At 38.2% G+C, this 144,179-nt stretch overlaps 2 protein-coding genes across 3 annotated transcripts; one reads left to right on the top strand and one right to left on the bottom strand.

The window, feature by feature from the left end:
- The first annotated feature begins 28,690 nt into the window (after positions 1-28,690).
- PARP2 (poly(ADP-ribose) polymerase) lies at positions 28,691-76,744 on the top strand. Of its 2 annotated transcripts, XM_090000282.1 has the most exons (18): positions 28,691-28,805; positions 28,896-29,019; positions 30,137-30,255; positions 38,836-38,917; positions 39,920-40,152; positions 40,284-40,413; positions 40,663-40,718; positions 60,944-61,017; positions 69,529-69,575; positions 69,754-69,803; positions 71,632-71,694; positions 72,404-72,484; positions 72,667-72,777; positions 72,912-72,987; positions 73,176-73,318; positions 73,416-73,489; positions 75,145-75,250; positions 76,225-76,744. In XM_090000282.1, the coding sequence occupies exons 1-18, from the start codon at positions 28,722-28,724 to the stop codon at positions 76,315-76,317; spliced, it is 1,746 nt and encodes a 581-aa protein (XP_089856408.1). In that variant the 5' UTR covers positions 28,691-28,721; the 3' UTR covers positions 76,318-76,744. The 2 variants fall into 2 exon arrangements, with proteins under 2 accessions (XP_089856408.1, XP_089856409.1); XM_090000283.1 differs by lacking the exons at positions 75,145-75,250; positions 76,225-76,744 and adding an exon at positions 74,590-74,761.
- A 3,471-nt stretch (positions 76,745-80,215) lies between these two features.
- LOC149844046 (U1 small nuclear ribonucleoprotein A-like) lies at positions 80,216-133,969 on the bottom strand. Its single transcript, XM_090000281.1, has 5 exons — positions 133,835-133,969; positions 132,824-132,996; positions 110,325-110,418; positions 81,699-81,781; positions 80,216-80,817 (listed from the first exon to the last, which is right to left on the bottom strand). Exons 1-5 carry the CDS (start codon positions 133,914-133,916, stop codon positions 80,524-80,526), a joined length of 726 nt encoding a protein of 241 aa, XP_089856407.1. The 5' UTR covers positions 133,917-133,969; the 3' UTR covers positions 80,216-80,523.
- Positions 133,970-144,179: the final 10,210 nt, after the last annotated feature.

The raw sequence follows: 144,179 nt of genomic DNA, 5'->3' as shown, positions 1-144,179 counted from the left end.
AAAAAAACTTAATTGCATGCATCAATAAAGTCCCAAATCGACTGATTATCCAAGCATAAGGATCTAAGTTCTTGAATAAGTTAATACATCTCATTATCAACCAATGATTACACCATAACACAAGCAAAACCACAAAAGCAAAGTAAAAAAAGATCTTCATAAAAAAAAAAAGAACTCCAAAACTCTACAAAAACCCATAAAAGGAATAAAAAGAAGAAGCAATGATGACTCTGCTAAGAATCTTAGAATATTACCTTAAAGATATGATGGAATGAGCACATGTATTGACGAGAAGTAGATGTCATTTTCGGATAGAGATAGAGGAGGGTAGATCATGGTGGGTGGGGTTAGGCCATCAGGGGCGAAGACTCGCAGAGGGAAAAACATGGTGGGTGGAGTCAGAGGCGGAGGTAGAACAAGGTGGGTGGGGTCAGGCCGTCAGGCATAACAAGGTGGGTGGGGTCAGGCCGACGAGCATAACAATGTAGGTGGGGTCAGGCCGTCAAGGGTGGAGCCTCATATCCCTCTTAAGGGATTTCTTTGGGTAGGGTGGACACATGCCCACCCTCCCGTGAACGTGGCACCGCCACTGGTCACACAGACACACCATTTTGGTTGCTTATGCCTGGTGACATGATGACGAGGACACTGCCACCTGCTCCATTATTTTAATAATTATTGGATTAATATTTTATTATATTTAATTTTATTTTAATAAAAAACCCAATTTTAATGTTAAAGATTCCAAAAATATTTTATTGATTAAAAAGTAACAAAAAACCATATCCTTATGTCCCATTTTTTAAATAAATAAGTTTTGTAGTCAAATTTGAATCTCGCATATTTGAGTCGATGAATCAACATAGCCTCCACCAAATAAAAGAAGTAGGAAACATTTAAAGATATGTAAAGTCCCTACTTTATCCATCAACCACATGATTGTGATTGCTCCTTAAGGCTCTTTTGTTTCATTCTCATGTAAAGGAAAAACTTTACATGAGAATGGACACATATTTCTAAAAAAAAACAGCCTTTCCATGTGAAAACTTTCATTGGGGATATGAAATGATTCACATAAAAAGTGGTAAGCAGTGAGAAAAACTAAGTCTCACATGTACCAACATGGCACTTTCTCACCATGATGATTTGATATTTGTTTTATTCATGGTGGGAAAGGATTACATGAGGATTGTCAGTTCAACACTATTTCATGTAAGTTGTTTTTACACGAAGAAACCATAGATGGGATTAGAGACCTAGCTGCATTGGCTCTATCGATCATATTTAAGATCAATGTCCTGACATCGTAAAACTCTGTGGTGTAACACCCCAATTTTTAAACTAAAAAAATTAGGGAATTTTTTTTAAACACTTAATGCTTTTAGGATGAAGTGGAAGACTAAGATTAATTTGAAATTGATTCAAGTATTAGGTGAGTTACAATCTCAAGCACACACATACGAGACTAGAATCAATTTAATCAAACCATGCATTTAATTAAAGAAATATCAAATCCTAAACTAGTCTAAAAACGATCAGAGTTTACATTTAAACAAATGTTTAAATTAAATAAAGTCTCAATTCTAATATAATATCCAGTACAAAAACTTGGGAAAAATATGTGAGCAATCAGGTGCAACCTCGAGCCTCCCATCTTCACAAGTCAGTCTCACTGGTTACCTGTGTGTAATATGTGTTAGGTTGTTGAATGGCAGTAGGATTATTCTAACTCATAAACATAAAAGGAAATCAACCACATAAGTCTTGTATTTTTTACAAGAAACCAAAGCATACATAACTCGTACTGCATAAGAATATACAGATCAATATTATAGTGTCTAAAACCACAGTAGACATACAAGCATTCACAACCTCTCTTACTCACCAGTAAAAAATTAGTAATCAAGATCACAAAAATCAATTAAGCCTGACATGATAATCAATGCACGCAAACTTGACAAATATGCATGATATTCATATTAAGACAAATTAAAAACATAATGTTGTGAAACACCCGAACACATCATTACAGTATTCATTTTTCATTACATGGGGTATACTCCCATAACTTACTTCAACTCATCTATCACGAGGAGTGTATATTTATTTGTTTATTTTATTTCTTCAAGGATACGAAGAGTCAAAACTACCTACTGGAGCAGCCTGAGGTCGTGAGAACCTCATAGTGGCCAATGCAAGATCTTGATTCTTACTCTGAACATCAAAGGACTACCTACCAAGACTTCTTTGGTAGTCTGTTTTCCACAACCAATGACTGAAAACCATAGATGTTTTTACTCTAAAAAAAACACAATGTGGTCAGTTAATCGTGTGCACTCCTACCCTCTTCAAGGTAGCACTAATTCAAATGGGCTACTAGGTGTTTATGACATTGGGCTTATTACTAAGCTTGGTGCACTAAGCACTAAGCCCTAGGTTCCTCTCAGGGTAACCATTCTTATGCCATACTAAGCTTGAGCCTTATACCTCTGCATATGCTCTAAGATATCATTAGCTCACTAAGGTAGCTCCTTCAAATATCTCATAGGTTTGCCTCTTTAAGGCTCATGTGTGTTTGATGAGTATGTTTACCCATTAAATTATCAAATGCCCCTTGGCACCTGACCTGGATCGACTGTGAGCCTATGTATGCATGCATTTTATGGCTCACTACACTAACACACTCTTTGACTCACACATCATAATGCATATAATCTAAACCCACATAACATGAACCACACTGTTATGCAATCAACTCATTTATGCATTGCACCCACATGATTCATCTATGTCTCTAAACTCCATAGGCTATCATGTGGACCAACATACATTCATGTATAACTAAAACAAAATACTTACATGCCACGCGGATATATATCTTACAACATAATCCAGCTAATAAAAACATGCAAGCTAAACTTTTACTTAAGTCTAAGCAAAAATATATAACTTAAAACATGATTCACTAGTCAAAACATACATAATATTCAAGTTGTGTACAAAAGTATATCCATGCTATCCATGGCTCTACAGCTCCCTCTATAGAGCTCACATAAGTCCTGCAAAAATTTTGGACATAAAAAGGGATGCCAACATTCATCTTCAAGTCAAAGCTTGGAAAGAATTTATCCCAACTATTCGTAGAAATTTTTGGACTGCAGGGTATTTTTCTGTCTTCACCATACAAGTTAGAACTCAGTTTTCAAAACAATTACTGAAAAGATCATAATCCTACAAACAAAATCTATTAAACATATTTTTTTTATGATAGCGCTACCAAACAGCTTTTCAACGAATCAAATTTTGTTAAAAAACCCTTTACCTTTGATTTTCTAATTTTTCTATATTGAACCATGTCCAAGCACATTGTAGATTCCAACTTTCTCTAAAATCTAGAAACTCACCCGAATTAAGGTAGCTTCTGGGCCTCACAAGTAAGACATAAATTTTTTGTTTCATTTTTCTATGATTTGCTTCGATCAAGTAAGTCATTCAAAAATCAGACTCATTCGAGTTAAACCTGATTTTCTGCATTTTCTCCATCAAGTTTGTCCAAAATAGGTATTGTACACAAGATAGCAAAGTTTTTGCCTGCTACAGCATCTATTTGGGCCACTTACGGACACCGAATGGATCCTGATTCTTTTCTAAGAACTTCCTATGTGTTTAAAAGGTCTTAATAAATTTTTACTGTTGTTGGACGTCATTTTCTAATTTTTGTGATTTTTCTACTGACTCAAGTCAAATAAAAAAATCATTGTTGTATGAGACAACAAACTCACTCCTAACTTATTTAATTAGTTTTATGTTCAATCATAATAAAACATGTAAAAATCATTAAGAAACCTGTACTTTAATATCCAATATTCATGTTTTTAGTATGATCAACATGCTTATAAGATATGACAACAAAAATCAACCCTAAGCATGATTCTATATGCTTTTTTATATTAAGATCATGGCAAAAACACACTTCCAAAACAAAATACGAGCACACATGACACCTAATCATGTAAATAAACATAAAAACTCATTTGCCTACTTCCGATCATCATATTAATCATAAGATATACTAAAACACAAACTAAGTGGCATAAGTTTAATAGAGATCAATAGGTTTTGACAAAACCCACATGTTTTTTGCTAAACCTTAAAAGAAATTATACCTAAGTACCAAAACCTAATTTTTTTCATAAAAAACATATTTCAATCCTTGTAAAATATTTGAAGAGGGTGTTGATCAGATTTAACCTTAGATCTAATCAAACCCACCATAAAAAAGGCGTGATCTATGCATTAAATCCCATCTATACCTTTAAGTAGGGAAAACCCTACCTTGTATGTGTGTGAATAGCTTCTTACTCTTTCGTCATCGGTTGTGAACCCTTAAACCAATCAGCTCTAATGGTTGCACCTCCTTTACGTCGAACAAGAGAGAGAGAGAGAGAGATAAACATCTAGGTTTTTCCTCCATAAAAGAAGAAAATAGAGGAAGAAGAGGAAAAGAACCCTCTTTTTGAGGAGAGGTGGTTTCCCAACCATCTCCCTCTCTAATATGGACCCTACTAGAGAGAGGCATCCAGCCCACATCCCCAAAAAATGGGGGTGAGGTGGCTTCCCAAACCACCTCTCATCCCTATCTTTGTGGGCCCCACTAGGGGTCGACCCACATGGTTTTCTCTCTTTTTTTCTTTGTTTATTAACCCCCTCTAACCCAGTTACTTAGGTAGTTTTGTTTTACCATAACTTCCATCATCCACTTATTTAGGGTTTGGTTTACTTTATTGACTAAGATAGTTTTGCTTTTCTTTTTCTTTTACCCAGGTAATTAGGAATTTGCCTTATAAAAAGATGGGGTCCACTGTTAGAAATGGTATCCGACCTTCAACACAAGAGAAAGAGAAAGAGAAGTAGAGAGAGAGAGAGATATCGGTGGCTGCAGAAATCCCACTCAATTAGGGTTTGTTGTTTTCTCTATTAGATATATACACGTACACTTTTATTAGGCTACAAAAACACCCTTTACACAAAGTATGGAATTTACAACATGCCATTAATGAGCATGTGTTTAAATACAACTAAAACAGATTGGGTCTGGATCAAGACCCAGTCGTGCTAATCTTTTCACCCTCCCTCAAGTTATACATGGTTTTGAACCATCAACAATTTGCCTTTTAACATCCAAAATATGTCCTTGATAAGTCCTTTTGTAAACAAGTCAGCAACTTGATCGGCAGTCTGAACATATTCGGGTTCAATTTCCTTCTCTTCGACCTTTTGTCTTACAAAATGTTGATCAATTTTAATATGCTTTGCAGGACTGTGGTAGATGGGATTGAATGACATGTTGATAGCACTTTGATTGTCACACAAGAGAATGCTTTTAGAAATCGATTCTCCTACTTCTGCCAACAGGTGTCTGATCCATGTCACTTCGGATGTAGCAGTTGCCATTGATCTGTATTCAGCTTTTGTGCTTGACCTGGCAATGGACTTTTGTTTTCTATTGCTCTAGGATGATCTACGCTCATATGGATCTCCTGCCCATTCTGCATTTGTGAAAGTAAGAAGTTCATGCATGTGATGGTCATGCATACTCTTTTTGTACAGAAGACCATAGCCAATAGTTCCCTTTAAATATCGAATAATGTGCTTAACAGGTACCATATGTCCAATATGTGGTTCATGCATGAACTAAGATACCTGATTGACCGAATAGGCAATGTCAGGTCGAGTGAAGGTAAGATACTGAAGCATTCTAACTACCCTGTGATATCCTGTAGGGTCATCATACAAATCTCCATCTTGGGAACTTAGTTTCTGATGAAGTACATTGGGTGTGCTTAGAGGCTTGCAATCTATCATACCTACCTTGCTAAGAACATCAACAATATACTTATGTTGAGTAAGTGTCATACCTTCAGGAGTCCTATCAACTTCTACTCCAAGAAAGTATTGCAGTTTACCAAGATCTTTCATCTTAAATCTATGGTTCAAAAGTTCTTTGACTTGTTCAATATGTTCATTAGAGTTACCTGTAATGATAATGTCATCAACATATATCAATAATAGGGTAACTATATCTTTGCATTTGAATATGAAAAGGGAATGGTCAAGAAGAGACCGACTAAAACCATATTTTTCTACTTCAAGAGAGAAACTATCAAACCAAGATCGAGATATCTGTTTCAGACCATATATAGCTCTCTTTAATTTGCACACGTATTCTTTGGAGTTCCCTTTAGCATACCAGTGGGTTGCTTCATATATACTTCCTCCTTCAGAGTTCCATGGAGAAAAGCATTTTTTACATCAAGTTGACTGAGAGTTCATTGATGCTCAATAGCTAATGACAATATAATGTGGATAGTGCCCATTTTCATGACTGGACTGAAGGTCTCATCATAGTCTTGTCCTGGCTCTTGTGTGAAGCCTTTGGCAACTAGTCGAGCCTTGTATCGCTCGATAGTACCATCTGGCTTATACTTTATCTTATACACCCACTTTGAACCAACCACATTTCGATTATGTGGTCTGGGAATTATATCCCAAGTGCCACACTCATGAAAAGCCTCTATTTCTTCATTCATAGCTTCAATCCATCTTTTAGAATTTGTTGCTTGATAAAACGTGGTGGGTTGATCTTCTTTGCCCAAGGCGGTTAAGAAAAGTTGAAAATCCATTGTGAAATTCTCATAACTAACCCACCTATCAATAGGATGTTGAGGCTGGGTAGACCTTCTGTGTACAGGTGATTGAATGGAAGCAGAAGGAGAATTCAACTCCTGATTAGGGTTGGGGAAGATATCCTTCTCACGTCGAGAGTAAACAATGCCTTTATACCTTTCGGGAGCCAATGATGATTTAGAGATCACACTTTCCTGAGTTCTTTGCACAGCAGTAGACATGTTTTTCTCATCTCTTTGATTGCAGTTTGTAGAGCAAACACCGTCAATACTAGAAAAGAGATCTGAGTTCAGCCAAGGGTGGTAAGTTTCAATTTCAGGACTGTCAACATTATGATCAAAATTTGATTCATCAAACACAACATTTCTGGATATCTTGATGTATTTGATCACGGGATCATAACATCTATATCCTTTGTAATCATCAACATATCCCATAAACATGCACTATAAGGCTTTATCCTGAAATTTGTGTCGTATTTAGCTATCAACATGAACATAACATACACACCCAAATACACGCAAATCTTGATAATTTGGATGCACACCATGCAAAGAAAAATGGGGTGATTTATTTTCCAAGATATTCATGGGCAATCGATTTATGACATAGACTGTTGTATGAAAGGTCTCTGCCCACAAGGTAACTGAAAGATTACTATCATGCGTCATGCCCATTGCACTTTCGACAATATGGTGATGCTTCCGTTCAGCAATCCCATTATGTTGAGGTGTATGAAGGCAAGACACTTGCCTACTTATTCCATTTGTCTGGAGAAAATTAGTAAAGTCATTTGAAGAGAACTCACACCCTCCATCACATTGGAAACACATAATATTCTCAGAGAATTTATTTTGAACAAAGGTATGAAAATTCTGAAACAATTTGAAGGTTTCAGATTTACTTTTCATGAAGAAGATCCATGTATATCGAGAATAGCTATCAACAAAAACAAGATAATATCTAGTGCCAGACATGGAAGGAACTGGAGCGGGACCCTAAACATCAGAACATATAATTTCAAATGGTCTTGAAGCTCTTTTATTAATGAAATGAAATGGGAGAACATGACTCTTACACTGAAGACAACTGGAACATTTTTTACTATCGACACTTAAATTCAGACTTGACTTGGGAATAAGACTGCTTGAAACAAGCTTATCAATAAAATGACTACTACAATGACCCAGACGACCATGCCAAAGATTCAGCTCAATACATTCAGAAAGATTAAAAACACTCTCAGGAGAAGCTGAAGATGATGATGTGAGCTTCAAGATGGAATCAACAGGTTGAACACGAGAGGAAGGATTCTCTTGGAACACATACATATTCCCTTGTCATTTTTCTTCAGCGAACGCTTCCCTTGTGTGAAGGTCCTTAACATGAACAAAAAAAGGGTAAACTCGACTGAAACATTAATGCCATCGACAAGTTTAGAGACTGAAATAATATTTTTCTTGATATTAGGAGCATGAATGACATTTGAAAGAGCAAGAGAAGAGTTGGACATAGGAATTACAGAATTTTCAATATGCAAAATATGGTGATGAGACCCATCTTCAGTGACAATACTATTTCTACCCACATAAGGAGCAAGATTTAGGAGCTTACCAGCATCACCAGTAATATGGGTGGCTGCACCAGAATCAACATACCAAATACCGTGATCATTATGTTTGATGTTCAATTCAGCCAAGGCAGATAACAACTCCTTGACTTCCCCAGTATTCTTCAATGTATATGTTTCCTTTCTTGTCTCCAATTGTTTCCCTCGACTTTGCGGGTTATATCAGCAATTTGCTTTGATGTGCCCCCTTTTGTTGCAGAGAAATCAGATAGGTATCATCCTTTGCCTTTGCATATTAGGAGACATACTAGGAGTAGGTAAAATTCTATGGGATCCTTGTCCATTCTTCTCTTGACCTCCCCTTTCCCGAGATTCACACCTGCCATGTCATCGACCATAAGTAACACCTGTGGCAAGGACCGCATGTGCTCCAATGGGATTGTGAATACCTTCGGAGAATCCCTTCAAGGTCATCTCATATTGTAAGAGCCTAGCACGAAGGTCTTCAAAAGTAGGTAAGTCTGGCAAACACAACAAAGAAGTAACCATCATGTGATAATCGGGTCCCAACCCGCTCAAAGTTTGTTGCATTATATCTTTGTCACTGACCGCGCAACCCACAATGGCCAACTCATCTGTGATAGTCTTCATTTTTTTTAAGTACTCCATGACCGTCATGGAGTCCTTCCTCAGCATTTGAAACTCTTTTTTTAAAAATAAAATTCTAGCCTGAGAAACTTGAGAATATATCTGAACAAGACGATGTTATAACTGCATAGTTGAGCAGTCATCTGGGATTGCCACAAGCACCTTATGTGACAGAGTGGAAGTAATGTAGGCAACCAAATCCTAATCTCGCTTCATTTAGAATACATGCTCTGGATTTCTAACAAATGTAATTAAAGTTTCACCCTCCTCATTCTTGCCTTCTTGTGATAAGAACTCTGAAGGGACAGAAACAGAGCCATCCAGATGTCCAAAAAGATCCTGACTCCTTATGAATGGGATGATTTGTCTCTTCCAGGTTAAAAAGTTGGAATTGTTCAATTTTTCAGACACAAGCTGACTGAGAAAGTTGGAAGATAGGCCAGAGTGCGAAGAAGGGAATGAGTCCATAGTCAATGGGTGAAAAACAAGAAGGATTAAGAGATCGGAAAGAGAAATCACTTTTAGAGCAAAGAAAGTAAACTTGGAACTCAGTTGCTATTTTTTTTTTTAACCTGCAGACCCGAGACAAAAAATAGAATATGCAGTAAGAAAGAAAAGAAATTGCTCTAAAGGAAATATGGATCAATCAGTAAGAAGGCACGTTAATATGAAAATAACATGTTTTATTTAATCGTGTTTTCTTTCTAAAAGGGAAAATTCCAAAGTTGAGAGGTAGACCGAATGATATTAATCAATCAAGGAAGTACAATGAACGTACAGAAGTAGATAGGTCAGATTCAGTTGTGACGTTGATTATGAGGAAAGATAAGGAACGAGTTTGACGTGATTTCAAACTTTGAAATCACGCAAACATGAATTCAAATTTGTGGGGTTAGAAAAGATTATTTTATGGGTGAAATCAGAAAAGAATATGTTGTATGAAGAAAGGAATATGTTGTATAAAGAAAGGAATAGAGAAAGAGGAAACAAACATGATAAGAAGAAATCGTTGGATTGGGAAGAAAGGAAGAGACGATGGGAACCAAGAGAAAAATACCTTAGAGAATAGCAAGGAGGCTGGACACGATCTTTAAGGGATTTGTTGCTCTGATACCATGTTAGAAATGGTATCCCACTTTCAACACAATAGAAAGAGAAGTAGAGAGGAAGAGAGAGATCGGTGGCTGCAGAAAACCCACTCAATTAGGGTCTGTTGTTTTCTCTATTAGATATATACACGTACACTTTTATTAGGGTACAAAAACACCCTTTACATAAAGTATGGAATTTACAACATGCCATTAATGAGCATGTGTTTAAATACAACTGAAACAGATTGGGTCTGGATCCTGAGATCCAGACCCAGTCGTAATAATCTTTTCATCCACTAGGGACCCAGTCGTAATAATCTTTTCATCCACTAGGGGGTGTCCCACCCTCTTCTAGCATCTTTTTATTAAATTTGATTAATTTATTTAAATTTCATTTTTAACTTTATAAGAGAGAGAGAGAGTTACCAAACTCTTCTAAGCTATCTATTTTACCAAGTTACCTTTATTTAGATAATTATTTCAATTTCAAAAGTTACGAGACCCACCTGAGAAGTCTCTATGCATTATGGACTCATCACTTGGCATAAAGAGGGTATAAAAGATCATTATGCCCTGGCCACCTTCACACCCTCTGTGGTCCCCACATTGACACATGGCACCCCATAAGCTGAGAGTGACTCACTGGGCCCCATATGCCACTTAATTTCGGATTTAAACCAATTAATTTTGTGCACTAAATCGAAGTTAAATCCAGGTTAAATTCACTTGGAAAATCAAACTGAAATTAGGTTACACATATAAACTCAAATCCAACTTCGCTTTCACTGTAGATTCAAATTAGGCATGATTTCAACTCAAATTAAACATCAAATTAGGCAAGATTAATAGCTCGAATTCAAGATTCAATTAAGATTAGCCAAGAATGATATTTAAGTAAAAAATATGCATAAAATTCATATTTATTTAATTTACAATTATCAAAAAAATCATGGTATTACATCCTACCTCCTTAAAGAAATTTTGTTCGTGAAACTAAAAACTTACTCGAACAAGTGAGGGTATTTCTACTTCATATTGGCCTCGAGCTCCCACATACACACACCAACAGGGCAACTATAGGAGTTGTTTATCTTTTATAAACATGAAGTTTCATTAATGGCAAATATTGTAGAGTCCGCACGGACAGTGACAAGTGATGAAATATCATGGCCACCATCAAGTTACAGTAGAATGCTTGTTGTTTACAAAGAAAATATAAAAATCGGGTGTACAAGTTATCGCAGCAGCCCTAGACACGGTCCTATGTTGTTGGCCAAACCAGATAGGTTCTGAATGAACAGTAAAACATACAGGTTAAGGCTTAGATCACCACTCAGTACAAAAATGCACATATGATGTTTAAAAAAAAAGGAAACGCAGATCTAAGTATACATCAAACCACACTCGTATGTCTGCACCACCACACAGCCACACGCAGACCTGTGTCTCAATCATACACAGGTCTGTGCGTTAATTCTATATGCTTGTCTTCCTTTTTTATTTTAACAAGACACACTAACTGTCACGGTCTTAGAAGCGAATGCCCCTACAATAGAGCTTTAGGAAAAGGTGAAAACATGGCGGTCTGGAACACAACCAATACTCATGCCTATTCAGCACAATAAAAACACAACACATGACAGTGTATATACAACATAGATACACTGACTTGTGCATGTGTGCTCAACAAGCATATGCAAAATATAAAAACACAGATCTATTGTTGTGTGTACGCAGTAGGCATTTGCAGAAACATAATCACATCCAGCCCCCAAACAAACAACATTAGATTAGCCTTTTTTTTTTGTTTTATAGCACAAACATAGATAAGTGTGTGTGTGTGATCGGTAAGGCGTGCAAAAACAAAAATAGATGGATATAGGTGCTTACACATTGATGTTTGCAGGGATATGAACACAACAATGTGCATTTGTGTGCCCAACAGAGATATGTTGTCAAAAACTGATGCACTCTATGTGTTCATGCACACAATGCATACAAGAAAATTGACACATTTCTGTGTGTTTCTGCACATAGCAGAGGCATGCCACAGAACTACGCAAATCTATGTGTTCCTGCACGCAATATAGGTGTGAAGAGAACAACGCCAATTTGCATGTGTCCTCCTTTACCCCCTTTTTTTCCTCTACAGAACCAAGTATACAGATCTACTTTTGCTAAACATATTGCAACTAACAAAATCAGAAAATAACAAACCAGACCAATTTTGTTGATTTATCAAATCTACTTCCTAAAGTTTCGAGCACCACAATTTTCCTAGATATTTGATTTGAACCAATATCAGTCCTAACTTTGTTAGAACTGTTATATAGGTTTAATAGGGGTATTTCACATGAAGTATAATCATGAGTACGAATTCTAGTCTTTGTGTATTGGATTAGAAATCCTACCTTGTTTTGTCAAAATTGGTAGGCGTGAACATCCAAATGACCAGTTCGATGGCTCAATTCGCACAACTCCTTGATCAGCGCCCCTTTAATGGAGGTTCAAACCTTCTGAAGCCAATAAAGGAAAGAGAGAAGCAAGGAGAAAAAGAGAGTGAATGAGAAAGAAGGGAACAGAGAGAGAAAGACTTAAAAAAAAACTAAAGGTTCAACCCACACATTCCTAAATGCATTTTATACTTTTTTCCTAAATTACTTCTCCATTATTTTTTTATTTCTAGTTACTATATTACATAGCTATATTATATATCTTACATTATATACTCATATTAGCTACTATATAATGTATGTGATAAAGTCCATGTAAGCACATGAGGTCCATAAGCATGGGAAGCCCCCCTTGTGCTCACAAACTTACTAAATTTCAAAAGTATTTAGCCTAGGTACTAGTACTACATTTATTTGGTAAGTTTTGACTTCTATATTTTTTCATTCTTTTTTTCTTTCTGTATTTTTTTTGTTACTTATTTGTCCAGCCATGACAACCTTCTAGGATGGGACGTCCCACCCTAGAGGATGTGCTCTTTAAGTCAAAAGTCCATACAAGTTGCCTCGTGTTGATTTTTGGTAAGTTTTGAATTTCTTTCTTTATTTTCTTTTTTACTTGTTTTGTTTTTAGGAAACTTTTGAAATATCATTTTCTAAGGTTTTTAACTTACAAGTTTTAAATTTAATTCCAGCATAAGATGCCATTTAGGATGGGCCCACATAGGGGACACCCCACTCTATGGACCTCTACCATTCTATTAAACTTAATTAATTTAAGTTTTCTATTTCATAAAATCTATATTTAATATTTAATATTATTTTAAAATTTGGATTTCAAATCCATACAAACCCAATTCTAATTTAATACAATTACATTACATACATATCAAATTAAACCTAAATTCATCTGAAATCATATTTGACTTTCGTTCGACAAAATTTGCCAATTATTATATTAAAATTCTATTTTTTCATAAATTCAATTTTGAATGTGAATCTCACAAAAATCAACTTTAATTCTTCATAAAATATCTTTTAAAATTCAACTTAGACTAATTTGCATTTTTATATTTCTTTCTCATAAAAATCCTTATTAATGTTATTTTATATATTAAAAATACTCTAATAAATCACAAGTGTTACCTCCAACTTCAAAATCAAATAAGATTCAAATTAATGATTAAGTCAAATTTGAATTAAATTAAAAACTCAAAATTCAATTCACAACAAACTCCAAAATTAGATCCAAATTAAATCCAATTAAAAATCAAAACTCGATTCAAAATAAAATCTTAATTTAGAATTCATTCTGAATTCAAATTAAATCTCGAATTACAATTTAATCTCATATTAAGTTTCAATAATATTTTAACATTAAATTCACCTTGATTCCTCATAGAAAATATCAAAATATTATGAGTTTTACAAATACAAATGTATAAATTTAAATAAAGTTATCATAAATGTTTACCTCCTTTGCAAATCCTTGTATATCTTGGTACTATTAGGGTAGATAGTGTACCTACTTTTGTGAGTCTCATTTAGAAGCTCTTCTTGAATTTGTAGGTCATTGGGCACCCATAGTCTGTGCCTAAACCATATGCTACCATCTTCTTCCAAATGTAGGGCTGACTTATCCTGCTTGTATGAATTCAACATCTGTGTGAACTGCGGATCCTCTTTCTATTTCTCAATAATTTGATACATCAGCTCAACACTCACTGTAATACTGGATATGCTAATCCTGCACTAATCTGACCCGAAAGGACTCCACTCAATAAAATTCTCAATCAGGCTCCACAGACTAGTCAAAACACTACTTGTTTTACGACTAAGAGCGTCTACCACCATATTTGCCTTTTCTGGGTGGTAGGCAATTGTGAACTCACAATTCTTTATGAATTCCAACCATCTATGTTGTTACATGTTCAGATCATTATGAGTAAATAAGTATTTGAGACTCTTATGATTGATGAATACAGTTACAGCTAACTCTAAGTCATGAGTAAGAAACATTCTTTTGTGCACCTTCAGTCATCGAGAAGCGTAGGCTATCACCTTCTCTGCATAAGGACACCTTCCAAACCTATACCTGAGACATCCGTGTCAACTACGAAACCTCCTCGCCCAAATGGCAAGGTCAAGACTGAGGGTTATAGTGAGCTTTTCCTTCAAAGTCCTGAAGCTCTGTCACACTTGGTGTCTCATAAAAACTTAGTTCCCTTTAGTAGTAACTTGGTCATAGGCAGGACAATTCGTAAAAAATCCTGTATAAGTCTCCTGTAGTACCTGTTAGCATAAAAATACTACATATCTCGATGGTGTTTTGTGGTGGCTTTCATTCCAACACTGCCGACACCTTTATAAATCTAAACACTAATTTCATAAATCCAATAAGGTCACTAAAAAATTCAACTAAATTCTTTGAATAATAATAATAATACTAATTTTGATCTCTTGACTTTGATTGATCTACAGATACTCTGTTCTTTGATATTATATGGCCCAAAACATGACTTTCTCAAGCTAGAACTCGCATTTAGAGAACTTAGCGTAGAGCTGGTGTTCTCTAAGGGTCTCCAGAATGATCCTCAGATGTTTTTTATGCTCCTCCATGCTCTCTTAATAAACCAATATATCATCAATAAAGACATAACAAACTGATCCAAATATTATTTAAATATCTAGTTCATAAGATTCATAAATGTTGTTGGAGCATTTGTAAGCCCAAAGAGCATAGCTACGAACTCATAATGCCTGTAGTGCATTCTGAATGTTGTCTTAGGGATGTTCCTATCCCTGATTCTCAATTGGTGATATCCAGATCGCAGGTTGATCTTAGAAAATACCTTCAAAACACCAATAATTTCATTAGAAATCTGAATTTTACATTCTTAATTAAGGTATAAAATCAAGAAATTCTTAATTTCATGTGTACCTTGACCCTCTAAAGTTGATAGAACATGTCTTCGATCCTTGACAATGGGTAGTTATTCTTTATGGTCGTCTGGTTAAGCATCCTATAGTCGATGTATAACCTCATCATCTCGTCCTTCTTCACGAAGAGAACTGGTGCTCTCATGGCGAAACACTTGGCTGAATAAAATTCTCTGTCAAATAGTTCCTTCAACTGCTTCTTCAGCTCCTCTAACTCGACTGATGCCATCCGGTAAGGGGCTTTAGAGATTGGAGTCATCATAGACACCAAATCTATAGCAAAGTCAACTTCTCGAGTATAAGGTAACTTGTTAGATCCAAAAATTTAAAACATTTAGTTAATTCAATAAAGATTCATTTTAGTTTGTTTTTTGAGTATTTAATTTTATATAATTTATTTAAAAGCAAAAGAAAGAGATTTTAAAATAATCAACAGTGCAATTAAAGGTTTATAGAGAATTTAACCTGATAAATATCTTCCTAATGACTTAGTTGGAAATCAATATAAAATCCAATTCAAATTAGATTTGGATATGATTCAATAATTTTGGAACTAGTGTTTGAGTATTGGACCTGATATGTATCTGAAATCCATTTTTTATTTGGGTTTGGATTTTTCTAAAGGGAACTTAGTAGCAAGGAGATCCGATTGGATCGAAATTAATTCGGAAACCTAAATGAGGATTTACAATAACACCAAGAATTTAATTTATAGATAGAGTGGCTTGATCTCTAATGGGACCCACCTACCAAAGAGGGGAGGTCAACTCTCTCTCTCTCTCTCATTTTGGAATGTGCCACTTAATATATATTAATAATGATAATAATAAATATATGATATATATGGTAGAACTATAGAATTGGATTAAACACTTACCTATTTCATTACACAAGAATGAAAAAGGGAATAAAGTGTGGTATTTGAAGCAAGTATGGGTCTCCCCTCCCCCCTCTCTGTGGGACCCACTTTCCTTCAAAGAAAGGATCAACCTCTTATCTCTCTATTTATGGAACATGATACATAAATTGATATAGGAACAAAAATAAGGAAAGAAAATACAAGAAATTAAGAAAGAAATGAATGAAGTATGGGAAAAAGAAAATACTTATATAAGCAAGTGAGAATCGCCCCTCCTAAGTGGGCTCTCCTACTTAAGTGAAAATTCACCTTAGGTGGACTTGGCTTTTTTGAAATCACAATAGAAAGGTTAACACCCTCTTCTCTCTATGGAGGTGAATAAAGAAAGAAAGAAATACAAAAGGCAAAAGGCAAAAGGCAATTAGGAAAAGGAGTCTAGATAAAAACTTAGGAAAAGATTTAATACTTACCTTGTTTTTGTTTTGAACCATATGGAAAGGAGGGGGGTGCCCCTCTCATCTTTTCATATGGTGAGAAAGTTGGTCAAGGCAGGCAGCTCACGCCCACCCCTCTCGCCATCTTACCTTATTCCTCACCCTCTCTTTCTATCTCTCTCTCAATGACTCTCCTTTCAGTCTATTGATTACATCTCTCTCTCTCTCTTATCTTTCATTACGATTGTATGTGAGACTCCATTAGAGGAGTTGCATAGTGGGTGTTGTTGGAGGGTGCACACGTGTTGGCAATACTATCGTCTATCTTTGCAAATTTGTTCTCTCAAGCATCAACAAGGTATGTTACTTGAACCTTAGCATCTAGATGATGAACCAACATGTAGGAGCATGTTGGACACATCTCTACATATGCAACGACCCACCTCAAAAGGTGTTGTTCAATTTCATTAATGTACGATCAAAGCTCACACCACATTGGTGTGCTTTTGATCCAAATTAATGAATTGTTAATGAGAGTTAAATCTTGATATTGATCACATAAATCTGAGTTATATATAGTATGTTAAATATTCATACATGCCTTAGATTTTATTTCTCTTTCCAAGTATGATTCTTTACTTATGATTCCAGATCCTAATGTGTGAATCGTTATGACCAGATGGTAGAGATATAGTTGTTTAGGTATATACTGTGCATATCTAACCTGTCAGAGCTTGTGAACGATATGTATACTTTTGTCAAATACATAATGGTCTTTTTTTGCATCTGATCTTAAGTATAACTAAATCTGAGATGCAGGTGGTCCAGCGGATCATTTTGGGTGCAAACTTTTTTATTAATTTATTTCAAGATCAGAATATGTGATATTTAATGAAAATCATGGTTGTCGATTTCAACTTGGGTCATGATACATGCATCCAAAGATAATTGATATATTTAAAAAAAATGATTTAATGTAAACCTATAGTGTTTAAAAATCTAAAAATTCCTATACAACTTTTTAGTGGACTTAGATTCTTTTTGAAACATCGTTATCATTTCAAATTAGAGTCCATTTTAAAGGCCTAAAAAAATAGATGGTCACATATGCGCACATTCTGCACTAAAATATATTTATAATAATGCTAATACACACACCCACACACACATATATATATATATATATATTTGTTTGATATACAAACATATATATTAGGCAAACCAAAGCGGACTATTGGATGGATTGGTCTGCACGGACCAACCCTTTTCCCTGCTAACACCGGGCCACGTGGGTTGGATCAGACTAGACATGGTCAGTCTGATCCAGCTAACCTGGGCCTGCTCGGCATGGACATGAGCACAACAGGGCACATCAGGGTGGCCGTTGCTGCTGTCGCAGCTCTGCCACTGTTGTTTCTCGGAGCAGCCACCAAGTATGGTAGGCTGGGGTCTGCTCAAACCCCCCAGTCTGATGGGATTTGTTTGCACTTGTTGTGATAGACAACAATATCTACCGCTACCCAGTTAAAAAAAATGTTGGAGGCATCCTGCTGAAGATCTTGGAACCAGTAAGGTATATATATATATGTGTGTGTGTGTGTGTGTACATATATATGGTTGTTGGAAAATAAATATATATATATACATGAGATCATACGTATGTATATATGAAAGCACACGTATATTGAAAGTGCGATGAAAGCAAGATTCTTTAGTCTTACCCATCAGTTTATGTGAACATAAAGGTGTTTTCACATAAGTTACAATTTCTCTCACTTGTGCATGAAAAGATTTATTTCTTTTGGCTGAACTTTGCAAAAACATGAGTTTTGTTATATGCAATTGTGTTTCACATGAAAATTATGTAATTGTGTTGCATACGAATTACATGACCATAGTCCCGAACAAGATTGTATGTCCTTAAATGCATGTGTTGGATAAATTGTATAATTGTGGATATATGTATGGTTCATGGATGTGCGAAAGCTCAAAGATGAGCAAAATGGATTCAGTAGAGCCTCTATAGTGTCACTTGAGATATTGTTTGTGTGTCATGCCTACACTATATTGTAATGGTGTCTTGAGTGCACTTGTGTGTTCGCCCAGGAGTTTGGTATATGGTCAAATTGGACCAACATAATACGCCATGTATGCCCAGAATAGTAAAAATGAATAAGAGAGTGCACATAAACATAAATAAAGGCCTGGTTGGTTTTGTATTGAGGCTTGTTTACAGACCTTGTCAGTGCACCATAAATAATAAAATAACTACCACACTGGTGTAGTCAGTATTCTTGCCATGATGGCAGACACAATGTTGTACCCTGATGCAGTACATGGATTCTCAAAACCCTGGTTGGCCAACGAGGCAGGTACAATAATGTCATAAACAATAAATTTATAAGATTGATGCCCATCTAGTTCCGATGCTATCTTAGAAAGCGTAGATGATACAAACTTTGTGGGTTATTATTGTTGAAACATTCTTTATCATGCTACAAACAACAATGTCTCGATGGTCCTCTGCCCACAATAGTTTGGAAACTCGGGCTACCAAACTTGAATCCTAAGTGGGTAGGTCATTTAACTTCTGCAGAAGTTGGATGCATCCTAGAATTTTAGCCTTTAGGTAAGTTCTCTCGATCATTATACCACCCCTTTAAGAATAGGATTTAGATAGTTATTCATGTTATTAAAACACTCAAGCATAATAAACCCGCAAATGGTCTCATATGTCTCGATGTAGTTGAACTGCACATACCTGCAGGAGGTTTAACTATGAAACTTAACAGTTAAATGTTCAGCATTATTTTTCTGCATGCAATTGACTCTATATATTGAGTTATGTGAATGCACTATGGTTAGTTTTATATATGCTTTAAGATATGTTCTAGCATTTAATTTCTTCTAATGTATGTTATTTAAATTGCATGAATAAACTATGATATGCCTTGAAGATGTCATTTCTGAATATTCAACATTTGGATCATCATAATACATGCTCTTATATGTTGGTACATTGTTTACGTGATTTGGAACAAGTTTTCCTACTGAGACTAGTGTAGTTTGACTGGCATTTGCCAAAAATCTACATGTCAAGAATGATGATGCAGGAGCTGTTGTGGGATGTTGCAGATGCGATCGTGATTCACACAATCTATGGGGATTCTGGCCAACAATCATTCAGTTGGATATTATTATGTTTCATTCAAATATATTTATTGTAATGACTCTTTTAGATTCAATGATCATAAAACTCTGATTTTTATTTATTTGATGTCTTAATTCTATGGTGTTACTTGTAACTTGCTCAAGATGTTCACCATTCCTTTCAAACTATTTTCGTTGTGCTTTCTATAAAAAAAATTTATCAAAAAATTTGGGTAAAATTTTGGGGCGTTACATAACCCAGGTAGTTCCTCAGGAAACACATCCTTGAACTCTCTCACCACGTCAAAGTTCATCAAGCCGGTTGATCTAGGCTCTGATAGTGTAACACTGGCCAAGAAAGCTTCGTAGTCATTCTTGACCCATCTCTGAGCTTTCATGACAGAAATCAACTTGACCTTCTCCGCAGGCTTTCCTGCCTTATACTTCAGAACGGGCTGATCTGGGTTAATAAATCCGATTTGCCTCTCCTAATAGTACATGCAAGCATAGTGCTCATATAACCAGTCCATCCCTAGGAGGATGTCATACTCATCATATCCAAGATGATCGGGTTGGCGGGTAGGTTTTTTCCTACTATTAAAACCTCTACATTAGTGAGATACCTTCGAGTGATGGTCATATCACTCGAAAGAGATAAAACTTCACGTACATGATTAAAATTTACAAAGAAAACACTCAACATGCAAGAAAAATGGATAGAAACAAAAGAACAAGTCGCTCATGTATCAAAAATGACTCTAACACTAAATCCAGAGTACCTTACTGATGTCGACATCCTAGTCCAGTTTTACCGATGTCGTAGCATAGAAATAACCTGTAGTCTTCTTTGGATCTTGCTATTGTTGTTGTTGATGTGGTTATTGAAGTTGTTCCACAGCTGATTGATACCCTCTAAATTGTCCTCTCTGTGGACACTCCTTAATGAAGTGTCCCATCTGATCGCAGTGGAGACACTCTCCTGTGTCTCTTGGGCATGGATGCTTGCTAAAGAAGCAGTTGTACTTTTGGCAACAATCCTTATTCTTTTTTATGCTGCTTCCTAACTCCTTGGGGTTGCTTCCCTTTCTTGGTATATGACTCTGACTCATTTCTGACAAATTTCCTTTTCTACACTCACTTTTTCTGACCATTCGAAGACTGACTAGTTGACTTCCCCTGGGTCCTCTGAGCCTCCTAGTCATCGTTGAGCAAGGTGGCCACCTCAATGGCCTTGCTCAGCGTCTTGGTCCTAGTCGTGTAGACCTTGGTTCTCAGGGCTAGCTTCAAACCCTAGAAAAACTTCATATCTCGGTCGACCTCTTTCATGTATGGGTTGGGGCAGTAGCGCTCCAACTCATGATATTTGGAGATGTAATCCTCTAAACTCTCCATCTGTTGCAGTTCCAAGAACTGCTGCATATTCTCATCCTGAGCATGCTTTGGGATGTAGGTCTCATGAAAAACTTGGAGGAACTGCTCCCAGGTCACTGGTCCGCTGTGAAAGCAGACTACATGGGTGGTCCCCCACCGCTTCTTCACCTGCTCCTTCAGGTGGTACATCCTGAACATAACCTGCATGTCTGTTGGGACCTCCAAAACATGGAAGATCCTCTCGATCTCCCTGATCCAGTTCTCTGCGACCTCTAGGTCGACCTTGCCCTTAAAGGTGGATGGGTCCAAATGCAAGAACTTTTTGTACGTCATGTCACCTGTCATGGCAGTCTGATGATCCTAAGACACCTACTAAAGGTTAGCTCCCGTATCCTACATCACTGTGGCCTGTTGCTCAATGACCCCCGCGAGATTATTAAGCGCATCCATAATATCATTGTAGCGCCCTTGCCAAGCCATCTATTTATAAAAAAATGAAACTGAATGAGTTTTAGTCAAATCATGCATCATGTCCCTAGTATGTGTCTAGATTCTCGTATAGAACTATAGTTTCCAAGTAACAACATGCTCAAAATAAACAAGGCTAAAATTGGAACATACTTATAGTGATAGACGGTTGCTCAACTTGCCAAATGTCATAATTTTTTTATTTGGCTCTAATACCAAAGTTATAACGCCCTAATTTTTAAATTAGAAAAATTTAGAGATTTTTTTTTAAAACACAACGCTTTTGGGACGCAGCGAAAGAAAGATTAATTTGAAAACTGATTCAAGTATTAGGCGAGTTACAATCTCAAGCACACATATATGAGACTAGAATCAATTTAATCAAACCTTGCATTTAATTAAATAAATATCAAATCCTAAACCGGTCTAAAAAACCAATTAGTTTACATTTAAACAAATGTTCAAATTAAATAAAGTCTCAATTCTAATCTAATATCCACTACGGAGCCTTGGGAAAAATATGTGACCAATCAGGCACAACCTCGAGCCTCCTATCCTCACAAGTAAGCCTCACTGGTTATAATATGTGTTAGGTCATTGAATGACAATAGGATTATTCTAATTCATAAACATAAAAGGAAATCAACCACATAAGTCTTGCATTTTTTACAAGAACCCAAAGCATACATAACGCAAATTATCACACTGCATAAGAATATATAGATCAAGATTATAGTGTTTAGAACCATAGTAGACATACAAGCATTCACAACCTCTCTTACTCACCGGTAAAAAATTAGTAATCAAGATTATAGAAATCAATTAAGCCTAATATGATAATCAATGCATGCAAACTTGATAGATATGCATGAAATTCATATTAAGACATTAAAAACATAATGTTGTGAAACACTCGAATACATTATTACATTGTTCATCTTTCATTACCTGGGGGTACACTCTCGTAACTTACTTCAACTCATCTATCATGAGGGCTGTATATTTGTTTGTGTATCTTAATTCTCCAAGGATATGAATAGTCTAAACTACCCATTGAAGCGGCCTGAGGCTGTGAGAACCTCACAGTGGTCTATGCAGGAACTCAATTCCTACTATGCACATCGAAGGACTACCTACCTAGGCTTCTTTGGTAACCCGTTCCCTACAACCGACGTCTCGAATTAGAAGACGCATTTACTCTCCGAAAAAACACAATGTGGTCAGTTGATCATGTGTATCCCTACCCTCTCCAAGGTAGAACCAATTCAAATGGGCTACTAGGTATTTATGACACTGGGCTCATTACTAAACTCGATGCAGGAAACACTAGGCTCCTAAGCTCTAGGTTTCACTCAGGGTTACTCATTTTGATGCCACACTAGGCTTGAGCCTAATACCTCTGCATCTGCTCTAAGGTATCATTAGCTCACTAAGATAGCCCATTCAAATATCCCATAGGTCACTCCCCCGCATCCTCTCTAGGGCAACCTTGAGCTCTGTCTCTTTAATGCTCACGTATGTGATGAGTATGTTTACCCATTAAATTACCAGTTGCTACCGGGCATGTGATCTATCTCGACTGTGAGCCTATGCATGAATGCATTTCATGGCTTACTACACTAACACACTCTTTGACTCACACATCATAATGCATGTAATCTAAACCCACATAACATGAACCACACTCTTATACAACCAATTCATTTATACATTGCACCCGCACATTATCTATGTGCCTAAACTGCATAGGCTATCATGTGGACCAACACACATTCATGCATAACTAAAACAAAATACTTACATGCTACATGGATATACATTTTACAAAATAATCTAGCCAATAAGAACATGCAAGCTAAACTTTACTTAAGTCTAAGCAAAAACATATAACTTAAAACATGATTCACTAGTTAAAACACACATAATATTCAAGTTGTGTACAAAAGTATATCTCTGTTGTCCACGGCTCTGAAGCTCCCTCTATAGTGCTCACATAAGCTCAACAAAAATTCTGGACATAAAAAGATATGCTAGCTTTTATCTCCAAGTGAAAGATAAAAAAAAATCATCTAAGCTATCCTTAGAATTTTTTGGATTGTAGGGTGTTTTTCTGTCCTGACCATATAGGTTAGAACCCAAATTTTAAAACAATTATTGAAAAGATCATAATCCTGCAAACAAAATCCATTAAACATATCTTTTTATAATAGCCCTAATCAACAACTTCCCAATGAATCAAATTTTATTGAAAAACTCTTTACCTTTGATTTTTTAGATTTTCTGCAATGAACCCTATTCGAGCACATTTTAGATTCTGAATTTATGCAAAATCCATAAACTCACCCGAACTGGGCTAGCTTCTGGGCCTCACAGGTAAGACATAAAGTTTTTGTTTTATTTTTCTCCAATTCACTGTCGATTGAGAAAATCACTCATTCGAGTTAAACCTAATTTTCTGTATTTTCTCCATCTAGACTGCCCAAAAACATACCCTATACTTAGGACAACAAATTTGTTGCCTGTTGCAACATCTACTTGGGCCACTTTTGGACACCAAATGGATCTTAATCTTTTTTTAGAACTCTCTTATGCGTTTTGAAGAACTTTGTAAACTTTTATGGCTGTTGGACACCATTTATAATTTATATGATTTTTCTACTGGCTCTGGTCAGATAGAAAAATCACTCCTATATGAGACAACAAACTATCACATAATGTATTTAATTAGTTCCATGCTCAATCATAATAAAACACACAAAAACCATTAAGAAGTCTATACATTAACATCTAATATTCACGTTTTTAGTATGATCGACATACTTATGAGATATGACAATAGAAATCAACTCTAAGCAAGATTTTATATGCTTTTCCATATTGGGATCATGGCAAAAACACACTTCCAAAACAAAATAGGAGCACACATGAAACCTAATCATGTAAATAAACATAAAAACTCATTTACTTGCTTCGGATCATCATATGAATCATAAGATACACTAAAACATTAACCAAGTGACGTAAGTTTAATGGAGATCAATAGGTGTTGACAAAACCCACATATTTTTAGCTAAACCTTAAAATAAACCATACCTGAGTACCAAAACCTAGTTTTTTTTAATAAAAATTATATTTCAATCCTTGTAAAATCTTTGGAGAGGGTGTTGATCGGATCTAACATTAGATCTAATCAAAACCATCGTGAAAAATGCATGATCTATGTGTTAAATCTCATCTATATTTATAAGTAGGAAAAACCCTACCTTGTATGTCCGTGAATAGCTTTTTACTCTTTTGTTGCCCGTTGCAAACCCTTAAACTGAGCAGCTCTAATAGTTGCACGTCCTCTATGCTGAACAAGAGAGAGAGAGAAATATTGTGTATTTTCCTCCATAAAAGGAGAAAATAGAGTAAGAAGAGGAAAATAATCCTCTTTTTGAGGAGAGGTGGTTTCCCAACCACCTTTCTCTCCAATGTGGACCCTACTAGAGAGGGGCATCTAGCCCACATCCCAAAAAAAAATGGGGGAGGGGTGGCTTCCAAAGCCACCTCTCATCCCTATATTTGTGGGCCCCACTAAGGGTCGATCCAACCTGTTTTCTCTTTTTTTTTTCTTTTTTGTTTTCTAACCCCCTCTAACTCCGTTACTTAGGTAGTTTTGCTTTACCTTAACTCTAATCGCCCACTTATTTAGGGATTGGTTTACTTTATTGACTTAGAATGTTTTACTTTACTTTTTCTTTTGCCTAGGTAATTAGGAATTTACCTCAAAAAAAGATGGGGTCCATTAGAGGGCGTCCTACCTTCTTCTAGCATCTTCTAATTAAATTTGATTAATTTATTTGAATTCCATTTCTAACTCTCTAAAGGAGAGAGTTACCAAACTCTGGTAAGCTCTCTATTTTACCAAGTTACCTTTATTTAGATAATTATTTCAATTTAAAAAGTTATAGGACCCACCTGAGAAGTCTCTACGCAGTATGGATTGGCCACTTGCGTAGAGATGGTGTAAAAGACCACTATGCACCTGACCACCTTCACACCTCTTGTGGCCCCCTACATTGACACGTGGCAGCCGACAGGCCGAGAGTGACCCACTGGGCCCCATATGCCACTTAATTTCGGATTTAAACCAATTAATTCTCTACACTAAACCGAAGTTAAATCCAACTTAAATTTATTTGGAAAACCAAACTAAAATTGAGTTACACATAAATTCAAATCCAATTTCACTTTCATTGTAGATTCGAATTAGTCATGATTTCAAGTAAAATTAAACATCAAATTAGGAAAGATTAATAGTTCGAATTCAAGATTCAATTAAGATTAGCAAAGATTCATATTTAAGCCAAAAATATGCATAAAATTCATATTTATTTTATTTACGATTGTTGGAAAAATCATGGTATTACACCTTGCCCTCAGCCAGGTGCCAGACTTCGACTTGTGCAGGGGGTGATGCCCATGAGAGTTGATCCTGAACCGCTTGGGGCCTAGGCCCCATCCCACTCTGCCGAACCCTTGTGGGGCACTTTCCCATGTAAGTTGTACGAAGCAAATGATACTTTGAAGTTTAAACCCATAGGAAAAAGGAGTGATGGGGACCCAAAGAAAGTGAAGGGTTGAAATGTGTTTTTCTTTATTTTAGGACTTTTAACTCAGGTTAAGTGATTGGGGGTAACCATATGCCGCAACAGGTGCTGTTTAATAATTGGCATGAAAAGTTTCTTTGTATCTAAAATTTGAAAAAAAAGATGCTTCATTTTGGAACTATAGGAAAAAGGCAGGTCTCCCAATGAAAAATTCCTAATATAAAAGAAGAAGAAAAATATAGTAGCTCCCTCTAACTGTTTGAACGTACATATGCATTTTTGGGTTATAAATAAAATAAATAAATAAATAAATAAATATATATATAGGTTTATATTTGGTACAATCAATTGTACCTACAATATAATTTGAATCTCACAACGCGAATTGATTTGACACAATCTAACCTCATAGATGTGTTAACATATATGCTTGATTTAGCTAAAATCAAGCATGAATCATATTTTTTTTATTTAAATACATGTTTTTATTAGTCCAAATAAAACAATGTCTTTGTAACCGTAGATTTTTGGATCACCAAAAAAAAACTATATACTGGTCAGATTTTGACAATCCAAAAGTTGGCTCACACTAAATAAAAATCTGTAGATCACATCTGTGAGAAAAAAATCAAATAAGAGGGTTTTCCCCATTTGCTAGGTTGTTTGCATATACAAATAATTGTAGCAATTCTTAATCACACATATGCCAGCGAGGTCTCTGAGTGGTTGATAGGAGCTGTATGTGCATCCTTGTGGTGGGACATTGCGGGTTCAAAACCCAATGGTACATTGAATAATGACTGGTGGGAGTCTGCCACCCCAGCTCACCTTTAAAAAAACAAAATCTTAATCACACACACATTATATATATATATATATATCGTCGAAGGGTTGAATGAGGTCAGATGCACAGCTGAGCACTGTATATTAAAAAAATGATTTAGCGACGGCTCTGGTTTGTCCCTAAATGGTAAGACAGTTTAACAGTTTGATCATACAAGCTTATATTTGTCAGTATACTAAATATCTGAATGATTTTTTTTTTTTATGTTTTTTGTCAAATCTGACCATACTACCTGCTTGGTTTTATAGGGATGGACTCTTTGATAATCATTAGAGTATGTTTTTATAAGGTTTGAAATTTTTTATAAACATTCAATTTAAAAATTCACATTTTTCATGAAAAAACATGATCCAAGATACCTATTTGAAAATTCCTGGTGAAGTTCACATATTTCAGTTTTCATATATATATATATATAGTAATGTTTTGGGATGAAGGCGTAGAAGAAGAAGAAGAAGATACATAGTAATGGGTAGGTGCCAACTAATATGTGCTAAAATGAGTCTTCCAGGCTTTTTCATTTTATTTTTAAATTTTGATCATACAGATGTGATATAGGAAATTGATTTTATAAGGACCAGCTCTTGAAGTGTTAGATTGCCACATATGGGTGGATTTTTATAAGGTTTTAAAAATGAACGGTCAAAATTCTTTGTAAAATTTCGAGGCTCCAAATATCATTTTTTTCATTGAAAGCACATGATCCAGGTGTGGATTCCTCGGAAATTGACCATTTTGATGAAAAAAATGATATTTGGAGCCTAAAAAATTTACAAAGATTTTGGACCATTGATTTTTCGAACCTTATAAAAAGTCACCCATGTGTCAGAATCAAACACTTCAAGCTATCCCTATAAAATCAAGTACGGTCAAAATTTAAAAATGGAACAAAAAAACCTTAAAAAACGCACCTACCCATCACACACACACTCTCTCTCTCTCTCTCTCTATCTATCTATCTATCTATCTATATATATATATATATATATATATATATATATATATATATATATATATATATATATATATATATATATATAACAGAATCCTGATCAGACTAGCTTAAAACCCGATACATACACTTAAACGGGTCAGGTTTTAGTCTGACTCTGGTTCTTTTCCGATTTGGGTTTGGTTTTGAGTGCGAAACTCAATACCAAGCCCGAATCCGAATTTGGCTACCGGGTATATATATATATATATATATATATATATATATATATATATATATATATATATATATATATATATATATATATATATATATAACAGAATCCTGATCAAACTAGCTTAAAACCCGATACACACACTTAAACGGGTGAGGTTTTAGTCTGACTCTGGTTCTTTTCGGATTTGGGTTTGGTTTTGAGTGCGAAACTCAATACCGAGCCCGAATCCGATTATAATCAGATCCGAATCTGGCTACCGAACCCGAGTAATCGGCTTCGGGCCGGATGTCGGGTTACATCCAACCCGTGGACATCTCTACTCGTCGGCTGGAAGCTTTTCTTTGAAAGCGTAGCGGGGAAGCTATATTCGTCATTTTAAAACCCTGCGAGTCTCCCCGCCGAAACGTTACTCTCTCTCTCTCTCTCGTTCGATCGATCGGATCGAGGGATGTCGAACAAGCTCAGAGTTGAAGAGCTACGGAAGCAATTGGCGAGTCGCGGCCTTGACACCACTGGCAAGAAGCCCGCTCTGGTAATCTTCTGTGGGGAATTTTTCTCCCTTTTCTACCATTTCTCTCCACTTCGTTCGAACTCACAAGAGATCATTGATCGCTTCGATCAGGTGGAAAGGCTCGACGCCGCGATCCTCGAAGAGGAAAAGAAAGCGAGCTTGAATGCCGATGGCGCGAATTCGAAGAAACGAAAGGCGGAAAAAGTTTCGGATTCCACTGAAAATGGCACGAAAGGTACGAGAAAAGATTCGATAACGAAAAAGGGTTTCGTACGGTTTCCGTTCGAACTCGATTGCGTCAAATGTAGGTTTGGACATTTGATCGTTCATCCTCGAGAATAATCGGGCATGATGAGCAACGATTTCTTGTACAATTGAAGTAAAAATCCTTAGAGCGACCTATCCCGGTCACATTAAACTTGGAAAGCTCGAAATTGGGTTTGTTTCCAACTCGCCCAACTTATTTTCGATCGTGAACGGGCTAGCGCACAAGTCGAACTGAGCAGTCACGAGCACCTCGGTTTGTTTACTAGTCGGATAAGTTCATCCTCGAGTTTTCTTTTGTCTTCTTCTTCCTGTATTGCTGGCACACTTGGCTCTGACGGATGGATTCGGTGGAAGAAATAAATTTACTAAATCATGAATATGGTTAGAGCTCATGCATGCTTGTAGTATAGGAGATTTTAGGCAAGATTTTTTCGTGTTCGCGTGCTTCTTATGCTACCATTAAAATAACCATTTTGCCTATCTATAATGAGGTAAACACTCAAAATTGCTTGAACGAAGCAAGAAAATTTAACAGGCGAGAAAGAAGAAACTGCTTCTGTATGTACAAAGAACACAGCCCTCGATATTACAAATTAGATAAGGTTGAGTTGGTTAAGGCTCACAACTGCTATTTTTTTATTCTATTGTTACCAACAAAGTGACAAACCTTCACGTAGAAAACACAATATAAAAGTATAGAGCAGTGATTAAAAAAAGTCAGAAAAGAAGAGAAGAAGATCGACTAAGAATGCAACTAGTGTTACAATTTAAAAGACCATATGATAGTGGTGGCAGAGATATGAATACCCGCAATTGAGTTCCTAATTTTCCCGTGTTCTTTTTTTTTCTTGCTTGAATCTACTGCCGTTGGGACTTTTTTTGGCTGCTTTCTTGACACACCGCTTATTGGATAAAAAATATAATCGATTGTAGCCTTTGCTACATTGCTAATGATTCTCGGCATGTAAATTTGGTATAAGATAGTTTATCTGGTTCTATGATTCAGTATCCTTGTTGCACGTTGCCAGCGATCCAGGTAAACTGAAGTTGCCAAAATTTGATTATTGCATTGTTAATGACAATAGATGAAGAAAATCAAGAAGGTTCCAGCAAGAAATTTGTTACAGCAACCAAGAAATGTGGTGCAGTTTTAGATCAGTGGCTTCCAGATGATGTTAAATCACGCTACCATGTTTTAGTTCTTGTATGTGAGCATTTCTTAACCCCTAAAGCACTTTTCCCATTTTATATCTCACTTACTGGCTCAAAGTTTTCTTCATTTAGTTTTTATCTGTTCTTCAACCAAGTGCTTTTCAATTTTCATCTTGTCTAATTTATTGCTTGTGTTTCTTTTGCTTTTTCTTTTTTAATTGATAAATTTCTTGCTGATAATTTCCCTGCCCTCCTAATTAATGTTTGATTTGGACCTTTGTTCTGATAATAGCTGAATGCCTGTTGGCTGTTAGGTTTGGGAGTTTTTAGCATTCACCTTTGAAGAGATGACGTTTTGAATATTGCAATAAATTTGTACCTAATAAACTAAGTTTGGCCTTGGAATAACCTCCTTCTAGGTACCATAGAATCCTTCAAGGTGCAGATCCTTAGCAGTTCTACATACTCATGAAGGCTTCTTTTAGCAGATCTTTTGAAGGATATTCTATCATCTAATGATGTCAGAAATCTCTTAGAATGCTTCATCTGTGCTGTGGACAGTTGAAGCTTGAGAGTTTTATATGATTTTTGAAACTGGTTTTGTCTGATTTGGATAAGCATACAAGAAGTTTCGATTTTTCCAATGAATTTCTTGATTCTGACCTGTTATATGCTTTTTTCCTTTTTTTTTGTATATTGTTGAGAGGACTGTGAGCTCCTATGGTGGGGCTTGTATTTTAGGGTGCAGACCTCTAGATAGTTCCATTGAGTCTGATCATAAATTGGGAATTTAAAGTAATGAGGTATTCAAGAAGGTGGTTATGTATCAAAGATTAGTGGATGCGCTCATTTATCTCTTTCCGCTCAACCAGATATACCATATATTGTGAGTATAGTTAGTAGAATCATGATGGTAGCACAACATATCTTGAAGTGCTTAAAGCAGAATCATTAGAAGTGAATTCCTTATGATGTGGAGATTTTTATAGATGTAGATTGGGCAAGATCCTCAAAAGATAGGAGTTTTATATTTGGATTTTTCACTTGTAGACCACTTAATATCATGGGAGAGAAAAGAAAAAGCGAAAGTGTTTCTTCAATGCTCAGGTGGAATATAAACCCATGGTGCTGGTGCATGCTAATGTATGAAGCCCTTTAGTTGAAGTCTATATTAATTAAGTGCGCTAGGAATACATATAAAATTTCCAATGAAATTATATGATGACAATGGAACAACAATTTATATGCCTCATATCTTGTATATTATGAGAAAACTACGCATATTGATATTCTTTTCTGCTTAAGGAGCGTTTGTTTTAGTATATTTTGTTAAAATGTATCTCCAAAACCATTGTTGTAAGTATAAATATATATACTTATATACATAGAGATACATATACATATATATATATATATATTATATGTATACGTATCTCTCTGTATATAAATATATATATATATTATTTTTTTACCCGAAAAGGGTATTCTTGTAATTTCCTATCTTGCGCATATTCCATTTGGAATATGTTGTAATTTCCCTCTTTATTTTTTGTATTTCTTTTTTTCTTTTTTCTTTTTTTCTTTTCTTTTCATAAAGGTGCATTGGGGGTCCCCCAATAGAGTCGTTGGGGAGCCCCCAACGGTCACAAAGTTGGGGGCTCCCCAACGACTCCTTTGGGAGCCCCCCTTTGCACCTCTTTGCTTTTGTATAAATAAGGGTGTTCCCCTTGTTATTCTTAAAGCTTGAGAGTCTCAAGCATTTGCCCTTTTTCTATAAAATACATGCCTTAGTGCATGTTTGCTACTTTTACGCTTTTTGCGTATTTTGTTCAAGTGTTGTGAGAGTGCCTTCATGCACATCTTTTTTAAAGTATTTGTGCTTGTATGCGTATTGTCTCTTCGTAGACATTTTCACATGGTATCAGAGCCAGGTTGGTGATAGAGGATCGTGGGATTCTCCTTTTTTTTCGAGTGCCTCGAAAAACGTGCCTTCAGATCTTTCAAGGTTGAGGTGGTGGATCTTGCCTCTCAAATATTTTAGAAGAATCTTGTGCAAGCTAGAATTTGAGATATTATGTTGGTACGCTTTTTCTTTCTTCTTCTTTACTCCTTAATTTGCGAAAAAGAGTCTCATTTTGCTCTTGGCTTCAAATTAAATGAGTCCAACTATCATGTTTGGGCCAGGAACATGGAGGCTCACATAAAAGGGAAGGAGCTATGGGGTTATGTGCAAGGCACGATTCCGGAACCGGAACCCAAAATAACCGTGGTAAACGGAAGTGAAATCAAGATTCTTAAGGGAGAAGAAAGGATCAAAGCTCTTGAAGAGTATTCTAAGAAGCACGATGAATGAGAAATGAAGAATTTCAAGATTCTTTCTTGGTTCTTTTCATCCGTTGAAACTAAGATTAATGCCAACATTATTAAGTTCAAAAAGGCATTGGAAGCTTGGCATTATCTTGAGAAAATGTATACATCAAGGGATCTATCTCATAAGTGTTACCTTCAAAAGAAGGCTCTCTCTCTTACTCAAGGTGAAATGACTATTAGGGAATATTTTGCCAATCTTTCCTCCATATGGGACGAACTTGCCATGCTTGAACCAAAATGGAGTGGAGAGGCAATTGAACTCCGTCACAAGCAACTTGAAGAAGATCGGTTCTTCAACTTTTTGAATGGGCTAAGGCCTGAATTTGAGCAAATAAGGTCATCTCTTCTATCCTCGTTTACTCCTCCTTCTCTTGAAGATGTACTCACCAAATTAAGTGGTGAGGAGACTCGTATGAGTTTATGTAAACAAGGATCAAATGTTCTTGTGGTTCCTTGTAATTATGAAGAAAACAATGAGGTCAATGCCGTATCAAGACCCGGAAACAATGTAAAAACCTATCGTCCTCCTCACTTTAAACCACAAAATCAAGGTGAAAATGGTGGGCAAAGAGGAAAAAGGGACTATAGCAAAATTATTTGTCATTTTTGTAAAGAACCGGGGCATATCAAACCCATATGTCTCAAATGGAAGAAGCTTCTCGCAATGGCTACCACCTGTGTACCACAAAAAGAGGAGGCATCATCAAGTGGGTCACTCTCTATAAATCAAATAGTGGAAGCCCTTCAACCTCTCCTCAAGGGAGCTACCTCCGGTGCCGCCGTGTCTACTTCTTCCTCTCCAGGTAAAGTCTCTTGGCTTTTGGACTCAGATGCATCTTTTCATATGTCCCCAAACATTTTTTCGCTTTCCGATTACTCAAAAAATGTTTCTCCATCTTTTGTTTCCACTGCGGATGGAACCTCTCTTGAAATTAAAGGAATAGGTGATTTTGAAACTCAAGATTTTTTTATTCAAAAAATTAGATTTATACCTAAACTAAACTTAAACCTTCTCTCTATTTCTCAACTCTCGGACCATGGTTGCGATATTAAATTCTCTTGTGATAAATGTTTAATATAGGATCGCCGGTCCAGGAAATTTATTGGGGAAGGCTTTAGAAAATGAGACTTATACTATATGGAATCTCTTCAAGTTCCAAATTATTTTTGTAATGTTGCCCGGCACAAGGATATAAATGTGTGGCACAAAAGACTTGGTCATCTTAATATCACCAAGTTATCTTATTTACATTTTGCAAAAGACCTATGTAAAAACTCATTTTCTTGTAATGATTGTATTATCTGAAAAATGCAAAGTTTACCTTTTGAGCAAAGAACTATGTTCTCTTCTAAAACTTTCGAAATTGTTCATTCAGATGTTTGGGGACCCGCACCTGCTGCTTCAAAAGGAGGCTTTTCTTATTACGTAATTTTTGTGGATGATTTTTCCAGATATTCGTGGATCTATTTTCTTAAGTTCAAACATGAAGTTTTTTCGTGTTTTAAAACTTTTCATTCAATGATCAAGAATCAATTCAACAGTAACATAAAGATATTTAGAAGTGATTCTGGAAGAGAATATCTCTCCAATCAATTTAAAGTGTACCTTGAGGATCACAGAATTGTTCACCAAAGGTCTTGTCCTAAAACTCCTCAACAGAATGAGTTAGCCGAAAGAAAACATAGGCACATCATTGAGACCACTAGGACCCTTCTTATATCCCAAAACATTCCTAAAAACTTTTGGGCTGAAGCAACTCTTGCTTCTGTTTATCTGATAAATCGCTTACCATCTAGGATATTAGGGAAAATGTCCCCTTTTGAGGTATTACATAAGCTTGAACCTGATTATAATAGGTTACGAATCTTTGGGTGTAAGTGTTTTATACTTACTGATAAAAATGACAAGCTCTCTCCCAAGGCTATTCCTTGTGCCTTTTTTGGATATTCTGAAACTCAAAAAGGGTTTCATTGCTATGACCTTCGTGATGATAAGTTATATGTCTCTAGAAATGTAACATTTCTAGAAAATGAAAGCAACTTTGATAAAAATGTTTCTCAACATGAAAATTTTGATTACTCCTTCCTATTCGACTTACTATCTAGTAATGATGATATATCTAGTGATGATGATGATGTATCATCAAACCATGATGGGGAAAATGATGGTGATGTTGGTGAACATAACCCACTCAATGAACCGGAAAATAGAATTTCCAGTGATCCAATAACCTATTCTCGTAGAAATCCAGACACTTTTAGAAGTGCTATTGACCAATATAGTGAGTTTGTTCCTACTCTCGACCATAGAAGGTCTGAAAGGAATAGGAGACCTCCAACTCATTTTGTCTCTTTTGATTCTTTCTCACCCCGATATAGGGCTTGTCTTAGTGCCATTTACTCTTATTTTGAACCTAAAATTTTTGAAGAAGCTAAACAATGTATAGAATGGCAAGAAGCTATGCAAAATGAACTTAATGCTCTTAGGAAGGCTGAAACCTGGGATTTCCAAACTCTACCCATAGGAAAGAAAACTATAGGTTGTCGATGGGTTTTTAAGGTTAAGACTAAAAGCGATGGATCTCTGGAAAGGTATAAAGCTCGCTTAGTCGCAAAAGGGTATGAGCAAGAGTATGAAATTGATTATGAAGAAACTTTTGCTCCTGTAGCCCGAATGGTTACAGTTAGATGTCTTATTACTATTGCATCTATTAAAAATTAGAACATTTTTTCAAATGGATGTGAAAAATGCGTTTTTGAATGGTGACCTTAACGAGGAAGTGTATATGGATGCACCACCTGGCATGAAGATTCCTAAAGATAAAGTTCTTCGTCTTCGAAAGGCCCTCTACGGTTTGAAACAGGCCCCCAAAGCCTGGTATGACAGGTTCACCAGTGTAATGCTGGAAAATGGTTTTTCCTCCTGTTATACTGATACTGATTTGTTTACTAGAAAATCTAATCCAGGGATTGTGATACTATTACTCTATGTTGATGACATGCTAATTACAGGTGATGATGTTCAAGGAGTCAAGGGTATTAAGTTCGTCTTGATTTCAAAATTTGAGATGTCAGATTTGGGTTTTCTGACATATTTTCTTGGAATTGAAGTTGCCTATTTGCAACGTGGTTATTTCCTATCTCAGTCTAAACTTGTTTGTGAGATTATTGACAGATCAGGAATTTCTGATGACAAAGTATGCGAAACTCCTGAAGTCGTGGGATAAAAAATGAAGATTGACGACGGTGTTCCTCTAACCGATCCTACTCCTTACAGGCAGTTGGTAGGTTCTTTAATGTACCTTAGCATTACTCGACCCGATTTGTCACATGCTATACACATCGCCAGTCAGTTTCAACACGCTCCTACAACCGTTCATATGAATGTTGTTCTTCGCATCATCAGATATTTGAAGGGAACAATGAATAAGGGAGTATTTCTATCTTCTTATTCTGAATTAAAATTACTTGCTTATACTGACTCAGATTGGGGAGGTGACCCTAGTAACCGTCACTCCACCACTGGTTTTTGTGTTTTCTTAGGTGAGTCTTTAATCTCATGGCGATGTAAAAAGCAACAGAAGGTCTCTCTGTCATCCACTGAAGCCGAATATAGAGCCATGACATCTACCACCATGAAAATTGTATGGATTCGACGCCTTTTGAAAGATATGAGAGTGTTTATCAGAGAACCAACAAAACTATGCTGTGACAATAAAAGTGCAATTTATATTGCCAAGAACCACACCTTTCACGAGCGAACAAAACATATAGAGATGAACTGCCATTATGTCAGAGAAGAATTCTTGAAGGTCATTGATCTACCATACGTGACGTCTGAGTATCAACTTGCAGACTTCTTCACAAAAGCACTATGTTCGCCCAAATTTCATTTCCTTCTTGACAAACTTGCGGTTATCGCACCGTAAGTTTGAGGGGGGGTGTTAAAATGTATCTCCAAAACCATTGTTGTAAGTATAAATATATATACTTATATACATAGAGATACATATATATATATTATGTATACGTATCTCTCTGTATATAAATATATATATTTATATACATATTTTATTTTTTTACCCGAAAAGGGTATTATTGTAATTTCCTATTTTGCGCATATTCCAAAGGAACATGTTGTAATTTCCCTGTTTATTTTTTGTATTTCTTTTTTTATTTTTTATTTTTTTCTTTTCTTTTCATAAAGGTGCATTGGGGGTCCCCCAATAGAGTCGTTGGGGAGCCCCCAACGGTCACAAAGTTGGGGGTTCCCCAACGACTCCTTTGGGAGCCCCCCTTTGCACCTCTTTGCTTTTGTATAAATAGGGGTGTTCCCCCTTGTTATTCTTAAAGCTTGAGAGTCTCAAGCATTTGCCCTTTTTCTATAAAATACATGTCTTAGTGCATGTTTGCTACTTTTACGTTTTTGCGTATTTTGTTCAAGTGTTGTGAGAGTGCCTTCATGCACATCTTTTTTAAAGTATTTGTGCTTGTATGCGTATTGTCTCTTCGTAGACATTTTCACATATTTCATATGAAAAGGCCCTCTTCCTATGAAGGCGGGCCTCTTTCCTATAGGCACTGAAACAAACACAGCTGTGGGAAAGCACATGTGAGCCACATGAATTGCATAAGAAATCAACATTTTCATATGAAATGTAGTCACACCTTCCCCCATGAGATGCTCTTTTCCGCAGGGGTGAGTGTTTCGAACAAAAGTTCGTTCTTGCTAGTGGACATGTAACGAACACCCCCTTAAGTTGGACTATTTCATGCCTCTTATGCAAGATCCTAGAGTCAACATTCATATGCATTCGCCAAAGTCATCAGGAGATCTACTTGCAGAAATTGGATGCAAGTTGAAGATGATGGACATCTTTTTCCCAACTTAAGGTAGAGTATTAAATAGAAAAATATCTGTCCATTTAGTTATAGGGTTGCACAATGGCCCAGTTTCTGGGTAGGTCAACTGACTCTGGGTTTGGCCAGTGCAAATTCCCGACGCGTTCCCCTTTCAGCCCATAGGCTCTATTATTTTTTCTTTTACTTTTTTTAACAAAAGGGCGAGCCCTCTGATCTTGTCGCGTTAGCCATGGAAACTGAGTGACTTCAAGCCAAACTGAAGGAAGTGGTAGCTCTTCTAATGAATACATTGCATGACGGTGTTTGTTGGAAATCAAGAACAAGTGCAACAACCTCGTCCATGGTTGGTAAGGAAATTGAAGTCCTTAGCAGAGAGAGAGAGAGAGAGAGAGAGAGAGAGAGAGAGAGAGAGAGAGAGAGAGAGAGAGAGAGAGCTAATTGAAAATATTATTGCTATACAACCTATTGATTGTTGGAAGGGAGAGGATGTGTTGTGAGGTTGTGCCACTGCGACAAATATAAGGGTGACAAGGAAACCATGCCAGTGTATGCAACTAGCGAGGTTAAACTGAAGGAAGGGATGAAATGTGAATGACAATGGAGTGTTTTTGTTTTTCACTTTTCTTCTTGTAGGTGTCCATTTTTTGTTATATTTTTTATTATAATAAGTTTTTTGAATACGGCCTTTGCTGTTGGCTTGTCTCCTTGCCTATGTCTAGTCTGTAGAAGTTTGGGCTGGGCTTAAGCTCGGTTCAAGTTAGGCCAGGCTCAAAATATTAGGCACAAGCCTGTCACAATTGACCTGGGTGTTTGTGGCTTGTGGGTTGCCCATTCCGATTGCCCAGCCCTATAGTTACATCGATCTATGCTTGTCAAAGAAGGTCGACTTAATGGGATGTATAAAGAAGGTGAGAAAGGTACTCAACACGATGTGGATAGCTGATAGGATGAGGGCATGCGAGATACTGCAAAGCACACCAAGAATATAAGCTTCAAGCCTGCAATAAGTAAGATGAGAAACAATGAGATATTAGTGTGTTTTTCTGCTCTCTCTCTCTCCCTTCCTTCCTTGTCTCTTCTAGCTTATGTAGAATCCCTCAAAATGTAGGATCCTAGCAAATTCCATAGAATCAAATTTAAAAATATGTGCATCAACTCTTGTTCACCTTTGGATAGAAAACTTGGAAGATAATGTTTGTGTCTGTATGCAGAATATTAGACGATAAGAAGTCATGAACTTTGTTCTTTGAGCTTGCAAAACCGTTGATTTCATTCAATTTTATTACGCTTTATGACTTGATCGTAACCCACACAAATAGATGGCATTTTTATTCTTTCTTTGTAATCATGTGTTATTTTAATTCAATTGTTCCAATTTTCATTTGCCTTTTTTTTTCAGGGGGATGAAGTCTATGATGCGATTCTGAATCAAACAAATGTTGGCGAAAACAATAACAAATTTTATGTGATTCAAGCTCTTGGTAGGTCTTCAACACCATCACTTTTGCTTGCAGTGGCTGCATATGCGAAACAATTATTTTTGCAAGCCTTGTCATCTTTATGTGGCATTGCTTCAAATTCATATTTCAAATTTGTTTGCTCTTAGACTATAATAACCAAAAGTAGGGGTGCTAGCATGAAAGTGAAGTAAAAGATTGTCTTTGGAGAATAATCATTAACATCAGCTTGTGATGGTAAAAATTGTTGTTGAGCCACTCATGGCTGGGCTCATGTCGGGCTCGTAAAAAGCTCGTTCAAACTTGTGGAATAGGCTCGGTAAGCTTGAGCATGAACAACCAATGTTTGCCTTGGCTCGGCTCGTATTGGCTTGTTAATATATAACAAATATGTTTTACATGTATTTTGTATCATAGAATGATGATGGTTGAAGTGTTTGGCTTGCAAGAAATAAGTTGAGTTCAAATATGTAATGAAAAATCAGCTAATTATGTTCCATCTGTTAAAGTTGAAGGTCATGAAATTCTATTTCGAATTTGGAATAAAAAAGGCTTCTTTTTCTTTTTGAAAATGCATATTCTTATGTTTGGGGGCATGCATCAAAGGTTTTCTTCTTGTTATTATGTTACTTCATCAGTTTACTTGGATATTTTTTATGAAACATAGACATAGTGTTAGATATTCCATTATTCTAAATAGATCCTCTACTAGCATTGTGAACTTCCAAAGTAAAAAAATAACAGTAAATTTTGTGGTTGTTGTTTGAAATTTGAATACTGATTTTAGATATGTTATAAAATACAAAACACAAAAAGAAATGCACATTCGTCTGTTATATGTCAAAAAGTTGTTTGCATTTTAATCTAATAAAATAAACTTAAATTCCCTTGTTATCAATATAAATTTTTTGACAATCTGTTAGTATTTTTTTTCATGCTATTTGACTCTTACATATACCTCTATTTTCCTCTCTCTGTAACTTTTTATCTTTTTCATAAAAAAGAACTGGTGGAATGCTATTGCAGAATCTGATGATCGCAGCTCATATATGGTTTACTTGAGATGGGGTCGGGTTGGGGTGAAGGGTCAAAATAACTTGATTGGACCTTATGGCTCACACAGTGATGCAATTAAAGAATTTGAATCAAAATTTTATAGCAAAACAAAAAACCATTGGTCAAATCGAGAAGAGTTTGTTCCTTTTCCAAAGCACTATACTTGGCTGGAGATGGACTACAGTGAAGGTGCAGACAGAAAGGTGGCCACCTTTTTACTGAGAGTACTTGTTTGTGATTTTCGCATTGTTTGATTGATACTTGAAAGCACACATTCTGCACTAGTGATTTTCTTTTTAATTGTAAGTGATGACAATGTTTTATTTTTATACAGACTGAGGAAAATCCTGGTGTGCCAGAAATTGGTAGTCAGCCTCGGGAGACCAAGCTTGACCTACGTATTGCTCAATTCATATCTCTTATATGTGATGTCAGCATGATGAAGCAACAAATGCTTGAGATCGGTTAGTTTGTCTGGTCATCACTATGAATAGATGGTCCTGTGTTAATGAATTTGTTTTTTTCTTTTTCTGGTGGTACAATTAAAATGTTTTTACTTAATATGATTTTTTTCTTAAACTGTGTTTTGGCCAACATTGGTCTTCCCTATGTCTTTCCATCTGGTTAATTAAATGTGTTTTTGTTGACTTCAGTTGCTTTCACTACATCTTTATTTGTAGTATTGATATGCTAAACTTCCTATGCTCCTCCAGGCTACAATGCAGAAAAATTGCCACTTGGCAAGCTAAGTAAATCTACAATTTTGAAGGTAAAGATTTAACTTCGTCATTGATGTAACTCCTGTTGCTGCTAAGCATACAATCAGTTGCCTATGATGCAAAACCTTCTTCATATGTTCCCAATATTTTTCATCTTCTATTTGTTGCTTCTGTAAACTAGTTAGTTTTACTTCTGATAAATTTGCTGGAATGTTGTACACCTTTGCATGGACTAAAATTATTCAACTGGCATTTGATGTGATTGTCAGGAACCCCAAAATTGTGACGCATTTGATCGTGCTCGTTTGGAATTCTTTGTTGTTCTCCTCTTTTATTCAAGTACTTGCTGCTGGCTATTTATTTTTTGGCTGTGATAAGGAGTTGGACCTGTAACTCTTTATTCCGAGTCTCTGACATGCAGTTGCATACTGTGTCATGTAGCAAAGTTTCTCTCCATCTCTTAATTTACTGTTTCCCCCTCCTATATCTGTTGAATGTAGCTTTAGTGCAGTATTAAACTATGTAACATGGCTGCTTCTGCACCCCCAAAGCACCTGTGTTGGCACAGTGTGGATGCAACCGTGCAAGTGCAGAAATTGACATGGCTGGGTGTGGGTCGACAAGTGTTGGGTGTGATAAACTCACACATGACCATTTTGGTCCAATTTGAACTTTGTGCAACTCTGACCAAGACCAATGTTGTTGGTATCGGTGCATATCGGCCGATATGTTTCGTATCGGCTGAAAATCGATACGATACTAACCTGAATCGGCTATTTTTAATACAACAACAACAACTACGTCTTCATCCCAAAACAATTGGGGTCGGCTATTTTTAATAAATGTAAAAAATACTTAAAATCAAAATTTTAATATTATTTTAATGGTTTTAACATGCGTCACATTCTGGTTGGCACAAAATATTTTTAATTATTTTTTAGCCAATTCAGAACAATTCACTTGGCCAAACGATTCACGGCTGATACTGATACTGGCAACATTGACGAAGACCAAAATTGTTGAAGTTAGAAAAACTTAAAAAGACTTATAATTGTACAATTGCAAATGCATTCTATAGAATACACACCTACCTATGTACATACATACATATATTTGCATCCCTACACCCAAGTTTTCTGAAATTAGTGTCACACTTGCACCCGCACCGATGTGACATAGTCACATAAGTAGTAAAAATTAGATATCTTGGTAGGATTAATATGTTGCAGGAAATTTCAATATGCTTGATGAATTAAAAATTCCTATATGTTAATTAAATTTTATGTTTTTCTGAAGTTGCATGAGCTTATAAGAAACAATACCAAGACAACAACCTTTCTTAGAACATGGTGGGGGAGACATGAGGAAACATATCTTGACTGCAGATGGAGTATCTCATTTATGACCCACTGTTGCACATCTTGTTAAAATATTATGTCTCTTTTATATATAATGAGATGTCACATGGGGTATGTCTCGTGTATATATACTCCACTGTAAACTGAAATACCCATCAGGGGTATTTCAGTCCTTTTACTCAATAGACGTCAGCCACCCTAATGGACTAACATTTTTCCTTTTTCTTTTTTATTTACTTTTGCTTTTTACACCTTTTTCTTTTTGACTGTTGTGAAAGGGACAACTCCATATAGCTGTTGGAGCTGCCCCAACGATCACAAATGTGACCGTTGGGTGCAGCTCCAACAGTCATATAGAGCTGCACCCTATGGCTTCTCTTTGTATTATAAATAGGCCTTAGTGGCCCTTGTAAACATATACTTTTTTGTGAGTGTATATGCAATAACAATTCTTTTTGTAAAGCCCCTTTTGGGATTCAAGTTATTAAAGTTGATATTTTTTATGCCCTTGTGCATGTGTATCCGTGCCTTTGTGCACTTGTGAGAGTTCTCCTTTGTGTCTTTGTGCACACTTCGTGGTTCCAGCATTGTGTTTATACACAAAATCTCTTTTTATAGAGATTTTCACATGGTATCAGAGCCTCGTTGAAGGAGGATCGTGCGTATCCTCATTTTCGGGTGCCTCAAAAATCGTGCCTTCAAGATTTTGAAGATTGAAGTGAGTCATCCTTCTCGGGCAATATTTTAGAAGCTTCTCTTGTCAAGAAAGACGTGAAAAACTTTTGAGGTACGTGGTTTTCCTCATCTTCTATCCTCTCTAATGGGCGAAAAAGACTCCCACTTCTCCCTTGGTTTTAAACTTAGTGGTTCGAACTATCATGTTTGGGTCGGCAATATAGAAACCCACATCAAAGGAAAGGGCCTTTGGGGTTACGTTCAAGGTTCGATTCCGGAACCGGAGCCTAAAATCACTTTGGTCGAAAGAGGGAAAATAACAATTCTTGAGGGAGATGATCGAACCAAGGCTCTTGAAGAATATAGCAAAAAACATGAGTGGGAAATGAAGAATTTCAAAATCTTGTCATGGATCTTTTCCTCCGTTGAGACGAGAATCAATGCCAATATTATAAAGTTCAAAAATGCATCTCAAGCATGGGAGTATCTTGAAAAGATGTATACCTCTAGGGATTTGTCCCATAAGTATTATCTCCAAAAGAGGGCGTTAACTCTTTTCCAAGGGGAAATGACTATAAGGGAGTATTTTGCCGAACTCTCTTCCGTTTGGGATGAGCTTGCTATGCTCGAACCAAAGTGGAGTGGAGAGGCTATAGAGCTTCGTCATAAGCAATTAGAAGAAGATCGATTTTTTAATTTTTTGAATGGGCTAATGCCCGAGTTCCAGCAAATTAGATCTTCTCTTCTATCCTCCACCTCGCCTTCTCTAGAAGACGTCATTACAAAATTAAGTGGCGAGGAAACTTGGATGGGCATTAGCAAGCAAAGAAGTGTTATTGCAATGCCCACAAATCCATAAGAATGTGATGGGGTGAATGCGGTTTCTAGGCCCGGAAACAACTTGAGGACATATAAGCCTCCACATTTTAAAAATCAAAATCAAAATCAAAATCAAGGATTCAATGGAGGACAAGGCGGTAGAAGGGACTATAGCAAAATTGTGTGTCACTTTTGCAAGGAACCGGGACACATCAAACCGGTTTGTCCCAAATGAAAGAAATTATTGGCTATGGCTACCACATCCCAACCTCAAAAAGAAGAAGGAGCATCTACTTTCACAAATGGAGCTCTCTCTTTGAATCAAATTCTGGAAGCTCTTCAACCTCTTGTTAAGGGAGCCATTTCCGGTGTCGTCGTATCTACCCCTTCCCCTCCAGGTAAAACTTATTGGCTTTTAGACTCGGGTGCTTCATTTCATGTCTCTAAACTTTTCTTCTCTTTCCGAATATTCTAAAAGTTTGTCACCATCTTTTGTTTCAACCGCGTATGACACTTCTCTTGAAATTAAGGGGATTGGAAACTTTGAAACTCAAAATTTCTTTATTCCCAAAATTAGATTTATACCTAAATTGAATTTGAACTTACTTTCCGTCTCTCAACTCTCGGACCTTGGATGTGACATTCAATTTTCATCTAATAAATGTTTAATACAGGATCACCGTCCCGGGAAGTTGATTGGGGAAGACTCTAGGAAGGGAGACTTGTACTATGTGGATTCTCTTCAAATCCCTAAAACCCCTTTTTGTAATGTGGCCCAACATAAAGACATAAATGTTTGGCAGAAAAGATTTGGTCATCCCAACATCATCAAGTTATCCTATTTGCATTTTATTAAAAATCTTTGTAAAATTACTTTCTCTTGTAATGATTGTATTCTTGGAAAAATGAGAAGTATGCCTTTTGAACAAAGATCTATGTTTACCACAAAACCTTTTGAAATTGTTCATTCGGATGTTTGGGGACCGACACCCGTCATATCTAAGGAGGCTTTGCCTATTATGTGATTTTTGTGGATGATTTTTCTCGATATTGTTAGATATATTTCCTTAAACATAAGCATGAAGTGTTTTCATGTTTTAAATCATATCATATGATAATTAAAAATCAATTTAATAGTAATTTAAAGTTATTTAGGACCGATTCCGGAGGCGAATATCTTTCCAATGAATTTAAAAAATCTTGAAGACTATGATATTGTCCATCAAAGATCGTGTCCTAAGACCCCACAACAAAATGGGTTAGTCGAAAGGAAGCATAGGCATTTCATTGAAACCACTAGAACCCTTTTTATTTTCCAAAGTATTCCATTTTTTTTTTTGGGTCAAAGCGGCTCTTGCTTCAGTTTATCTTATTAATCGTCTCCCATCCAAAAATTTAGATAAAATCTCTCCTTTTGAAACTCTATATGAAAAAGAACCCAATTATAATAGATTGAGAGTTTTTTGTTGTAAGTGCTTTGTCCTTACATATAAGAGTGATAAACTCTCACCTAAAGCCATTCCTTGTGCCTTTCTTGGCTACTTCGAAACCGAAAAAGGGTTTTGATGTTATGATACTAAAAATGATAAGTTATATGTCTCAAGGAATATAACTTTTTTGGAAAATGATAGTGGTTTTGAAAAGAATGAATCTCATTTAGAAAATGCCGACTATTCCTTTCTCTTTGATCTTTTATCTAAAGATGATGATATCTCTAGTGATGATGAATCAAAATATAACAGTGACAATGAAGTGGTTGAAATCAACAATAACTCTAACCCTACTACCTCTCAAGAAAAAAATATAACTAAAGACCCTATCACCTGAACTCATAGAGATAGACGCACTTTTAGAAGTGCTATTGAGCAGTATAGTGAACCTAGCGAATCTATCCCCTCACATGATTCAAACCCTAGAAGAACCGAGAGAACTAGATGAACTCCCTCTAGATTCGTGTCTTTTGACTCTTTCTCTCCTAAATATCGGGCTTGCTTAGGTGCCATTCACTCATATTTTGAACCGATTTTTTTTGAAGATGCCAAACGATGTATTGAATGGAGAGAAGCCATGGAAAGTGAACTTAAAGCGCTTAGAAAAGCCAACACTTGGGAATTTCAAACGCTTCTCAGTGGAAAGAAAACTATAGGATGTCGATGGGTGTTCAAAGTCAAAACCAAGAGTGATGAATCTCTTGAGAGGTATAAAGCTCGTCTTGTAGCTAAAGGGTATAGTCAAGAATACGAGATTGACTATGAAGAGTCATTTGCTCCAGTAGCTCGCATGGTTACTGTCAGATGCCTCATCACCATTGCTTCCATTAAAAAATGGAATATTTACCAAATGGATGTCAAAAATGCCTTTCTGGTGATCTTAATGAAAAAGTCTACATGGATGCTTCGCCTGGTATGAAAATTCCTAAAAATAAAGTTCTTCGTCTTCGTAAAGCTCTTTATGGCTTGAAACAAGCTCCCAAGGCTTGGCACGATAGGTTTAACAATGTAACGACTGGAAATGGTTTCACTTCATGCTATATTGACACTGCTTTGTTTGTTAAGAAATCTGATGCAGGGATTGTTATATTATTGTTATATGTTGATGATATGTTAATAACAGGTGATGATATCAAAGGAATTAAGAGCATTAAATCTATTTTGACTTCAAGATTTGAAATGTCAGACTTAGGATTTCTGACAAATTTTTTGGGAATTGAGGTTGCCTATTCTCACATAGGCTATTTTTTGTCTCAAACTAAACTTGCTTGTGAGATTTTTGACAGATCAGGAACCACAGATGACAAGGTCTGCGAAACTTCTGAAATAGTAGGTTCAAAGATGAAGATTGATGATGGGATTCTCCTAAAAGATCCCACATCTTACCGGCAACTGGTTGGATCCTTAACGTATCTCAGCATTACCAGGCTTGATATTTCTCATGCAATACATGTTGCTAGTAAATTTCAACATGCACCTACTACAGTCCATATGAGCGTCATCCTTCGTATCACCAGATACATAAAGGGTACAGTAAATAAGGGAGTATTTCTATCTTCTACGTTTGAATTAAGTTTAATTACTTATACTGACTCTGATTGGGGAGGTGACCCAAATAACCATCACTCCACCACTGGTTTATGTATTTTTTTTAGGTGAATCATTAATCTCTTGGAGATGCAAGAAACAACAAAAAGTATCGCTTTCATCCACCGAAGCTGAGTATAGAGCCATGACATCTACTACCATGGAGATTGTTTGGATTCGTAGTTTGTTGGAAGATATGAATATTCAAGTTCAAGGGCCCACAAAATTATATTGTGATAATAAAAGTGCAATCTATATTGCCAAAAATCACACATTTCATGAGCGCACGAAGCATATCGAGATGGACTGCCACTATGTTCGTGAAGAATATTTAAGAAGAACCATTGACCTTCCTTATGTTACATTAGAATATCAACTGACAAACTTTTTCACCAAGGCGCTGTGTTCTTCAAGATTTAACTTTCTTCTTGGCAAACTTTCGGTTGTCTCACCCTAAGTTTGAGGGGGGGTGTTAAAATATTATGTCTCTTTTATATATAATGAGATGTCATATACTCCACTGTAAACTGAAATACCCATCATGGGTATTTCAGTCCTTTAACTCAATAGGCATCAGCCACCCTAATGGGCTAACATTTTTCCTTTTTCTTTTTTATTTCCTTTTGCCTTTTACACCTTTTTCTTTTTGACTGTTGTGAAAGGGACAACTCCATGTAGCTGTTGGAGCTGCACCCAACAGTCACCTCTTTGTATTATAAATAGGCCTTAGTGGCCCTTGTAAACATATACTTTTTTGTGAGTGTATATATGCAATAACAATTCTTTTTGTAAAGCCGCTTTTGGGACTCAAGTTATTAAAGTTGATATTTTTTATGCCCTTGTGCATGTGTATCCGTGCCTTTGTGCACTTGTGAGAGTTCTCCTTTGTGCCTTTGTGCACACTTCGTGGTTCCGGCATTGTGTTTATACACAAAATCTCTTTTTATAGAGATTTTCACACATCTGTCCAGATGACAGGAGTTGCTCTAGTTCCTGATTGTACTTGGATGCTTGGGAAATGTAGAAAACGAGTTGCTCTTGTTGCTCATTATACTGGGCTATATCTCATGTACACGTATCCAGGTGGCATGAGTTGCTCTTGCTCCTGATTGTAGTGGGGTGTTGGGGAAATGTAGAAAATGCTCTCAATTTTCACTATGGTGGCACAAGTCTAGGATTCTCCATTTTAACTTCCCATATCCTTCCCTGCTGTCAACTGGAGGTCTCTGAGCCTATTATATATCAATGCCATCCAATTCAAATGGTGAATATTTTTTTGAACATTTGCATTTAAAATACTGTATGCACTCTTAAATGTATTCTGGATCCATCTACTTGCTTGTAAAATTCTTTGAGATTGGTCTATCTACTTCATATTTCAATGATCCTGATAAGGTGGTTATTTTGTGTATTATTTAGATTTGGAAAGTCATTTGGTCAGAAAGATAAATAATAGTTGAAGGATGGTGTCTAACCTGAATTCCAGGCTATATTCTTGCATTTGGTTATTATTTGGGGTTTGCCTCATTGCAACACCAAAACACCAGACACTCACATGGTTTATTTTCTGTTGTCACAACTCATGATCAAGTTAAACCTCAATATCTTTAAACCCAGTCAATGGAGTCAGATATTGTGTTGGTTGATCAACATTTATTGTGAAGAATATTGAAGGCTTGGAGATTGAACTTTGCTTTATCAACACTGCATTATATAAGTCTATTTGGAGCTCTAAATCCATCCACGCCATGGTTTTGCCCCATGCACAGTTGTCCGAAGGGACATGTAATAGGCACCATTCCGAAGCCGCAATTCATGCTCACCAAAAGAGAAGGAGATCAAGAGAAAGCCTTAGAAGGTGATCCATGTATGAAAGTCATTCAAGACCATCAAATTAAGGTAGAGGATTGATAAAATAACCATGCTAAAATTCTTGCATGGTTTATGAACAATGTTGAGCTCAAGATATGTGCTGACATTGGCAAATTTTGTAAAGCCAATAAGACTTGGTTCTTTTTTAAGGTACTCAAAAAGACCCTGCACGACAAATTTTCTTGCAAGAAAAGATACGAACCATCAAACAAGGTGAGATGAGTGTTCGTGATTATTTTAGTGCCCTTGGTCCACTATAGGATGAATTATCTCTTCTTGAACCGAAGTGGTTGTTAATGAAGATGTGAAGCTAAGAAAAAAACAAATAAAAAAAGAACACTTTTTCCAATTTTTACATGGGCTTAAGCCCGAATTTGATCAAGTTAAATCTTCTCTCCTCCATAGATCTAAACCTCTTCTTTTGGAAGATGCGGTTGCCGAAACATGTCAGGAAGAAATTCGTGGTTAAAACGGGAGATGAAGTTTTGGCCGTTCTAAACCTGACAACCATGTAAAAACTTATAAGCCTTCACACTTTGAGAGGCAAAATAACTATAATGGTGAATATTAGAAAGCTAATTGTCCCAAACTCAATAACACTTCCAAAAACGATGACACTTCCAAAAACAAAGCAACTTCCGTTGAAAAGACTATACCAAAGAGAGAAGAATCCATTAAAAAAGGAGATATTTTTTGCTTACTCAACTATCGGAGGCACTCCAACAACCACTTAAATCTCCATCAACTTTGGGGGCTGCGATAGCATCATCGTCTCCTTCGGGTATGTATTCTTGGATCCTTGATTCAGGAGCTTCTTTTCATGACTCCACATGAAAATGAACTATCCAATGTATGTACTAATTCAAAAACTTTCTATGTTTCTACCGCTGATGAAACATCCTTGCAAATTAAAAGTATTAGAAGATTAGATTCTTCTCAAAGCTGTTGTGTTACAAAAATTAGAGTTGTTTCAAAACTAATTTTGAATCTTTTTTCAGTTTGTCAAATATCTGATCATGGATGTGAAATCTCCTTTATATCTAAGGAGTGCTTCGTGCAGGATCTCCGATCCGGAAGCGGATTGGGCAAGTTCATAGGAGAGGAGATCTTTATTTCATGGATTCTTTAATCTCCCTTCATAAGCATTTTATAACCATGTCCAAGATAAAGATATTGAAACTTGACATAAGAGACTTGGATATCCAAGTTATTCAAAGATGTATCTTTTCCCTTTTAGGGAAAATTTTTGTAATGAAAAAGATTTGATTTGCAATGATTGTATTTTTGAAAAAATTAAAGCTATTCCATTTCTTAATAGAACATTTGTCTCAAAAAAACCTTTTGAATTAGTACGTTCCGATGTGTGGAGGCCTTTCCCCATCATATCAAAAGGAGAATATTTCTAGTATGTTACATTTATTGATGATTTTAATAGATATGTATGGATTTACTTCCTTAATCTCAAATCCAATGTATTTTCTTATTTTAAAGAATTTCATATGATTATTAAAAATCAATTTCAAAGTAATATTTTCATCCTTAGATCTGACTCGGGTAGTGAATATCTATCCAATGAATTTCAAAATTATTTAAAACAAAATTAAATTTGTCACAAAAAATCTTGTTCAAGAACTCTTCAACAAAATGGGTTAGCCGAAAGAAAACATACATATTATGAAAACCGCTAGAACCCTACTTATCTCTAAAGATGTTTTAAAGAGCTTTTGGGCCGAGGCTGTTCTAACATCAACTTGATAAATAGAATGCCCTCATTATCCCTATAAAATATTTCTCCATATGAAAAACTATTTGAAAGAACCCTCCGATTATAAACTCTTAAGAATTTTTGGTTGAAGTGTTATGTCTTTTTGCATAAAAGAGATAAATTATCTACAAAAGCCTTTGAATGTGTCTTCATGGGTTATGGAGAAAACCAAAAAGGCTTTAGATGTTTTGATTTCAAGAATAACAAACATGTCTCTAAAGATGTGACTTTTTTAGAAAATGAAAATGGACTTGAGAAAACTAAGGAAAAAGAGAAAGTAGATTATAACTTTTTATTTGATCTCTTACCACAAAAAGAATTAACCTCTTGTGATGTTTCTTCGAATGATAACTCCTTGAGTGATATTGGTGATAATGATGGGCATTCTAATGTTGAAAATGTTGAATCACCATCAAGTAATGATAATGTTATTGATAAACCAATACAAGTGTATACCCGACCTGAGCAAAGAAATTTTCCAAGTTCTTTAGAAAAAATATATACATAATTTTCCTATAGAAGAAACCTCACTTAGGAGATCCAATCGGGTCTCTATCCCACCTAATAGGTTTATATCATATGATACTTTGACACCAAATTATTGAGCATGTTTAATAGCCTTACATTCCTTTTATGAACCTTCACACTATAATGAAGCCAAAAGTCTTCCATATTGGGTTGAAGCAATGAATGTTAAATTAGATGCTTTCAAAATGGCTAAAACTTGAGAAGAAACTTCATTACCCTTAGGAAAGAAAGCTATAGGATGTAGATGGGTGTTTAAGGTTAAAACCAGAAGTGATGGGACCCTAAAAAGATATAAAGTTAGGTTAGTCGCCAAAGGATACTCTCAAGAATATGTAATTGATTATAAGGAAACCTTTGTACCAATTTGATGCAGAGCCAGATCGACCCAGATCCATACAGCCTGACCCAGGCAGGGGACCAGATCTGCACAATGGGGCTGAGGATCGGACCCAAGTAGTGGATCCATTCCAGATCACAGTACCAAGACGCAGGGCTGATGTACCCTTGCGTACCTACTCCAAACGAGCACAGGCCTGTGCGTCCTAGATCCAGCAGCAAAGAGGAGTCATCTCGGGTCCAGGGCTGGACCCGAGACCCGGATCCAGTTGCACACTTTAAATACCCTATTCTAGGGTTGCGTGCGGAGGAAAATATTGGATTTCTGGGCTTTCTTTCCTCTGTCTCGTTCGGCTACAATCTTCTTTCTTTATTTTTTTTTTCTTTCTTCTTTCATTCCAGCTTCATTTTGCTATTTACTATCTTCATTCATGATAGCCCTTATCAGTTTCATAGTAAATTGTTGATCGGGTCGATTGATCCAATCCCTTATTCAACGTTTCCATTGAGTTATCTGTTGCTGCACGACTGATCGTGCCTTGGGAGATTAGCATTCAACGTCAACCCCTAACGTGACTGTGTCGATTCCCTCGCTGCATCAAAGTGGTATCAGAGCACCAAGCCTCCTCCTTGGTCAACGACATGGCACAAGAGGCTAGGAACGATCCTCTGAGTGGGAAGGAGCGCGAGGAAACCGACAATGAAGATTCGATGATGCAGATGAGCGACATGATGACCAAGATCCAAGAAAACATGCTACGCGTAAATAAGGACGTAGCTGGCATGTCGAAACGACTGGATGGAATCAAAGATCAAATCGTGGTCATCGAGTCGTCCGGGGAGGCGCGCGCGACTTCTATGCTGAAAACGGTAGCAGGATTGGGTGACGGCGCAAACAGTCAAGTAGATGCTACCGCAGCCGAACCGGGTCAACCGATCTCTTGTGGTTGGGCCACCGCCCCACATCTGGTACCTTTTCTAACGACGGACTCAGTCACGGCTGCTAATCAGACCATCGATGCTTGCCAGCCAAACCAAGGAGCCCTGGCCGTGTCTCCCAACGTCAGCTCGGGTGTGCAGGCTTGGTCTTGTGCTACGGTGCCAGTGTTGCAGTTTGGGTCTGGTTTGTAAGGGCCCAGTGTGACGCTGGGCCAGGCTGCTGGCGCAATTACATCATCCCGAGCAGGGGACTGATCAGGTCCACTTTCCCGAGCCTGCGCGCGGGGGCGCTGCTGGAGCCCACCAACGTGCAGAGGGTGGTGGAACCCTGTGGATGGGTCCGAACTCGAGAGGGTTCGGACCAGAGTTTGTGACAGCGGGACCCAGATCCAGATCTCAAGGACCATCCTTTGGGTCCCAGGGAGTGGGTCCGAGTCTCGAACCACCATACTCGACCTACCCAGTTGGGTTCGGTTCGCGGTTCGCCCCAAATCAGACCCAACCCACTAGTTTTGAGCCCCAAAATAGATCAAATATCGACCCAAACCTATATCAGACTCAGACAGAGCTCCAGTTTGAATTTGAGCTAGGTCAAAACTAGACCCATCCTGTTATGGATCAAGGATCGAGTTCTAACCAGGCCTTTTTGCACCACAACTCGATCCCTGATCCTACCTACCCCATTCTGGGTTCGACGAATAGTTTAGGACTTGGCCCGATCCAGATCCGATCGGGTGAATCATCTCAGTACTACACCAACCAAACCCAATGCCTCTACCAGGCCCAATCTGTGAACCCGTCCCCGATCCAAAACCCAGTACCATAACCGACCCACTACTTCTACCCTAGCCCAACCCTTAACCTAAACCCATATTATCCTGTTCCTACCCACCTAGAGCCCGAGACCCGACCAGCCCGTCCACCTTTGGTAGGACCTCCTGTCATACCGGTGCCTCAACGCCTGCCGCAGATAGTTCCCACTCACGGGCGGGCCAGACCGAGGACGATTCCAGCAACCACCGTGCTGATTCATCATGGGCCGATGCAACCTGAGCACCAACCACACGTCTTTAGAGTTCGTCAGCACCAACTACCAGGCGAGCAGTATCGTGGGGAAGGTGATGATGTCATGATAGATGATGACGCTTTCTGGAACAAGTACCCCGCAAGAATGATGGAGACTCGTCAGCAGAGAGCACCAGAGCACCCCTCCACATACGGGGTGAAGCTAGACCTCCTGGAGTTCGCAAGACGATTCGATGCGGAGCAGTTCTTCGACTGGGCCTATGCCGTACAATTTTTCTTTGATTACCACACAGTAGCCGAGCACCGTCGTGTCTCTCTAGCGTCCACTCGGTTGAGAGGCCTAGCGCAGACATGGTGGGTTGAGCTACAGAGGTCGAGGGAACGACAGGGACTAGAGCGCGTGCAGGCATGAGAGGAGATGCAGTCTAAGTTCATGCCTTCAGACCACGCCGAGAGAGTTTACAAGGAGTACCTGACCCTGCGTCAAGGCACCCGTACCGTGGTGGAGTACACTGCTGAGTTTCATAGTCTATCCCTGCGAGTGCAAATCAAGGAGATTTCAGGTCTTTGTCCTGCTAATTCTGATGATTTCAGTTGTATCACAGTCGAGTTATTGGATCATGCCAGCAGTTATGCCATGAATGTGGAGAAAAAAATTGAAAAGGAGGTAGGAATATAGAGTCTCCCGAAGTAACCAGTCCAGTCGACCCAAGTCGAGTTTCCCAACCAGGGGAGCAAGCTCCCCAAGGAAGACTCAATGTTTACCCCAAGAGCAGACTCTAGCAAGCCTGACCAGCCTACCATACCAGGTCCAAGTCCAAACCTAGTGAGTCAACCATCCGTTGTTTTAGGTGTCAGGAGTTACGACACGTAGCATCCAAGTGCCCCACCATGAACAAGAATGCCCATTTCATCGCGGGTATTGTTGAGTCCGCATCCGATAGTGAGAGTGAGGGTGAGTCGTCGGTTGAGGGAGAGAATGAGAAGGAAGTCGTAGAGTTCGATGGTAACGTCGAAAATTTGTTGTCCATCCGTCATGTTTTGACCGCACCCTGAGAGTCGACTCCTGCAAGATGGTTGCAGAATAACATTTTTAGGACCTGGTACAACTGTGAGGGGAATGCGTGCGATGTTATCATTAATACTGAGGCTTGTGAGAATATGGTTTCAGAGAGTGTTGTGTCCACCCTGAACCTGAAAATGAGAAATTGTCCCAACCATACAAGATGGCATGGTTCAAAGGAGGAAATGAGGTTCCCATTACCCAGCGTTGTCTAGTTCGGTTCTCTATGGGAGAGCATTACCACGATGAGGTGTGGTGTGACGTAGCCCCTATGAGTGTGTGTCATATTCTTTTGGGACGTCCCTGGCAGTTTGATCGCAAGACAATTCACGATGGGCGTAGGAACACATATTTATTTTTAAGGGTCATAAAATAATCCTTCTCCATATCAAGGAGACCGGTTTTCCCACTGTGGACAAGTCTGAGCGAGTTCCCCGGCTCGCGGGCTTATCATACCGGACTTTCTTGAACCATTGTAGGGCGGACGATTATTGTTATGCCCTGGCGGTCAAGCCGTCTATGAGTACGTCGTTGCCTGTTCCCGCAGACATCGCGCCCCTTGTTGAGGAGTTTCGCGACATTATGCCAAACGACCTTCCTGATGGTCTACCTTCGATGAGGGTGGTGCAGCATGCCATCGATTTGGTCCCGGGGTCGAGTTTACCTAACCTCCCCGCACATCGCATGAACCCATCCGAGCATGCCGAGTTGTTGAGGCATGTTCAAGAGTTATTGCAAAAGGGTTTTATTCATGAGAGTGTGAGCCCTTGCGTAGTGCCCGCCCTGCTCACTCTTAAGAAAGATGGGTCCATGCGCATGTGTGTTGACAGGAGCGATCAATCGCATCACTGTCAAGTACCGTTTTCCCATTCCTCGATTGGATGACATGTTTGATATGTTGGCCGGTGCCTTTATTTTTTTTCAAAATTGATTTAAAGAGTGGGTACCACCAAATCCGTATCCGAGAGGGGGATGAGTGGAAGACGACATTCAAGACACGTGATGGATTGTATGAGTGGTTAGTCATGCCATTGGGGTTATCAAATGCCTCGAGTACTTTCATGAACATGATGACCCAAGTGTTGCGTCCTTGTATAGGGAAGTTTGTTGTTGTATATTTCGATGACATTTTGATCTATAGTTCTTTTTTGTCTGATCATTTGAGTCATTTGCGTCAAGTCCTAGAGATTTTAAGGCGGGGGGAAGCTGTATGTCAATGTCAATAAGTGTGAGTTTATGACGTCAAGTGTGGTATTTTGGGGTTTTATTGTGTCGTCTGATGGAGTAACGACGGATCCCGCCAAAGTCCGTGCGATTGTAGGTACCGGTACTCCACTTATAATGTCGAGTTCTATGCCGTTGTGCAAGCCCTTCGTTATTGGAGGCATTATCTCATTTATAAGGAGTTTAGGCGTTGAAGTATTTAAATAGCCAAAAGAAGTTGAGTGCTAGACATGCCAAGTGGGTCAGTTTTTTGCAAGAGTACATTTTCATGATTCACCATCAATCTGGTACTCTGAACAAGGTAGTTGGCGCACTTAGCAGGAAGAATAGTCTTTTGATGACTATTTTCTTGCAGGTCATTGGGTTTGAGCAATGCAAGGAATTGTACCTGATAGACCCTGATTTTCAGTCGGTCTGGGAAGGGTGCCTCTCCTCTTCTAGCATGATAGACCCACGGTTCGTTATACATAACGGTTACCTCTTTCGAGGTAATAAGTTATGTGTGCCAGCATTCTCTCTTAGGCTACAATTGATTTTCGAGTTGCATGAAGGGGGACTAGCTGGGTATTTTGGACATGATAAGACGTTTGCACTGTTAGATGAACGATACTTTTGGCTCAAAATGCACAAAGATGTTGTCAAGTTTGTTCAAAGTTGTCGAGTGTCCAAGGGTCGACGTCAGAATAGTGGTTTGTATACTCCGTTGCCCATCCCTCAGTGACCTTGGGAACATGTTTCCATGGATTTTATTGTGGGTCTTCCTAGAACCTCGCGTCGTTTTGATTCCATCTTAGTGGTGGTTGACCAGTTTTCCAAAATAGCTATTTTGTCCCGTGTAAGCGAACCACTGACGCCTCGTTAGTAGCTTCATCCTACTTCAAGGACGTGGCCCGCTTTCATGGATTGCCTCATATGATCACCTCAGATCGTGACGCTTGCTTCATGAGCCATTTTTTGAAATCATTGTGGGCCTTATTGAAAACCAAATTCCAGTTTAGCAGTGCATACCACCCACAAACCGATAGCCAAACCGAAGTTGTGAACCGTACCTTAGGGAACCTACTAAGGAGTGTAGTTCGTGAAAATGTAAAAACTTGGGATCTAGTCTTGCTGCAAGCCGAGTTCGCCTACAATAGTTCCATCAACCGGTCCATGGGAAAGTCTCCTTTTCAAGTGGTTTATGGGCGGTCACCAACCCATGTAGTAGATCTCGCACCTGTGTCTAGTCTTCCAGACCCAGCCCCGGACGCGTTTGATGCCGTTGAGTACATGCATGATATACATAGACAGGTCCGAGCCAAACTTGTTGAGAGTTATGAAGCTTACAAAGCTTTCGTGGATTAGGGTCGTCGAGATATCCATTTTCAAGTTGGTCAGTTAGTATGGGTTTACCTGCGTCCAAAGCGTTTCCTAGTGAGTACTTATGGTAAATTGAGTTTTAGGAAATATGGTCGTTTCAAGATCCTCTATCGATTGGGTCCAAATGCCTACCTCCTTGAACTGCCTGAAGATTGACACATTTCGCCTATCTTCAATTTGTCTGATCTATATGCTTACTGTGGAGACAACAAGTCGTCAGAGCCAACTTCTTCCCAACCATGGGAGAATGATGCAGAGCAGGATTGACCCAGATCCATACAGCCTGACCTAGGCAGGGGATCGGACCTGCACGATGGGACCGAGGATCGGACCCAAGTAGTGGATCCGACCCAGATCACGGTACCACAAGACGCAGGGCTGATGTACCCCTGCGTACCTACTCCAGACGAGTACATGCTTGTGCATCCCAGATCCAGCAGCAAAGAGGAGTCATCTCGGGTGATCCGGATCCAGTTGCACACTTTAAATACCCTATTCTAGGGTTGCATGCGGAGGAGAATATTGGATTTCTGAGCTTTCTTTCCACTGTCTCGTTCAGTTAGAGTCTTCTTTCTTTATTTTGTTTTTTTTCTTTCTTCTTTCATTCCAGCCATAAGTTTTCATTTTGCTATTTTCATTCATGATAGCCCTTATCAGTTTCATAATAAACTGTTGATTGAATCGATTGATCCGATCCCTTGTTCAACGTTTCCATTGAGTTATCTGTCGTTGCACGACTGATCGTGCTTTGGAAGATTAGCATTCAACGTCAACCCCTAACGTGACTGTGTCGATTTCCTCGCTGCATCACAATTGCTAGGATGACCTGTGTTAGGACCCTCATAGGAGCTGCATCCATTAAAAAATAGCCCATATATTGACTTGATGTAAAAAATGGTTTTTTTAATGGGGAATTAAATGAGAAGGTGTATATGAACCCTCCATCGGGATTTATTATTGAAAATGGTAAAATTCTCAAACTTACGAAGGCCTTGTATGGTCTTAAACAGGCTCCAAAGGCTTGGTATGATAGATTTAATAGTGTTATGTATTCTTTGGGCTTTCATTTCTATTATATTGACATTGCTCTTTTTACTAAAAGTACATGTACTAAAGTAGTCATACTTTTACTTTAGTAGATGATATAATAATCACTGAGAGCGACAAACATGGGGTTAGTGATATTAAAAATGTTTTAAATTTTTTTTAACATATCTCACTTGGTTTTTTTGGCATTGAAGTTGTCTACTCTCCCAGAGGGTACATTTTGTCTCAGATGAAGCTTGTTGCTGACATTTGTGCTAAGTCTGATATTTCAGATGACAAGAAAGTAGAAACCCATGATGTGATCAATGCTAAGTTAAGATTCTCCTTGAAGATCTTATACCTTATTGTCAATTGATCGGGTCACTCACTCACTTATCTATCACCAATTCACGCTGTCAATCAGTTTCAGTATGCTCCAACAACTGTGCACATGAGTGTTGTGTTAAGAATTGTCATATATATCGAAAACACTATAACAAAGAGAGATTTTTTATTTTCATCTTCCTCCCTAGATTTGCTTGCTTATATTGATGCTGATTAGGGAGGAAATCCCAATGATAGAATCTCAACCACATGTTTTTGTGTCTTTTTAGGAGATTCTCTAATATCACAGAGATACAAGAAGCAACAAAAAATATCGTTATCCTTAACCAAAGCGGAATATCTTGCAATGACTACAACAACAATGGAGCTTGTATGACTAAAAAGTCTTCTAAGAGATATGGGTATCATCATCTCAAAACATTCGAAGATGTTTTGCAACAATAAAGTACAATCTACATTGCAAGTAACCACACCTTCTATGAGCGAACAAAACAAATAGAGATAGATTGTCGTTATGTACATGATGAATAATTGACAGGAATTATTATGTTGTCATATGTCACATCAGAGTATCAACTCGCAAATTTCTTCACCAAAGCTCTCCCTGCACCTTGATTTCTTTATCTCCTTAGCAAACTTTCGATCACTTCAACATAAGTTTGAGGGGGGTGTTAATATATATATATAGCTCCCTAATAGCTATTGCCCATTAGGGACATTTTTGTCAATTCACGTATGTAATAATTAACTATCCTAGAAAACAGTTAATTCACTTTTTATTATTTTTTATTTTTACTTTTTGTAATTTATAATAGCCTTGGGTGCTCTATAGCCTTTTGACCATAGAGACCTTGGGGGATCCCAATGTCTCTATGTGGGAGCCCCAAGTGGATCTCACTCCCCTTCTTTTGTTGTATATAAATAGGGGTGTTTCCCCCCTATTCTTTTATGCTTTTGAGCTTATGCATTTCCTCAATAAAGATATATATTTTTATCTTTTTTGTTGCCCTTTGTAGGCTATTGTGTTGTCCTACTTGGACTTGTGCTTGTGCACATTGTAATTGAGATCTTGGCATTGGTTAGTGCTTGTGCACTCTTGTGATTATGATCTTGTAAGCCCTTAGTGGCATCATCTTTGTATCTTCCGCTATTTCATTACAATTGCCTTATGTGAAGTGCTAGTGTGGTGTCATATTCACAAGCGTGTGTTTATCATCCATTGCTTGTTGTATCTCATATTTGGTTAGTCTATCTATATTTTCTTAACTATAAATATCCTAGTAATTGTTGTATTATATTCAACCCAAGTGTATGGTGTTTGATGCTTGTTAGAGTTTGTATCTTCTCTTTCCTTAATTTTCTTTGTGATGAATTTTCCAGCACCTCTTAGCTTTACAGATGAAGTGAAAGTTATGTTCATGACAAAAAAAATGTTAATACTATGTTGAAGATGAATTTGGTCAAGTAAATCAATTAAGTTCTATAGATGCATGCATATATGAAATAATTCATAATAAAAACCAACACACCTTACATCTTCTCTATATGATGAATTTTCCAACACCTCTTAGCTTTACAGATGAAGTGAAAGTTATGTTCATGACAAAAAATCTATGTCATTGGGACACGACATAAGAGGTCACGTACCCATGTCGACACGGCCCAACACGCGGAGGAGTACCGGGTGTGGCACGGGTACATAGGCCTGTCGGTTGGGTCGGGTTCAACTAAGACCCAACTCCAAACCTACTTCTCTTCTCTTACTCGCAGAGAGAGAGAGGTGGGGGTTACGAAGGTGGAGAGAGAGGCAGTGTGGGTCGGGGTTACAAAGAGAGAGGAGAGAGGGAAAGGGAGGCGGTGGAGTGAGGGTTACAAAGAGAGAGAAGGAGAGGGACGGTGGGTGAGGGTTACGAAGAGAGAGAGAGAGGAGAGAGGGGCGATGAGTGAGGATTATGAAGAGAGGGAGAGAGACGTGGGTGGGGGTGAGAGAGAGAGAGGCGGTGGGGTGGTGTTAATAAGAGAGAACAAGGGAGTTTGGTTCTGGATCTAGATCCACACTTGATCTAGACTCTCTCTCTCTCTCTCTCTCTCTATATATATATATATATATAGCCGTATTCCCATACCCTTATTTTTTGAAATTGTTGTGTCGTACCCTCAGTACTGCACCCATACCCGTAGCGAGGTGACATAGCAAAAAATTATCAGTAGTATATTGAAGATGAATCTGCTCAAATAAACCAATTAAAGTTCAACAGATGCAAGCCTGCTGGCTCAAATAACTGATAATAAAAACCAATAAAATTCAATAAGAAAAGGGCAAAATCTTTTGGCATGCAAAGCTACAAATGTGAATGCTTTACTTGAAGCAGATTAGAGGGAAAAATCATATTTTACTAATTTGGGTGGAATTTTTTGTGGATGACAACATTACCGTCTGTGTGGTTGTATTGAAGCAAATCTCTTACCTGAAGAAGAAACAAATATTAGCAAATCCAATGCAAGGAAATGCAGACCAAGCCAAGCAATTGTAATGCATGAATCCTCATACCATAATAGAATTTAGAACTTAGAACTTAGAATAGATGTTTTGGAAAGTTTAAAGAACTTATTTAACTGCCCCTTAACTTCAACGGAAGTGCAATAAAACAGGAGTGCATGTCTGTCCTTATATATATCCCGACAGTGTGCTTATTTCTAAGGTTGGATTTCTACTATTTTATTTGGTCTGTTTTGTGTGTGAATTTCTTACTGCTACAAAATCTGAGTGTTGTTTGATTGTACCATGAGATGCTTCCTGTGTGGCTGTAGATTCAAAGTACTTGAGCTTACATGCATATCAGATTTCTTTTTTCACTTGCAGGGATATGAAGTGTTGAAGAGAATCTCTGATGTAATTAAACTGTCGAACAAGAAAAAGCTAGAGCTGTTGAGCGGGTACACTTTGTCCCCTTACAGATTTTCACTCATTTGCGTAATTCCGTAATGGAATTGATTTCATTGATATTCAGTTATTGCCAGTGAAAATGTGTGTGAATCAATAATGTTGTCTATATAGCACGCTAAGCTTGTTGCGTGTCAGTCAGAGATTTAGTGTCATTCCTGCACATTAAGATGAGGCAATCATTAGTGTTGTCACTGTCTCCAAAGATGAAACAAACAAAATGGATAAAAGAACCTATGATTAGCTTGCCATAATCTGTTTGGTAAAGAAAGTTGGTCATGTTGGCTCCAAGGAATTGGGTCTTATGGAGGCAAACAGTTGGTCATTGACCAGTGCAGTTTGTCATTAGATTTGCTAAATCCAGTCCGCTCATCAAGGCGAAGGAGCCAGACTGGCTAGGTTGGTTGCGGGGTTGGTTCTGTTTGAGAATTCCGAGTCTCCTTCCTCTCCCAAAGGTATAGTTGGCAAACCCCGCAGGTTGACTTGGGAATCGCTCGAGTCAAACCTGGATCGGACCCCAACTGGGTCACCAATTCAGGACGATCGATCCACATGCATGTTATGTGTTTTTGTCACACATTTTGTGGTTTTAATGCATAATGCTCATAAAAGGACACTTCTTATAAACAATCATATGTTTTTAAATCATAAATATTAACAATTATGTCTAGTTAAATACTTATATAGCTTAATCATTGATGTCATGTGCTAAATTTAATGATTATACAATATGGAGTTTGATTTTTTCTATATCTTAACACTAGAAAATGCATAGTCCTAACTCGTCCGAGTTACTGAGTTGACCCGCTGACTCGTGAATCAAGGGTCAGGCGATCTAAATCCGAGTCATGAGTTTGCCAACTATGCCCTTAGAGCAGGTTTCTAATGCCCTGTGAAAGTTGGATTTTAACAGGATCTTGTGATTGCAAATCTCAGTCATTGCACTCTCAACTTTTTACAAACATGGCAAAGTTCAAATTGTGATTGTAATTCACACTTGAGAATGCTCCTCCCTTGAAACTTGAGAAAGCTGATCAGAGGACTGTCCCATGACCAACTTTCTCAAGTGTGGTGGCTCACCCCACCTGTCCAAGGCAAACATGCCTTAAATTTTGGTTGTTTGGGGTATGGTTCCCTATATTAACAGGCTGGTGGCAGCAGAATACGAAATCAAGTGGGCTCCACATGGTTCACATTTTCTGTCAAAGTTCCCATGTTATACCACTCGTGAAACTTCATCCCATCTACCATCTGCATCTTGTCACCTCGTTCCTTTCCCACCTGTGAACTTATTGGTCATGTGATACCTTGAATCAACAATCTGGACTAGCTCACAAAGATGCGCACATGCTTATGAGAATATTGCTACCTCTATGTAGAGATTTTATCTTTTTTAATGAACTAGGTGATCAATTGGATATTAAGTCATTTGGGTGACATTGGTCTATTGGACTGCCCCCCCCCCCCCCCCCCCCCCCTTTGCAACCAAACCAAGAATGGGTGAACCGCTTAAAACCTTCTATTTGGCATGGTAGTCAAGATATCATTCTCAACATCATATTCCTATGACAAATGCAATCCAAACTACCAAAATACACTCTATCACCGTAATCATAAAAACAATCAATAAAGCTCCAAAGGAATGCTTTATGTAGACTAATCTGACAAGAACTTTTTGCTTGTTTGGGAGCCGGAGTTGAGAGGGAGACAAGGATGGAAATAAGAGCGGAGTTCACAATATCATCCTCGGAAGGATGTTGTTGAACTCCGCCAAAAATAATGAACGGAGTGTCCCAACTCTGCTTCGATCTCCCCTCCGAACTCTGCTCTCCTCTCAATTACGCCGAAACAAACAACTCCCAAACATAGCCTTAAACTCAGACACACTCATCTAAATCCCATAGAAATTTGGTCAGACCTACAAAAGGGTAGGTAGCCCTAGTAGAAACGAAAAAAGTCCAAAAAAGAAATCCATTGAAGCTTGTAACACCCTGATCCGGGACCTCTAGAGTCCAAGTTCGGTTGGTATTACTTCCCAGAGGGAAAAGATACAGAGTTCACATAGAGAAAACGTGACTAATTTTTTTTCTAAGCCCTTAATTTGAGTTTAGTTTTTGATACATCATACAAGGTTTGTATATTTTAAATTTCTCCCTTAACTCTCTCATTCTAACACTCTTACAACAGACTATAACACTAGGTTGGCTATACCACTCATAACCGTCTATGGGTGTAGCAACCCGTGTAGAACACTCCAATTCTAAATTATTGGCCAGGCTATGAGCATCATCTATAGTTGTCTAGAGTCCTAGATACTGCGTGAATAGAAGACCCTAAGTTATATCTTAAGTTCATTATCTTGACCTCACTCTCAAGTTTGTGTTTCACTCGTTCTCTCACAAGTGCCATCGTAAAGTAATCACGACGAGTCTCATTCTCAATCTCAAAATCGTAATAGGGTTCACACTTTGTATCATATTAAGAATGCTATGAGGTAAAGTCTTTACATCGTTAAATCATCGGTGGCCCACTCTCCATGGTGGGTGCACTCTGACTGCGAACTAGGTAGCCCTTTCTACAGGTCGCTCAGGCCTCAATTTTTGTGCTCGTGGTTTAGTGAGAACCATAAAACAAGAAGATTTCTCTGTGATACGAATCCAACACATCAAACCTTACTCAATTATGAGTTCAAAGTGCGAAATTATGTCAATTTTACTTAATTACATATTGGGTACACACAAGGGTAATTTGGTTATTTCAACTCTGTGATTTGACCTGAGTCATCCAAGGTCAAAACAGGTTCGGTCTGAGTTTAGAATACTAGGTTTACTTAACCTAATCTCGACCCAACTGGGTTTGGGTTCAAACTCAATTGAATTCTCAAAAATCCATAATGGATCTGCTTACTAAAAAGTGTGAATCCATATCCAGTTTGGTGTAATTGGACTGGACACAATTGTTCTCACTGGGTTCGGTTTTGTCTCAGTCAGGGATAGACTGAACTAGTTCAGTTCTATCCCAGTCAGAAACATACTGAATTGGATCCAGTTCAGTTCCAAACTAGATTCATACTAAATTACAAGCTGAATTCAGATCCAATTCTGATATGATAAAAAACTGTTAGACTGAATACAGACTCTGTTCTGATTTGGATCTAGAATTGATCCATGCAGCTATAGATTGGATCCAGATCCAGCTATATGTTGGATCCAGAACTGACTTGAATATTATCGAATTGGATCCAGGACTGATCCATTCAACTCCGTACCCAATTATGTCTGGATTTGGTTCAACTTGGATCGGTCCAAGTCAATTGGATCGAACTGGACCTATAACTGGTTTGGTCCAGTTCAATCAAGACCCAAACAAGGAATCGAGACCCTGTCAGAATTGAGCCGGTTTGGGTTCACACCCAGACCCGTTCGGTCGACCGAGACTCTCTCTCTCTCTTTTTTGCCTGGTTCGGTCTGGCTGCCTTCTAAGTAAAATAACAAACATAAGGAAGAACAAAGAGAGAGCGTACTTGCTGGTGGTGGCTCTTCCTGGCGGCGTGCTCTGGTAATCCTCCTCCCACTCTCTATGCCTCTCTCGAAAGCTCTCTCTCATTTCTCTCCTTTCGTGGGTAGAGAGGTTCATCGTGAGGGCTCTTTATAGAGCCCTCAAGGCGGGTAAGGATAAGCCTCACCCTCCCACCCGACAATCCGGGGGGGGGGGTGAGGTATATCCTCATCCCCCTTCCCGCGATGAGTGGGTGAGACAATGGGAGAATTGTCTTTCTCATTCGTTCGATATTCTTCTTTTTTTTTACTTACCTTCCCTACTTGACACCCTCGGGTGGGTTTTACAGAGCTGATTAGTCAACTAGAAGGCAAGTTCCTGCAGAAGTCACTATAGCAACACATAAAATGCTAAAAAAGTGTCGGGTGGGTTTTACAAAGCTGATTAATCAACCAGAAGGCAAGTTCCTGCAGAAGTCACTATAGCAACACATAAAATGCTCAAAACTGACTTGGAACACTGCCCATAAGGTTTCTAATCTATAGAACAACTCATAAAGCTACAACCCTCAAATGATTGATAGAAAATAGCCCTCTATTTTGTTAATTCGAACATAAAAGACTCAAAAGTTACCGCCACAAGCTGGGGCCCTTCGATTTTCTAGTAACTTTTTGAGCTAGTAGAAAATGCTTCACAAGTAAGAAGACCCTGTCTCCCCAAAGGGGTTTGGTGTAATGGGATTTGGACCTAGGCCGCTAGGCAGGTGGTCTAAATTCAAATCCCGTTGGCGTCACCTCTTGCGCAAGCCGAAGCATGGTGACTCCCTGCGGGCCAGGGGTAAGCCCACGGAGTTTTACGCTGTCAGGACAGCAACCATAAGTACGTCAGGCAGAGCCAGCACGGCTATGTCTGTAATCCTGGGGGCAGTTTTTCTGTGTAAATATAAAAAAAATAAGAAGACCCTTTCTAACGAGGTCAAAATCTGGCTTATGATATTTACAGTTGGCATCAAGGCAAAGATAGAAATACAAAAAAAGAAAAGTGTTAGATTTGAATCCCTTACATGATATGGATATTTCGATCTAATAAAACTAATGGGACCAAATTCTTTTTAGCTCATACACCATGAAAACAAGTGAGAAGCGAGATGAAGGCTTTTGTTCAGGTACTGAGTTATGAAGTTTCTAAATCCTAAACACAAGTAGCATGTTGCATGCATATATACAAAACAAACAACAACAACAACAACTACGCCTTCATCCCAAAACAATTGGGGTCAGCGATATGAACCAAAAAAGAAATTCATTTTGGGTCTTCCACATGAATCCTTTTCCTCCAATCATTTCTATCCAACGCCATGTCCTCGGTGAGGTTCAAAGCATTCCTATCCTTTCCTATCATCTCCATCCAAGTCTTCCTAGGCCTACCCCGACCTCTTTTAACTAATATATTTTCCCATTTCTCCAACCTTCTAACTGGAGCATCATTAGGCCTTCACCGAATATGTCCAAACCACCGTAAACGATTCTCTCGCATCTTATTTTCAATGGGTGCAACACCTACCTTCTTACGTATCTCTTCGTTCCGAATCTTATCTTTTATTGTATTTCCACACATCCATCTAAGCATCTGCATCTCAGCTACACTCATTTTTTGAATATGATGTCTCTTGGCAGCCCAACATTCCGTACCATATAGTAAAGCGGGTCTAATAGTCGTCCTATAAAACTTTCCCTTCAACCGCAATGGCATTCTACGATCGCACAGCACTCCAGTAGCACTTTTCCATTTCATCCACCCAACCTTTATCCTATGTTTTACATCTCCATCAATTTCTCCATACTTTTGAATGATGGATCCCAAATATTTGAAATAATCATTCACCGGTATATCTTGCTCACCAAGCTTCACTACACTCCCATCACTACTTCGTTGCTTACTAAACCGACATTCCATATATTCAGTCTTACTCTTACTCAACTTAAAACCTCTAGCTTCCAATGTCTGTCTCCATAATTCTAACTTAGCATTAACCCCAGCTCTAGACTCATCAATCAAAACAATATCATCAGCAAACAACATACACCACGGTACATTTTCTTGAATTGATCTCGTAAGCTCATCCATCACTATCGCAAATAGGAAAGGGCTTAAAGCAGATCCTTGATGTAACCCAACCGTTATCGGAAAATTGGTTGTCACTCCTCCACAAGTGCGGACATTGGTTACTACTCCTTCATACATATCTTTAATTATACTAATGTACTTGAGAGAAACACCTTTCTTCATCATTGTCCACCAGAGAACGTCCCTAGGTACTCTATCGTATGCCTTCTCTAAATCAATAAAAACCATATGCAAATCTTTGTTCCTCTCTCTATATCTATCAATAAGTTGTCTAAGAAGATGTATAGCTTCCATAGTTGATCTTCCAGGCATAAAACCAAATTGATTCTCCGATATCATGACAACCTTCCTCAACCTAGACTCAATCACCCTCTCCCAAAGTTTCATAGTATGACTCATGAGTTTTATACCACGATAGTTTGTGCAATCTTATATATCACCATTATTCTTATATAAAGGCACCAAAGTACTCTTCCTCCACTCATTAGGCATCTTATTTGTTCGCCAAATCAAGTTAAAAAGATTTGTCAACCATTCTAAACCTTTCTCTCCCAAGCATTTCCAAGCCTCGATAGGTATACCATCTGGGCCAACTGCCCTTCTTGATTTCATTTTCTTCAAAGCCTCTGCAATTTCTTTCTTTTGAATCTTGCGCATGAAGTCACGATTTATCTCATGAAAAGGAATGGAGAAGTCTCCAAGATCTTGAGCATGACTATCATTAAATAGCTTATCAAAATAATCTTTCCATCTCTCCTTAATCTCCTCATCTTTGACTAAAACCCTTTGCGTTTCATCTTTGATACATCTAACCATACCCAAATCCTTCGATTTCCTATCTCTCATCTTTGCAAGCCTATAAATATCCTTCTCGCCTTCTTTGGTATCCAACTTGTCATAAACCTCCTTATATACCTTAGCCCTCGCGTTTCGAACAACTTTTTTAGCTTCCTTCTTTGCTATCATATACTTCTCCAAATTCTCATTATCATGACTCTTACTTAGATTTCTATAACACTCTCTTTTAACCTTAATAGCTAATTTGACATCCTCGTTCCACCATGATGTATCCTTACCTAGTTGTGCACCGCCTTTAGACTCACCCAATACCTCCTTAGCTACTTTTCTCATACCACCCGCTATCTTATTCCACATTGATTCTGAATCCTCCTCGAGACACCAATCAACTTCCTTAACTACCTGCTCTATAAACATTCCTTGTTTAGCTCCTTTCAGTGCCCACCACTTAATTCTAGGATCTATCCTATGTCTATCCCTTTTGCGGCATTGTCTAATTCTAAGATCTAAAATTAAGACTCTATGTTGCGTAGCTACACTTTCTCCTGGTATAACCTTACAATCGATGCAACAACCCCTATCTCTCTTTCTAAGTAGGAAAAAATCTATCTAACTCGTATTAACCCCACTTTTAAATGTTACTAGGTGAGACTCCCTCTTCCTAAACCAAGTGTTTGCTAAGATCATATCATAGGACAAACAAAAATCTAAAATCCTTTCTCCACTTTCATTTCTTTCTCCTATACCATAGCCTCCATGGATATTCTCAAATCCATCCCTACTAATGCCTACATGTCCATTAAGGTCACCGCCGATGAAAAGCTTTTCTCCATAAGATGTCTCTTGTACTACTCCATCTAAATCTTCCCAAAATTGATGCTTAACGGAATCATCTAAACCTACTTGAGGTGCATAAACACTAATAATATTAATAATATCCGTACCTAATACTAATTTAATAAGTAAAATTCTATCACCCTTCCTACGGACCTCAACTACATTATCTATAAACTGACGACTCATAACAATCCCTACTCCATTCCTATTCCTATTTATTCCTGTATACCAAATCTTATATCCCCAAGGTTCTATCACTTTAGCTTTCTCACCTACCCATTTGGTCTCTTGAAGACATAAAATATCAATCTTTCTCCTACACATAACATCTACTAACTCTACCAACTTACCAGTTAAAGACCCTATGTTCCAAGTGGCTAACCTAATTTTATGGTCTTGGACTAACTTCTTTACCCCCACCCGTCCAACAAAGTGAGGGAACCCTTGCCTATTTGACACCACACCCGGGCGCCGGTGTGACGCGTCGCTTCTGGGCGACGACCTAGCAACCCTTGCACATTTATCACTGCCTCCGGGCCTAGAGAGTACAGCGCGTCGCTCAGTAGGGAACGCCCCAACGAAATTCTCATATTGGTTCATTTTCATAGGATATGACAAAGTTTTTATGCTGGCTGTCACAGGCCCACCGCAACCCTCCTCCTTTATCCGGGCTTGGGACCGGCAGTGTATAACTACACAGGCGGAGTTATGTTGCATGCATATATGCAGAAAAAAAACTCTTGGCATATAAAATTATACGAAGGATAAAGAGAGACACATGAGAGGAAGAACTAAAAGAAAATACACGAAATTACACATACATGTATACATCCCAACCGTGAATGATGTCCCAGTTGCTTTCTCAAAACAAAAAAGAAAACAAAAAAATAGAAAAGGAGGATGTCCCAATTGCGAGATCTAATCTACATGCTGCATATTTGAATGAAAAATCGGCAATACCTCATTTCTCTCACATTAAATTGTGACACTATTTTGACTAGACTTCTGCTGCACTGTTGGAAGGCCATGTCCATGACTTATCTGTCTTTATATAGCTACTGGACCTATTTCTCATAGTAACTTTGCTTACTGATGCTTCTAAGATCTGATACTGGACCTATTTCTCATGGTAATTTTTGCTTACTGATTCCTCTAAGATCTGATTCTTTTAATTATCGTTGTAGCCTAGTTGTTGACATTATAATTGAACTTTGATCACATGCTTCACTCTGTCAATGTTGCAGGGAGTTCTACACTGTTATCCCCCATGATTTTGGTTTTAAGAAGATGCGTATGTCATGCCATACCTTCAACATTTTTCTATTTGATTTTCTTTTTTCTCGCTTTTGATTGTCAAATTTCATGATCTCAGATTCAGATTCTATGCTATGTATATATTGAAATGCATACATTGTACTTGATCTTCATGCAAACATGACAATGATGCAAAAAACTCCTTACTGTACCAGGTGATTTTGTCATTGACACCCCTTGGAAATTGAAGCAGAAGCTGGAAATGGTATGCTTGATAGGATAAAGTTTATTGGCTGGTTTTTTCATTCTTGTAAAGGTATATGTTAACTAGTTGAAAACAAAATGCTGTCGTGAGGTCAAAGTTCTTATATTTTGTTTTATTTGCTAAGGTGGTCTTGTATCCAATCAGTAAGTATGTTTTCTGAATATGCGTGAATACAGTAGAAGGTACATGGAAAATTTGTCGAGTTGAGCACTTACCCATCATCAAACTTAGTTATTTGACATGCTACTGGTATGCACAAATTTGTTTCAAGTGTACGCATAATAAGGAATAAATGTGTACGTGAAATGATGGGATTTAAAGTGATGGGGTAGAGTGGGGTGACTAATTGGAGGGAGTACAAAGGTTCAAAGGGGAGAATTACAGGGACGTGGAAAGTAGTTCCTTGGGAAGGCTTCAAGAGGATTCTTCTGCAAGATGCTATTAAGTTTCTGGAGGGGTCGAATGGCCACTTATTGACCAGGCTTATAGGAATTGAGGCGGTCCTTGAGATGTTAATTGCTAGTTGCACATTAACATAGACTAGACACAAACAAATGCAGACATTCATAATAATTAGTTGAATGCATTCAGTATAGTGCAGTAATTCAAATAGATATGAAGAATTAATACTCAATAATAAGGCTTTCTTATGGTCTGCATAAATTTATGCCAACATGCAGTATTACAGTGTAGCCCTTGTGTAGGAACCTGCCATGGCCACATATGATATTAATATATCCTAACCTATTGAAATCTTGTTGCCATAATGCAAAGACCACATAAGCATGGCAACCTACAGGTCTAGTGGCCCTTGAATATAAGACCAGGTTGCGAGCACATGAAACTTTGCCCAAGTAATAACCTTCTGCAAACAAGACCATCTTGTGTGCCAACAAACACCTGGAGCTCCAGTATGCCTTCGCTAGTTGCAAGTGCTGATACTTAAATTAAGAGCATGAAAGTCATAGCAAGGACCCTTGAGTTTTAGTATTACACAAAGTCACCTCCTGATCCATATCTCTACTTTTTATTGCTGAGTCATTGTTGCATGATGAATTGATGATCATGGATTAAAGATTTTCAGGCATTTGGTAAATTTGATTCCCTGTCGTTAGCAAACAATTCATTTAAGCTAGAATACCATTTTCTTTCTTAGGTCATTGAAAGGATCTGCAGGTTAAAACTTTCAAAATGTTTTAGCCTTTTATCTTGATCTTTCGCATCCTGAAAATCAGTTTCCTATCTTTGCAAGATTTTCAATAATTTCTTCTTTTCTTTTCAATGGTGGATATTGATATATGTTAAGAACTCATTTCCACAAATGTAGTGGTGACTGGATTACTGAAACGAGTTAGATGTTGCTTTTTGCAGTTTTGTATCTTTTCTTGGAGCAGGTTGTGCTAGTTAACATTAATTGGGTGCTAATACAAAAACCTCTAATTAGGGTGGATAGAATCTCGTATTTGAATAAACCCAACTACTAATGATGTTTCTACGTTCTATCTTTTTTTTCTGCTGCATTTTATCCCATTATGATTTCATTGTAGTGGTGAAAATACTGTATTTTGTCCTAAACAAATTTATATTTTTCTCAAGGAAAGAACTTCACTGAATGTCATCCTTTGCTACTTTTGATGTTTCTGTTTTATAGTTATATGTGTGTGTTCTTTGGAAATTGTCATAAAGTATTGCAGCGAGATTTATGAATTTCATGGAAGCACTTATAATGGTTTGCCATATGTCGACGGATTTTTTACTGTCAAGGAACTCATAAGCGTTGCATTTCCATGTTAACATGGCAGTGTATTTTTCTTAATTTGTTCTTCAGGTTGAGGCACTAGGAGAAATTGAGGTTGCTACAAAGTTGCTGAAGGATGAAGTTGAAATGCAGGTCAGTTCTTGACTGCTGTATGCCTTAGTTAAGTGTAAAAGTGTGGTTACAATCATCAATGACATGATAGGAAGAAGGCAAATCATTTATTTTTACGAACCAAGGTCTTGCAAAAGCCTACGTTACTTACTATGCAATATTAATGGAGAAATGACATAATACTGTCATAATTCTTGTACATCTATAAAATCCATGCCGGTGAGCTGCAATAAATGAATGGTCAAAATGCCCTTGTGTAATGATACTACTACAACACTGCTCTAGTAATTATGTTTTGAGTTAGTTTTTCCAGGATTCGAACTCAGGTTTATTGGTACTTTGCCCAAGTCCATGTGGAATTATGGACTTGGGGAATGTTGATTCTAGTGATTGGGGGAATGAAGTTCTAGTGGTCTTAGATTGACTTAGATGATGCCCGTGAATCTTTGAGTAATGGTTAACAAACCTTACTAACTCAATTCATCTGGATGATTGTTAAGCAAAACCTACCTAATATTCAGATAGCCATTTTTAATTTCAGTTCAGGGTCTTCAACTACTTCTTGTCTATGCTTACATGTTTGCCATGATATGTTGTTGCATATGGAAGTCCTAGATATCTCCTTAGATTGTTGGTTCACAACCTTAGTTTCACTTTTTCTTTATTATTATTGGAGTTTTTTTTTGTTTGTTCATGGTCAAAATAAAAAATTTCCATTGTCATATTTCAGGATGATCCACTTTATTCGCATTATCAACGTCTGCACTGTCACTTGGAGCCACTCGAACTTGATTGTGATGAATACTCCATGGTATTACATTATCCTTGCCCTTGGTGTAGATCCAGCAAACTTTAATGGTCTTATTAGGCTTTGTTCTTCAATCCAAATTAATGTGAACTTGCAATGAGAAACAACTTGCAATGAGGAACACTTTAGTTGGCAGGCTTTCAGTGCTGTTACTTTCCTTCACTGACATTTTTCTGCGTGGACAGATAAAGGAGTATATGAAGAATACTCATGCGAAGACACATTCAAATTATATGGTTGATATAATGCAAATTTTTAGAGTTTGCAGGGAAGGTGAAGATGAGCAATTCAAAAAGGTTAATGCACACGTGTTTAATGCTTTAGTCAGAAGAAAACAGCATTCATCATTCTACGGTCATGAATTGTATGGTTAGTCTAAGAGCCATAACACCATTCACTTGGTTACTAACATAAAATATCTTTGTGGCAGTTTTCTTGCACAAAAAATAGAATGCTTTTGTGGCATGGGTCTCGACTTACAAATTGGACTGGCATTTTGTCTCAAGGTAGGTCTTCTCTTTGAAATATCCATTTTGTCATTTTTATGTGAGATGTCAGGAAGTTTTCTGTTGATTAATTTTGAGAGGCCATTTTTCTTCATTCTATTACAACATAGCTAATTTGATGAAAGATCTTTTTCTTTTTTTCTTTTCTGAGTAAAGTAATACATGCATCTTGTTCCTTTAAACAACAGGACTGCGGATCGCTCCTCCTGAGGCACCTGTTACAGGTTATATGTTTGGAAAAGGGGTTTATTTTGCTGATATGTTCTCAAAAAGTGCAAATTATTGCCATGCATCTAGTGTGTCTCGCTCAGGGATACTTCTTTTATGTGAGGTTGTTTCCTTATTTTTCTTGGAAAAATGAGTGTAGTATGAATTTTCGTGTGTCAATAGTTACTGTCTTCGGAAAATCATGCTTCACCTGTATGCAGGTTGCATTGGGAGAAATGGCTGAGCTTTTAACTGCAAACTGTAATGCTGATCAATTGCCATCGGGCAAGCTAAGGTATCTTGATACGTGGTTCATAAATCCCCTTAATTGATTGGTAGTATTTCGTCTTCATACAACAATTCATAAATTCCATTATTTCATTGATAATATTTTATTATTATATATGTACCGTGGCCAATATAACCACACTATCCTGTCTGCGCATAAGCTGAACATATAGGTCTCCTTTGTAGAGATGGCTGAAACTTGATTGTGATTGGAAACACATTTAGCCTAAAATTATTTATGGTCAGTATTATCTCTAACATAATGCTTATCTCTCTACGTGCTCATTCTGGCTGTAGTATGTGATTCAACGACTCTTTCAGTATTTAATGTCAGAATTGAAAACCTTTAGTTCAGTCTAATAAGAGATGAATCCATGAGATCACACTTTATGGAGGCTATCAGCCTGTACCTCTCTTTAGTGCAAGAACACCACTCTGTTTTTGTGTATCTTTTTCAAGTACAAGATTTTTGTCAAATGCAAACACAATAACCTGGAAGGCTGGAAATGATATTTTCTTATTGTAATGGCCTGCTCAATCTGCATTGAGAAACATTGCACTACTAAGGAGTGCTTGTATATCAGTCATCATTAAATGTGCCCTCAAGCACCCTAACATTTTTGTTTTTTAACTTGCGAATGAGACACTCTATGGACATGCATGTTTTAGGGTTCATAGTTAACGATCATCTAGCAACATTGAGAACTAACATGTTTCAGATGCTTGGATTTTTGAAGGCCTATTCCCTGATCTATCTTGGACCTTGTATCCTCATAAAGGTTTTCATCTGATCAAACTGCTTGATAAATTGGAAATGCTTGAACATTCTTCAATTATTCTAGGTAGCTAAATGTGCTGCTTAGCCATCCTTAATTATGCTTGTGTCACTTCTGAAATTTGCACAAATATGTTAAACAAACAAGTAGATGACTGGCCAATTCTTACCTACATTAATAAGCATCTTATCAGTGCATGTTTATGAAAACTACATGCTGTTATCTCTTGCAAGAAGTATCGAGATCATGCTTTATAATCTGTACTCTGTTGTTACATCTCACCTAATGATCTCTTATGGTGCTTTTTTTCTATTGCAACTACTCAATGTAGATTGTCTTGTTGACTTCTGTGGGGGACCCATGGTCCTGTGGTTATCCATGCATTATGGAAAGGAAGAACATGATGGTCATTTTGACATCTCCATTCTCTTGAGCCTGCCTTTTAGAGAAACTCTATTGTCTTTATGTTACTTGTTATGTTGTATTTTAGTCTTTTGTTGACTTGCCAATATCTTACATGCAGTGTAATACAGCTGGAATTTTTTGTACGAAAGTTGCTAGCAAGTTATGATAAATGCTTTAAACTGAACCTATATAACATGTAGATTTTATACATGGGAAGACCCTGGCGCAAATGGGAAAGTTGAATTAATCTTTTCTTTTTCTTATGTTTTTACATGTCTTTATCTTTTACGTCAGTGATATGCATATACCTTTTGTGCAAATTTAACTTGTAGCTTCAGATCACAGCATTTCTTATATCGACTGTGATACAGTTGGATTAGATAAATTTGCAAATTTTGATTTGTAACGGCAATTCATAAGGCATGATTTTATAGCAAATGCACATACTTTTGTACCTGGTCTTGATGGATTTGTCTTGCAGCACAAAAGGTATTGGAACAACAGCACCTGATCCCTCGGAGTTTAGAGAGCTTGATAATGGGGTTCTGGTTCCCCTTGGCAAACCAAAGGAGCAGAATGGCCCAAAGGTGTGCCTATTTATTATGAAAACTTTTGGGTAATTTAGGTTTAGCAGCCTAAGGTATGCCAAAATTACTTAACCGCTTGACTTTTTAAACTTTTAAGATAGGTGCCTAACGTTTGTAGACATTGCTCAGATAGCTGCCTGAGTTACTCTTTGTGAAAGGTGAAAATGGAAACCGTCATGTTTGATGTACAAAATACACTTCTACCCTTCCATTTATGTCCATCCAAATGCAGCGTTAAAACCCAAAATTAGGATAGGGCTTTTTCTTGGAAGAGGTTAGCAGTGAGCCCTTCCTACAGATTTCCCAATCATAATAAATCTGAAGCATGGACATGCAGAATCAAAATAGTAATCTTTTTGTAGCTAACGGGCAAGAACACTGATGAAGAAGAGGAACCCGATCAAGAAGAAGCCTATGAGCACCATAACCATCATGATAATCGACAGCTGAAATGCCTGATTAAACCTAGCTGTCATTGGACGGAGGTGACGTGGCTGATCATTGGAGAGAGAGAGAGAGAGAGAGAGAGAGAGAGGAATTTAGGGCTAGGATTTGGGGAAAAAAGAGAGATGGTAAGAGTTCTCTCTCTCCCTCCTTTTCTCACATTGTTTGAATATAAACCTGTTAGATCCATGTCAAGAAGAAAATGACGAAAATTTTGCATTGTCCAAAAATGGCTTTTTTTTTTTTTTAGAGCTTTGAGTTTTTTAGCTTCCAATTATTTCAAAAAAGATAAAGGTTGAAAATGTCATTTACTGCAATTAACTAAGAAGGGTTAAAGTTTAACTAAAGTTAGTTTGACGGGAACTAACAGAGGAGGCTGTCTGAGCAATTTCTCCAAACGTTAGGCGGCTATCTTAAAACTTTACTAATGTAAGCGGTTAAACTTAATTTCACCATATGTTAGGTGGCTATACGTAAATTACCATCTGCCAAACTTGTAATTTAATTGTTAACGATTGCTTTTCTTTCAGGGTAGCTTGTTATACAATGAATACATAGTGTACAATGTCGATCAGATACGAATGCGGTACGTCATTCAAGTAACATTCAGTTATCATAAATAATAATTAAGAACTGAGCACAACTGAAGGGGCTTACTTGCTGAGGAAAGGTTCAGGTGCTACTACAGTTGACAGAAACAGCCAACATGATGATTTGGCTTGTCAGAAGAAATTGTGTGATAAGAACAAACACGGTAGAGAGATGGAGTTTTGTATTTATAGCATTTCCATTTAAATGTATTAAATTTCTTGTAAGTGTCAGATGTTCCACAGATTCTTTACCTCTTTGATTTTGGTGGAACAAGTAATTGCTGAGCACTTGAGCGTTAGAATCCCCAACTTCTAAATTGAGTGGCTCAGTTGCTTTCTACAGCTAAAGCGGAAACGATTGGATGGATATTGTGGATTTTCATTAGCTGATGTAGAATGTCTGGGTTATATGATTAGCTCTAATTTCAGCAATAACTAAGTTTGAGAAATTCCAAATAAATGTTATTTGCATTCAGTTATCTTTTTTGTTTTGAAATATTGATTTTTGATTATATTGCTGATGCTTGAGGAAGAGGCGGGCATCAGCCCGCTAGACCCATGGGCCTAGCCTGTTCCGGCCATCTATGGGCTGGGCCTGGGCCTTCATTTTAGATCCAACCCCGGCCTGAACTGGGCTTCTAGTGGGCTCAGCCATGGGCTGACATGGCCCGGCCTATATATATACTAGAATATGCATACCACTAAAATATGTATAATGGTTTGAACCACCAGGAACCGTCCGATGCTCCTGTGTAACCCCTCTTTCTTCCCCTGCGTCCCTGCCATCCTTTCCCATCAGACGTCCTCCCCTTCCTGGTTCAGCTTCTCTCGCTTCTGCCGCTTTGCCTCCACATGGTTCAGTGGCTCTACAGAGAGGAGCCACTCTAGCTTCTCTGTCAGAACCCCAATTAGATCAGGGGACTCAAATCTGCCTAGCACCGAGCTGCCTCTCCTCCTTGCTTGACATCCCTAGACGTTGAACCCCCTGGCTGGAATCTCGATCGAAATCGAGACCTCCTCTGGCCTACATGCCGAGCTCCCTTTCTTTGCATTGCACACTGAGTCGACCCTGTTTCTGTTCCCATCGATTGAATCATTCGCTTGACGAGGGTTCTACAATTAGGGCATGAGCAATTAAGGATGGGACCGGAACTCTTTGGAGGCTGGTGGTGGAGGTGGGTGGGAGGGAAAAGAAGGGAAGGGGAAAGGAGAAAAACCAACAAACATATTTTAGTGATATACATATTATAGTTCCAATATATATATAGTGATTGGTAGCTGCTCAATCCATAGGTGCTCAACCCGAGTTCAAGCGTGCTGACTGTTTATTGTCCGCGTGATGGACGGTCAATGCACAAAAATTCCAAAAATGGACAAAAAGAGATCACAATTCTGTTGGGACCTTTAGTGGCGCTTCAAAACGCCACTAAAAGCATAAAATGGAATGTCATGCATGCCCTCATTTGGCTTTTAGCAGTGTTTCAAAGAGCTGCTAAAGGTTCCAGCAGAACTGGGACAAAGTGCCGCTAAAAAGTAAACATGTTTTTGCATGCTGTGGGTTGAGCAGCTACAGGCACTGCAGGGGAACGTGTGTGCGGGCTGAAGAGCCATCCAATGCACGCACCACCCTGTGTGCAGTGGGCTGAAGGGCCTGCTGTGCACACACGGGTGTGTCGAAGCTGCCTAACTGAGGGGCTAACGACCAAGGAATTCTGGCGAGGTCACCGGAGTTAGCAGAGGAAGAGTAGGAACTGAAGTTTGCAAGGTTCAGGCCATGTTCATGCACTGACTGCCGGCGAGTAGCATCCAGAGGAAGCCTGAACACGTCAAGGGAATCATTGCTGGAGCTTCATTGGAGTGCACCGGCAATGGAAGCTGCCAGTGACCACCCAGACCAATCAACTTGACTACAGCGTCTACCTCTGGTAGATGTGATCAACCAATGCCAAACCAAAACCAGAAAACCAGAGGAAATCCACAGCCGGTCGCCGGAATTAGAATTCTGGTAGCTCAAACAATCTTTCTAATATATATATATATATATATATATATAGAGAGAGAGAGAGAGAGAGAGAGAGAATTGTGCCCTTTTCTTGTTAGGACAGGTTGACCTTCCAAAAATCATAGTTTTAGGTGTTTTATGTTATATCTGAACCATTAGTCATGTCTAACATTGTTCATTCAATAGAAAACATGTTTTCTCATTAAGCATCTTTACACTCAGATGTGTATTTTAAAGAGGTTAAAAAAATCAATTGTTGATATTGTACTAAAAATTGATGATAAAATATTCACTTTTTTCATCAAATTAATTCAAAACAAAGATTAATTCTTAATAAATAAGCAATGATAATATAATGGTTCAGATCTAGCATAAACCATTTAAAACTATGATTTTTGGAAGGTCCTAACGTGACCTAATTAAAAAAGCGGCAGCACAATTTTCATTCTCATATATATATATATATATATATATATGTTTTTTTAAGTTTTTCTAACGTGAACCAAGATTTTTATAAGTTTTTTTTACTTATTTTTTGAAAATTTCACCATACAGTTGTGATCTAGATGTTTAGTTTTATAGAAATAGAATGACGTCCGACACACACTGGAGCATTGATTTTGCACAAAAAGAGCATTGTCAACTCTTTCCAGGTTCTCTGCTATGGGAAAAGAGAAAAGAATCGTATATTTGCATGTCTGCATGCACGCACACACACAAAAAGGAACCCTTGCATACTGAGGTCTTAGGCACCTCCCAACTTTAGAATTACTATCCTGGTGCTGTTGCTTAGCAGCAGCAGGGCAGCCCTCAGCACTCTCTTAGCTTCAGTAGCCAAGATTTGTTGATTCCCAGCATCCTTTGGTGATGTTTCCTGATAGATGGCAGAGACACCACATGTATCCACCAAGAGGCTGAGTTTTTATGTAGAAGTATGCCCCATCTGAAAAGCAACAGGTTGACCATTAGGTCTCAAGTTCCATGACCTACACTGCTCATCATGTTCATGGCATGCTAGACCCTTTCTGTTCAACAAGGGTGATCTGGTAACCCCCCTTCATGCACCATCCATAGTTGTTACTCAGTGTCCAATGCAGATCCCAACATTTCCTCTTTATCAGAAGCAAAAGCAAAAACAAAAAACACAGACTTGAATCATCCGCCATTGATGATTGTCATTGCTGTTTCAGGTTTATGCAGAAAACCCCAATTGGGTTTCACTCAATGCAGGCATCATTCTCATCAAGAACTGCAAGTGGTCAGACGTTTTCCTTCAGAATTGGATGAAATACTGTGATCCATCTAACTTGTCATCCTCCAAGATGGCACTGAATTCATTTATCAAATCACGACCATAGGAATATGACCCACATGATCAAAGCGCCCTCCTCTATCTTCTCAATCTCAACAAGACCGATTCACAAACACACATCCACCTTGAGATTGGTTATGTCCTCAATGGCTAATGGAAATTCATCGTTGATGAGAATGAAGACATCACACACAAGAAGCAGAAGCCACCTTTTATAACACATTTCTGTGGTTGCAATTTTTGTGGCAGCAAGAAAATCAATCCAGAGTGCTATCGGAGTGCGTATAACTTTGCCGACAACCAAATGCTATTTCAAGTCTCTTTCTCATCCCAGCCTGTCCTCATCAGAACCGCTGCTCAGAGAAATCTTTTCTGACAAAAAATTATCAGAAATACCAAGCTTTCTCTCAACATAACCAACAATTACTGTTCGTGTATTTCTTCAGGGTGCATCATGTTTTACAGGGTTCTTCCGGTATCACTCTTTTTTGCAATTGCTATATCAGAACAATTCAATAAGAGCACACCCTCATCCAAAAACTCGTACAATATGAAAGGCAGAAAAAAGCAGTAACGACAATAGAAAAAGAAAATCCAGATGCTGTGCCTAACATGCATGGGTACATGCACATCATCTTTCTTGAAGCATCTATGCTATGAATAGTCTCCAAAATGCTGTACCCTTTCACAGGAATAAAATTTTCACATTTAAGAAAATCTTGCAGAATGACTTCTAAGGAAATATCACAGTTCCACTACAAGAAAAACAAATCAAAATATGATTCTCGACTCAAATCATTAACATACAAAAAAACAAGACTAACACTAATAGCGCATATAGGAAACAAGCCCGATAAGGTGAGATAGTGTTTTGTGTAGCCTACCAGCATGCAACACGTTCATGATACACTGGTGAAAGAGAGTTTCACTTCTTGGCATAAGTGATGACCATTGTGTTCTGTGGAGTCATCTTAAAACCCTGAAGACTCTGCATTGCCACAGTTGATTGCATCTCATCCCCATATTCCACAAAAGCAATCCCAGGCTTTGTCTCCACCATTCTAACCTCCTTGAACCCTGGATACTGGCAGAAGAGCATCTGTAGCATCACTGGAGTTGTTTCATGAGGAAGGTTCTGAACAAATAAGATGTTGTTTGGAGGTGCGGGAGCTTCTGGAAGGCTTGCCTTTGAGCCCCCAGGATATGGCAATTGGGATAGCTGCAATCAGAAAGAAAAGAAGGATATGAATGCAGGAGTAAGAGCATATAATATAAACAGCAAAAGCAGACTACATAAAAATACAAGCAGATGCACAAAGGGACATGCTCACAGTCACGTCTCTTCCTAATACCAATCCCTAAGACAATAGACAATAATAAACCAAACATCTCCAACTTGACACTGACATATGAAATGCCACATACCAACCCGGTTGAATTGCAGGAAATACTGAAGGGGATTGTGACCAACAGTTTGTCAGGACACTCAAGACGAAAATAAGACTCAAGCTAGATTATAAGCTGAGATTGGTTCATGTGTTGGCATATCACTGGTTTAACACTAATATGCATCCAATAAGCAGAATACCTCTCCAGTCAGCCAACAAAGGTACATGAATTTGTTCTGTCATTTCTCTGAGTCCCACAAGAGTGCAGTTAGGCTTACTGGGGACTTGGGAGTAACTTTTTGTTTTAGGTAAAAAAACCAAAGATAAATAAGACTATCTACGTAAACCAGCTGAAACATAGTGGAAAATATTGGTTTGTGATAATCTTGGAAAGGGTTTGTAATGATAGAATTTAAAATAAATGATGATAGAGTTTAAAATAAATGAATTTTCTCAGAAAAATCTGAAAATTTAAAACATAAAATATAAAAAACCAAGCTTTTCATTTCATTTTTTTCCTTCAATTTTTTGTGCTTTTAAAGGTCTTTCCAATTCCGTAAAAGACCTTTAGAACACAATAAATTGAAGAAAGATGGCAAGATTTGCGACTGTCGGTGGAATAAATGATGCCTTGTATTAGCAGAAAACTCATTTGTAAAATGGAAAATACATAATTAAAAAGATGGTTAAATAAGATACTAGGTTAACTTACAGGAGCAACACCATAAGCACCAGCATAGGCAGAATTGGGACCCACTTGAGTAGCATCATGCTGACGTTCCCGTCTTTTTCTTTCTGTTGCATTGGAAGTGCACATAAATGATGAGGATGTGATTCAGATAGAAGATATTGTAAAACTTGTTACACGACAGCAGTGCCAAAAGCTTCCTCTGGTAATTAAGAAAAATGGCTGCATATTACACATTCTGTTCATGAAGAAAAAGAGTTGGGGATCACATAAAATATCAAGGCAAAAGATCACATGGAAATCTCTCTCTCTCTCTCTCTCTCTCTCTCTCTCTCTCTCACACACACACACACACACACACACAGGAACACAACTAAGAATGACAGAGCCAACCTTCTCTGCAAGGTTTAGCATTTAAAGTATGTGATCAATTATATAAAAATAACTAGCAGAACATAAGATTTGGATAGAAATACAAAAGGATATACACGGTTATAACTGGCAGGCTGAGCACAACTTTTGCAGTCAAAGGCATCCTCATCATAACTGATACCGTCTGTCTCTGTCATCTATACTTTACCCTTCCCAGAACTTACTTTGCAATAAGCTCATGGGTTACCTTGCAAGTCAGTGCTGAAGTACGGAGGTTGATTCTGGCAAGCTACGCAATCTGGGAAATGTTAACAATCTTCGTAGCTCATGTTGGTCTTCCAATCAATAGAATGGTAGAGGCAAAAAAGGTTAATGTCATGAAGTCCTTCAGCTTTAACCTGATAGACTAGGCCAAGTCCACGGCAATTTGTTATATAGTGAAAAGCAACACAATGCCTAGGCATAGCGCATTAATTGCCTTGGCATTGTACTTATTTTATAAATAAAACCGCTAGATACTCTACAAAGATCTGAAAAAAGAATTGATCATAAGAACTTACTAAACTATGGTTATAAAAGTTTTAAGTAACATTACGAAAACATGTAACACTTTCTTTCTAATTGCCCTCCTAGGTGCTCACTTAGAACCTAGACAACAACTAGAAGCTAGGTCAGACCTCAGGTTGCCAATGCATGTTTTTAGCTACTAGATTTCTAAAACTTACAACTGTTGTTGTTTCTTCCACCTTCCCACTTCCAAAACCAAACATCACCATTACTACCAGTACATCTATTGCTACTACTACCATCACCACCACCATTGCTGCCTCCTTGTTGTCGTCATCATGGCCACCACCACCACCATTATCCACCAATGCCGTTTCCATGGCCAGAATCTCCACCCCTTCACAACTCCCATGCACTACAATGCACCATGTTCACCTCGCCCACTACCCATTACCATTAATACAAACTAGAGTTGTCACTCGGGGAAGCAGAAGCGAGAAATGAGGCACTTCCAAAATTTTAAGAAACGAGAAACGTGGGGCGACTTAGAAGTGAACCAGGAATCGTCTCAGAAGCGAATTAGAAGCGGCCTAGGAAGCGAGGGGGAAGCGAAAAAGGGAAAAAACAAAGAAAAACAAGAAAAAAAAAGGTGAAGCGAGGGGAAAGTGCGCTTCCCAATTTTTTTTGGCTCTTCTCAGCACGTTTCGGAAGCATCACGTTTCACGCTTCCGAAACACGTTTCGGAGAAGCGCGGTTCCCCATTCCCTATGGCGCTTTTGGTAACCCTTATGCAAACCATAATCCAACACCAACACCATAGGAGCCATAACCACCACCTAAACCACCTGCCTGAAATAAGGTTGCCAAAAGGGTAAGCAAGATCAAGAAGCAACTTGAGAAATAAAAGAGACAAGCAAGGTTCCATAGGTTATGACGTCCCGCGTCTAACGTTCGTAAGAAGCATTAAAGGTAAACTAAGAAGCCTTAGAATTCCAAAGTACAAACAGCCAAATTTGTTATATTAGATGACGTTCTAATTACATCCAAGATTAGCCAATTTTTTTTACTTTAAAACCATAGATTTATTATAATACTCATGGAATTATTTTTTATAATATGATTATAGAATTGGACAATAATACATGTATTACATATAAAGAAGAAAACCTATATTAATGCCTTAAATCTAGACAATAATCCTTAGTCACCATTACAACAACAACAACTACGCCATAGGTAACTTCCACTGCATCCCTTGACATGATATGAGCGTCCATATTGTAAAAGTATCTTCAACAAGATACTATGTGTGAGAATCTGCTCAGGAACCTGTAGAGAAAGGAGAAAGGGGATAGAAGAAAAAAGAGGTATGCGGCTGTCACGATTTCTGTGTCTCAGAAATCGTGACCTAAAGTGCATATTAATATGTTTGAGTGTACATTGGGTCTGGGTCTGGTATAATATCCAGATCCGAAGTAAAATAAAGGTATACAAAGGTTATACACAGAAGACTGTACATAGATGGACTCGGGTCTGGTATAAGATCCAGACCCAACACACTTTTTCACCCCCTCTTAAGTTGATCATGGTTCTGAACCATGAACAACTTGCCTTTAAGCATCCAGAAGCGATCCTTTGTCAAGCCCTTAGTAAAAATGTCTGCAACTTGTCTTTCAGTGTTAACAAATTCTGGCTAAATCTCTTTTTCGTCCACCTTTTGTCTCACAAAATGTTGGTTTGCGCGACTGTGGTGTACAGGATTGAATGACATATTGAGAGCACTTTGATTGTCACACAGCAAGGTAGACGGGGAGATCGCTTCTCCTACTTCAGTTAGTAAATGCATGACCCATGTGACTTCAGCAGTAGCAGCAGCTATGGATCTATACTCAGCTTCAGTGCTTGATCTAGCAACAGCCTTTTGTTTTCTACTACTCCAAGAGACTAGGTTTCTTCCAATAAAAACACAATATCCTGACGTAGACCTTCGCTCATCAGGATCTCCTGCCCAGTCTGCATCACAATATACAGTAAGTTCACACACATTCTTGCCAGACGACTGTGGAGAATATACCAAGCCGTCTCCAATGGTCCCTTTCAGATATCTGAGTATCCTCTTAACTGCCTCCATATGTCCAGTATGTGGTGCATGCATAAATTGAGACACTTGATTGACTGAATAAACAATATCAGGTCGAGTAAATGTGAGATACTTTCCTATTAGACTGTGGTACCTGGTGGGATCCTCATATAGGTCTCCATCATGCGTACTTAGTTTTTGGTGGAGCACACTAGGAGTTGCTAAAGGTTTGCAATCTTTCATACCTGCCTAGCTGAGAACATCTATCGTGTACTTGTGCTGAGTGAGAGTCAAGCCATGAGCCTGGCTATCGACTTCTATGCCGAGAAAATAGCGCAAGACTCCGAGATCTTTCATTTTGAACCTCTGTCCTAATAAGTCTTTTACTTCTTTGATGTTATCCTTAGAGTTTCATGTGATAACTATATCATCAACATAAATTAACAATAGAGTTATCACATTCTGACTTCTAAAAATAAATAATGAGTGATCCAGAAGGGAGCGCGAAAAACCATGCTTCTGAATCTCAAGGGAGAAGCTGTCAAACCAAGAGCGAGATGCTTGTTTTAGGCCATAGATAGCTCTTTTTAGACTGCACACATGTGTTACAATTTTGCTCTTGGTATCCATGTTAAATTATAATTTATAAGACAATGTATTTTCTATATATAAAATGTAAAACCCGCAAAAAAAAATTATCGGACCCGGGGCGGGTCGGGTCCAGACCCGACCCGGGCCCGTCATCTTTAGGGTTTCATAACCCGACGCAGGAGAGGTTTTGTTTAAAACAAAACCCCCCTGTGCGCCGCACCCCCCACCGCGCATTCGACCCGATAAGGAAAACCCATCGGGGTTTCCCCTTTTGTCGCCCCTCCCCGAGCTCTTTAAGAGCGTTGCGGGAGGGGAGGATCGATGCCCCACCCCCCTTCTCGTTCCCTGCAGGCGACAACCTCGTCGGCAACCCCGATCGACGCCCCCACCTTCCCTGTGCACGCCGCCCTCGATCTCCTTGCGACGATCCCCTCCTCCTTCTCTGCGCTCGCCACGGCCGCCGTCACTGCGCCCCACGCCGACGCCGACCACCGCTCCCAGGTACGCCACTCCACCTTCTCCTCCTCCCCCTCCCATCTCCCTCTCTGTCACCTCGCCAGGACGCCGGCAGGCGGCGCACGGCCCCTGCCGCGCCCTCCCATCTCCCTCCTTGCCCATTGGAGACCCGACAGGGGGCCTACAGGGCCCCTGTCGTCCCCTTCTCTCTTTTGGGGTGCGTCGGAGTGCCGGCAGGGGCCAATGGCCCCTGCGGACCCCCCCTTTTCTCTTCCTTGTGGGAGATCGGGCGACCGACAAGAGGTCGGTCGTCCCCCTGTCTCCCGACCCCTCTTCTTTTAAAACCCAGCAGGGGCCGATGGCCCCTGACATTTCTTTTCAAGCCCGACAGGGGCCTTTGGCCCCTGTCACCCTCCCCTCTGCCATGATCTGCGAAGGGGTCGGCAGGAGGCTGATGGCTCCTGCCGGCCCGATCCCTCTCTCGTCGGCAGGGGCTAGTCCCCTGCCCCTTCGGTGCTGACGGCAGGGGCTGCCTCTCCTGCTGTTTTGCTGCCATCGGCAGGGGCTCGACCCCTGCCGATTCGCCACCGTCGGCAGGGGCTCAACCCCTGTCGATTCGCTGCCGTCGCCAGGGGTGCGACCCCTGCCGCTTCGCTGCCGTCGGCAGGGGTGCGACCCCTGCCGCTTTAGTGCTGTCGGCAGGGGCTAGCCCCTGCCATTTCACTGTCGTTGGCAGGGGTGCGACCCCTGCCGCTTCAGTGTTGTCGGCAGGGGTGCGACCCCTGCCGCTTCAGTGCTGTCTGCAGGGGCTCGCCCCCTGCCGCCTCGCTATATTTTTTACTTTGGCTCATTCCCTGCCGCCCCGTTGTCGTCGGTAGTCGGGGGATCACTCCGTGCCGCCTAATCCTACCCTTGCCCCGTTGCACCATTAATTATATTAGCATAATTGAATATCTGTTTCACTCTCTTGCAGATTGTTGCAATAGGTCCCGTTCGTGTTCCGCGGCCCGATCCTCGTATTATCCTCACGCGTAGGCGTACGCAGCTGCACGACATCCCAAGGTAGGGTAAAATCGCACAAAAGGCAATTGATGAACCTAATTAAGTTAAAATAATTAAGATGTCCATGCTGGATATACTTAAATTTATATTGCTTCTGCATTGCATATTTTCTTGTCTGCATAATTATGAGTTCGGGTACGGTTGTACTCTTCGAGTATTAATTTGCGTATTTGCTTATGTGGTTGAAGGTGGTTTCGTACTTTTTGCATTACTTATGCCCTTAATTGCTTGCATATATACTTGCCTGTACGTTCCTATGGGTTGATGTACAATTTCATTCTTCGATTATTATTTTGCATGGTTGCTTATGAGTTGAGGTGTGGTTTCGTATTTCTTGAAATACATATGCCCTTGTTTGCTTGCATACATTTTTCTTGCATGTTTCCTTTGAGTGAGGTACGACTTCGTGTCTCGTGTATTACTTATGACCTTATGTGTTTGCCTATCTAACTGGTCAAGGTATGGTTTCGGTACCTCGTGTGTTACTTATGTGCGTTTCGCTCGATGTGCGGCATTGCAAGTCAAGAGTTGCTTGTTGTCAGGTTATAACCTGCATATGCTCATATTTATGGTAAATATGTACTTACATAAACGTAGTCTTGTGCCTATCCTGATATCACTTGTTTTCAAAAACACTAGAAGTTGTGTTTGTGCGTTGTAGTTCTTTAAAAGCGAGTTTCCTTCTGTCAACCCAGTGCTCTTCAAATTGCACAACTTTTGCAAAGTTAAGTTTTAGGTCTTGTAGGATTGCGAAGTCACATTTGGCCCCTCCCAAGTCCACACAATTGGGAGAAATGTTTTATAACCTTGATTCAAGTGGCGGCTCATTTTGTATAACCTCGATCAGGGGCATGAGCATATGAATGAGTGGGGGTTCTGATGAAGGACCCATTCTTTATTTATCAATCTAGTATCACATGTAGATACTAAGATAAATTTTGGATGTAAGATTGATAGTGTTGTGCCTTGCGTGAATGACTTAATGTGGCATTATGGATTTTAAGGACGAATCGTGCCAAATGAGCACTCCTATATTCTTTGAATTGTTATGAAGTTGTGTGTTGGGTATTCCTCTTGAGAAGCCCACAGACCTCCCTGGTTCAGTATAGCGTACTTTTAGACATGCACAACATGTTAAGTACTTTGTTGATCGGACGAGAGGTCCGAGATGACCTTGCATCATGAAATATGAAAAATGTTGTTGAAGTGAATTCAAGACTTATCTTGCCATGATGTGTTGTATTAATTCTTTTGCAGATAATATCTGTTGGGGTTTCTCTTGTGGAACCATTTCCCTTTCATCGTAGTCGTACTTTTAACAAGTACGATCGTACTTTTTGACAAATACGTCTTCTTACGTTGCGATGATTGGATGAGTAGGTTGTGGCAACCTCGATGAGTGCAAATAACAAAATGTTGTGATTACCTAAATAAGTGATGTTTTCGCCTTCACCGGCAAGATACTCGAGTTGGTCGAAAGACCAGAGTATGTAGAATGAGTCTTCAGTTAACTACCCCTGATGTACTCATTCGAATCGCTGACTCCTGTCAGGAGAGAGGACAAGAAGGTACAAAACTTCGATGGACAGGCCATTAATGGCAGTTACGAGCAAAAGACTCGGCTTCCCCAGTCATCGGAGTTAGGGAAATGAGACTATCATAATTATCCTAGGTGGTAGCTCTCCATGTTTGGGATGCATCCATTGTTTATGCTGCTTTGGGGATTTCTCTCTTGGTCACCGACCGTCCCCTTAGGTGCGGACTCAGTCAGCTATCCGGGTTATCATAAAATACATAGCATAATAAACCCCCGGATCAGTCTAGGCTGTTTCTAGAGTCGTGCCTTGTGCGTACCCGCTTGGCCAGTTAATATCGAAACATAATTTAAATCCGATCACACAATGTGTTCAGTTATGCACGTATGAAAGTTATAGGGTACAACAGGTTCAATACTTATGAAATTGTGTGTGTGGTTGATGAAGCATTGTATTTTGCTAGTTAACTTTCTTGTGCAGTGCTTTGCTTGTAATAGTTAGCTTACTTGTGCCAGTAAGATGCTAGTAATAATTTTAGCATTATGCTCATGATAGTTTGCTCTATGAATCTGTTGAAATTAAATTGCTATATAATTGTCTGTCTACTTGACATATTAAATTATTCTGCTTAATTATGTTATATATTGTCCTGTCTGTGCACCTACCAGTTTTTAGTGAAACTGACCCATTTTATGGGCAGGTTTTGGATAGGTAATACAGTCTGCGATGACACGATGGCGTGATGAGGTCAAGATAGAGCTCTTTCCCTGACGTTTCGCTCCTGAGGACATGTTGGTAAATTCTGTATAATGTGTGTTTCAAAATTTCTCTTTTATTAAACCGTGAGTTAATAAAACTGTTTTAGTAAGCTTCTTCTTGGTTTCAACAAACGAATTCTCAATTATTGAAACTCTGTTTCTAAACCATTTGATTTCAATGGTTGTGCGAGATTTGACAAAAGGAAAGTTTACGCTGTAATGTGCTCAAGATCCATTGACTTGTGGTTTTAAAAAATATCATTTTCCGCTGAACTATTATTTAAACTCTGATTATTGTATGATTTCAAAGCTTCCTAAACTATTCTAAAAAGTTACAAGTCTTGGATTTTTGGGGCGTTACAACTTGGTATCAGAGCGACAGGGAAAATAGTGATTCTTGACCATCCGACATCTGCATCGCACAGTAAGTACTATTGATTTTGTTGTTTTGTACTTAATTTGATTAAAATATTTTGCTTCGATTTAGATGTCGTATAATGAGATGAGCGAGGCAATAAATATTTTGACCGGAGCTGTTATTCATCTCCAATCTATGGTCCAAAACTTGAGTCATAGTGTGGCTTGCGAGAACACCTTTCAGGGTCAGTGCGATAAACAGATGGATAACCATGAAGTTACCCCTAATCTATTGTACCCCCGAAATTCTATTGTTTGCTCTTTCTGTGGTAACGTGGACCATTCAGGGAAAGAATGTCGCCATAAGCGAAAGTACGATAAGTGGCATCTGGCCACACAAGGATTGGAACAAGGGAAGCAAGTTAAAGATTTTCAGAACAAAAAGTCAGTTGGTAGTAAGGAAGTTAGCAAATGCCAACTTGCCAAGGATATAATGCAGGGATCCCCATCTAAGAAACAAAAGCAAGGCAAAGGAATCAAGCTATATCGATCGTCTAGTCGTAAATGCTCGAAGTGTAATTATGGTCATTCGGGACAACAATGCCCTCGAGACACTGGAGGTTGTTTCTATTGCGGAAAGATGGGACATTTCGCCAGAGTTTGTCGCAAGAAGGAAGCAGATCTGAAGAAGCGAACCGCGAAGGAAAGTTAGCAACAACAACCCAAGCTGCCTCACTAGTAGCAATGAAACTAGAGAACCATTTTTATTTTCATCATGACGGGTTAGGTAGAGAATTAGCAAATAAACACTTTAATAAGTTCGGGTAAGACTTTTTATTTTCCAGTACGGATCTTGTAGTAAAAGTTTATTAATGAAATTACGTATGAATTTTGTCCAACCTAGACCCTTATGATTATGATGCTTATGCAGGTAAATGACATGCCACACCTACAAATGATTAACTTTTAGGTGGTTGACTTATACGCCTACAAATCGTTAGTTAGACTATTTAGAGGAATGACACCTCACGACTACAAACAGTTAGTTTTTTTTATGATACATCACGCCTACGTAGCGGTGTTGCATTATGATTGTTTGTGAGAATATATCATACCTGTATAGCATGACTGATGGATATCATATTGGACTAAAATGTCTTGTAGATCTGTGCGTGTGTTTCACACTAATACGGTCGAATGCGATGTGCTTTGAGGTAAAAATATGTATGCATATGATGGTACCATGATTTGAATGTCTTAGAATCTTGTGTGCATAACTCGAACTACGTAGAGGTTACGTATCTTGAGGTTTAGTGGATTCTTGATATATACATGATCACATTGTATAGAACTCATGCTTTGAGGTTAGATTTGGATAATGCAATACTCCTGGTGGTAATGATATTATGCATAGAATAATATGCTTTTGTATGATATGATTGAAATGCATGTGACCTCAAATTTTGAAAGTATGGGATATATGTTTAAGTTCAATAGTGAACTATGGTTCATGGAGCTTTATTGGTGAAATGGGTGATTTTAGGAATTGAATACCATATGAGATCAAGTGATGATGCATATTGATGATATATATATATATAATTTTGCCCATTATTGGTGGCTATCGACCCTGTGAGTGGTCGTTTGTTTGATGCATGTGTCATTGATTTCGGTACCTGTTGAGGACCTTGTCCGCAAAAGATTCTCTGTGAAGGGTATGTATGATCAAGATCAGGTAATCCGACTAGAGTGGTGAATCTCTGTGAGGAAGTACACTGTCCAAGATCGGGTAGCCGCAAAGATGGCAAATTCCTGTGAAGAAGTATATTGTCCAAGACCAGGTAAACCTTCTAGGGCGGTAATTCCTTGTGAGGTCATACATTTCCCAGACAAGGTGATCCAGCGTGGAACTTGTAGATTTTTTATTTCGTAGAGTATTATGGTGTGTTTTGATGCTCTTCTGAGAGCATTTGATATAACCAGTTATAAATATTTAAATTTGGCTTTCTGTTGTAGCATGATTATATACTGGTTTTAGATTAGAGAATCGAATTCTTGCCGATTCTAGATCTTGATACGAGGTTATGTTTTTGTCTGTTATCAAGTTAGGGTCATACTACGAATGATAACTTAAGCGAAGATAGGGCAACTGGCCATGTAAGGCCTTGAGATATGGGGATTAGTTAAGGTTATTCAGGACTAGGAGTCTGTTAGAAATAGTAAGGGTAACGAACGACAACCTCATTATGATGAAGTATAGAAACCCCCGTTCAAGGAACGTAAACAAACTAGAGCAATGTCCTGTTGTGTCTCTTCATTCGTATCGAATCTAGTAGAAGGTGACGAATAAACATTCTTACAGTATTCTGCCAAACCCTTGATGTGACTCCAAATAAACTCTTGCGAAGACATAGATTATTAACAAAATCACTCACATTTTGTTTAATCGAATTGTTGGCTTCGAACCTGTCTCAGGAATTTATTATGTGCTATCCTGATTACTTTAATAGCATACGTGTTTCAGATCACTCACACATATAGTGTATCCTCGTTAACAACGATTAACTAAGAACCATATTGTTGCAGATAATCTTTTAATGATATTTCGCGGACGAAATTCTTTTAAGAGGGGTAGGATGTAAAACCCGCAAAAAAAAATAATAATTATCGGACCCGGGCCGGGTCGGGTCCAGACCCGACCCGGGCCCGTCATCTTTAGGGTTTCATAACCCGACGCAGGAGAGGTTTTGTTTAAAACAAAACCCCCCTGTGCGCCGCAACCCCCACCGCGCATTCGACCCGATAAGGGAAACCCATCGGGGTTTCCCCTTTTGTCGCCCCTCCCCGAGCTCTTTAAGAGCGTTGCGGGAGGGGAGGATCGATGCCCCACCCCCCTTCTCGTTCCCTGCAAGCGACAACCTCGCCGGCAACCCCGATCGACGCCCCCTCCTTCCCTGTGCACGCCGCCCTCGATCTCCTTGCGACGATCCCCTCCTTCTCTGCGCTCGCCACTGCCGCCGTCACTGCGCCCCACGCCGACGCCGGCCACCGCTCCCAGGTACGCCACTCCACCTTCTCCTCCTCCCCCTCCCATCTCCCTCTCTGTCACCTCGCCAGGACGCCGGCAGGCGGCGCACGGCCCCTGCCGCGCCCTCCCATCTCCCTCCTTGCCCATTGGAGACCCGACAGGGGGCCTACAGGGCCCTTGTCGTCCCCTTCTCTCTTTTGGGGTGCGTCGGAGTGCCGGCAGGGGCCAATGGCCCCTGCGGACCCCCCCTTTTCTCTTCCTTGTGGGAGATCGGGCGACCGACAGGAGGTCGGTCGTCCCCCTGTCTCCCGACCCCTCTTCTTTTAAAACCCAGCAGGGGCCGATGGCCCCTGCCATTTCTTTTCAAGCCCGACAGGGGCCTTTGGCCCCTGTCACCCTCCCCTCTGCCATGATCTGCAAAGGGGTCGGCAGGAGGCTGATGGCTCCTGCCGCCCCGATCCCTCTCTCGTCGGTAGGGGCTCAACCCCTGTCGATTCGCTGCCGTCGGCAGAGGTGCGACCCCTGCCGCTTCGCTGCCGTCGGCAGGGGCTCGACCCCTGCCGCTTTAGTGCTGTCGGCAGGGGCTAGCCTCTGCCATTTCACTGTCGTTGGCAGGGGTGCGACCCCTGCCGCTTCAGTGTTGTCGGCAGGGGTGCGACCCCTGCCGCTTCAGTGCTGTCTGCAGGGGCTCGCCCCCTGCCGCCTCGCTATATTTTTTACTTTGGCTCATTCCCTGCCGCCCCGTTGTCGTCGGCAGTCGGGGGATCACTCCGTGCCGCCTAATCCTACCCTTGCCCCGTTGCACCATTAATTATATTAGCATAATTGAATATCTTTTTCACACTCTTGCAGATTGTTGCAATAGGTCCCGTTCGTGTTCCGCGGCCCGATCCTCGTATTATCCTCACGCGTAGGCATACACAGCTGCACGACATCCCAAGGTAGGGTAAAGTCGCACAAAAGGCAATTGATGAACCTAATTAAGTTAAAATAATTAAGATGTCCATGCTGGATATACTTAAATTTATATTGCTTCTGCATTGCATATTTTCTTGTCTGCATAATTATGAGTTCGAGTACGGTTGTACTCTTCGAGTATTAATTTGCGTATTTGCTTATGTGGTTGAAGGTGGTTTCGTACTTTTTGCAATACTTATGCCCTTAATTGCTTGCATATATACTTGCTTGTACGTTCCTATGGGTTGATGTACAATTTCATTCTTCGATTATTATTTTGCATGGTTGCTTATGAGTTGAGGTGTGGTTTCGTATTTCTTGAAATACATATGCCCTTGTTTGCTTGCATACATTTTTCCTGCATGTTTCCTTTGAGTGAGGTACGACTTCGTGTCTCGTGTATTACTTATGACCTTATGTGTTTGCCTATCTAACTGGTCAAGGTATGGTTTCGGTACCTCGTGTGTTACTTATGTGCGTTTCGCTCGATGTGCGGCATTGCAAGTCAAGAGTTGCTTGTTGTCAGGTTATAACCTGCATATGCTCATATTTATGGTAAATATGTACTTACATAAACGTAGTCTTGTGCCTATCCTGATATCACTTGTTTTCAAAAACACTAGAAGTTGTGTTTGTGCGTTGTAGTTCTTTAAAAGCGAGTTTCCTTCTGTCAACCCAGTGCTCTTCAAATTGCACAACTTTTGCAAAGTTAAGTTTTAGGTCTTGTAGGATTGCGAAGTCACATTTGGCCCCTCCCAAGTCCACACACTTGGGAGAAATGTTTTATAACCTTGATTCAAGTGGCGGCTCATTTTGTATAACCCCGATCAGGGGCATGAGCATATGAATGAGTGGGGGTTCTGATGAAGGACCCATTCTTTATTTATCAATCTAGTATCACATGTAGATACTAAGATAAATTTTGGATGTAAGATTGATAGTGTTGTGCCTTGCGTGAATGACTTAATGTGGCATTATGGATTTTAAGGACGAATCGTGCCAAATGAGCACTCCTATATTCTTTGAATTGTTATGAAGTTGTGTGTTGGGTATTCCTCTTGAGAAGCCCACAGACCTCCATGGTTCAGTATAGCGTACTTTTAGACATGCACAACATGTTAAGTACTTTGTTGATCGGACGAGAGGTCCGAGATGACCTTGCATCATGAAATATGAAAAATGTTGTTGAAGTGAATTCAAGACTTATCTTGCCATGATGTGTTGTATTAATTCTTTTGCAGATAATATCTGTTGGGGTTTCTCTTGTGGAACCATTTCCCTTTCATCGTAGTCGTACTTTTAACAAGTACGATCGTACTTTTTGACAAATACGTCTTCTTACGTTGCGATGATTGGATGAGTAGGTTGTGGCAACCTCGATGAGTGCAAATAACAAAATGTTGTGATCACCTAAATAAGTGATGTTTTCGCCTTCACCGGCAAGATACTCGAGTTGGTCGAAAGACCAGAGTATGTAGAATGAGTCTTCAGTTAACTACCCCTGATGTACTCATTCGAATCGCTGACTCCTGTCAGGAGAGAGGACAAGAAGGTACAAAACTTCGATGGACAGGCCATTAATGGCAGTTACGAGCAAAAGACTCGGCTTCCCCAGTCATCGGAGTTAGGGAAATGAGACTACCATAATTATCCTAGGTGGTAGCTCTCCATGTTTGGGATGCATCCATTGTTTATGCTGCTTTGGGGATTTCTCTCTTGGTCACCGACCGTCCCCTTAGGTGCGGACTCAGTCAGCTATCCGGGTTATCATAAAATACATAGCATAATAAACCCTCGGATCAGTCTAGGCTGTTTCTAGAGTCGTGCCTTGTGCGTACCCGCTTGGCCAGTTAATATCGAAACATAATTTAAATCCGATCACACAATGTGTTCAGTTATGCACGTATGAAAGTTATAGGGTACAACAGGTTCAATACTTATGGAATTGTGTGTGTGGTTGATGAAGCATTGTATTTTGCTAGTTAACTTTCTTGTGCAGTGTTTTGCTTGTAATAGTTAGCTTACTTGTGCCAGTAAGATGCTAGTAATAATTTTAGCATTATGCTCATGATAGTTTGCTCTATGAATCTGTTGAAATTAAATTGCTATATAATTGTCTGTCTACTTGACATATTAAATTATTCTGCTTAATTATGTTATATATTGTCCTGTCTGTGCACCTACCAGTTTTTAGTGAAACTGACCCATTTTATGGGCAGGTTTTGGATAGGTAATACAGTCTGCGATGACACGATGGCGTGATGAGGTCAAGATAGAGCTCTTTCCCTGACGTTTCGCTCCTGAGGACATGTTGGTAAATTCTGTATAATGTGTGTTTCAAAATTTCTCTTTTATTAAACCGTGAGTTAATAAAACTGTTTTAGTAAGCTTCTTCTTGGTTTCAACAAACGAATTCTCAATTATTGAAACTCTGTTTCTAAACCATTTGATTTCAATGGTTGTGCGAGATTTGACAAAAGGAAAGTTTACGCTGTAATGTGCTCAAGATCCATTGACTTGTGGTTTTAAAAAATATCATTTTCCGCTGAACTATTATTTAAACTCTGATTATTGTATGATTTCAAAGCTTCCTAAACTATTCTAAAAAGTTACAAGTCTTGGATTTTTGGGGCGTTACATAAAAGAAGATACATATACATATATATATATATATTTCATATATGTGTATGTATTCATCTACTTGTATATATAAAATATATATTTCTTTATTGTATTGGCTGTAGGGGTATTTTAGTCATTTCTACATTTTACGCATATTCATGTTTTTGAATATGATTGTAATTCCTCATTTTTATTTTTTTATTTTTTTAGTTTTTTTCATTTCTTATTTTTTTATATATAATGTTTTTGTACATAGTCAGTGGCCGGCTGTGTACAATGTACAACAGTCAGCCATTGACTGTGTACACAGTTTTAAAAATATAGACGTTGGGTTGATTCCCAACGTCTCTAATAAGAGCTGTTGGGAATAACCCAACGTCTCTTAAGTTTGCTTATAAATAAGGCTACGTGAGCCCATTGTATGTATTATTAGAGTAAGGAGTTGTCTCCTTAAGCTTGTAAACACTGTGCATTTATTGCACTTTATTTGGTGTAAAGCTTATAAACACTATGCATTTATTGCACTTCTTTTGTGGTGTAAAGCTTATAAACACTGTGCATTTATTTTGTGTATTGAGTATTTGAAGTATAAAGTTATTTGAAAACTTGATTATTTGCAAGGATTCTTCACATGGTATCAGAGCCTCGTTGAAGAAGAAGAATTGTAATTCTCCTCCATTTGAATACCTCGAAAAGCATGCCTTCAAGCTTTTTGAGATCGAAGTGGATCATCTTCTTCGGGCAATATTTTAGAAGCCTCTTTTATCAAGAAAGACGCGAAAAATACTTGAGGTACGTATTATTTCTTGTCTTCTTTCCTCTCTAATGGGCGAAAAAGACTCACATTTCTCTTTTGGGTTTAAGCTTAATGGCTCAAACTATCATGTTTGGGCCGGTAATATGGAAGCCCATATTAAAGGAAATGGGCTTTGGGGTTACATTCATGGATCAATACCGGAACCCAAAATCACCATCATTGAAAAAGGGGATATTAAGATCCTTGAAGGGGATGAAAGACAAAAGGCTCTTGAGGAATATTCTAAAAAGCATGATGATTGGGAAATGAAGAACTTCAAGATCTTATCTTGGATTTTTTCATCCGTTGAGACCAAGATAAACGCCAATATCATCAAATTTAAAAAAGCTTCCGAAGCTTGGTTGTATCTTGAGAAAATGTACACTTCAAGAGACTTATCTCACAAGTACTTTCTCCAAAAGAGGGCTTTGACCCTCCAACAAAATGAAATGACCATTCGGGAGTACTTTGCCGAATTATCCTCTATTTGGGACGAGCTTGCCATCCTTGAACCAAAATGGAGTGGAGAAGCAATCGAATTAAGGCACAAACAACTTGAAGAAGACTGATTCTTCAATTTTCTAAATGGACTTAGACCCGAATTTGAACAAGTTCGGTCCTCTCTTCTCTCCGCTTTCACATCTCCCTCACTTGAAGATGTAATCACCAAGCTAAGTGGTGAAGAAACCCGTATGGGGATTAGCAAGAATAATCCCAGCATTCTTGTTACCTCTTCTACTCAAGAAGATAGTGAAATGGTTAATGTCGTATCAAGACCGGGGAATAACGTGAAGACCTATAGACCTCTTCATTTCAAGAACCAAGGTCAAGGAGGAAATGATCGGTATGGCAAAAGAGACTATAGCAAATTGAATCGCCACTTTTGTAAAGAACCAAGACATATCAAACCTATGTGTCCTAAATGGAAGAAATTAATTGCAACGGCCATGGCATCCCAAGCAGAAGAACGACCTTCATTATCAAGTGAGTCTCTTTCCCTTCAACAAATCGTAGAGGCATTGCAACCTCTTTTCAAGGGAGGCATTTCTGGAGCCGCCATGTCATCTTCTTCCCCCGGTAAGACATCTTGGCTTTTAGATTCCGGGGCATCCTTTCACATGACCCTTAGTACTTGCTCTCTTTCAAATTTTTCTAATTTTTTTTTCCATCCTTTGTCTCAACCGCGGATGGAACACCTCTTGAGATTAAAGGAATAAGCAATTTTAAAAGACAAGACCTCTTTGTTCCAAAAAATCGTCTTATCCCAAAACTTAATTTAAATCTTCTTTCCGTCTCCCAACTCTCGGACCATGGTTGCGATATAAAATTCTCTTCTAATAAATGTTGGATATAGGATCGCCAGTCTGGGAGATTGATTGGGGAAGGCTCTAGAAGAGGAGACCTCTACTACGTTGATTTTCTTCAAGTTCCCAAGAGTCAATTTTGTAATGTTGTTCAAAACAAAGATATCCATGTATGGCATAAGAGATTGGGTCATCCCAATATTGTTAAAATCTCCTATCTGCCTTTTATTAAACATCTTTGTAAAAGCGATTTTCTATGTAATGAATGTATTCTTGGGAAAATGAAATGTTTGCCTTTTCCTCAAAGATCCATGTTTACGACAAAACCATTTGAAATTGTCCATTCCGATGTATGGGGTCCGGCTCCTGTGATGTCAAAGGGAGGATTTTCATACTATGTGATTTTTGTGGATGACTACACTAGATTTTATTGGATTTATTTTCTTAAACATAAACATGAAGTTTTTTCAACTTTTAAAAGTTTTCATATGATGATTTCAAATCAATTCAATGGATGCCTAAAAATCCTTAGGTCCGACTCTAGAAGAGAATACCTCTCAAATGAATTCAAAAGTTATCTTGAAAATTTTGGTATTCTTCACCAAAAATCTTGTCTGAAAACCCCCCAACAAAATGGGTTAGCCGAACGAAAGCATAGGCACATCATTGAAACAACTAGGACTTTACTCATTTCACAAAACATTCCAAAGAATCTCTGGGCTGAGGCAGCCCTTACCTCTGTCTATCTCATAAACAGACTTCCATCGAAAAATTTAAGCAAAATTTCTCCCTTTGAAAAATTACACGAAAATGAATCTGATTATAGCAGGTTAAGGGTCTTTGGGTGTAAATGTTTTGTTCTTACTGATAAGAATGACAAACTTTCTCCTACGGCCATTCCTTGTGCCTTTCTTGGCTATTCTGAAACCCAAAAGGGTTTTCGTTGTTATGATGTCAAAAGTGATAAACTGTATGTTTCCAGAAATGTGAGTTTTTTGGAAAATCTTAGTGGATTTGAACGTTGTGAATCTCATAATGAAAACGTGGATTATTCTTTTCTATTTGATTTACTGAATAAAGACGAGGATACTAGTGATGATGAGTCAGATCAAAGTAACTCAAATGAATTTAAAAGTGAAGAAAACATCCCCTTGCTCCCTTCATCACATCAACATATTGATGAAGGATTACCTAGAGACCCTATCACCTATACTCATAGAGATCGAAACAACTTTAGAAGTGCTCTTGAAAGATATAATGATGCTAGTCCAAGTACTCCTCAGAGCGAAGTGATCCCTCGTAGAACCGAAAGAAGTAGAAAGACTCCTATGTTCATTTTCTATGACTCTTTTTCACCTAAATATAGGGCCTGCCTTAGTGCCATTCACTCTTATATAGAACCTAGAAATTTTGAAGAAGCACGAAAGTGCCCTGAATGGATTAGTGCAATGGACAATGAACTTGAGGCTATGAGAAAAGCCAAAACTTGGGAGTTTCAAAATCTTCCTAAAGGTAAGAAAACAATAGGGTGCAGATGGGTTTTCAAAGTAAAGACTAAAAGTGATGGATCCCTTGAAAGATATAAAGCTCGTTTGGTTGCAAAATGATATAGTCAAGAGTATGGTATTGACTACGAAGAAACTTTTGCTCCTGTAGCTCGTATGGACACTGTGTGATGTCTTATAACCGTTGCTTCTATCAACAAGTGAAACATCTATCAAATGGATGTTAAAAATGCTTTTTTAAATGACGATTTAAACGAAGAAGTTTATATGGATGCTCCACCTGGAATAGAGACTCCTAAGGGAAAAGTGCTTCGTCTTCAAAAAGCACTTTATGGTCTAAAACAAACCCCCAAAGCTTGGTATGATAGGTTTAACTCTGTAATGATTGAAAATGGATTTTCCTCTTGCTTTACTGACACTGCTCTATTTGTTAGAAAATCCAATGCAGAGATTGTGATTTTATTATTATATGTTGATGACATGCTCGTCACCGGGAGTGATTCTAACGGGGTTAAGAGTATAAAATCTATCTTGAAAGATAAATTTGAAATGTCTGATTTGGGTTTTCTAACTTATTTTTTGGGGATTGAAGTAGCATACTCCCTTAGAGGATATTTCTTATCTCAAACTAAGCTTGCTTCTGAGATCATTGACAGGTCAGGTATTACAGATGAGAAGTTTTGTGAAACTCCTGCAGTAGTAGGGGCAAAAATGAAAATTGATGATGGGGTTCTCCTTTCGGATCCTACACCCTACAGACAGCTTGTAGGATCATTGATGTATCTGAGTATTACCAGACTAGATATATCCCATGCAGTCCATACTGCAAGTCAGTTTCAGCATGCGCCTACATCAGTTCACATGAGTATCATCTTGCGAGTCGTAAGATACATAAAAGGCACACTAAATAAGGGAGTATTCTTATCCTCTTCTTCTGAATTAAAATTAATTGCTTATACTGACTCTGACTGGGGAGGTGACCCAAATAACCGTCACTCCACCACTGGTTTTTGTGTGTTTTTAAGAGACTCGCTGATTTCATGGAGATGTAAGAAGCAGCAAAAAGTGTCTCTATCCTCAACAAAAGTTGAATATCGTGCCATGGCGACTACTACCATGGAAATTGTATGGATTCATCAGCTATTAGAAGACATGGGGATCTCAATAGCAGGGCCCACCAAGCTATGCTGTGACAACAAGAGTGCAATATACATTGCCAAAAATCACAGTTTTCATGAGCGGACTAAACACATTGAGATGGACTGTCACTATGTTCGGGAAGCGTATCTGAAAGGAGTTATAGATCTTCCATATGTAACTTCAAAATATCAGTTGGCAGATTTCTTCACCAAAGCTTTGTGTGCTCTGCGGTTCAATTTCCTCCTTGGCAAACTTTCGATCATCTTGCCCTAAGTTTGAGGGGGGTGTTAAATTGTAATTTATAAGACAATGTATTTTCTATATATATTTTATATATATAAAAGAAGATACATATACATATATATATTTCATATATGTATATGTATTCATCTACTTGTATATATAAAATATATATTTCTTTATTGTATTGGTTGTAGGGGTATTTTAGTCATTTCTACATTTTACGCATATTCATGTTTTTTAATATGATTGTAATTCCTCATTTTTATTTTTTTATTTTTGTAGTTTTTTTCATTTCTTATTTTTGTTTTTTTATATAATGTTTTTGTACACAATCAGTGGCTGACTGTGTACAGTGTACAACAGTCAGCCATTGACTGTGTACACAGTTTTAAAAATATAGATGTTGGGTTGATTCCCAACGTCTCTAATAAGAGTTGTTGGGAATAGCCCAACGTCTCTTAAGTTTGCTTATAAATAAGGCTACGTGAGCCCATTGTATGTATTATTAGAGTAAGGAGTTGTCTCCTTAAGCTTGTAAACACTGTGCATTTATTGCACTTTATTTGGTGTAAAGCTTATAAACACTATGCATTTATTGTACTTCTTTTGTGGTGTAAAGCTTATAAACATTGTGCATTTATTTTGTGTATTGAGTATTTGAAGTATCAAGTTATTTGAAAACTTGATTGTTTGCAAGGATTCTTCACAATCCAGGGGGTTGTTCCATGTAGACTTCCTCCTTCAAATCTCCATGCAAAAACGCATTCTTAACATCAAGCTGACTCAACTTCCATCCATGTTCAACTGCCAGGGAAATAATAATTCGAATCGTTCCCATTCTCACTACAGGACTGAATGTTTCATCATAATCTTGTCCTGCTTCTTGAGTGAACCCTTTCGCAACCAGTCTCGCCTTGTATCGTTCAATTGTTCTGTCTGGTTTATACTTTATTATGTAGACCCATTTACATCCAACAACATTTTTGTCAGGTGGTCTAGAGACAATTTCCCAGGTACTGCATTCATGTAATGCTTGTATTTCTTCATTCATGGCTTCTACCCATTTAGTAGAAGTAGTTGCCTGATAATACATGATAGGTTCATCTTCCTTATTCAGAGCAGTTAAGAAGAGCTGAAAGCCCAAGGAGAAGTTGTTATAACTGACCCACCTATCAATGGGATGTCGCATGCGATTAGATCTTCTGGCCTCAAGAATATGAGAGGTAGGTGCAGCTGCTGAGATGTGATTTAAAAGATCTGGCGTTGTTGTTCTCTGTCTAGTATAGCAAATGCCCTTGTATCTGCCCAGTTCAGGTGGTATTTCTTCCCCATTCTGTAATCCCGGTATTTCTTCCTCATTCTGTAATCCCAATGTGCCAATATTCTCAGGTATTTCTTCTTCCTGCTGCCCACAATCTGGAGAGCAGACTTCATTGGAACTAGCAAAAAGTTCTGAATTCAGCCAAGGATAATAAAATTCGGTAGTGGTACACGGCATATCCGATGTGTCAGCTTTGTGATCAAAATTGTGTTCATCAAAGACTACATTTCTTGAGATTCTGATACGTCTGTTGACAGGGTCGTAACACCTATATTCTTTGTAATTGTCGGCATATCCCACAAATCTACACTTCTGAGCCTTGTCCTGAAACTTGTTTCTTAGAGACTGATCAATATGCACATAACAAACACATCCAAAGGCACGCAAATCGTGATAACTGGGATGAGCTCCAAAAAGGCAGTAATAGGGAGATTTATTTTCTAGAACAACCATAGGCAATCTATTGATCACATGCACGACAAAATGAAAAGCTTATGTCCACAGATTAATGGGAAGGTTGCTATCATGGATCATACTCATGGCACTTTCAACGATATGCCTGTGTTTTTGCTCAGCAATCCCATTTTGTTGAGGGGTGTGAGGGCAGGACACTCTTCTTCCTATCCCATTATTTTGAAGAAAAGAAATAAAGTCACTAGATAAGAACTCCCCCTCTATCATATTGGATAATTGGATGGACTCAGAAAATTGATTTCTTACTAAGGAAAGAAAGTTTTGAAACAAAAGAAAAAGTTCCGATTTACTTTTTATGAAGTATATCCAGGTGTATCGAGAATAGCTATCAACAAAGATTAGGTAGTATCTGCTCCCAGATACAAAGACAACTGGGGCAGGTCTCCATACATCATAACATATTACCTCAAAAGGCTTCGAAGCTCTCTTATTAATAGAATGGAAAGGCAATACATGATTTTTGCATAAAAAACAACTGGAACACTTTTGGCTTTTCTCATCCACATTGAGACTTTCTTTTGGAATGAGATTATTAGAAACAAGTTTCTCAATAAAATGACTCCCACAATGTCCTAATCGACTATGCCATAAGGCTTATTACATTCAGAAATACTAAAAACATTTGCTGAAGAAAAAGAACACGACTCTAATGGAGACTTCGAATCCGGATGAATAGGGTGGACGGGATGACATGGAGCTTCTTCAAAGACGTACATATTGCCTCGTCTCTTTCCTTCAGCAAATGTTTCCCTCGTGCAAAGGTCCTTGACCTGCACAGAGAAGGGAGTGAATTCGACTGAAGCATAATTGTCATCAACAAGCTTAGAAACAAAGACAATATTCTTCTTGATATTTGGAGCATGAAGGACATCAGTAAGTTCAAGAGTAGAATGTGACATGGGAATGACAGATTTTCCAACATGAGAAACAGAATGGGAGGATCCATCTCCAGTGACAATTTTACTCTTGCCAAAATAAGGGATAGGTTTAAAAAGTTTACCTGCATCACCAGTCACGTGAGTTGCTGCCCCTGAGTCAACGAACCATGTGCCTTGATCATTCTACTTTAATTTCAATTCTGACAGGGCAGATATTAACAGATCTTTAATCTCTCCATTGTCTCTGATATTAGTGGACTTTCTTTTTTGTTCTGTCTGTGGAGCCTTTCCTTTATTTTCGGGATTGTGCCAACAATTTGCCTTGATATGTCCCCTTTTGTTACAAAGAAAGCAAGTGGGGATGGACCTTTGTCCCTGAGGGATATTTGGAGTGGGAAGCAATCCACGACCTCCGTGTCCATTTCGCCCTTGTCCTCGACCATAAGTCACTCTGTGACAAGAACTTCTTGGGAATTTGAATGAGCATGTGTTTCTTCAGAAAATCCCTTCAAGGTCATTTCATACTGTATCAATTTAGCTCGCAACTCATCAAAAGTAGGAAGAGTAGGCAAGCACAATAGTGAAGTGACGATCATATTATAGTCGTGTCTCAATCCACTCAGAGTTTGTTGCACCATGTCACTGTCACTCACGACACATCCTATAACTGCAAGTTGGTCTATAATAGTCTTCATCCTGTTGAGATATTCCATGATGGTCATGGAATCCTTTTTTAGCATCTGAAATTCCCTCTTGAAAAAAACCATTCTCGCCTGTGAAACTTGTGAATATGTCTGAACCAATTTCTTCCAAAGTTGTAGAGTTGTACAATTGTCGGGAATTGCAACAAGGACCTCTTGAGACATGGTAGAAGTGATGTATGCAACCATTGACTGATCTTTCCTTTCCCAGTTGAGGTACTCTACATTTTTGACATACACAATTGAGCTCGCCCCTTTATCATCTTTCTCTTCTCTCGTAACGAATTCTAGCGGAACTGAAGTGGTTCCATCCAGGTGACCTAAGAGACCTTGGCTCCTTATAAAAGGAATGATTTGTCTCTTCCAGATCAAGAAGTTTGAGGTGTTTAACTTTTCGGAAATGAGTTAATTGAGAAAGCTTGAAGAAAGACTCGATTAAGAAGAATAAGAATCCATGAAAAAAGGTAAATTTAACAAGAGTGATCACAAAGTGCTCAGTCTTCAGCCAGAGAAGTTTGCTGATTTTTTTTTTGGCTGAGTAACCCTTAAGACTGACAATCGGAGGCTGTCAGATTTAAGGGGAATCAGACCTAAGATTTCCCTTGCACTTTTAAGATTGAAATTGACGTAATAGAAGTAAAAAAATTGAATCAGAGTACTAATCTAAAAGACTTTTCAGCTGTGACAACTAGAGAACTAGAAGAGGAGACACTTGAAAAGGAAAGGAGAAAATCAGATTTTAAAAAAAAAAACGCTGTTACACAGCAAAGAGCACTTAGTATCTCAGATCTGACGCAACTTTACTGTCAAATCTGAATACACACAGTAGGTAGCAAAAGGGGTTGGGCAGAAAAGAAAAAAAACTGGTGCGCAAGATCTGGAAATACCACGTGAAACAGAAGGTCGGGAAGAATCTAAAGAAACTTGGAATCAAAGGTTTGAGGTGTTGGTGCAAAAGGATTCACGTGAAACAGGAGGTCGGGAAGAATCAAGGTTTCACGTGAATGGTGAATTGATTTCAGCGATTCACGTGAAACAGAATTTCTTTTCCCTTTTTTTGAGATGCACAGGATGTCCGTGAATGATGATTCACGTGAATACCAGACTCACGTGGGTATAAAATCACCAGAGAGGAAGTAGAAAGAAGATGGAGAAACGCGAGGTAGAGAGAAATAAAAGAAATTGAGAAAGAGAAGAACGACAGGAGAAAGTGGAGACCTCAAACCTCTTATCGGTCGATCGCACCTTTCGGAAGACTCTTCAACCCTAGACGGATCTTTGCTTTGATACCATGTGAGAATCTACTCAGGAACCTGTAGAGAAAGGAGAAAGGGGATAGAAGAAAAAAGAGGTATGCGGCTGTCACGATTTCTGTGTCTCAGAAATCGTGACCTAAAGTGCATATTAATATGTTTGAGTGTACATTGGGTCTGGGTCTGGTATAATATCCAGACCCAAAGTAAAATAAAGGTATACAAAGGTTATACACAGAAGACAGTACATAGATGGACTCGGGTCTGGTATAAGATCCAGACCCAACACACTTTTTCACTATGATCAAGACCTTAATATTCTTGATGATAAGCACATGCACACACGCACAATAAGAACAATTTAGAACACTTGTGCACAACGGCACAATCCACTAAATCTCACAAATGCACACAAGCATAAAAATAAGGAACTTGTATTGAAGAAATTGGAGAGCATAAGCTCCAAAAAGAATGCTTTACAAAGGGGAGAAGACCCCTATTTATAACACAAAAGGGGGGCCTTGGAGGGGCCCCAATGTGATCGTTGGAGCCCCTCCAACGCTCACAAATGTAACTGTTGGAGGCGCCAAACGATCATATTGGGTCCCTCTCAAGGCAAACCAAAAAGAATAAAAAAGAAAATTACATGCACATTCCAAATGAAATATGCGCAAAAATGAAAAAAACCAAAATACCCCTACGGCTGACATATATATATATATATATATATATATATATATATATATATATATATATATATATATATATATATATATATATATGTATCTTCTTTATATATATAAAATATATATATGGGCATTACAATGATAATGGATTACAATTTAACACCCCCCCTCAAACTTAGGGCATGATGATCGAAAGTTTGCCAAGAAGAAAGTTGAATCGCGGAGAACACAGAGCTTTGGTGAAGAAATTTGCCGACTGATATTCTGAAGTTACATACAGAAGATCTATGACTCCTTTGAGATATACTTCACGAACATAGTGACAGTCCATCTCAATGTGTTTAGTCCGCTCATGAAATGTATGATTTTGAGCAATATAAATTGCACTCTTATTATCATAATATAGCTTGGTGGGCCCTTCAACATTGATCCCCAAGTCTTCTAATAGCTGATGAATCCATACAATTTCCATGGTAGTAATTGCTATGGTGCGATATTCAGCTTCAATAGAGGATAAAGACACTTTTTGTTGTTTTTGCATCTCCATAAGATCAACGAGTCTCCTAAAAACACACAAAAACCAGTGGTGGAGTGACGGTTATTTGGGTCACCTCTCCAGTCAGAGTCAGTATAAGCAATTAATTTCAATTCAGAAGAGGAGGATAAGAATACTCCCTTGTTTAGTGTACCCTTTATGTATCTTACAATCCGCAAGATGGCACTCATGTGAACTAATGTTGGTGCATGTTGGAACTGACTTGCAGTATGAACTGCATGAGAAATATCTGGTCTAGTAATACTTAGATACATCAATGATCCCACAAGCTTTCGGTAGGGGGTGGGATCAGAGACAGGAATACCATCATCAATCTTCATTTTGGCTTCCACTATAACAAGAGTTTCAAAAACCTTATCATCCGTAATACCTGACCTATCAATAATCTCAGAGGCAAGCTTAGTTTGAGATAAAAAATACCCTTTATAAGAGTATGCTACTTCAATACCCAAAAACTAAGTTAGGAATCCCAAATCAGACATTTCAAATGTATCCTTCAAAATTGATTTTATGCTTTTAAGCCCTTTAGAATCACTTCCGGTTATAAGCATATCATCAACATATAAAAGCAGAATGACAATCCCTGCATTGGTTTTTCTAACAAATAAGGCAGTGTCAGTGAAACAGGATGAAAAACCATTTTCTAACATTACGGAGTTAAACCTATCATACCAAGCTTTGAGGCTTGTTTTAAACCATAAAGTGCTTTGCGAAAACGAAGTATTTTTCCCTTTGGAGTCTTCATTCCTGGTGGAACATCCATATATACTTTTTCATTCAGATCACCATTTAGGAAGGCGTTTTTAACGTCCATTTGATAGATGCTCCATCTATTGATTGAGGCAACGGTGATGAGACATCGGACAGTGACCATCCGGGCCATAGGGGCAAAAGTTTATTCATAGTCAATCTCATATTCTTAACTATATCCCTTAGCAACTAATATTCATCGCTTTTAGTTTTTACTTTAAATACCCATCTACATCCTATTGTTTTCTTACCCTTAGAAAGATCTTGAAATTCTCAAGTTTTGGCTCTTCTTAGATCACCAAGTTCATTCTCCATAGTTCCTACCCATTCATAACATTTTCGTGCTTCCTCAAGTTGTTTGTGTCTAAACTCGATAGCTTCACCACTCCATTTGGGTTCAAGCATAGCAAGCTCGTCCCAAATAGAAGATAATTCGGCAAAGTATTCCCAAATAGTCATCTCATTTTGTTGTAAGGTCAAAGCCCTCTTTTGAAGGTAGTATTTGTGTGATAGATCTCTCAAAGTATACATTTTTTCAAGATATAGCTAAGCTTCGGAGGCTTTCTTGAATTTGATGATATTCGCATTGATCTTAGTTTCAACAGATGAGAAAAACCATGATAAGATCTTGAAGTTTTTCATTTTCCATTCGTCATGTTTCTTTAAATAATCATCAAAAGCTCTTTGTCTTTCTTCTCCTTCAAGAATCTTTATATCTCCTTTTTCCATAATAGTAATTTTTGGTTCGGATTCCGGTATCGAACCTTGAACATACCCCTAAAGCCCCTTCCCTTTAATATGGGCTTCCATACTACCGGCCCAAACATGATAGTTTGAACCATTGAGTTTAAACCCGAGGGAGGAGTGGGAGTCTTTTTCGCCCATTAGAGATGATAGAAATAAGAAGAAACACGTACCTCAATAGATTTTTAAGTCTTTCTTGACAAAAAAGACTTCTAAAATATTGGCCGAAGGAAATGATCCACTCCAATCTCCAATAGCTTGAAGGCACGTTTTTCGAGGTGACCCAAGAATGTGGAGAATGCACGATCTTTCTTCCTCAAACCCTGCTTTGATACCATGTAAAAGTATCTTCAACAAGATACTATGATCAAGACCTTAATATTCTTGATGATAAGCACGTGCACACACCCACAATAAGAACTCTTTAGAACACTTGTGCACAACGGCACAATCCACTAAATCTCACAAATGCACACAAGCATAAAAATAAGGAACTTGTATTGAAGAAATTGGAGAGCATAAGCTCCAAAAAGAATGCTTTACAAAGGGTAGACCCCTATTTATAACACAAAAGGGGGGCTTGGAGGGGCCCCAATGTGATCGTTGGAGCCCCTCCAACGGTCACAAATGTGACTGTTGGAGGGGCCCAACGATCATATTGGGTCCCTCCCAAGGCAAACCAAAAAGAATAAAAAAGAAAAAAGAAAAAGTAAAAAAGTAGAAAATAAAAAAAGAAATTACATGCACAATCCAAATGGAATATGCGCAAAAATGAAAAAGACTAAAATGCCCCTACGGCTGACATATATATATATATATATATATATATATATATATATATATATATATATATATAATTAGATAGATACATATACATATATATTATATATATGTATCTTTCTTTATATATATAAAATATATATATGGGCATTACAATGATAATGGATTACAATTTAACACATATATGATCAAAAGAAGCAAAAATGCTCTCCTCAGTAACTAGGACAAACCTACTGAAACAATATAACTAGTTGGTGCTACTATTTCCATGGCTGATACAACAGTTTATATGGTCTGGAATCCACGTGTGTCAGAGCCATCAAAGAGGAAGCAAATACCTCCTTAAACCTAAGAGGTTCAAAAGATGAAAAATAATAAATTTAAACCTAAGTAGCACTCAAATAATAAATTTTTTTGAAACTCCATCAATTTAAGATGAAAAATCAGTCTCCCACAAGCAGTGAAACTTATCTCTGGAAATTTCAAGATTTTCACTTGAACTAGTTAACATCTTGCAACAATTTCCGAAGGGCATGTTTGCAATGCCCTGTGATTCTTGGATTTTGTCAACTTCTTGTGATTGCAAATCACAAATCATAGAACTTTCTCAAGTTTAGTGAAAAATGAGAAAATGCAAGTTGTGATTAAGATTATCAATTGAGAATATTTCTCCTTTGAAACCTGTCAAATTTGGTCACAAGACTGACCTTGTGACCAACAGTCACAGCTTTTAGATTCTCAGCTGTGATCTGTCATCCCACTTGTGACCAAAATGCATTCCGACAATTACAACAGTGCATTGATGCTCGAAAGGCATGTTGTTGAATATCTAGTGCCCCTGGACTGTTAACACCTCAATTTTTGTTATTTCGTGCATTAAGCGCTATAAGATATAGTAAGAAACTTGACCAAGCCAAGATTTAGAGAACAGAACCTCCATGATTTGAGTTGTTTGCTATGTTGACCTTGAACTATTTGAGCAGTTGAGATTAAATAACTAATGTATTGTAATATGTTCCAGTCTAATTAGGTGAAATAAGGTGTAAGCAAACAACCTCAATAACATAAGAGATAAGGCAGCCAATAATGAAGACACTTGCAGACGAAGTCAAACTTTAGGTATTAAAAGATTGTAAAAATATCATGCTAACTATAAAACAAGAGTAAAGGTTGCCCATGTCTGATGACGCTGACCTTTATCATCATGTCTTTTTCGCTTTTCTCGTGGAACAAAAGTATCATCAGCTTTTGCTATAACGTCTGACTTGGTCTTTGCATATTTTATCCTCTTTCATCCAAAAAAGGTCAGAGAGAGAGAGAGAGATTAAAATACAGAAAATAGCCTATAAAACAGATCCAAATTATGAAATGAACAGAAAAATTATTGACTTATGATATTTCTGTACATATGGATTCAAGTCCGATCCATGTTTTTATTCTTTTATTTCTTTGTATTCCTGTTTTACCCCTCATATTGTTTAATTCATTGTATTGTGTTAAAGGGGCATTATTGTAAAGTGGTTCTATGTAACAGTTTCAATATATTAGAAAGGATTGGCACGACTTCCTACATTGGGAATAGTGATCTTGCTGCAGCCCTATTGTTGACTTGACATCTTCCTTCCTGTTTCAATGGCCTTGGACAGATTGGACCAAAGTTTATATGGTATCAGAGCATGGGGTTGAATATTGATCTCTCTTGGTGAGTTCCATTAATCTTACTTCTGATTCTTCTTTTCTTCTTTCAAACTCTACCCTGTTTTCTCCTTCTCTCTTAATGTCTCCATCCTTTTCTTGTGATTCCCAATCAAAGTTTTGAAACCCTACCTTCTCTAGTTTTTCCTAATATTCCTCTTTTATCTTCCTTTGTTCTTTTCTATCTATTGTGTCTCTTATTCTCTTTTTATTCAAGATATTATTTTGCGTTGCTGTTAAAACGTGAAATCTTTCTATTCTTGCTGTTCTTTTGATTCTGGCCTGCATATCCTACCGTGTGTGTTCATCCTTGGTTATGTGACATCAAAAGATTTTTGTGCATGCTTATTTTGTTCACGTCACATCAATATATCTCTTGTTTTCATTGGATATAGTTTAAGCCTGCAAAGAAAATATTCTGATTCTGTTGATTGAATATTTGGCATCAGTTTTGCATTTGATCCTATCTTCTGAAAAAAAAGGCAGACTTGTGTTTTAGATCAGAATATTTTGTGAATACTTCGTGCAGTGAATATTAGTGGTATTTGTAATGTGCACACCTTAATTTTTTTCTTTCATTCAATCTCTTAAAGTTTTTCTTTCCTTCAGTTCTATCATGGACCCAAATTCCTATTCGTCATTGTCCTCTGCATTCTTATCTCAGCTTGTCTCAGAAAACAACGCCAATTTTCTTACTTGGAAAAGACAAATCACCCCTTTCATCAGAAGTCAGGATCTGGGAGGCCATCTGGACTGATCAACACAAATCCCACTAGAGTTCATTGTGCGCGAAGGGAAAGATAACAAAGGGGCTGTCACTGGTGTCACCCACATCAGAAATCCAGAGTAAAAGGACCAAGCACAAGTTGCTTATATTACCTTCACGCTGTCTTAAGAGGTTCTTATAGGTATCCCTGATGATTACACGACTATGTAGCTATGGGCATGACTTGCCCAAACTTATTCTCAGATATCAGAATCATGTATCATGTTTCTCAAAAGGCAGTTTCATGAGTTGAAGAAAGGTTCGATGAATGTTCTTGAGTATTTAAACAAAATAAAGTCAATCATTGAATAGTTGGATTTGGTGGGGTGTAAAATTTATGATAAAGAAAAAATCCAGCAGGCATTGAATGGACTTGGTGCAAAGTTTCATGTCTTGTGTACCATGCTTCAATATCAGGAAGAGTTGTCTACATTTGAGGGGCTTAGAGCAAAGCACCTACGCTATGAGATGTCTCTAAACAACATGTCAGAGACAAAGCAGGGAGGTGATTTGCATAGAGTTTTGCTTACTGGAGTTTCCATGAGTAGAAGAGGTCGAGGTAGATCCTATTGAGGTGGAAGTGCACACGGTAGAGAAGGCAATCAAGGAGGGTGAGGTCTTCTTCATCTCCTGAATACTCCTCCTTTGGAGGGTCCTAATCAAGGAAAGAAGATTCTTACATGTTATATATCCAAGAAGTCAGGTCAGATCAAAGCTAACTATTGGTTTAAAGATGACCCGAACTACAATTCAGAGGTGAATTTCGTACAGAATAAAGGGTAGCAACAATCAGATTAGAAGACCTCCAAAGCGGAAAGTAGTGGCACCAAGATTGGGGGAGATAAAGAGTTGTTGGCCGCTCTTGCTAGTCTTGGGCTGAAGACGAATGAGCAAGGAATTTGGTATCTAGATTCTGGGACTGCAAACTATGTTTCAAGTGATGCAGGTAAATTCCTTAAGTTAGTTCCTTATTATAGTAGAAATAAAATAATTACTGGAGATCGAACCCGACATCCTATCACTCACACTAGGAAAGTGTTGATCCCTTTGTCTAACTATGAGTCCTTTAGATTGTCTAATGTTTTTTTGTGTTCCCATCATAGAAAAGGATCTCATTTCCATTTCTAAATTGGTTGTTTATACCAATTTGTGTATTGTTTTTACTCCCACCTCTGTCATTGTCAAGGTTCGTTACATGAAGAAGGCATTCACAGAAGGAGAACGGTGTCTAAACCAGAGTTACCAGTCGAGGAAGCGGGAGCGGGAAGCGAGGCATTTTCAAAAATTTAGGAAGCGGGGAAGCGTGGGACCACTTAGAAGAAAATTCTGAACCGTCTCGGAAGCGAACCGAAAGCGACCTAGGAAGCGAACCGGAAGCGAGGGGAAAGCGAAAAAATGGGGAAGCGAGGGGGAAGCGTGTTTCCCATAAAAGGGAAATGTGCTTCCCATAAAAGGGAAGTGCGCTTCCCAAAAAAGGGGACGCTTCCCCTCACGCTTCGGAAGCGTGACGTTTCGCGCTTCGAGGAAGCGCGCTTCCCCTTTTACCTAGGCACTTCCGGTAACTCTGGTCTAAACGTATATCTTCATAGAGGATCCTCGCGAAGTCAAGTTTGTTTTAGAGCCAAAGCTGGAGTCTAGTTATTTATGTGTGCTTAGTGTTTCAAACTCAAATAAGCTAGATGTTTGGCATGGTCGGTTAGGTCATTGTAGTTTTCCTTTTATTGAGAGACTTCTTTTTTTTGTGTCTAGTCCAGAGTTACCAGTCAAGGAAGCGATACGGGAAGCGGGAGCAGGAAGCGATGCACTTTCAAAAATTTAGGAAGCGGGGAAGCGTGGGACCACTTAGAAGAAAATTATGAACCGTCTTGGAAGCGACCTAGGAAGCGAACAGGAAGCGAGGGGGAAGCGTGCTTCCCCTTTTACCTAGGCCCTTCCGGTAAATCTGGTCTAGTCTTAGTCATGAGTCCATGTGTTCAAATTGTCATATATATAAGAGTCATGTTCTACCATTTTCTTTATTGAATAAAAGGACATCAAATCCATTTGAAATCATATATTCTGATGTTTGGGGGGCAACACCTAAATATTCTTTTTTGAATAGTCACTATTATATTACTTTCATTGATGATTTCTCTTGTTATTCTTGGATTTTCTTTATGAAAGACAAAAAAGTGTTTTGGTTGTTTGATAAATTCCTTGCCATGGTTCAAAATCAATTTTCTTCCTCTATATTAAATTTTCAGTGTGATGGTGGAGGAGAGTATTCATCAAAGAAATTTGTTGAATTTCTCCAGAATAATGGAATTAAAAGAAGGGTTTCATGTCTGCGAAGACCTCAACAAAATGACATTATTGAGAGAAAGCATCACATGCATGCTAGTGACACTCTTTTAGGACTTTGGACTGAAGCATTTCATTTTGTTGTTTTTATCATAAATAAACTGCCCATAAAAATTCTGAAAAATAAGTCCCCTTATTTTACCATATTTGGAAAGCACCAAAAATACAATATGTTGCATACTTTTTGGCTGCATATGTTATGTCCATGTTGATAAAAGCTTGCAAAATAAATTTGATGATAAAACGTATGTGTACAAGTTTGTTGGATATGCAGATGAGTATAAAGGTTATCATTGTTATGATTTAAAGAACAAGTGCATTCGGGTGTCAAGAAATGTTTTATTTGATTAATCAAATTTTCAGCAGCCTATACAGTTGGTTCAGACTTCAGAGTGAGAATCCGGAGCATTCACAGCTAGAGTTCTATGATCCATGGTTAAGTGGAGAACTGTTTGCTCATGATGCATCTACCTTGGATCGTGAAGTGCAAAATGCAAAAGAACAGCATGCTGGAAATCAGTCCGCACTAGAAGAGCACCACAAAGTTGATGGCAGTGGTGATCATCAGGGAGTGCTACAGGAACAGCAGCAAAGGACAACAAGTGTTATCAAATATAAAGATGGCTGTCTATTCAAGAAGACCAAAATAATCGAGTGCAACAAGTTTACAGCAAGGTGTGACTCAAGAAAGGACATCAGACCAGCAAGATTGCAAGATTCATTGACAAATCAAATTCCTTCAAGAAGATCCACCAGGATTTGGGATCCTATTGAGAGGTATGCTAGTTATGAAAGTTTTGGTTTAGATCATCAAGTATTTTGATATTGATCGATTTGACCTGGATCCAAAACCCATTCAACAAGGAGATGCTGGCCAGTGGAGGCCGCTCTGGGGGGCATCCCCTTATTTTTGACCTTGGCTAAAATTGGAGAATCCTATTTCTGGCCTTGGTTATTTTTGGAGAACCTATTCTTGGCCTAGATCTATTTATGGAGATTCTAAAAGAGAAGCTAAGTTTAGCCTAGGTCTATTTCTGGTGAACCTAATTTCCTAAAAGTAGAGCACCTTATTTTTAGAGGAATAGGGAAGGAGCCTGGAGGGAGCCACCTTTGGGGGGAGAGGGGGGGCTTCTCCTATTTCTAGAGCTCAGTGGAAGGATGTGCAAGTGGGTTTATGATGGTTCTAAGAATGGAGAAGGAAGACCAAGGACTAGTCTATTTCTGAAGGGTCCATAAATAGAAATAGATTGGTCAAATGAGGCTTAACAAGATTTAGCTTTAGTCCATTTAGGTTTTATCTAGAATTAGGATTTGCATTTAAAAATATTCTGTGAATTTTTTACCTGTTGCCCTATAATTTGTTGCATTATTAGTAATAAATTGAACAATATTTTGAGGTTGAACCTCTTCCACAACCTGATCAAATACCCTGAGCAATACATTTGTTATCTAGGTACATTTGTTGTCTAGGACATATCAAGTAGATCAATTGACTTCAAAAATATACTTTCTTTGGGGCAATAGATAAGAAAACTTATCAAGGTCCCTGTCCACTCATCTGCCATGATGTTACACCCAATTTCTCTCCATGACTATCTCATCTCATAACAATATGCCTTCAGTTCATTCACATTAGTATCTAAAATTTTTTCTCTCAAAGCATGATATGAAAGCATTTTATATCTAGACTTGATACTGGTTATAGCATCTACCATAGCCTAAAAATAAAAAGAATTTGCCACATTGAAAGGAATACATGCATTGTAACCATCTCTCAACCGCGACATTCGCCTGCTCAACTAAATGTTGAGGAGTTATAGCACTACGAATGTCGGGTTGCACCCCAGAGACAGTCCTAAGAAGGAAAAACTCTTAATAGAGCCTCTAGTTCTACCTCCTCTCGAAGAACTACCTCCTATTTGTTTTGTACCCGCGACACTACTACTACTAGCACCAGTCATACCTTTCTCCTTCTGATACTATGCTAAGGGCTGTAGGATTAGAAGTATGGAGCTCATCTTCATCCTCCTAAGGCTGCGGATACCTCATTCATCTCTTTTTCTTGTCTTTTTTTTCTCAAACCAGTAAGTAATTGCTGGCATTGCCATTTCACGACATCCAACAAATTTTTTTATGTGCAGACCACAACATTTAGATGTGTTCCAGCTAAATGATGCTTCAACCGAGAAATACCACCCGAAAAAATAATATGGCAATAGTTGCACTTGATTTTCAATCGATTTTCGCACATTATTTGAGTGCCCCATTGTCATGTTGGGTCATTTGATGTCATCTTTCCTCAAAAAAACTCAATAACAAGCAAAAAATAGAGTCTTTTACCTTAACCCGCTTCTTTGAGTGAAAAAATGGTAGAAATGCACTCTTACTTGAACAAACCGCAAAAGCCTTATCCTTTGCGTATGGATTGACCTTCAAATAACTCTCATGAGTCCTAGGGTGCGTAGATACCTCTCTAATGACTTGTACATAAATCAATCCTCAAGATGTCTTTAAAACCCAAAACTGAAAAATTATGATTCAACCTTTTTAAGTGTGCCGACTATGTATCATACGATACACCCTGTATTGTATGATACGGGCATGTATTGTACGATACATACAATTCAGATACGACACACACTTGAATATCGATACGAGTGTGTATCTTATCGAATTTTTCATAGTAACGATATGTATCGTACGATACCGTATCGTACGGTACGATACAGACAACCTTGTCTCAAACCACACATGTGAAGCTTTTTGGATCATAGGTAGAATTTCATAACTACCCTAACATGCTACAAATATTACATATCTGCCACTACATGACATACTACAATATTACAGATGATAAATGACTACCAGAAAGATACCACTATGCTAGCACCTAGACTAACATATCCTTCTGTTGTAGCTTTGTAATTTTCTTTTACATCATCTAGGTCAAACCTTTGCTAGTTTTTCTACATGATCATTGTCTAACAAGCCTATATGCTTCTTTGTTTTCCCAATATGAAGTTTGCAGGCACTTTGTTTGACATAGGGCTTTACAAAAAGAATTCAATTTTTGAGTACCATACTTAGCATTTGAAGTATGTCATGTTGGGAGATAAAACATTCTATGTGCCTGATGCCACAGAGATCATTGTCCTGTTTAAGAATCAAAACTTCAATCCTATGCACAAAAACTGAGAAAAGCCTATGAATTTTAAATATGAAAGATATGTGAACACCATATTTTTGTTTGGAGACCAATCCCCTTAAGCTTTTATGCTTTTTCTTTTAAAGCGGATTCTCATTTAAATTTGACCCAAAAAGAGGTGGTTCCTCATTTTCCCTAATTGCTCCAATGCATTCCGTAACATTTATTTGCATTAATAGAATATGATCTTTCCTATCGTTGATATGTCGGACATGATAGAATCTTTACAAGTTTTATCAAATTTAGCACCTCTTACTGATTCTTCATCAAGCAATTGTTCTTGTTGCCTCTGCAGCTCTGGTAACAACATTCAACATTGAGATTGGTATAACCGCGCCATCCTAACAAAGCTGGATGGAGACTCTAGAGGTGGAGCAGCACTTAGTGCGAAAGAGGTTTGCTTGATTATTACATGTAAAAATTACTACCGTGCTGATGTTTTTGACATTAATATTTTCTCACCTATTTTCTTTTATCCAATTGGGGTGTTTCATGTTATAATTTCTCTGGTTCATAATTCAGTTTAGTCATCCATATTTCATGAGCTTCATCAAGTAGGTGAAACTTATTTAGTGACAACTTTCCCAGTGTCTTTTGGCAAGCCAAATTTGGTACATATCATGTGGTATATGTCTTTATTATGCTTCCGTATGTTTGACTCACTAAAAGGGGCTGGTATGAGTTCCAAATTCCAATTTTAATATTCTTTTGGTTCATCACTTTCCCTGTCAAGAAACCATTGAGGTGAACATTTTAGAGCCTTAGTCTGGCATTTCTTGTGCACCACCGTTGTACATTAACTTAAAAAAAAATTCATTACAATATCACTGATATCTCATTTTATCTTAGCTGCCATTATAATGCCAAACTGAAATTGGAAGTGTCCTGAGCTAAATATGGCCTTTTTGTATTTGTGAAACTGCTATTACAGTGTGAAAGCAACTGGACCTCTACTTTCATGGATTCACATTCATTGTAAATGTCTGTTTTCAATGTAAAATAATGATAAACAGGAGTTTGAAAATAACCTTCTAGACAACATTGTCAGGAGGATTGACATGGGCACATGTGAAATTTTGATAAGACATCTTGTCCTATTAAAGTTTTAATGTCATTTTGAAATAGATTTCTACTATCTTGCTTTCTCTATTAAATGATGATGACAACAAAATGATGTATAATCCAAGTTTTATGTTGTGGTTCTTGATTCCTGAAGCAAGCAGTTTGTGTTCTCAGTCATCAACATGAATTATTCTTTTAAGCAACATTGTAGCAGGTCACACATTTGTGCTGCTCATTTTTCTTTTTCAGGGTTCAAGATAGAACAATGAAATAAACACCTAAGGAAAGAAAAGTAAATCACCAAAAGTAATGACAAGAAAAAACTTCAAACAGTCTTGATTACGGAAGGTCTAAAACCGTACCCATCTTGATGCACATTGGGAAAAAGAACTAATGAGTTGGGAGCCATACCATAGGTATCATATTTTGGGAGTTGTAGATGTTACTTTTCTCTAGTTTAGGGTGTCTAGAATCATCCCTCAAAATTTGGGGGTTTTCTGCTGCACCGTTTGAGAGTTCTGATTTTTCTCCCAAAACTTGTCAGAACCCAATACCCTGTTTACCCGAGTTAGCCTCTTGACCTTGACTTGACCTAACCAAGCCTACCCCTGCCCGCGGGACCGGTTTTGGAACCAGCCTCCAAAACATCTCAAACTTGCTGTAGCAACTCAAAGAGAGCGTCCAAGCCGCGCAGCAACAACTCCGACCCACTAACCATAGTGGGGGCGGGCATTCACGAGGAGCACGTCGATTTTGGCATCGATTCGAATGTCACAGAGCATAGATCCAACCTGATGAGAGTGTTAAATAATATGTAATCTCCTAGACTAACTATGAATAAGTCTTTCTTTTATTTTAGTTAGTATTAGTTTAGTTAGGATAACTTTTTCTACTTTTTATTTTTTCATTTTTGACACTTGTAAACCTTTTTGACTAAAGTCAAAAAGGTAGAGAGACGTTGGACTCCCAACATCTCTATTTAGAGCCGTTGGGAGTCCAACGACTCCCTCCCCTTAGCTCTTATTTCATGTATAAATATGGGGCAAGTTCCCTTTACAATGTATTATTCAAGTGTGGGTTTTTCCCAACCATTTAATATAATTTTTCTTCCTTATTGCATACCCTTTTTTGGGTATTGGAGTTGAACCTTTGTGGTTCTTTTTGTGTAATCTTTTTAAGACTATTTGTAGTCTTATTTGGTGGTGATACGTAATCTTACAGAGAGAACTCTTGTCATCGTCACCAAGGCAAATGAGGCTCCTGAAGGGTCTGTTGGAGAAAGAGTCTCACCAAGTTACTTCTTCGCCATCCTCAGCCTAGCCAGTCGCGGTGTCTGTTGGTTTAATAAGCAAAAAACCAAGCTCTACTTTAAATGCATGCACAGATTCAAAGATCGTTGGAAAACTTTGATATTGGTGGAGAGCACGTGAACAAATTCAATAGTCAATCATACGCGCTTTGGGAATTCTTAAGAAATATGCTACAAGGAGTATGGTTCTATTACTGTAGAAGCCACAATTTACTGTCCCAAAACTGAAGAAATCGCTGATGTAGTGTTGGACCCAAAGCTCGTTCCTGCGATGGACAGTGGCCCTTGCGATGGACAGAATGAGGGAGGCGAGAACACCTACTCTCTCATGTGCAAGAGAGGGCTCTTCCTATAAAGTGCATTTCTACCATTTTTCTACTCAAGAAAATGCGTTAAGGTAAAAAATCTTTATTATGAGTAAAATTACAAAGCTACTCTCCAAAAAAAAATCGCCTCGAGGAGTGTTGCTCCCCTTACAATCCCTCGCCAACTTACGAAGAAGTTGGATCCACGAAAATTAAAGATTTATATCAAGGTAGAAATCAGGCTCCACACTCCAACAAAGATGGCATAAAATGATCCGGCATGGCAATGAGGCACTCAAGTAATGAGTGAAAACCGAATGAAAACCGAGTGCAACTATTGCCATAATATTTTTGTTTATGTAATACGAAAGTATGAGTCTTGTGGCATGTTCTTAATGCAAGATATTTAATATTTTGCATTGTTCTTGTGAGATATGCATGCAATATTATCTATGATTCTATATTAGTTTATGTTTGATGATGTCTTATGCGGCTCATGAAGACATAACTACTTCATATGTGTTTTTATAGTTGTATTTTGTGCAATTCATCATTGTTTCATGTAAATATGGTTTTTTAGAATTTTTGCTAATTTTTCTGATATTTCTTGATTTTTTTATTAAAAATTTAAGATACATTTATGATGTGATATGATACAGTGTTACTTTGGGCCCGACCGATACGGGTAACGATACGATACTTACAACCTTGGTAAAAACATTAAGTCAGTTCGGAGCAGCTAGCATAAACTGTTCGTAGGCGACCATATGTTGTCGTTCTGTTCGAGTAGGTCCGCTCCCCTAAGAAAGGAGACTTTGTATATGTATCAGCTGCAGTTAGGCAGCTTCTTGGCCAGTTTGCCAAGATGTTAGGTTGCTATGTCGTTGGGATTGCAGGTAGCACGGAAGTTGACCTCTTGAAAAATAAGTTTGGCGTTGATGATGCATTTATCTATAAAGAAGAACCTGGCCTGAATGCTGCTTGGGAAAGGTACTTCCCTGAAGGGATTGACAAATTGGGACCATTTTACTGTTGTTACTTCATGGGTCCAAAAGTTGAAAACCAGCTGCACGCTGAAACTAACCCGACAACGGAAGGCTTGAGCTCTTATCTCAATGAAATCCCTCTTGTTTGTCGATAACCGTGCACTCCTGGATGAAGAAGATACGCAGACTGAGTCACCCATTGCTCAGCCTGTTACGTTGCAGGAAATGGCCGATTGTGAAGGTTGGATCGCATCCTTGAGGCTGAGAGCGTGATTCAAGATGCATTTGCACAATGCATAGGTGGTCTCCTCAGTGTGGTGGTTCAGGAGAGTGACTACTTAGTTGCCGAGCAGGCATTAATGAGCATCTTGATGGATCCAACTAGTGAAAACACAGGCATTGGTCTTGCATTTATTGTTGCAGCAAAGGGATATAAACTAATCTTAACAATGCCTTCGTCAATGAGTTTGGATTTGGTGCAGAGCTGTATGCTGCTAATATTATGAAGGGAGTGGTTCAAAAGGCAGAAAAAAAATTTAGTACTCCTAATGCTTACATGCTTAAGCAGTTTGACAATCCTGCAAACCCAAGGATTCGCTATGAGATGACTAGTCGTGAATTCTGGGAGGATACACGAGGCATGATTGATATATTCGTTGCTGGGATTGGGACTGGTGGTACTATTACTGGTATTGGTCGCTATCTAAAAACCAGGGTTAGCGGAAGCGCCATAGCATATGGGGAAGCGCACTTCCCCAAAGCGCATTTCGGAAGCGCAAAACGTGACACTTCCGAAACGTGCGGGGAAGTAGGAAGCGCGCTTCCCATTTAGGGGAATCTCGCTTCCCCTTATTTTTTCATTTTTTTGTGTTTTTTTGTGTTTTTTTTACTTTTTTTCTCTTTTTTCGCTACCCCTCGCTTCCTAGGTCGCTTCTTGTTCGCTTTCTAGGTCGCTTCCGATACGATTCCTGGTTCGCTTCTAAGTTGTCTCGTGCTTCCCGCTTCCTAAAATTTTGGAGGTGCCTCGCTTCTCACTTCCCGCTCCTGCTTCCCCGACTAGCAACTCTGCTAAAAACCAACAATCCTAGCATAAAGGTTATTGGTGTGGAAACTTTGGAAAGCAACATACTCTCAGGAAGAAAGCCAAGACCACACAAGATTCAAGGCATAGGAGCAAGGTTTGTGCCTAAAAACAAGAACCTGGACAATGAGCACATGCAGAAACCCTCTTTTGTGTTTGATGGGTGGAAGTTGGAACTCTGTTGATCGTGAGAAGCTTGAGGCCTACAAAATTCTTGCCTTTGATCCAGGAGGAGAAAGAGCAGAAAAGGTTGCGGAGGGTAGGGAGTGGACAGTTCAACCATGGCTTCACTCTACCACTTGGGCGAACACATTTGAAGTGTAAATATGTGGTTGTCAATGGATCAACATATCTCAGATTCGTGCCTAGTGGACTAGGCAAATCGCAAGGGGATGATATAGATCAATTTGACCTAGATACAAAAACTATTCAACAAGGAGTTGTTAGCCGGTGGGGCCTGCCCTGAGGGCGTCCACCCTTATTTCTGGCCTTGGCTAAAATTGGAGAACCTTATTTCTTGCCTTGGCTAAAGTTGGATAACCTTATTTCTGGCCTTCGTTATTTGTTGAGAACCTATTATTGGCCTAGGTCTATTTTTGGAGATTCTAAAAAAGAAGCTAAGTTTAGCCTAGGTCTATTTCTGGTGAACCTAAAAGTAGAGCACCCTATTTCTAGAGGTCCTAAAAGTAGGGGGGCTAAGAAAAGGGAAGGAGCTTTGTGGGACCCACCCTAGGGGGGCGTCTTCTCCTATTTCTGGAGCTCAATGAAAGGACGTGCAAGTGGGTTTATAATGGTTCTAAGAATGAAGAAGGAAGACCAATGACTGGTCTATTTCCGAAGGGTCCAGAACTAGACTAATCAAATGAGGCTTAACTAGATTTAGTTTTAGTTCATTTAGGTTTTATCTAGAATTAGGATTTGCACTTAAAAATATTTTGTGATTTGTGTAAGGCTTTATGAATCTCCCCTCTCAGCCTATATATAGCCCTTGTTATTCCTCTTTGAAAAATATCAAACGATGCCTATATATAGCCCTTGTTATTCCCAAGGTTGCCAAACTAGGAAGCGGAAGCAGGAAACGATACGGGAAGCGGAAGCGAGAAGCGAGGCATTTTAAAATTTATAGGAAGCGGGAAGCGAAGTATCAATTTAAAAGCGAAATATTAAAAAAATGAAGTAATATGGTAATTGAATAGGAATCAAACTAGAAACAAATAAAAACTAAAATAAAATTGATCATTCTTATATTTCGTGATTTTTCAGTAAAAGAGTTAAATTTTTGTTTAAATCTAACAATGATGGTTACTAATTTAAAGAAAGTACATGGAAAGTGAGTGAAAGCGTGAGAAAAAATACATGAAAAACTTGAAAAGAAACGCGAGAAAAGCATATATGAAGCATAGACCGTGTGTGGGAAACATATAAGAAGCGTGGGGGAATCGAGATTCCCATGAAGTTTCGGAAGCGAGGAGTATCGTGCTTCCGAAGCGAGTTTTCGGGAAGCGAGCTTCCCACCTACCTAAGAAGCTTCCAGTAACTCTGGTTATTCCTCTTTGAAATGAATCTGAATTTCTCTCTCCCTATCTCACGACCCTCTCTCTCTAAGGACGTCACTCTCTCTATCTCTCTCAAGAGCTTGGCCCTCTGACTCCCTCACTTTGGTGAACAAAACCTCTAGTAGGTCAAGTCCACTACGCTGGAGCTTATCCTGCTGCCCAAGGTCTAACTCAACCCTACGTGTGCAACCCGAGTCCCAGTGGTCCGCACCAACCTGAGCCAAACCCTGGTAAATACGATCTCATCCAGCCAGCCCAGCCTCTGTAACAAACCCCACCTGAGTCAGCCTAAACCAAGTAAGTCAACCAAGCCATTCCCTTGACCCAAACCTAAGTTAGAACCTACCTGAAATCAATTCAGCCCACCTAGTTTTTGTAGAACCCAAAAAAAGTTGTTAAACTTCTAAAATTCACCTAGCCCTAACCGTGAGGGATCTGAGTCTGATTTTTTGACTCAATGTTCGTCAAGGTGTCCTTAACCAACCCGCCAAAATTCATGATTTATTGAGCTCTATGTACGAAGAACTCGATTTTACAATTCGTTTCTGTCACTCCCAAACCCAGTATGTCCCTGTCCAGTAGTGAAAATACCTACAACTTCCAAAAATCATATCTCCATATTCCTGTAATGTCTACCCCTAAAATTTTAATCGAACCTAATTTAGGGTGTCTAGAATCATCCCTCAAAATTTGGGATTTTTCTGCCACACCATTTGGGAGTTCTTATTTTTCTCTTGAAACCTATCAGAACTCAATACCCTGTTTACTGAGTTAGCCTCTTAACCTTGACTTGACCTAACTGAGCTCTGCCCAAAAATTTAAACCCTAGGCCCAAGAACACATCATATTTGTAACTGAAATATAGAAGCACAATGAGCCAAGGCATTTCCTTCAAGCTGCTAAAAATAAAAGGTAGATAGAAGTTATGAAAGAGGAGATGTAGGCATTACATGAGTGCCAAACTTAAGAAATAATGAGACAGAGAAGAATGTTGTTGGTTCTAAATGGGTTTATAAAATTAAGTATATAAACCCAATGGGAGCACAGAGAGATACAAGGCCAGACTTGTGGCCAAAGGCTTCACTCAGGAATATGGACTTGATTACGCCGAAATGTTCAATGCAATTGTTAAAATGGGGACAATCAGAATTATTTTATCTTTAACAGTTAAACATGGATAGTCGTTGAGTCAATCAGATATCAAGAATGCATTCTTGCAAGAAGATCTCAATGAAGAGGTTTTTAGGGACCTCCTGGCTAAAGTGAAGGAAATCTGAACTTGTATGTTTGCAAATTAAAAAGGGTGATATATGATCTTAAACAATCGTCTCGTTCTTGGTTCAAGAGATTCTCCCTAGAAATTCAAAATCATGGGTTTTATCGATCTCCTCTTGATCATTCGTTGTTTATCTTCAAAGGTAAAAAAACACATCACCTTGTTGTTGATATATCTTGATGATATAATTGTCAGAGGTAGTTCAGAGGAACATATCAGCCATACAAAAGATCTCTTAAGTAAAAGATTTAAAATGAAGGACTTAGGAAGATTGAAGTATTTTCTTGGTGTGGAAGTGGATAGATAGGGGATCAACTTATGCACTCTCAATATAAATACAATCTTGATTTGTTAGCCAGAGAATGTATGAATGATAGTAGACCTTTACATAGTCCTATTGTTATACATAGATATTTGGGTGCAGAAGAAGAATTGTACGAAGATCCTACTCGTTATAGGAGCATAGTTGGGATGTTACAGTATTTGAGGTTCACATTGTAATGAAAAAGGGCGGAAGCACCAATAGAGCAAAAGTCACTCTTTAAACGAACACAAACACCAAATGTGCACACACAAAACTCTCAAATATAGAAAATGACTTAAAGTCATAAGTTGGATATTATTGAAGAAAGGAAGAGAAGGGTGTAAAACCCATGCTTACAAGAGAAGAAAACCTCCTCTATTTATAGAGGAGGGAGGCACTATGAAGGGACCACAAGGGGGCTCGCTTGTAGACGTTGGGAGCCCCAACGGCCAGAAATCTGATCGTTGGGGCCCCAACGACTACAAGAGTGGGGCCCCTTGTGGTCTTGCAAAAAGACAAAATAAAAAAGAAAAAAGGAAAAAGGAAAAAAGGAAAAAAGGAAAAAGTAAAAAACAAAAATACATTGGCTGTTTTTACAAGAATACCCCTATCAGGTATTTCACTAAAAAAGAAATAGTATATATATACATATATGTATATATATACGGATGTATATATATAAGTATATGTATATATATACATATTTTAACACGCCCCCTCAAACTTTACGGGGAGAAGACCGAAAGTTTGCTAAGGAGAAACATGAAACGTGGAGTTGGGAGCGCCTTGGTGAAGAAGTCAGCTAGTTGATACTCTGAAGTAACATATGGTAATGAGATAGTCCCTCTGAGGTATTCGTCTCGGACATAATGGCAATCCATTTCGATATGCTTGGTCCGCTCATGAAAAGTGTGATTGCTGGCAATGTATATCGCACTTTTGTTATCACAACAGAGCTTGGTGGGAGTGGAAATGGGAACGCCCATGTCAGCAAGGAGACTTCTGAGCCATACGATTTTCATAGTTGCCATTGCCATGGCCCGATACTCAGCTTCAGTGGATGACAGTGAAACCTTCTGCTGCTTCTTGCATCTCCATGAAATGAGGGATTCACCTAAAAAAATACAAAGACCCGTTATTGAGATTCGATCATTGGGATTTCCTCCCCAGTCAGCATCAGTAAAAGCAGTTAAGTCAAGAGATGAGGAAGAGGATAAGAAGAGTCCCTTGGATATAGTATTTTTTATATAACGCACAATCCTTATTACGGCTGCCATATGAACCGAAGTAGGTGCATGCTGAAACTGGCTTGCTGCGTGAACTGCATGAGCTATGTCTGGACGTGTAATGGATAGATAGGTGAGAGATCCGATTAATTGACGGTAGGGGGTTGGATCCTCAAGAAGAACACCATCTTCAAGTCTCAGTTTTGCATTAATAACTTCAGGAGTCTCAACTTTCTTTTCATCAGATATTCCTGATTTGGTACAAATTTCTGCAACCAATTTCATTTGAGATAGGATGTACCCACGCGGGGAATAAGCCACTTCAATCCCTAAAAAGTATCTCAAATAACCAAGGTCAGACATGTCAAAAGTTTCTTTTAACATAGACTTCACATCATTTACTCCCTTTTTGTCATTTCCAGTAATGATCATATTATCAACATACAGTAGAAGCATAATAATGGAGTCACTTGTCCTTTTAACAAAAAGAGCAGTGTCAGTATAGCAAGAAGAAAAACCTAAATTGATTAATACGTTACTAAACCTATCATACCAAGCTTTAAGAGCTTGCTTAAGTCCATATAGAGCCTTTTTTAATTTCAAAATTTTTCCATTTAAGTTCATACCTGAAGGCGGTTCCATATAAACTTCTTCATTTAAATTACCATTTAAAAAGGCATTTTTGACATCAAGTTAAAAAATAGGCCATTTTTTAACTGAGGCTATAGCAATAAGAGCTTGAACACTAGTCATTCGAGCAACCGGGGCAAACGTTTCTTCATAATCTACCCTATACTCTTGGGCATATCCCTTGACAACCAACTTAGCCTTATATTTTCCAATGAACCATCACTCTTAGTTTTTACTTTAAAAACCCATCTACATCCAATGGGTTTCTTGCCATTGGGAGGATCAATGATTTCCCAAGTTTATGCCCTTTTAAGAGCATTAAGTTCAAGTTTCATAGCTTCATTCCAATGAGCATATTGCTTAGCATCATTGTAATGAGATGGTTCATGAAAGGAGTGAAGAGCAAGTAGGCATGCTGGAAAGTTAGGAGAAAATGAATCATACGAAACAAATCTATTTGGTATTTTGGAAATCCGATTTGATCTTCTTTGAGAGGTCTCTTCGATTGACTCACTTTGGGAAAATTTTTCAAGGGCACAAGGAGGATTTCTTTCATTCCTTCTAGAGTAGACTTGACTTTGTCTTGAAACATTTTCTTCTAAATTTTGATCATCACTTGGATGTTCAAAATGATCTTCGCTAAGGGATTCACTAGGATCAATATGATCATCTATGATGTTTTCTTGAGGCAACAAGTCAAATAGAAAGGAATAATCAATATTTTCATTTGGTTGGTGCGAAAAACCATTTTCCTCTTCAAGGAATGTGACATCTTTAGAGGTATAAAGTTTGTTCTTAAGTATGTCAAAACATCGATAACCTTTTTATTTTTCGTCATAACCCAAAAAGATACATTCAATAGCCCTAGGAGAAAGTTTATCATTTTTATGAGTTATAACAAAACATTTACATCCAAAAATTCTTAGTCTTTTATAATCGGGAGACATATTGTAAAGTGTTTCAAATGGAGAAAGATTTTTCAAAGAGGATGAAGGAGTTCTATTGATAAGATATGTAGAGGTTAAAATTGCTTCGGCCCAAAAGGATTTTGGAATATTTCTTGAAATTAATAACGTTCTTGTAGTTTGTATTATGTGTCTATGCTTTCCTTCCGCAAGACCATTTTGTTGCGGAGTGTTGGGGCAAGAACGTTGGTGAAAAATTCCATTTTCTTTTAAATAGTTTTGAAAATCATTGGACATATATTCGTCTCCCGAATCGGACCTAAGAATAGATAGATTTTCCAAAAATTGATTTTTGACCATTGCATGAAATTCTTTAAAGAAGGAGAAAACTTCGGATTTGCGACTTAGAAAGTAAATCCACGTAAATCGAGTGAAGTCATCTATAAAGACCACGTAATACGAAAAACCTCCTTTAGACAAAATAGGGGAAGGTCCCCACACATCGGAATGAATAAGTTCAGATGGCCGAGTGGTAAAGTAACTTCTTTGAGGAAATAGAGTAGCTTTAGATTTCCCAAAAATGCAATCTTTACAAGTCATGTAATTGTCTTTACAAGTATTGTTCAAAACGGAAAAAGAGACATTTTTACAAAATTTGGATGGCCAAGTCTCTCATGCCATATTCCAATACTTTTGTCTTTAACAAGATTGCAAGATGACTTAGATGGAAGAGTCAAAAAATCCATAAAGTAGAGGTCACCCCTTCTATGGCCTTGCCCAATCAGCTTCCCTGACTGGAGATCCTGCACGGTGCAATCTTTAGGTGAGAAAGAGACTTGGCATCCATGATCGCTGATTTAAGAAACAGAAAAAAGGTTTAAATTGATTTTAGGAACAATTCTTACTTTAGGAACGAAAAAGTTTTTAAAATCAAGTGTTCCAATACTTTCAATTTTTAATGATGTACCATCGGCCGTTGAAACACAAGAGGATATGGGTTCGGAAAAAACATTTGAAAGAGAGTTTTTATGAGATGTCATATGAAAAGAAGCACCGGAGTCTAGTATCCACATACCTGGAGGTGATGAAGAGTAGGCGATGGCGGCACCGGATGTTCAAGGAGAAGTCTTGAGAAGATGTTGGAGAACTTCGGAGATGTGATTTAAAGTTTCTTTGATATCTCCTTCTTTGGTACTTTCTTCCTTCTTTGGAGAATTTTCTCCAACCGCGGCAACCTTCCCTTTGAGTTTTGGACAAACCGGTCTAATGTATCCTGGTTCATTACAATAATGGCATATTATTCCCTTTCTAGGACCATTACTATTTTTGTTAAAATGGGGAGGTCTATATGCTTTAACATTCGACCCGGGCCTAGTAATGGCCAAAACTTCATCACTCTTAATGCTCAAGCCAAGTCGAGTTTCTTCTTGACATATCTCGGCAAGTGCATCTTCAATAGGTAGGGCTTTGCTTCTATGGAGAAGAGATGCCTTACTTGTTCAAATTCCGGGCGAAGACCATGAAGAAATTGGAAAAAATGTTCTTTTTCAATTTGTTCCCTTCTTAATTCAATATCTTCCGGAGCCACCCACTTAGGCTCAAGAAGAGCAAGTTCATCCCAAAGAGGAGTTAGAGAACTAAAATAGTCTCGGACACTCATATTCATTTGTTTGGTGGAACGGATTTTTTCTTGACAAAAAAATTGTCGAGCAAGATCCTTTTGGGTATACATACCCTTAAGAAAAAACCAAACCTCATTGGCCCTTCTAAATTTGGCAATATTAGCACAATTTTTAAGATCTACATTATTCATAAACCATGCCAAAATTTTGGCATGGTTAGTTTCACAATCCTCAATTTTGGATTGATGATCATTAATAGCTTTGATGCGCTCATCGCCATCTAAAGCTTTTTCAACTTCATTTTCAATTTTGGTGAGAACAAGAGAGGGTTCGAGAGTAGTTCCCATAACAAAACCCCAAAGTTTCTTACCTCTAAGATGAATTTCCATAGCGGAGGCCCACATGAGATAGTTGGACCCATTTAGCTTAAAAGAAAGCTCCACTTTAGAGTCACGTTTCATCGGCACCAAAAGTCCTTCCTTTCTTCAAAAGTTGAGAGGCACACAACCGAGCTCTGATACCATGTAATGAAAAAGGGCGAAAGCACCAATAGAGCAAAAGTCACTCTTTAAGAGTGACCACTAGAGCCACGAACACAAACACCAAATGTGCACACACAAAACTCTCAAATATAGAAAATGACTTAAAGTCATAAGTTGGATATTATTGAAGAAAGGAAGAGAAGGGTGTAAAACCCATGCTTACAAGAGGAGAAAGCCTCCTCTATTTATAGAGAAGGGAAGCACTATGAAGGGACCACAAGGGGGCTCCCTTGTAGACGTTGGGAGCCCCAACGGTCAGAAATATGACCGTTGGGGCCCCAACGACTACAAGAGTGGGGCCCCTTGTGGTCTTGCAAAAAGACAAAATAAAAAAGAAAAAAGGAAAAAGAAAAAAAGGAAAAAGTAAAACACAAAAATACATTGGTTGTTTTTACAAGAATACCCCTATCAGGTATTTCACTAAAAAAGAAATAGTATATATATACATATATGTATATATATACTTATATATATACGGATGTATATATATATAAGTATATGTATATATATATATATACATACATATTTTAACACACATGTCCTGATATTGTGTACATTGTGAATCAAGTATCTCAATTCATGCATGATCCCAAAGCAAGGCATATGAAAGTTGTGAAAAGAATTTTGAAATACTTGAAAGGTACCTTAGGAGATGGTCTTGTATACGAGAAGAGATCGTGAGGAGATGTTTTAAAAGTGATGGTCTTTACAAATGCAGATTGGGCTGGTGATCCTGATTAACATAGGTCGACCACCGGTTACTGTGTTTTTGTTGGATGAAATTTAGTGTCATGGAGTAGTAAAAAGCAGAAGGCGATTGCGAGATATAGTACTAGGCAGAGTACAGGTATATGGCATCGTTCATATCGAAGTTAATGTCGATCAGACACTTGTTAAATGACTTGGGAAAAAAGATTACAAAATCCATATTATTTTGTGACAACCAAAGCACCATCAAAATATCCTTGAATCATGTGCATTATGGGAAGACTAAGCACATCGAGATAGACCAGCATTTCATTCGTAGGAAGATTGAAGATCAAGAGACTTAGGTGATGTATGTTGTGTTAGAGGAACAACTGGCTGATCTCTATACTAAAGGGTTAACGAAGCAGAGACTCGGGTACTTGAACTTCCGACATTAGGAATCGTGACCTTCTGCAGCCCTATTGCCAGCTTGTCATCTTTCTCATTTCAGTGGCTTTGGACAGATTGGCTACCAAAGTTTATAAAAAAAAACTCAATATTTCAGTTCTATTAAGAAAACAAGCAGCAGCAGCAGCATTATATAAAAGAACAAACTCAACTTTCCCAAACAAGAAAGAAATGTAGACAGGTGAAAAAGAATATATATATATATATATATATATATATATATATATATATATATATCATGGCATCTTTCAAGTTTTTCCATGAAAAATAACCCTATTACTAATGATAAAGGACAAAATTGAGAAGAGGGTGTGGTGTGTGGAGGAATTAAAAGAGAAAATAACATCCATGAGATGGTTGTTTATAATCCCAATGGTGAACATAATGCATGCAACATCATGTCGTGATTGGCAGCCAACCCACCAGCCCCAGTTCACATAAACCCAAGCACTAACATCGTGATTAATATGCCCCTGTTACTGGGGCTGGTAAATGAGCCAACCTTGAGCTGGCTCATTAGAACAGAAGATCTATTTTTTTAACCAATTTCTTTTTTTCCTGTGTGTGTGTTTAGATACATAGATAGGTGGATAAACTGATAGATGGCTAGATAGATAGATACAAGTAATGTTAAAAGATAATCATGTATCATATATATATATATATGTATGTATATTTTTTATGTTGTACCCAAAATACCCGATAGGGGTATTTTGGTCTTTTCATCATGTATTTTTCTCTTAGGTTTTTTTCTCTTTTCCTATTTTCTTTCTTTATTTGCCTTTTATTAAATGTATCACATGGGACCATTGGGGGGCCCACTTGTGTAGTCGTTGGGGTGCCCAACGGTCATAAATATGACCGTTGGGGCTCCCCAACGACTACCTAGTGGAAGCCCCAATGGCCCCCTCAATCTCCCTTTCTCCTCTTGTATAAAAAGGGGTCTCCCCCCCTTCTCAAAGTGTGTTTTTTGGGGTTTTACCTCCCACCAATAATGAAGATCATTATTTTTTAGCTTTTGTGGCTTTGCCCTTTCGTGGGTTTGTGTGTTGGCACTTTATGTGCATTCGGTTACCCCTTAGTGGGTGTGAGTATTCGCACTTCATGTGCATGTTTATTGGTTTATTCTTGAACCTATTGTATTCAAAGTCATTTCCTAACAGGCTAGATAGATAGATACAAGTAATGTCATATACTAGAGTGAAGTAGTTGGTTGGGAATGGGACGTGTGGCTTGTTAAAAAGAAATCAGACTAAAAAAAGTACATATTTTCTAAGGAGTGAGCTTACGAGAGATAAGCCGAGCCAGAGCTGAGCTTCCCATGTTCATACTCAGCTTGTGTGGCCTTCACAAGCAGCTTATGACTCAGCTTGCAGATATCAATTTACATGCCAGTATGAGTTTTTGTCGAGACAAGTTAAGCTAAGACACAAGCTGCTCGTCCCATTTCCCAGCCTTCTGTTAGTAGACTGTCTATCCCAAGCATTCCTTGTCACATGTCAGCACCATCTAAGGAAGAGGTTATCAACTACTGTACCGCAGTACACATGCCAACCAGTAATTTGCAAGTATCAGCCCTGACATGTCAGCAGACACATTACTGTGTATATGTGTGCACATGTTAGAGTATACACGTGTATCTATGCATGTGTGCGCATGTATATGTGTGATCATATGCCATTATTATCAAACATATAAACTGAAGCAAGTATTGATCATTCACCTTACCATTGGTTTGTCATAGAATGGAAATCCTTGCATTTGTCTAAGTGCATTGGTTGCAGACGTAACATCTTCAAAAACGACCCATGCTTGTCCCCGATGTTTTAAAGTTTTAAAAGCAAGCACCTCCAAGATCTTTCCAAATTGAGAGAAAACAGCAAACAGTGATTTTTTTAGCTCTGCGGAAAGTAGCAAATTTTTTATCAGAAAAGAGGTAGTCAAACAATATTAACATCTACAAGACACCCTTAGAAGAAACCATGTCTACATTGACAGCTATTGGGACAAACAAAAATAGGCTAGTCAGAGAAAATGAACCACCCATCAAGTAACCAATTCCAGTTCATGCATGAGAGCAAACATATGTAACAAGATGCAAAAGCAGCAGTACTTCTTTCTCTTAAAAGCTGCATGACAGATAAACATACTCTACTTTGGATATCAGCCAGCAAGCTTTCCATGTAGAAATCATGGCTTAAGAACAAACTGTAATGAAACAAGCGGAAATACAATAGAGAAACTAATAAGGTTCAACAAGAATACAAAAGAAGTGCACAAGCACTAATCCACCAAGGGATAATACAATCACAAAATGAGAATAAACTCAATAGCACAACACATGCACATAATAGCCACAAAGGGCCAACACAAAAGGTAAAAAATATAGAATTGGAGTAATAAATGCTTATGAAATCACTGATAAATACAAGGGGAAACCCCTTGTTTATAATACAAAGGGGAGAGAATCGGTGCAGCCCAACAAATCATCCTTTCCCTAAAACTCTCAATCTTTTCACGTTCCATCAACAATTTGTTAAGCACAAGCAACTCCTATATACACACATAAAAAAAGAAGAAAACCCCTTGACCTATAAAAGATTACTAAAATTTTAGCGGAAAGGTGATTGGAGCTCCATCATTACCTTTTTGCCATCCAACTAACAAAGACAAATAAACATCATGGTACCCCAATATAGATTTACAGTAGTAATAACAATTAAGAGAGAGAGAGGGTACCATCAATCTTGATCTTCTCGTTGAGGTTGTTGATGTAGATGGTCATGTTGGGGGGCATCTCTCCCACGCTCAACTCCACCATTGCTCTCTCTCTCGCGCGCGCGCGCGCGCACTTGTTTGATAAAAGGACGAAGTGAAAACTAAGGCCTTCTCAAGAATTTGGCGCACTTGAAAGGGCAAAAAAGGCATCTGAAGGAAATAGTGGCGGCAGTTTTGTCATCCAAGGTTTGGAAGTAGGGGGTGTCAACGGGTAGGATCAGGTTCGGATCCACGTGTATCCAAACCCGGATCTGACTTTGAGGTGCGAGTATCTAGTTCGGACCCGGGTCTAATCAGGTCAACCATAAAGAGAACCATGCCTGGGTCCTATAGCGCTTACATGAACCAGGCCAGATCCAATCCCTATAAAATAATATTTTTATCTCTTTTACATTGAACAACCACGGATCTTAATCAGAACTAGGATCGGACCTGAGTCCGGTATGAAATTTCACAAACCATACTTGGCTTCCTATACTAATGGGAACCTATTGGTCAGACCCGGATTATAATCAGACCTTCTTCTTTGTCACAAACCCTGACCCTGGGGACCTAGCCAAGAATTGGATCGTCAACCGAAATAAAAAACTAGAATTTATCGGTCACGGGACTTGAACTTATCGGGTTTCTAAAGTGACTCCATTTCATCGGGGTTTTTATCCTAGAACTTTTGGGAAAGATGATGTGATTACAAGCAATGGAAAAAGCAGAGTAATAAAACTAATTGGAAAGAAAGTAAAACAAAAGCTTTCTGTGTGTAAATTGAATATATCTTACTGCCTATTGCAATATATTTTATTTAGTAACGCTGGGTTGGCTTGCTTCGTGTTGGGTGCATTTCATGTAACAGGTTTGTATGGATCCTAAATGTGTTTGATCTAGGGTGGCAAAATCTGACCCGACCCGCCAACCCGCTTCTTAGCCGGGTTAGGGTTTGGCTTAAACGGGTTGACCCGCCTAACCCGTTTATTAAATGGGTCGTGTTCGTGTTAGGGGTATGCCAACCCGCCAACCCGTTTGACCCGTTTAATAAACGGGTTAGGTGGGTGGGTCAACCCGTTTACATGAACCCGTCAACCTGCAACCCGTTTATATATATATATATATATATATATATATATATATATATATATATATATATATATATATATATATATATATATATATATATATATATATATATAAACTTATCTAACCCTAACTCTTGTTTGACCAATAGTCCGAATCAAACCAAATCTTAAACAAAAATGTCTATGTTATTGGGTTGACTCGTTTAATAAACGGGTCGCCGTGTCATGTAATCGTGTTGTGTCGACCCGACCTGTTTATTAAACGGATTAATCGTGTTGTGTCGGGTTACCCGTTTAATAAATGGGTCGTGTTCGTGTTTGCCACATCCGACCCGTTTAATAAACGGGTTATGTTAGTGTTGAGGTATTTTGACTCGCCGACCCGACCCGACCCAATTGCTATCCCTAGTTTGATCCCTTTGTTCCTAGGAAAATAGCTTCTCATCATATTGCAGACGGCACTTTGGGAATCAATAGCATTTCATCATATTGCAGTGGGCACCTTGACAATATTAGTAGGTTCAATTTTGTAAAAATCAACCCTTGAATTGTGTTTTGACCAAAAACATATAGTCATTGTTTCTTTTGGCGCCACAATAAATGCACACAAGTCAAATTCCAATGATTCAAAGGTCAGTTCCTACTGATGATGCAGATATACATGGGGTCAGTTTGACATTAAAAATACAAATTACAGCAAACCTTAATTTCGGACCTGACCATACTTTTCTTTTCTTTTTCCATTTTTTTCATATATGTAATTCATACTGAACAAATGTCATGGTGTTTGGCAAGATCTTAATTTCTTTCTTAAATTTTCTTGATTTTAGGAGGAAATTTTCAGCTTCATAGTTGAACATGGGAGCTAATGCAGTGAGAGGAGGAAGTGGAGGAGAAGGCAAAGGGCATCTCAGGCGAGAAATCACCATGGATGCCAGATCCCGTCACCGGATACTTCGTTCCAGGGGACCAGTTTGGCCAGACCTACGTTGCCCAGAAGAGGCAGATCATTTTGAGCCGGAGATCTAGTGGTGCAGGAATGCCATGAAATAATAGTAAAAATATGAAAGTGTGATGTCTTCCTTTGTGCATATCCACAAGATTGTGTTTATGACTCCTTAGATTTAATAATGGAGCTTAATGATAAACTAATCATGGTTGTATCATTACGAAACCAAAGAATTTCTTTCAAGTACCATCATGATTTTTTCCCTAATTTGTTGTGGTTTGTGTCCATTTTTGCATGATTGGCTATGACTTCATTGGGTTATAACACAATACCTTAACATCTAATGTTGCCATTATGGATCAATCCTCAATTATGTTTTCCTATTCTTGGTAGTGATTATTTTGTTTAATATAAAAAGGTTGGTTTAATGGCCATATTTATATGGTGCTTTAAAAAAATATGTCATTAGCAGGTTAAGTTCCTTTGTGTTTAAGTGACACCACTTGTTTCATGCAACTTACATGGGAAAGTGTTGAGCTGACAATCCTGATGTAATCCTTTCCTACCAAGAATGAATCAAACATCAAATTATCATGCCGGGAAAGTGCTATGTTGGCGCAAGTGGGCTTCAAATTTTTTCGACCGCCTATTTAAGTCTTATATGTAAATTTTTTGACCGCCTATTAAGTCTTATATGTAAATTTTTCGACCTTCTATTCCGTCTTATATGTAAATTTTTTCATACCTCCTATGAAAGCTTTCACATGAAAAGGCCGAGTTGATAAGGTTTTTTTAGCCTTTCCTTTACATGAAAATGAAATAAACCATAGCATTTTATTCAGTCATGACCCATGAATGGGTGAGGATGGTTTATCGAAAGGGAAACCCGAGTTCAAGTAGTGAGTTATTGGAGAGGCTCAATCTCAAGCAGTTAAAACCCCTCAATCGCCACCCTTGACCACTAGAGAGATTGTTGTTTTGGCCACGAGCAAGGGACATGTACTTCGGGTATTGAACTCTTGACACCCTTCAAAGTAAATGCCTTAAGCAGGCACGGCCAGCCAGGTGTGCAACAAACCACATGTGAGCTTAGCAATTTCTTTCTTGCACAAGAAAATGATATGATGTAGTAAATTAGGAAATGATGGGGACATCAAAGCGATGTAGACCAACAAAATTTCACGAGTGGACGACGCAGACTTAGATGTGTGTAGTGCTCTTATTTTTCAATTAAAGGTAAAGGTTTGTTGTCCCATACTGTACGTGTGGGTGAAGTCTTGTGGCACACACACACACACACATATATATATATATATATATATATATATATATATATATATATATAGTAATGGGTCGGTGCTAAACCACGTTGGTGTTAAATGGGAGCTAAAACAGGCTGACTGTCAATCGCTTACGTTGATGAATGGTTAGTGCTCAAAAAACACAAAAATCATTTCAAAAACATAAATTTTGAGCAAAAAGACCTTTAGCGGGCTCTAAAAGCACCAGTAAAGGAGACCTCTACTAGTGCTTTTACTGCGTCACTAAAAGCCAAGCAAATTTTTTGAAAAAGGTCTTTCCCACTAAAAGCATCAATAAAGGTCCTTGTCCTTTAGCAGGACTTTTACTCACACTTTTAGTGTGCCACTAAAAGCCGAACACATTTTTTTAGAAAGTTGATTAGTGGCACACTAAAAGGGTCAGTAATGGTCTCAAACCTTTATTGGGACCTTTAATGGGGCTTTTAGTGCCCCAATTAAGGGTTTTTGACGTAATTTTTTTTGTGCACTTAACTATCCATTAATGTACATGATGGACGGTCAACAAGCTTTAACTCCAGTTTAGCACCAAATGGGTTTAGCATAGACCCATTTCACTATATATATATATATATATATATATATATTAGTAATGTGCTTCTTAGTATAATATCAAAAAAATTTAATATATTATTATGAGATTTACCTCTTTGAAATTAGAATTTAGAACTAGTGAAATTTAAAAAAATGAATTTGAGTTTGGATTTCGATGAAGGATCCAAAAGAATTAACCCGCGTAAACTTAAGTTCAAAAATATCCAAATAGAACACACTGGATCCGTTGGACCTTGAAACTATTCAGTGTGGATCTTGAGGAAGACCCAAATTAATTAACCCACATAGACTGAGATTTGGATCTAGGAGGAGATTGATCCATCCACAAGATTAGGGATTTGAATCAATTAAGTGGATCCAATCCAAATCAAGTTTGGACTTAGGGGAGGTCCAAAGTGATAAACCCATAGAGTTCAAAATTGGATCCATTTAACAGACTCAATTCAAATTAAATAAGTAAATAAATAAATAAATAAATAATATACATATATGATTTGGATCTAGGTGAATCCAAATAATGGATCTACTTTGGATTGAACCAAAAAAGGGCCCGACCCAAATAGATTTGGGTTGGGTCTAGACCCACAATTTACAACATGGGTTAGATGCAAAATGATCCAACCCAAATCATCATAACCCCAAACAAGTTAAGGTTGGATCCAAGTAGATCCAACCAACCCACAACCTAAGATCTATCACAACCATATGGGTTGGGTTGGATCCCCAACCCATCATCAACCGAATGCCCCTCCCCTACCCCGCCTATACCCTCTCATCGAGCCCCTCTCTTCTACATTTTCCTCATGTACATGTACCACACTCCCTCTCTTCCCCATTATATAAACCCCTCCCTTTTCGTGCTTCTTCTTCCCTGTGTGAGCATATTGGTCGGACGACCACTGCCGCCCCTTCCTTGTTGAACTTGGGTGGCTGGACACTGCCCTCGATACCCTCTCTCTGTTTTCTCAACAAATAAGAGGTCACCATCATCGCATCCTCCTTCTTGTGCTTCCTCGATTTTCAATGAAAGGCAGATAGACCAACCGCCTGCTCTGTTTTCATTCTCGTCGGAACAATAGGCCCCTATTAAAGAGGATTCTCCTCCTGCTCTCTCTCTCTCTCTCTCTCTCTCTGGTGGCAACAATACAACCCCGGTGCTACCCTTTCTTCCCTAGCATCGGCACCATCCCGTCATCGCCCCTCTCTCCCCTTTGCCTTTTTCTTTCTGGTGTTTGGACCAGCCAAGTTGCACTTGGTCTCGGTTCAACTGAGTTGCACTCGGACAAGCTGAGCGCCGCCCGATTCGTGTGCCTCTGCTAGGAGCTCGGCCAAGTTCGGCCACCTTCCCCTGCGATGTCCTTTGCCACCGCCATTGTTGGCTCTTCTCGCTTCTCATAAACCTACATAGATTACGAGGTGGGGTCTTATGCCAAACACACAAAAAATATATGATATTAAAAAAATATATATATATATATATATATATATTATATAAAAAGTACATAAAGTATGTATATATATATATATATATATATAATATTGCATGATTTAATTTATGCATGCATTGAATAACTTTACATTCACATACATAGAATATTTTATAAATAAAATATGTTATTTTATGTATAAAAGTTTACATGCATGTTTTTCAATGTTATTTTTTATTAACATGAACGCTTTTCAATGTTATTTTACCTAAAATTGTTTGCATGCATGTTTTTTCATAAAATTTTACATAGGATTGTTGCATGCATACTTGTCAATGATGTTGTTACGAAAAATAATTTCCATGCATGATTGTCTATAATACTTTCACGTTAAAGAATTCACATGCATGATGTTTATACATATAATAGTTTGTATGCACATTTTTCTATAAAATTTTATGTAGGATCATTGCATGCATACTTCTCAATGATATGGTTACGTAAAATAATTTGCATACATGATTGTCCATGATATTTTCAAGTTAAATAACTTGCATGCATGATGTTTTTATGTAAAATATTTTATATAAACTCTCGTTAAATGATATTTGACATATGATAGCTGACATGCATACTTTTCAATAAAGTTTACGTAAGATGACTTGCATGCATGATAACTCAAATAACTTTATTTAAGAAATATACCAACATGATCGTAAGCATATTCTACATGCATGATACTACTTTTTGAAAAGATATGTATGAAATGCCTATGGCTCATATCGGGGCTTATGGTTCAAGGAACCAGTTATGAATTATTTATTGAGTCGTGTGTTTTGGTACTATAAGACGTGCATTAACATGCATGTATAAGTAACACTCATGCAAAGAAAGGGGTTGTCGTGAATATATTTGAAGGCGCAAGGCACTTTTGTTTATGAAATAAAAATATACACATGCTTAACATGCTACATCTGCCTTTACGGGTAAGGTGCTCATATGAGTTGAAGGCACCTGAGAAATACTAAATGGATTGGGTACATATTAATGAATCATAATGTGCATGTTGCTCTTAAGAGGTACTTGGGTTATTGAGCCCTAGAATGCCTAATGGTATGAGGTACGTGAAATGATAAGTTCTTTAATGAAGATAACCCAATAACACATTCAATGTTTAACTTACCTTAGAGAAGATAAGAGGCACAACCGTGAGTGACTTTCTATTGTAACTTTTTGGAGCATGACGTTCTATTGGTCTCCAATCACTCGTAAGTTAGGAGAGGGTTATCAAATGTGTCATAGGTGATAGATTTCCAACTACTGCATTTAGTCCTAGATGCATCCTATACTGAACGTTATGTCATAGCAGAGTTTATTTTTTGGTCATGGATCATCTGTTATGAGTTAATTTCAGTCAGGCACCCAGGTAAAATACAACTCATGAGAATAATATACCCCCAAGATGTCACGGTTGTTTGCGATGATCGTCTCCCATCTACCTAGATGGATGGTAGCAAGTAAAACAAATACATTCTTATTTACACAGTCTTGAAATAAAAATATGCCTTGATAATACACAATCATATTTTAAAATAAAGTTATATGATACTTCATAGTTGTTATTTTTGAAGCATGTCGTATTGTTTTCCTGTTAAATTGTTCAACTATGACATCTTATATTGAAACATATGTTTTAATGTTATGTAATTACCTAAAATTGATGTATACTTACTCAGCTCTCACAAGTTTGACTCTTTAAAAGGATTTCAAGTGATTGATGTGTTGCACAATGGATGGTGAGATGCAAGGATGATGTCGAGAACTACGACCTCTAATGATCCAAGGCTAGGCTTAGGATTTTTTTTTCATTTTGATCTTTAAGTACTTGTTTAATTGTAACTGTCATTTTCATCTATTTTACCGCATTTTGTGAATGACTACTTATAATATAAATCATTGTGTTTTTTTATAAATAATTCATGAATTCTTCTATGACCTTACATTATTAATTCACACTTGTAACTCACTCCAAAGTCTTTTCACTTTTGCATGAAAAGTAGTGTTTTCACAGTTTTAAGGTAAAAAAATATAATTTTTTGTTAAATTTTCAAGTTAAGATTTTGGGGTGTTACACTTAGCCCTCCTTTTTTCATTAGGTCTCGTTAGGCCCCTTCAAAAACAATAGTTTTTAGTATTTTTTTTCTCACATCTAACACCATATATGTGATCTATAGGTTTTATTTAGTGGAAACCAACTTTTGGATAACCAAAATCTGACTTGTATATATGTTTTTTGAGTGATAAAAAAATCAATGGCTATAACGGCATCAAATTTCTCCGACTCATAGAAATATATTTCTCTGACTCATAGAAATATATATTTTCATCAATGACTATAAAGGCATCAAATTTCTCTGACCAATATATAGGTCTTTTGTTGGTAAAACCCTTGAAGTCTCCCTTGTCCATCGGTAAGTACAACCCACCTCCAACCTTATGGCAAGGGAGACACACATTCCTCCCTCCAGTTTCAAGCAGGTGACACCCCTTCAGCCTGGTGCCATTCACGAGTTGCCCACATTAGATAAAGAGATCCCTATAGACTTCAGTGTAACTTTTGATAAAGAGATATTGTTTTAATTGTTGTTGGCCAATCAATACTTCAAACAAAAAACCGTTTGAGGTCTAATTCGTCACTTGGCAAGTTGACTTAGATGGTTGAGATATTTTTATTTTTTATATATTTTAAAAATAACATGATGTATAAAATAAAAACATATCTAGAATTCCATAAAAATAAAAAATATAATTAACAAATGAAAAATCACAAATAGAATAAAAATTAAATGTAATAGGCATACCTGAAAGTTGACAACATAGATTACTCATATTCATGATACATTTTAGAGTTTATTTTTATTTTTTTCAAATAACAAAGGATAATTCAACCAAGGTTGAGATCTTTAACTGAAAAGATTCATTATTAAGCTTTCTTGATCCTTCTAGAGTACAACTATGAGGTAAGCTTGGATGATGGACCCACACAAGTGAAACCCAATCCAAGAAAGTGTGTTTTTCAACTAGGATGTGTATACAAACAATACAAATTTTCAAGAAAATGCATGAAAATAATGAAAGAAAGTACAAGAGAGGGAGAAACTAACTTAGGTTTCTTGAAAACTCTAGCCCCTTCCACTCGATGGTCCATCATGGTAGTAGTGACTTGAGCTTGGTGGTGATGAAATCCTATTGAGAAAAGGGACTTTCCCATATAAGAGCAGGGTTCTTAGAATGAAAAATCTAATAAAAAAAGGTTTCCTGAGAAAAGAAGCTCAAAATCAAAATCTTGAAAAAACCCCAAAGAAAGTAAGGAAAATAATATGAAGATGTACATATAAATAAATTTTGGAAGAGTTTTGGATTATACCATGAGGGCCCCCTCCCCGGAAGATGAAGATTGCATAGGTTGATATTTTTTTTGCAAGTGTGGGTGGGGTTTCATTGTAGGAAAGATGAGAGAGATGCAATTCAAAACCCCAAAACCAGAAGAAGAGAAAGTTTTTTGAAGAGACAAAGAAACTCGAGAGGGCTTTTGGTAGCACTTAGATGGACTTGAGATGGCTTGGGGGGGGGGGGGATACATTATATGACCCCCACATTTTTTTGCGCCAAACCACCAAAATAAAGGGCTTGTAGATGTGTCAGCAGTAATTCACTTGTTAACACACTATAGTGTCGAAAAGTATCAAATTGCCGACACAATGTGTCAAACAAGTCCTTGACTTGTCAACACGTGTTTTGATTGTAACTTTTGAAAAACTATCCTCCTCAACAAAATCCATTTTGGAAAAAAAAATCAAGTTTGGACATTGGTTGGTAAAAAATATATTAAAAGTGGACCCTACTTTCTAAAACCATTTTCTCGAAACTAAAGCTTGTTTCACTCATATTTTTTCACTCCGTCCTTGGATCAAAGTGATTTTTGTTTGGTTGAAAAGTTAAAAATCTTTTATTTTTGAAAAAATTACTTGGGAAGATGACATTTCCCAATTCATTTTAAACCAATTTTTAAATTACTTATGAAATGCCTTTAAGTTCTTTTGTGGGTTTTTTTATGAAAATATCTATCTTTCTATTTCTAAAATGGTTTTCTTATGGAATGTGCCCGAAGTATTGATCAAGCTTACACCAAAAGGTTTGCAAACTATCTCGATCCTTACATGCAAAAATACTTCAAGTTTATATCCGAAATCTTTGGTGTGTGAACAAACTATCCCATTTTTGACTGGTCATCGCGACGACTATACCGTGTTGGGGCCAATATTTATGTTGCTTGGGAACTCGCAGAAAATTTTGAGTGTAAATAAGGTTGAAAAATAAGTGGTGTATAATGTACGAAAATCGCAGATCAGGTAATCACATTGCACACCTTGAGTGTACTACCACACCTAGTTGCCTTCCATCTTTTGTTGGACTCTGCAACTAATAGGTTGACACTCAAAGATGGAGGGTGACCCGAGTGCAGCGGCACACTCAAAGTGTGCAATGTGATTTCTCTCGATCCACCCCGAGAGATAGCCCTGTGGGAAGAAGGAGAATCAAGTGAGTGAGGATCAGGTGCTATCACATTTCACACTAAGGGTACATTTGGATGCCTATGATCAATCCGAGGATCTGAGCTGGCATAGAGTTGGGATCTCGAACCCCAAAAGGGACAACATAGTTGGAGCATGCCATGGCTCTCATATGGGCGGACGGGGTTCAATTCCAGCCGGTGCTCCGCGTGGTTGGTAGGAGCTGTCAGTGCAAGTCTCCTTGCAGTGAGACGTTGCAGGTTCAAAACCCAGTGGTACAATGAATAATTAGTGGGGGTCTGTCTAAAAAAAAAGTGTATTGTTCATGAGGTACAACTTGTCAGCTGTTGGGTCCAAAAGCAAATGATAGATGATCAGTGCAGCAGCACAAGTGTGCAATCTCTATTCTGTG

The sequence above is a fragment of the Nuphar pumila genome, chromosome 3 (genome assembly GCF_984573655.1).
Source record: "Nuphar pumila chromosome 3, dmNupPumi1.hap1.1, whole genome shotgun sequence".
In the NCBI taxonomy this organism is placed as follows: Eukaryota; Viridiplantae; Streptophyta; class Magnoliopsida; order Nymphaeales; family Nymphaeaceae; genus Nuphar; species Nuphar pumila.
This window is presented reverse-complemented; position numbering and strand designations above follow the sequence as displayed.

What these genes read in the sequence shown, in the direction of transcription:
- LOC149844046 (XM_090000281.1), bottom strand. Translation starts at nt 133,916, where the DNA reads ATGGTGGAGTTGAGCGTGGGAGAGATGCCCCCCAACATGACCATCTAC. An exon ending in CGAGAAGATCAAGATTGATG is followed by an intron (nt 132,997 to 133,834) that starts GTACCCTCTCTC and finishes TACTTTCCGCAG; the next exon opens with AGCTAAAAAAATCACTGTTT. An exon ending in CATTCTATGACAAACCAATG is followed by an intron (nt 110,419 to 132,823) that starts GTAAGGTGAATG and finishes TTTGGATGAAAG; the next exon opens with AGGATAAAATATGCAAAGAC.
- PARP2 (XM_090000282.1), top strand. Translation starts at nt 28,722, where the DNA reads ATGTCGAACAAGCTCAGAGTTGAAGAGCTACGGAAGCAATTGGCGAGT. An exon ending in GCAACAAATGCTTGAGATCG is followed by an intron (nt 40,414 to 40,662) that starts GTTAGTTTGTCT and finishes ATGCTCCTCCAG; the next exon opens with GCTACAATGCAGAAAAATTG. An exon ending in GTAAATCTACAATTTTGAAG is followed by an intron (nt 40,719 to 60,943) that starts GTAAAGATTTAA and finishes TTTCACTTGCAG; the next exon opens with GGATATGAAGTGTTGAAGAG.